General features: G+C 33.6%; 13 protein-coding genes, 2 non-coding genes and 1 pseudogene across 15 annotated transcripts; 6 read left to right on the top strand and 10 right to left on the bottom strand.

Moving 5' to 3' along the window:
* The first annotated feature begins 9,866 nt into the window (after positions 1-9,866).
* LOC145560060 (uncharacterized) lies at positions 9,867-11,694 on the top strand. Its single transcript, XM_081621316.1, has 2 exons — positions 9,867-11,148; positions 11,388-11,694. The coding sequence occupies exons 1-2, from the start codon at positions 10,551-10,553 to the stop codon at positions 11,423-11,425; spliced, it is 636 nt and encodes a 211-aa protein (XP_081477442.1). The 5' UTR covers positions 9,867-10,550; the 3' UTR covers positions 11,426-11,694.
* Positions 11,695-17,101: 5,407 nt separating this feature from the next.
* Positions 17,102-18,403, bottom strand: LOC145557882 (uncharacterized). Its single transcript, XM_081619061.1, has one exon. It carries the CDS (start codon positions 18,401-18,403, stop codon positions 17,102-17,104), a length of 1,302 nt encoding a protein of 433 aa, XP_081475187.1.
* Positions 18,404-22,768: 4,365 nt separating this feature from the next.
* On the bottom strand, positions 22,769-26,131 carry LOC145560059 (putative inactive nicotinamidase At3g16190). Its single transcript, XM_081621315.1, has 5 exons — positions 25,973-26,131; positions 25,734-25,847; positions 24,315-24,546; positions 24,103-24,219; positions 22,769-23,175 (listed from the first exon to the last, which is right to left on the bottom strand). Exons 1-5 carry the CDS (start codon positions 26,018-26,020, stop codon positions 23,102-23,104), a joined length of 585 nt encoding a protein of 194 aa, XP_081477441.1. The 5' UTR covers positions 26,021-26,131; the 3' UTR covers positions 22,769-23,101.
* Positions 26,132-29,027: 2,896 nt separating this feature from the next.
* On the bottom strand, positions 29,028-31,739 carry LOC145558669 (putative inactive nicotinamidase At3g16190). Its single transcript, XM_081619977.1, has 5 exons — positions 31,580-31,739; positions 31,340-31,453; positions 30,113-30,347; positions 29,888-30,004; positions 29,028-29,246 (listed from the first exon to the last, which is right to left on the bottom strand). The coding sequence occupies exons 1-5, from the start codon at positions 31,625-31,627 to the stop codon at positions 29,176-29,178; spliced, it is 585 nt and encodes a 194-aa protein (XP_081476103.1). The 5' UTR covers positions 31,628-31,739; the 3' UTR covers positions 29,028-29,175.
* Positions 31,740-34,068: 2,329 nt separating this feature from the next.
* Positions 34,069-39,896, bottom strand: LOC145558668 (uncharacterized). Its single transcript, XM_081619975.1, has 9 exons — positions 39,167-39,896; positions 38,427-38,904; positions 38,236-38,316; positions 37,645-37,710; positions 36,974-37,039; positions 36,445-36,501; positions 35,740-35,784; positions 35,196-35,246; positions 34,069-34,464 (listed from the first exon to the last, which is right to left on the bottom strand). Exons 1-9 carry the CDS (start codon positions 39,442-39,444, stop codon positions 34,336-34,338), a joined length of 1,251 nt encoding a protein of 416 aa, XP_081476101.1. The 5' UTR covers positions 39,445-39,896; the 3' UTR covers positions 34,069-34,335.
* A 5,548-nt stretch (positions 39,897-45,444) lies between these two features.
* Positions 45,445-58,718, bottom strand: LOC145558667 (peroxisome biogenesis protein 2-like). The gene is made up of 8 exons (XM_081619974.1): positions 58,507-58,718; positions 57,366-57,476; positions 57,074-57,227; positions 51,768-51,904; positions 51,554-51,654; positions 51,167-51,284; positions 50,017-50,183; positions 45,445-46,000 (listed from the first exon to the last, which is right to left on the bottom strand). Exons 1-8 carry the CDS (start codon positions 58,639-58,641, stop codon positions 45,871-45,873), a joined length of 1,053 nt encoding a protein of 350 aa, XP_081476100.1. The 5' UTR covers positions 58,642-58,718; the 3' UTR covers positions 45,445-45,870.
* Positions 58,719-59,615: 897 nt separating this feature from the next.
* On the top strand, positions 59,616-60,652 carry LOC145557881 (uncharacterized). The gene is made up of 2 exons (XM_081619059.1): positions 59,616-60,161; positions 60,272-60,652. Exons 1-2 carry the CDS (start codon positions 59,616-59,618, stop codon positions 60,650-60,652), a joined length of 927 nt encoding a protein of 308 aa, XP_081475185.1.
* Positions 60,653-60,731: 79 nt separating this feature from the next.
* LOC145560058 (protein THYLAKOID ASSEMBLY 8, chloroplastic pseudogene) lies at positions 60,732-61,879 on the bottom strand (annotated as a pseudogene).
* A 122-nt stretch (positions 61,880-62,001) lies between these two features.
* TRNAS-CGA (transfer RNA serine (anticodon CGA)) lies at positions 62,002-62,083 on the bottom strand. The gene has a single exon. It is a non-coding gene; the product is annotated as a tRNA-Ser (tRNA).
* Positions 62,084-74,866: 12,783 nt separating this feature from the next.
* On the top strand, positions 74,867-78,050 carry LOC145560057 (auxin-responsive protein IAA27-like). The gene is made up of 5 exons (XM_081621313.1): positions 74,867-75,516; positions 76,186-76,415; positions 76,872-77,010; positions 77,593-77,654; positions 77,808-78,050. The coding sequence occupies exons 1-5, from the start codon at positions 75,086-75,088 to the stop codon at positions 77,843-77,845; spliced, it is 900 nt and encodes a 299-aa protein (XP_081477439.1). The 5' UTR covers positions 74,867-75,085; the 3' UTR covers positions 77,846-78,050.
* Positions 78,051-79,018: 968 nt separating this feature from the next.
* LOC145560056 (uncharacterized) lies at positions 79,019-84,077 on the bottom strand. Its single transcript, XM_081621312.1, has 4 exons — positions 83,632-84,077; positions 80,280-80,724; positions 80,012-80,127; positions 79,019-79,644 (listed from the first exon to the last, which is right to left on the bottom strand). Exons 1-4 carry the CDS (start codon positions 83,972-83,974, stop codon positions 79,223-79,225), a joined length of 1,326 nt encoding a protein of 441 aa, XP_081477438.1. The 5' UTR covers positions 83,975-84,077; the 3' UTR covers positions 79,019-79,222.
* A 2,664-nt stretch (positions 84,078-86,741) lies between these two features.
* Positions 86,742-93,065, top strand: LOC145557880 (mechanosensitive ion channel protein 6-like). Its single transcript, XM_081619058.1, has 7 exons — positions 86,742-88,816; positions 89,395-89,518; positions 89,854-90,147; positions 90,782-90,984; positions 91,255-91,558; positions 92,743-92,805; positions 92,898-93,065. Exons 1-7 carry the CDS (start codon positions 86,742-86,744, stop codon positions 93,063-93,065), a joined length of 3,231 nt encoding a protein of 1,076 aa, XP_081475184.1.
* A 1,474-nt stretch (positions 93,066-94,539) lies between these two features.
* Positions 94,540-105,521, top strand: LOC145558666 (uncharacterized). Its single transcript, XM_081619973.1, has 13 exons — positions 94,540-94,630; positions 94,800-94,863; positions 95,853-95,997; positions 97,117-97,289; positions 98,501-98,538; positions 98,668-98,747; positions 100,521-100,588; positions 102,346-102,643; positions 103,233-103,345; positions 103,424-103,489; positions 103,734-103,824; positions 104,033-104,100; positions 104,983-105,521. The coding sequence occupies exons 1-13, from the start codon at positions 94,596-94,598 to the stop codon at positions 105,268-105,270; spliced, it is 1,527 nt and encodes a 508-aa protein (XP_081476099.1). The 5' UTR covers positions 94,540-94,595; the 3' UTR covers positions 105,271-105,521.
* A 4,234-nt stretch (positions 105,522-109,755) lies between these two features.
* Positions 109,756-111,594, top strand: LOC145558665 (aquaporin TIP2-1-like). Its single transcript, XM_081619972.1, has 3 exons — positions 109,756-109,959; positions 110,429-110,679; positions 111,005-111,594. The coding sequence occupies exons 1-3, from the start codon at positions 109,836-109,838 to the stop codon at positions 111,371-111,373; spliced, it is 744 nt and encodes a 247-aa protein (XP_081476098.1). The 5' UTR covers positions 109,756-109,835; the 3' UTR covers positions 111,374-111,594.
* A 1,813-nt stretch (positions 111,595-113,407) lies between these two features.
* On the bottom strand, positions 113,408-115,114 carry LOC145560055 (photosynthetic NDH subunit of subcomplex B 3, chloroplastic-like). Its single transcript, XM_081621311.1, has 6 exons — positions 114,762-115,114; positions 114,286-114,396; positions 114,108-114,164; positions 113,888-113,950; positions 113,716-113,778; positions 113,408-113,581 (listed from the first exon to the last, which is right to left on the bottom strand). Exons 1-6 carry the CDS (start codon positions 115,026-115,028, stop codon positions 113,507-113,509), a joined length of 636 nt encoding a protein of 211 aa, XP_081477437.1. The 5' UTR covers positions 115,029-115,114; the 3' UTR covers positions 113,408-113,506.
* A 6,031-nt stretch (positions 115,115-121,145) lies between these two features.
* On the bottom strand, positions 121,146-121,252 carry LOC145561052 (small nucleolar RNA R71). The gene has a single exon (XR_014093635.1). It is a non-coding gene; the product is annotated as a small nucleolar RNA R71 (small nucleolar RNA).
* Positions 121,253-130,370: the final 9,118 nt, after the last annotated feature.

Genomic DNA, 130,370 nt, shown 5'->3' with positions numbered 1-130,370 from the left:
ATTTAAATACGTCAAAAAAGGGGTAACTTATGGCACGAATGATCCAGTACCTTAGATCACCATTTTAAAGGTTATAGCACGACATAACACATGACTAATAGGTCAGACATGGTTAATCACAAGACAAGCTAATTTTAAACAAGACACGACACGAAATGTTATAGAGCCATTTTGAGACTCCACCGGTCCACCCTACTCATGAGGAGTCAAGGTGAGCGGGCTAATCTGAATGACAGATTATCTCATAGGATATGAAACCCGGCCAAGTTGAGGTTCATATTTGTTTCTGATAAAAAAAAAATGTCTATATACATGCATCATTCTTTTTTCAATAAAAAGAAATTAAAAAATTAGAGTTTAGACTATATATACGGAATACATGAATCTAATATTACATATACTATTTTAATTTTTATAAAATATAGGGTTTTGTGGTTTATTGGCAGATCTTCCCATGTGTTACGGTCTAAAGTTAGAATATATAATCATACTCATATATGCTTTAGTATTAGAGTATAAAGTAAGAAAACTAATTATTGACTTATTATAAAAATAAGTACTTTCATATGCCAAAGAGTAGTGGCTTTGTAATGATTTTGAACGTTATTAGTTTATTGAGACCTTTACAGAACTATGCTACCATAAAAGCCCTAAGATTGTTCTATTTTAGTTATTTGATTATTCATTCAATTAATTAAGGTGGTTTAGTTGATATATTATAAAGTAAGATGAACTCATAAATTATTGGAAGATTGAGATTAATTAGTAGCTCTAAGCTATGGAGTAGCTTTTTGTTGAAAAAGACAGCTTATGATTTTTCTAAAGGGTGAGGACTCATTTCATACTTTGAAAACAAAAGGTCTTTATTTAGTTTGAACTTTGAAGCTAGTATTTACATTGATACGGTGGTATCCAATTGAATGTTACAACTCTTACAAGTCCATCAATTTGTACTATTTGGGACCAAATAAAGATTATTAAATGACTAAAACTAACAAACATCCTAGGGGCGTTGGATAAGCCAGCTAAAAATAGAAAGATTATATTAAAATAAACATTAATTACACCGATCGATTCGTGATTTTATCATGCTTTTCCAAATTAATACCATTTTAGGCAATATTTTAAAAGCTTATCCAACGCCCCAAAGACGTTTGTTAGCAAATAACCAAATACTGGTACTCTTTACGTTAATACGAAATAAGAACCTATCTCTATGCACAAATTCTTGATTAAGACAAACTTTCATAAAAAGTTGTTAAAGTTACCCTTAAATGGATCGCTTTACAATAAAATTAATACTACCTCCGTTACATATTATTTGCAACGATTAGACATTTTTCCTCTCTACATGTCAAATCGTTGCAAATAATATGTAACGGAGGTAATATAAGTCCGCCTTATCTAATTTAATTTAGGTGGAATTTTTATTTTGAAGTTTTCATCAGAATTAGGTTAATTCAATTCATCAAGCTCGATTATTAACTAAAAGCTTGATCAGCCAATTCGACGAATTAGCCACACTAGTATTAACCCTAAACTTTGAAATTTTAAAACGGAGTACTCGTAATTAATTACCAATTTGGTTAATTGGCCGATCTAGAGTTTGAAGGCCTAGTATAGGGTGCAACATTCCTTCTAGTACTCTCTAACTGTGCATGGCAATATGGCATGGTGTGCATTTACACTGAAACATTTACCTACTGCTCAAATTTCTATATGACAATAAATACCAAGAAGAATCCCGTAATTTCATGCTTCATGCAAAGCAATTACAAGTAACATCAAATCGACAAATCCTTTGCTACAAGCAAACTATTTTGGCTTAACCTTATGTATGAACATCACCCATAAAATCATCCTTTTTCTAAGCCACAAACATTAATTTACTCATATTATTATTTAAGCCTTTTCTATATGACTTTATATAACAATAGTACGTGGTATGGCCTTATTATTTATATCTAACATTTTGACCAACAAAATATAGAAACGAAAAGCATATTGTATAAAATAAATGGACAAGTGCAATGTCGACAAATGAATGTCTTTTTCATATTTTTGGACTTAATGTCTACCTTCTCTTTAACACTTTCATTTTCTTCTTCCTTTCTTTCTCATTTGATAAGACTGGTCACCAATTGTACACAAATGATATAGCTACATGATTAACGATTAGTGAGTTTGTGACTAGTCTAATTCAGTTAAATAATGTATATGCACCTTATTAGAGTGGGTTTAAGCTTATTATGTAATTTTGTTTATTGCCCGATGTATAGTCATACAATCGAGCATGGACTCGCCTATTAAAACATCCAACAACACTACACGATTATAATAAGTCTAAACACTACATAATGATTTTTGTTAAATACATGTTCATTGTTTCTTAAAGATAAATATGCAACTGACATCATAGCTTAACTCAATTAATTGACTTAAAAGTATTCGTATATATTCTTATTAAATAAAACTAATCCCACGTTAATAATTCTAAATTTGCCACTAAATAGTGGACAAGCGGACCAAACATATATGGATTGTGACACTTAGCTTGCAACCTCTAGCTCATCACCTAAAGAAGGTAGTTCCTCACTTCCTACACGCAAATTCTCTCATGGTATATCAATCCAGTACATTAACCAACATAAACATCGTTGTAAAGTTGAAATATTTAAGTATAAAGTTACGTCAAATAATCAAAACCAATATTTAATTTCACACTTGTAGTTTTCAATGTGTTAAAAAATTAAATTATTTTTATATAACGAGATTATATGTCTATATCAAATTAAACTAGATATATTTTTCCTAAATTTGTTTGATTAAAAAAAAAATGACCATTACATTGCCAACACACAAATTTAAGCATTAATATCAATAAAATAACAAAATTGGATTATTGATAACTTGTTTTTTTTCCTCAGATTATTGATGTTGTATGATTTTAATATATACTATAAGGGTTTGTTCTCATACGTTTATTTTCAGTTCAGCTCAGTGCAATTCAGTTCAGTTTAGCTCCTAATTCCCTTATCTTATAAAATATTTATTTCAGTTCAATTCAGTTTAGTTCAGTTCAGTCTATTAGAACAGGCCCTAAGATTTGTTTTGACTTTTAATTTTATCCGACCCATAAAATTTGATGATGACTAGTATTTTATTATCCGATCTATTCAGATTTAATTTGATGACTATTCGCCCCCATTCTTCATTCCCTTGCTAAATCAGGGTATGTAGAAATATCTTGTAGTAATTATGTCTTATAAATTATGGACAATGATCGTGGTTTTTGAATTTCGACACTAAATTTCATTCGATTTCAATTTACATGTACTAGTTGGTTTTAACTTGTCTCATTTTTATTTGCTAAATGATTGAGAAACTGGTAAGGCAAGATGATAATCTACGCGAATACACTTAGGCCCTGTTCTCTTACGTTGAAATTAAGTTCAGTTCAGTTCAGTTCAACTCCTAATTTCCTTCTCTTATAAAATATTCAGTTCAGTTCAGTTCAGTTCAGTCAATGAGAACAAGCCCTTATTAAAGATGGTACTTGGTAGCAATTTTAAGATATAGAGATTGAAAAATATGAGTTATAAAGGCAAGACAAATACTACTTATTAATAAAGTGTGATACACCATATTTTACGTGGAAAATCCTTCGTAGAGACAAAAAAAAAAAAAAAAAAAAAAAAAAAGAAAAAAAACGACAACGACGACAAGCTCGTACTCAAAATAATCATGTACAAGATACCCTAAAATATTTGTGGATTATATATACAAGGAGGTTATGTATAACTTGATTAAATTCTCATGACATGTATTTGTATATAGACTGATGTTAAATGAAATGACTTAAGTATTTTAAAACACCCTTCATCATTCTTGTATCCATAGTATTCTTGTATTTTAATTGCTTCTACTGTCAAGAATTCTTTAGAGCATTCAAGTATATAATTCTAGAGAAATCATGAACAAGATTTTCCCGAAAGCTTCTAGAACATGCATAAATACTCCACCAAAACAATGAGTTTATAAAATTTGGGCAACACTCCAACACCCCCACATTTTGTATTCTCTTTTGACCGACCGTCTTTTGTGACTTGTGAGTACTAAGACTTAGTTAATTTTGTAAAATCCTAATTTAAAATCGATAACTCAAGATAATAATAATTGAACTACATATTAACAAATATAATGAATAAATGAAACAGATGAAGTAAAAGACTATGAAAATTATTGTCACAACTCAATTATTGGAGTATAGACAAACCAAAAGTAATACGAGTAAATTATTGCATTCAAAGAAGATAAGGAGTGAATTCGTACGTAAAAAGTGGGCTAAAACCCAAGTGAGAAGAACAAACACATGCGGTAAGGTCATACGCTAGCCAAGTCCACAATAGCAGTGTTACGTGCTTTTCGTCAAAACATTTGACTACTATCTTGCCTCGTTTTACTACAAACTCTACTACACTCTTGCAACATTTTTCTACGCGGTTACACTTCTAATTATACTTTTTCTTTACAATATTCGTTATACTTTATTCGTTTAGAAAAAAATACAGTGTATATGTAATGCAAATATACGATGAAAGTACGAAATTACATCAATAGTGTGATTTTAATTTTGATGTCAGCTAAATTAATACTCCCTCCGTTTTTAAATACTTGCTCCATTTCTCAATGCGCGGAGTTTTAGGAGAAATTGGAGAAAGTAATAAAATATGGAGGTAGTGGGGTAGTTGAGAAAATAAAAAATTGTACTCCCTCCGTTTTTTTTATATGCATCACTTTCCTTTTATGGGTGTTTTTTTTTTATATGCATCACTTCTATATTTAGTAAAGTTATACTATATTTTATTATTTCTCTCTCTTACTTTAAACCCCACTCAAATTATTTTATCATTACTCTCTCTTCTATGTCCCCACTTAAATAATAAAATATCTATTCTCTCTCACATACTTTCTCTTTCATGGCCCCCATCATACTTTTATTATAATAATTTATTCACCCACTCACAATATTATATTTATCTCCTAAAACTATGTGCATTCCCAAGTGATGCATATAAAAAAAACGGAGGGAGTAAAAAGCAAATGTAGTGGAAGAATAGAAGGAGAGAGAGTATTATGTTGGGTCCACTAAGTGTGAGAAATAAATTAAATATTGTAAAAGCTTTTCATTAAAGGAAATGAAGCAAGTATTTAAAAACGGCCGAAAAAGGAAAGTGGAGCAAGTATTTAAAAACGGAGGGAGTACATACTACGTAGTACTATTTACTATGATTTATTTTAGATAATTAACTTACTTTAAACAACATAAAATCAAACAAAATAGATTTAGATAATATAATATGGAGTAATATAGTAATGTCTCCGTCCTTTTATTAGATTTTAATTTCTAACAATTAGTACTCGCATAATAAAGAGAAATAAGACTCTAATAAAAGGACGACGGAGACAGTACATTTTAAATACATTTGTTAGTCTAGATAAGATAATTCATAAAATTGATGGCTTGAGATGAATACGTCAAAGGGAAATTCATTCATCATACGTTGTCACATACTTGTTTAAGTTGTTAAATTGAAACATTTAAAATCGTTCAATTCTTACAATTGGTGAGAAACATCTCTTTACTTTTTTTCTTCAATAAAGAAAGAAGCCTCTAACCTTATTTAAACTTTTTAGAATTCCATTCCATGAGAACTAAACATTTTATGATACTCCGTAAATCATTTCCTTAATAAAGCGATATGACTTTATACCGAACCTGTTTACTAACAAACTAATAAGAATAATAAAACAAAAATAAAGAAATTTCAAAAACTTAATCAAAATATAAGGTCACTTTCTATATTAGATTTTGACAGCAAAAGAAAAAGCAAATTAATCACACAATAAACAAAAAAAAAAAAAAAAAAAAAAAAAAAAAAAAGAAGACAGAATTGATTGTAGACAAAAGCTGGTAAATTAGATGGATGTTTTTCAAAATATTCAACTGCCTAATCTTTATTGAAATTCACTGCAAAATTGTTAACCTTACAAATTGTCTGCTTTCAAATTCTCCAGGCTTAATAAGCCGGCAGTATGTTAAAGTTGGGCCCTAAGTCTTTTAGTGGGTTTGTACATACGTGGGTGTGGATTTTTGTGTTTCTATTGTGTCAATTGACGCCCACTTTCATGAGCACTGAGGAGGATATTAACCTAGACATGTAAATCATGTAATGATTTTTCAAAACGTCGTATCGATCGATATTATTAATATTTTGATTTACCCTTACGTCTTTTCTTATTTCTCTGTCTTATTGATTACAACATATTAATTTTTTAACGTTATGTTATATGAGGTGATTTGACTCTTTTTAGATTATATATTTGAATTCATATTTTGACAAACATGATCCAAAAATATGTGTTAACTAAAACGAAATCAAGGAATATAATTTAAAATATTCTTTTTTATTTATTTAATATAAAACACCCTTTTAAATTAATCTATCTGTCATTAAACAAATACGAAGTATTTTATCCGTTCTTTTATAGTTGTATTGTTCGGAGCTTTACGTTTATTAATATAAAACTTATTACATCAATAATGTCAAAAAAATATATTTAGTAATAATGTTAAAAAGTAACTTTAATCGTATTTTTAGTATCTAAATTGAGACGAAACTAATAATATTTCATGATATCATGTTTGAATTCTTACGTATAAATTTCAAATAATGATTGATGAAAATGTGCCAAATAGTTTAAAATCAAGAGGGTGAGATTATAAAAGAATATAGTACAAATTTTAATTAATTGAATATTTTGTAGATAAGTGTTTTAGTCGGACCATTTAACCCAAGACCTACGAATCTACTATATATATTTCTAAAATGGGGGGATTGGAGTATGTAGTAAACTAGTTAGACTACCGCTTATTATCCTTGAAGTTCAACAAATTAGCGGTGCTAACTGCTAAGATAAGATTAAGAAACAAATGTTAAATCAGAAAGTGATAAGGTAAGATCAATTTATTGGATTTGATGAAATAAACAAATTGAGAAGTATCTCTATAACCTATTGTATATGTACTTACATGCTAATAATAAGTTTGATTGATTAGCAAATACTCCTAAGTTTTGTATGTTGTTCAACTTTCTAATAAAAAATGCAATCAAAATATCTCACTATTCATTGGAAAGGGATCAATTTTTTTTTTTTTAATTGAAAATTACTTTACTTGGTAGATTATTAAGTAGAATAAAAAAAAAAGGAGATATCACAATCCTTGAAACACCCCCTTTAGTCATTAATATTCAAGTGCTCCAAAACATTCTTTATCTTATAATCCTTGAGTATCTTTGTAGACCCCTAATCATATCCTCCAAGCTGGCTCCAAAATTTTTGCTTGGTGAAGAAATAAATCATATTGAAACGCGTTGAGTTTATATTGTTACTATTTACTAATCACACTGAAAGATGTATGTTAAAGGAATGTACAAAAATAGTTGAACATCTATTATTTTTATTACTCTTTATTTTACTATAAAGTACTTGTATGAGTTTTAGGCAAGATAATCTTATTTTTGGTACTTTAATTGGTAGTAGACTACTAGTAGATTTTTAGCATAAACATTTACTTCAAGTAGTAGTGTGTGTGGTTGTCACATACTCACATTAGCTAATATTATCCTTTCATATATACCATATGTACTAGATCATCATTTCCCCACATAATCTTGTGTCAAGTGTATAAGATACAAAAATCAGCAAAATATATATAGTAATACTACCTCTGATTTTTATTAGTTGCAATTTTGGGATATTATTTGTGAGATTTAAAATATTCTAAAGTTACACTAAATAAAATCAGATGTAATATATAAATTCCAGACCTTTAGACTTTAGTCCATAATAGGTAAGGTCTTTCCCACACAAACTCAACCAATTCTCACTGATTTTACAAAGCAAAAGAGAACAATAAATTATTCCTATTGTTTCTGGAACATAAATCTCTAAATTATAGGAGGAAAGTATTATATTGGGATTATCTTAGCTCGGTATCCTAATGAAAGCGATTGAAATCTGCCCTCCTTAGTGAGTTTGGGAGTCTCGAGTTGATCAGGCTAAATTCGTAATTAGTGATATTATGAGCTTGTTTTGGAATAACGACTTTCCTAAGAAGGATATTTTTGTCATTTCATCAGATTAAGGCAATTTTTCAAATTTAAGACGATTTCTAATTTAAAGATTCATTATATGAGCGAGATAGTATCTATAGCCCTTTAAATTTGTAACGAAGGGGGCTACCCTTCATCCAATTATTCTAAATATAGCTAATATTACTTGTATACTCAAAGATTTATAAATAGAATTGAATAAATTATACAATAGATGGGCAAAATCACTACTAAAAAGGGAAAATTGGAAGAGAAGCAGCATATGAATGATCATCCAACTCCCTTCCTTAGCGGTAACATTACAAATGGTATAGCTCATGACTTTAGAACATCCCACATGCTTTGCATATGCTTCATAGCTGTTTATCACTTAATTTTGGTTGCAAATACTTTTTATGCTATTACAATCATCGATTAATTTTATCACTTTTCAGTCTTTTCCAAAGAGAGTTTGACATTACAAGAGCTTAGCTAGTGGAGCCCTTCCAATTCTTTTCCATCTACCAAGAAACATGTACTAATAACTTGATTAGTACATGCAAAGATTTGATCTTTTCATTTACTGTAATTCGGACTCTTCATTTCACCTTAATTATGTGTGTCAGATACTTAACATGATCAGTGTGACACTTGTACACTTTATATTTGACCAAAACATGCAAAATATTCATAAAATTACGTACCGTCATGTCTATACTAATTGTTGAACGCGTGTTTGACACTTTGACACTTACATCTGAATCTAAGTATACGATAATCTATATCCCTACACCCTTTAGATACTCCATCATCATCATATCACCAACTAAGAAAGTGACATTCCACAAATAGTACCTTTAATCATCTTATCCAAAAGACTCATCCAATTAAGTGACATTGTGGGTTTATGCTATATACATATTAACATATATTACTAGTATAATATACAGTTTGCATGTTTGCTTCCTTTTTCTTCAAAAAAGGAAGAAAGAAAAAGAATTGTGTGAAAAAAAAAGGGAATCAACAAAGATATGGGACCAAAATAACACTTTTTAGGTTGTCAGGGAATATTCAAGATCTGCTGCATAATAAATCGTCAAACAAAATGAAATTTAACAAAATACAATGAACTCGTCGCTTGCTACATGCAATTCATAATAATCTAAGATTATTGGATTGAAGATTAAGTGAGAGTTCAACAATCAACAGTACAACTTCTACTTTCTAACGAACAAATTAAATAGATCGAAGGTTTTGATTCGATCTCACGACTCACCTTCTATAACATCGTGGTTGGATGTAATTGTGTCATAGATTTCCTTTCATATCTATGCCCTAATTCTTCTTATAACTATGAAGGTTATGTACTCATTTTTAAATCAACCGTTAGTTATCTCCATATTTCTCAAATTAATTATTAAAATTATAAGATTGTAAGTAATATATGCTATGTCCGTTATCTTTTACTTATAACACAACTTTGAGATATGTACTTTTAATTTAAGAGGTTGTTAGAAAAGGAAAAAAAAAAAAGAACGACTTTATCAAAATAACATTAACAGAAGATATAGGGGAGGGTCAAAGCATCATCTCTGTTAGACAATATTTATGTAATTAATAGTGTCCATATATAGCATAATGTAATTATGTAAAGTAGGTTAACTATGTACCCTATATATATTGTGAATATGCAATACAAGCCTCCTGAGGGAGAATTCTATCATTCTACATGGTATCAGGCTAAACCCTAGCCACCATCTTTTTTCTTTCGATCTTGCTCTTTCTTTCTTCTCTGTTCTATTCTGTTCTGCTTCTTTCTGCACTTTGTTATTCATCATGGCTGGAGGAGATGACAACAACAAGGACAACCACAACAAGACCTCCGTTGTCACCACTTATCATCCCGCTTTGACTGTCTCTAACATCCGCAGCCTTGTTCTCCTTGTTCTTGATGGGGACAAGGTCCAATATTCTCCATGGGCTACACTATTCTACAACACTGCCAAGGTCTATAGCGTCCTCGACCATATTGATCCGAAGGTCAGCCGACCTCCGGATATCGATGACGATTTGTGGGATAGACTTGATGCCGTCGTTCTCTAATGGCTTTACGACACGATTTCAACCAATTTCTTGTACCGCATTCTCGATGAAAAGGCTAAGGCTAAGGTGGCTTGGGATACATTACGTGACCTTTTTCAAGATAACAAAGGGACTCGGGTTGTGCATCTTGAAAACCAATTTGGTTTGATTGAATTAGAGAATTGTGATTCTCCCGCTGATTATTGTCAGAAACTGAAGACGGTATCTGATCAACTTGCTGCGATCGGGCATCCAATTTCTGAAGAGCGTCTTGTTCTTCAATTGGCTGGGAAATTGACGCCTGACTATGGCATGGTGGCTACTCTCATTCAACAAGGACACTCACTGCCATCATTTTCCAAGGCGTGCTCCATGCTTGAATTGGATCGTGTAAGCCATGAGAAGAACAAGCGGTCTACATCGTCGTCGTCTTCCACGGTTCTTCTTGCTTCTGGTGACTCATCTTCTTCACCACACAATGGGTCAGGGTCGCATCGACCTTCTCCTGGAGTTGGTAAAAACAAATGTGGGAAGAAGAACAATTACAAAGGGAAACAGAATGGCAAGCAGGGGTCTCAAACCAACCAAATGCAGCAGCAGTTCTTTCCTCAATGGGCTGGTCCATGGGCTGCTTATTATCCTCCCTGTCCGTATCCTTCTTTGCCGGGTCAGTGGAGGAGTTCCCCTGGGCAGCAACACCCTCCTGTGCCGAACAACCAGAACGCACAACATAGTCAGCAGGGACTTTTGGGGCCTGCTCCTAGACAATCTGGTGTTGCGTTTCTTGCACCAGGTGATACTTATCAGCCGTCTGATTTACCTGCTTTCTTCAATTCAATGAGCCTTCAACCTCCGGATCAAAATTGGTATATGGATACCGGGGCTACGTCTCATCTTATGAACAGTTCAGGTATTACTTCTACTATAGTTGATTGGCGTAATTTTAATTCACACATTATGGTTGGTGATGGAACAAAAATACCAGTTAAGGGCTCTGGCTCCACTTCTCTGCCTAAACCATTACCTCCTCTTATCCTCAAAAATATTCTTTTTGCTCCTAATATCATTGAGAATCTAGTTTCTGTGCGTCAATTCACTTCCGATAATTTTGTCTCCGTTGAATTTGACCCTTTTGGTTTTTCTGTGAAGGACCTCCGGACGGGGAAAATAGTGACGAGGTGCAATAGTGTCGGGAATTTATATCCCCTCTCATCCAACTCTTCATCTTCTTCTGCTGCTTTTGCGGTTCTTTCATCCGAAGTATGGCACAATCGTTTGGGACATCCGGGAGATCACACTCTTAGTTTTCTTAGAAATAATAAACTTATTCTCTGTAATAAAGGCAATGACCTTACTGTTTGTCATGGTTGTCAAGTAGGCAAACATTGCCGCCTACCTTTTTCTGTTTCTTCTACTAAGACATATGATCCTTTTGATATTGTGCATACTGATTTGTTTACTTACCCTATTAATAGTCAAACAGGTTTTCGTTACTATTTGATTTTCCTTGATGACTATTCTCACTACTTATGGGTTTTCCCTCTAAAATCTAAATCAGATGTGTATCCTACCTTTGTGAATTTCCATTCCTATGTCAAGACTCAATTTAATGTGACCATTAAAGCATTGCAATGTGATAATGGTCGAGAGTATGATAATGACAGTTTCACTTTGTTTTCTCAAACCCATGGCATGATTTGGAGACATTCTTGTCCTAATACTTCACCTCAGAATGGCAAGGCCGAGCGTATGATTAGGACAATCAATGAGATATGTCGATCTCTATTATTTCATGCTTCTCTCCCTCCTTCTTTTTGGGTTGAGTCATTGCATACGGCCGCATATTTACTCAATATTCGTCCAACTAGAGTTCTTGATAATCTTACACTGATGCACATTCTTTATAATAAAGCTCCATCGTATGATCACATTCGTACTTTTGGTTGTCTTTGTTATCCTAATCTATCCGCCACTTCTCCCAACAAAATGAGTCCTCGTTCTACTCCTTGCATTTTTCTTGGTTATCCCACGTCTCATCGTGGGTATAGGTGTTTAGATATCAACACTAAGAAAAATATTATTTCTCGGCATGTTATTTTTGATGAATTCACTTTTCTTTATTCTTCACATTACCTTCCAAATGCTAGTGATTATGATTTCTTGCTGCCAAGTGTTGAGTCTACTACTCCTCCTCCCCTTATTTAAGTGGTGCGTTCAGCCCACTCTTCTGGGCCCAGCATATCTCCTCCTCCCTTGTGTAATGGGCATAATAGCCTGGTGCAGTCTAGTGGGCCTGTTCAATCAGCCACTACACCCCCCCAAGCTACCCACTCACAAGCTTCCCCTCCTATTCAAGCCCAAACACGTACTCCTTCTCCTACCAGCAATTCGGTGGGCCGTATCTCCCTAGAGCCCACTGATACTCAAGTCCACCCTCCTCCTCCTTCAGCTTTGCCAATTCAGCCTACCCAATACATGCAGACTCGTTCGAAATCTGGGATTTTTTAGCCCAATTCGAAATATGCAAGTTTGGTTCTTACTACTTCTTCTACACCTAAGATTTCTCCTATTCCCCAGTCTCCTGTGAAAGCCCTTAATGACCCGAACTGGTATAATGCAATGTATGATGAGTACAATGCCATGACTGATACTCATACTTGGGATTTGGTTCCGCGTCCCTCGGATGTAAATGTTATTCGTTGTTTGTGGGTTTTTACGCATAAGGAGAAATCTAATGGTGAGTTTGAACGCCATAAGGCGCGATTGGTTGCTAATGGTAAGAGTCAGGAGATTGGTATTGATTGTGGTGAGACTTTTAGCCCGGTTGTGAAACCGGCTACGATTCGTACAGTTTTGAGTTTGGTTTTCTCTCTCAAATGGGCTATTCATCATCTTGATGTGAAGAATGCATTTCTTCACGGTCATTTGCAAGAGACAGTATATATGCATCAACCTCCTGGGTTTGTTCATCCTGACAAGCCTAAACATGTTTGTCTTCTTCGTAAGTCTATCTATGGCCTCAAACAGGCTCCACGAGCCTGGTATCAGTGTTTTGCTACTTATCTTCTTTCTCTGGGTTTTGTCAACAGCAAGAATGATACATCTTTATTCATTTTCCGCCGGAATAAGGAAACAACATATCTTCTTTTATATGTTGATGACATCATTTTGACATGCTCTTCTACTAGTCTTCGGCAACGTATTATTACTCTCCTTAGCTCTGAGTTTGCCATGAAGGACCTTGGTCCTCTTTCTTACTTTCTTGGTATTTCCGTGTCTCGATCAACGGACCGTATGTTTCTTTATCAGAGAAAATATGCTCAGGAAATTTTAGCACGTGCCAATATGTCTTCTTGCAAGCCGGCCAACACTCCTGTTGATAATAAGTCAAAACTTAGTGCTACAAGTGGCAAACCTGTTGATGATCCGACCTCTTACCGTCAGCTCGTCGGTGCTATGCAATATCTTACCTTCACCAGATCGGATCTTTCCTATGCGGTTCAGCAACTCTGTTTGTTCATGCATGACCCTCGTGATCCTCATCTTCATGCTTTGAAGCGTGTGCTTCGGTATCTCAAAGGTACTCTTGATTTTGGTATGCATCTTTCTTCTACTCCTGCCTCTGGTCTTGTCTCCTATTCTGATGCTGATTGGGGTGGTTTCCCGGATACTAGACAGTCTACGTCTGGTTATTGTGTGTTTTTGGGAGATAATCTTATTTCTTGGTCATCTAAGCGCCAGGCTACTTTATCGAAATCGAGTGCTGAAGCTGAGTATAGAGGGGTTGCTAATGTGGTTGCCGAGACCACTTGGTTACGCAATTTGTTGTTGGAGTTGCATTACCCTTTGCGCAAAGCTACAGTTGTCTATTGTGATAACGTTAATGCGGTGTATATGTCTCACAATCCGGTTCATCATCAATGTACTAAGCATGTTGTAGACACCAAATTTGTCTCTCCCCAAAACCAAACCCGGCGATGAGTATCTTTCGCGTCGAGTCATAATCGAATGAAGTGAAAGTGTGGAAGGTTTAGTGTTGCGGATAGTTTTAATTTCTTTTCTCTTCTCTCTATTTTTGAAAACTTATTTTAAGAAAACAGCCAATCCAGTTTGGTTGGTCCATGATATGGGTCCAATAGTAGTGTAGTTGGATGGGGCTTGACAAGAGCTTTCTAACGATATATTATAAGCCCAATTCCGATGAATATTGAGGAAGTTATGGCCAATTTACTAAACTGAGCCCGGTTTAAGCTTTATATACGGCCCAATGATCTAGGGGAGGGCCTAATATGATTCATCATTCCTAATGCAATTAGGAATGGTTTTAGTCTTCTAGATTCTTCTAGAAGGTTCTTTTCATTCCTAATTCAATTAGCATTGATAAATTGACTTTTGTTGACTTTTCAGAGTTTTAATTAAAATCAAAAAGCATTTTCGAGGAAAAGATACGATTTTATCCTCCAGTACGGCAAACTTATCTGATTTTCGAAAACGCGTCCAAAACAGGCCTGGCGCCTGACTCCAGGCATTGGCGCCTAGAACCAGGCCTGGCGCCTGGTGCTAGCCATTGGCGCTTGGCGCCAATTAGCTGGTTCTGGCGCCAGCTCTGTTTTGCGTGCGCCAACCTCGTTTTGCGTGCGCCAAGTGCTCTGTTTTGATATTTTATCTTTTTGGCTGATTTCTCTATAAATAATGTACTACCTCCGGCTCATTTTAGTTGCAACAATTTCCTTTTTGGGGTGGTTCACCTTACTTGCAACAAATTTTTTTTTTCCTTTTTTGGTAAGTTTTTGGGTGTAAATTTACATATTTGCCCTTACTTATTTACTAACCTATTATATTAACACTCCTAATCTGTTTTACTTAGTTTACTTATTTTATTAATTAATCTAACTACTCCCACCAAATTTACCCCCTCCTCCTTTAAATTGCTTCATCTCCCAACCACCTTCATTGAATCTGCATTCAATACTTGAAATTTTTTCCAGAAATGAAGCCTCCCCTCTCAAACCCTAACTGTTTAAATTCTCTGTCTCTCGTCGTTTCTTATTTCTCTCTCCTCTTCGCCTTCTCTTTCTCCTCCAAAAGCGTACGTCTTCCTCCTTTCTCTCTCATCATCCTCTGTATTTTCACACCGATTCACCCCATTTCACTCTTCAAATGTCTTCCTCTCAACCAAAAATCATTGATCTCGAAAGCCATGAGTCCCTATCTTCTGGATCTACTCGAACTCCAAAAAAATCTGAGCGAACCACGTACATACCTTGTCGTGGTTCTGGGGTGATGAAGCCGCTCCGTCGTGCTTCTGTAATTGCAAGGAGGAAGATTCACGGTGCGAAGCTTGCTGAATACATTTCAAGCGACGAGGATGACAAGCCCATTAAGGTTTCTGGGTCCAAAAGGGCGGTTCCGCCACCTCACAGCGCAGATCTGGAGGTAGTGTCCACCAAAGACGGTGGATCTGCTGTTGTGGTGGCTGTTCCAACTGCTTCACCACCACCAGACGCTAAATCGGAGACGGGGTCTTCGCGTTGTTCCAGGAGCTCACTGCCGGAGAAGTTCTCCAGCCACCCACTTCCCATCCCATGATGGGTGGGAGTGCTTCTGGGTCTGGCGCCGGTAGGAAGCGCTTGAGGGGCTCACTTCCTGGGGGCCAGGAGCCTGATGATGTACTGGAGGCTTACCTCCAGATCTACTACCCCCAGTAGTCCCTTCCCCCATACTAATTGGGCAGCGTAATTTCTAAAACTCTAATTAATCTTCTTCTTCAGTTCCAATTTATGCTATATTGTGGTATTCATGAGTCCCCTGTTGGTTGTTATTCCTAGTCTGATATTGTTTGTTGGTTGGCTTTGATTTGATGTGTTTCCTTTTATTATTGAATATGTTGTTGGTGAATCAGTTGTTGGTTGTTTGGGTTTGGATTAAAATTGATGAGCCCCCTGTTTTTTTTTTTTGGAATTGAGATGTTGGTTGGAGTATGAAATGCATATGTTGGTGGTGTATCAGTTGTTGGTTGTTTGGGTTTGAATTGTTTTTTTTATTAAGGTTTTATCTTTATCCAGTGATATGTTTGAATATCTTATTGTTGTATGAGTTGTTGGTTGTTTGGATATGAATTGTTGTTTTGGATTAAAATTGATGAGTCCCCTTATTTTTTTTTGGATTTGAGAAGTTGGTTGTGTGCTTCAGTAACTATGGTTGGAGTATGAAATGAGCTATGTATGATTTTGTTCCTTGAGTCCCCTGTATATGATGCATTGAGTCCCCTCTCCCAACTGATTGCATCAAATTGAATCCCATCCAAATGATGAAGGGACTCATCTGATAGCTATTTGAGTGACATGGCTGCTCTAGATACCTCTGATTGAGGTATCTATTGAGGTACCATAACTCATTGAGGCCTTGAAAGAGAAATGTAACCCTATCTGATGGAATATTAGTGACCAAAATAGATTGAGTTTCCATTAATTACCAAACTATAGTACCATACAAGACTGCCTAACAATGTTTACATTAACTATGTACCAAAATACACCTAACCAATACCAACAAAAACTACAAAAAACATGTTAAGCTTTTACTGGTTAGATGTGGCAGTCTTTGGTTGTGTTGGTTTGAATGTGGTTCCTTATAGTCTTCAATCTGCATCCACTTCCATTTGAAATTCAGTTGCATTTGAACTTGGAATTGTGATTGAATCAAGATAGGAAACAACCTCTGCAATTAATTCCTTGTCTACTTGAAGCAATTCTGGTAGAACACCTTGCCTGTCTAGACTTCTTTTTTTTCATGTGTGGTATTGTGTAGTTGTTTCCTCCTTTTCTTCTTAACACCTCAACCATGCATGATTGAAGTGTAATCTAACTGTATTTGTTCAACTCTGGATCAAATCCTTTGAATGCTATTTCTACTTCTTTGATGAGATCATCTAAAGTTTGAGGGAATGACTGATATTGCAGTGATTGAATGACATTGAAAAGTCCTAAGTCTAGAACATTCATGTCTGGTGATTGTGCTGGTTGAAAAACAAACTGTATGTTGAATCCATATGCTTGACATGCTTCTTGAAATTCTGCATCTTGTGGTATTTGGTGAGGCCTAGCATTATCCCATTGGATAGTTATGTTTTTGGGAAGTTGGGGTGGCCATTGTTCATGTATTGTTGGCAACACATGATTAAGTAGCATGTCCCTTATTGCTTCCTTGTTAATGCTCTGGACTGCCATAGCCTCAATGGTTCCCTTGTCTCTGTTTTTACTTTTTTTCTTTGCTTCCTCATACTTCACAAAAGGGAAAAGACCATACTTCCCATCATGTAATAATTGTTTGTTTGCATCATACAATGGTTTCCCAATCATACCCATAAACATAGCCTTTATCTTGAACCTTTTGGACTGTTGGGCTCTGTATGGATTGTCTTCAGCTGGGAGGAGGTAGAATGTCCTTGTTTCTGGGTTTATAAAAAACCACTTTTCATCAATGTGTATCCATTGTTGCATGTCTTCAAATAAAGGGTCCCCTTCTGCTGGAATTGGGGTTATGTGACTTAGAACCCATTTCATTCTTGTTATTTTATGCTGGTCAGTGAGTGCTGGTTTGTTTGTGCTTGTGTGTGTTATCAATCTACCCCTTTTCCTTAATCTGTGAATAGCTGACTTTGACACATTAAGTGCTGCAGCATATCCTCTTTCAGTTTGTCTTTTGTACAAAGGCACTGATGTTAAAAATTCATCAGTGTACTCCTTTTGTTTTCTGCCCACAGTGCCTATTTTTTTGGTCCTTACATCTACAACATTTCCTTGTAACATGTGTTGTTTAATTACCTTAAACCATCTTGTTGTTGTTGATCTATGCACATGATGCTTTCTTGCCAAACTGGATAAAAATCCCCTTGGCAATGAGTCCCCCTCCATATTGAGCATGATCTCATCAACTAGTTGATGCTTTTCTTCTACTGTCATTTCTCTGCTTTGTTTGCCATACATATGTAGTGGACCATGTATTTCAACATCATCATCTCCATCATAACCACCTTCTTCTTCTGAGTTGTTGTTTTCATCTCGAGTCTCTTCATCTGTGAAATGATGCCATGCTTCCATTGTTTGCTCCTCATTGTACAGTTGATTTTCATTGAAAAAGAGTTCTTCCAAGAACTCTGCCATGAGTCCCTATACTTTTTTTTTCCAAGCTGATTGTAGGTGATGAAGTGGTGGCTGAATTTTTTTGGAATGGTCTTCAACGGAGCCTAGAAGATTGGAACATAGATGCTGCTTTTGTCTTTTTAGCACTGTGAATTTTAGGCTAACTATGAACTAATTTTAGGATTATGTAATTTGTAGGATGGTGTTTTGTAAACAATTAACTACTCACCCTTAACCCCCCCAACCCCTCCCTGCTATCTCTTTTGCTTGATAAACAAAATGTTTGTGTTTTGGAACTTCCCCTTTTTATAAGGGGAATTGGTTTGAATTGTTAAAAAACAGGTTTTGGGGTATTTTGGCATACTTTTTGAATTACCCTTGAAAATTTGGGAGGAAAATGGGTGAGAAACGAAAAAAGGGATTCTCCCTCTTAAATTGGCTGGAAATTTGGGAGGGAATTCCCACCCATGTGAAAAGTCAGATATTTTTGGGGTGGGAAAACTCCACCTCACCAAAATTTCCCACTTGTTTTACTTTATTAAAAAAGGGGACCACAAGCTTTCCCTCCTTTTTAACTCCCTTAATTACTTACTACTCACATGCATTAAGCCCCTTAAAAGTTTTGCCTAGGTTTGCGTAAAGTTGTACTTTGTTGCAACTAAAATGAACCGGAGGTAGTATTAAAAACTCCGTTTTCATTCACCAATTCTCACGAATTCTCATCAACAATCAGCTTTCATTCGCAATCTTTAATTCTCTAATTCTCTCTTAATTCATTCATCTTTCTCTTTTTCTAAACTTTGTTTTCATATACAAAATTCCGCATTCGCAAGATCTAGAAACACCTAGCCATATTCGAAGTTGCCTTCGCCCTAGACGTGAAAGGTTTAATTTCTGAGGGTTTGGTCCCTAAACTCTATTTCAATTATTTAATTTAATTGTTTGTTTATTATTTTTCTTGAAGTTACTAACGTGTGTATTTTGCTATTAGAAAGAGGTACGAGGCATCAAAGTAAGTAATTTAATGGTTTTAATTAATATTATGATGTTATAATCATGTTTAGATTGTTATTATGATATTCCTAGTATCATGTCTAGGGTAATTTTAATATTAAATATGATTGTTGCGATGCTTCCTATGTTCTTCCTAATATTTATGATTGTTAGTATCATGTTAGGGGTAAAGATTTGATTTTTATTGCTTAGTGACATGCTAGGGTTTGTTATTAATCTTGTTAGTATCATGCCTACGATCTTGCTATTTTTATTATGCTTTAATATTAACATGAACATGATTATTATTATGGTTAATATGATTGTTATTATGATGATTATTTCATTGTTATAATTTTATGATCATGAATATTATTATTATTATTATTTTGATGATGATTATTTTATTTATGATTATTATTATTTTTATGATTATAATTATTATTCATGATATTTGTTATTTATTATGTTGCTTGATTATATTTATTGTTATTGCTTGATCACGCCTTTTATGCATGTTTAAAGGTAATTGGTACTTGTAATCATGCTTAATAAGATAATTAATAATCTTGTTAGGGTTAATTTGATTATAATTCAAGTGATCGCCAATAATAGTTTGTTTGTGCATTAATATTCAACCAACATAGATAAACAGGTTTAGGGTTAATCCTATTGATTGCATGTTAGTCAGAAAGCGCACATGAATACGATCAGAATAAAGTAGAGACCTATTACTAGGGCAGGTTCAATCTCTTTTAGGTTGGATTTGTACCTTCATCCCCGAACCCTTATTTGGTTCTAGACCTTATGGAGTTGACGATCTCTTGGATCGTTAAGGGGTGTAACCTTCATCACCTTGTGAACGGTTTACAAGTTCCTAAAACTTGTTGGCGACTCTTTTGCTCTATCTTCTTCCCTTTTGGACGCCACCGTACTTTAGTGTATGATTACAGTGAGGTTCAAGCATGGGGTTAACGCTTGAAATTTATTCCCTACACATGTCGAGATGGACATTCATTTTGTTCGTGAGAAAGTTTCCCTCGGTCATATTCGTGTTCTACATGTGCCTTCTTCTTTTCAGTACGCTGATATCTTCACCAAGGGTCTTCCTACACCGTTGTTTGTGGAATTTCGATCCAGTTTGAGCATTCGTCCTCCTCCCGCTCCAACTGCGGGGGTGTGTTAGACAATATTTATGTAGTTAATAGTGTCTATATATAGCATAATGTAATTATGTAAAGTAGGTTAACTATGTACCCTATATATATTGTGAATCTGCAATACAAGCCTCCTGAGGGAGAATTCTATCATTCTACAATCTCCAATGATTAGCTAATTGTTAAATTAGCTTGCCATGCCACATATGATTTCAAGCTAATTAGAGCAACTCCGATCCAATGGTTGTGGTTAGAGATTTGCTTGCAATTTTCAAAAGTCTCTAGCTACTAGCTTGACCATTGGAGGTAAAAAGTACATTTAGCTTGGCCAAGCAAATTAGCTTGTTGCTTAAGAAAAAGTTTTCAAAATTTTTGAAAATTATTATATTAAAATAATTAAATTTACAAAGCTAATTGAGAATGTCAAATTTATTAATTAGCAAGCTAGTAGCTAACCATTGGGGCAAAAATAGCTACAAACATAAGGTATTAATGTATTATAGTATTATGTGTAAAAATAATTCTAATTTATAAGTTCAGTTAACTTATTTAGATTTTTTCTTCAAAAGAGCATGTTGAGGCTGTGTTGAAGTAAAAGAAAATAAAGTATGAAACTAAATAAGAAAGCTGCACATACATGGAATATTTCACTTAAAAAGTTTTTAAAAATTTTTTTTTTCAATTTAAATTAAGGAAAATGTTATATATAGCTCTTAGGGCTACATATAAGCATTAAATTTACACTTGAAAATCGTAAAAAGTTAAGAAATCATCAAAATATAAACACTAATAACACTGATTTACGCGTGTTTTTGTCATGAATTTCTAATTTTATACAATTTTCAAGAGTATATTTAATGCATATATATTAGGGCTGATCAAAACTACCCGAAAAATCGAAAACCCGAAAAACCGATCCGTAACCGTTCCGAAAATTAGGGTACCCGATCCCGATAACCATAACGGTTCGGGTACCCGTTCCGATAATTTGTTATCGGGTATGGTTATGGGTATCATTTTAAAATTAACGGTTACCTGATCCGATCCGATAAACATTTTTTTTGCTTTTTTTCCCTACTTAAATCTATTAATATAAATCTAAACTTTTACTTTACTTCATAATCACTTTATAATATCAAGGATTAGTAATGTTATTAATAATTTGGTCAAGATCATATGGTATTGTTTTTAATTAGTTGTAAATTATATCAAAATAACTACATAATTAAGTTTAATTATCATTATTGGATATCTTATTGGGTACCCGAACTTATCGGTTCCGGTTATGGGTATCACTTTTAGTAATTTTGGTTATCAAGGATTAACGGTTATGGGTATCACTTTATAATATCAAGGATTAGTAATGTTAGTACTAACGGTTCGGGTACCCGTCCCATGCTCACCCCTATATATAGCCCTTAGGGCTACATATAACATTACCCTTAAATTAAAGCTTTTTTTTATTTTTTTTGAAAAACTTAAATTAAAGCTTATTGATTTTTTTTTTTTTTTAAAAAATAAATAAATAAATAAAGTAACTTTAAAGTAAAATTTGGATGAAAAGAATATTTTTTTTTTTTGACGGGAAGAAAAATAACATTATTCAATTCTAATTTTAACTTTTGAGTGAGTTCAGACATTCAGCCCATTATAAATAGCACCTCAGTTGTAATGGGCCAAACGTAAGCCTTTTGTAAGAAGTCCTTAAAATATTTGTATTGGGCCCTTTTTTTTTTTTTCCTTTCTTTTTTTATTCTATTGCAAGTTTGCAACGGATGATAGGTTCAGCTTGTTTATGCAACAGATCTGTCTGTTGCAAACTCGCACACTCCAGTACTAGTACTCACGGCTCCACCAATAGTGTCACACAGCTCACATTACTCACTTCTCGTCACTAATTACTGATTTTTATGGATTAAAACTTATTTTTATTGTATTATTATTATTATTATTATTATTATTATTATTATTATTTTACTAAAATATAATTAACTTTACAACTGAAATAGTTTTTAGAAAATTGAACTTGTTTTAAGAGAATACTATTATTTTAAGGTGCATATAACAAAGTCTAATAGTAATTTACTCTTTGTATCAAACTACTAATTTTGGACGTTTCAAAGTAGTTGTTTCATTTCCTCTACAACAAAATTTTTCCCTCCACTTTCCCTATTGTTATCACTCTTCTATAAATCTGTACCATTTGCTCATGAAACAAATAATTTGATAGAGAGTGTATCAAATAAAAAGAGTATTATTAAATCTTGTAATGTGTTGTCCAACAAAAAAAAGAAAAAAGAAGTGATGGCTCAACCCTAATACAAAAGGCACAAATTTTTTATTGAAGTACAATCAATTTACAGGAACAAATTGATCACCATTACATGCTATTGCATGCATCATAAGACCATTTATTATCAATTTATCATGATATATAGCATACTAGTAGAGCACCCAAGAATCCGTTGAGACGACAGATCATACAGATAGAAGTTTGGCAACAGCAAACATGTTTGTAGAGCCATATAAGATACCGTATATTACTGCCAGAGAGAAACACAAGTCTTCCTCAACCATCTGCCTTGCACCATTCTTCTAAGGTTGGAGTTGCTACTTCAATGTTTTTCATGTCGGAAATGTTGGCTGGTTGAAGGGTACAAGCAATTAGTCACAGGCCATAGTTAACAGAAAAATTTGAGAAAGCAAGGGGATAAAAAAAAAATAAATAAATAAAAAAAAAAAACAAAACCATCATACAGGAGTCATATTAGAGAGGTAACTAGAAAAATTGCTGAATAGCTGGTGCATGCAGCTTCTGTATTAGATGTTAATATGCTTCCTAATCAAGGTGACTATATGCCACCCCCCATAACCCCCCCCCCCCCCCCCTCCAAAAAAAAAAAAAAATAATAATAAAATCAGTCCTTACAATACACCCTTATTACATAAGACTTGTTATAAAGGTCATAAAGCTCTTGAGATACCTTCAGAAAAAAAAATACTCCGTATATAAATATTTCGTTGGTAAATAAGTACGAGCAGTAAAACCTTTAGAATCTAAAAGACATGCTAACAACTTGTTACAAAATCTGTCATCAGTCTGGATATAGCAACAGAACAAAATGATCCAAAATTAGCTACAATCCACGATCCACCAAGGCTCTATTGCAAAAGATAACTAAACCAAAATCTGTCATCAGTATGGTTTCAGCACATAACCCACCCCCCCAAAGGAAAATATCTAAAGCACTCATGAAAGCTATATCATTTAAGATCAAGGGTCTTACAGGAAGAACTGCACTGCTACTGTTGGGGTAAGGACGTAAGGTAGCATAAAAGTACAACAAAACCGCTACCCTACATGGTTGTGAACGACAACTCTTGCCCTCGTTCTTGTTCTATAGAACCATATCACTAACAGATATATAAAATTGGACCCAAAAGAGAATAAAGAACTTTGGATAGAAAAAACAAGCAAACAACATACATGAATCACGATATCAACCTACATATTCTCTGATTAAAACTATGATTAGTGACTTAGTATTTGGTTTTATTTATTATTCTCACCATCGTGAACTTCAGGAGTTTTAGCAGCTGTGGCATCGACAATGACAGAGACAGAAGGGTAATCCAACGCTACTGCATCAAAGACTGTCTGTCTAATGCAATTAGGAGTTTGAATTCCTGTACAGATATACGGTCAAAAGCTTCAAAACTGTACTCTAAAAGAGAATTTTTTGAAAATCTAAATCAAAACATTATGTTCTATTTTCACTTACCAACAAATACCAAGCTATCTATTCCAGAAGTTAGCAGAAATGAATGAAGGTTAGTAGCAAAAAAACCACTCATTCGTGTCTTAACCAACTTATAATCCCCTTTGTGTATCTCAAGTCCTTCAACAAGCTCAGCACCTTCATGTCCTTTTACAGCGGGTCCCCCCTTATCACTATACAAGTGCCTTCTGAAGAGTTCAACATCTCTCCCTAATGCATCATGCTCCCGAACAATCTGCAAGCCAATAATTTTCAGTCAGTTGTCACAAATTACATCCTAAGGAATTGTTCAACTCAATCTTGAGAGAGAGAGAGAGAGGGGGAGAGAGGGGGGGGGGGGGGGGGTGAGGGAACCAAAAAAAAGAACAAAAAACAATGCTTTAAACAAGGTTGGCAATAGTGTAATCCTTTCTCATAAAGTGTAAGGGATCAAAATCATTCATTGTTTTAACACTCAACAAGCTTAAACTTATTGTGCCCGTCCTTAAAGGAAGACATATTGAGTGGGCAAGAGGGCAACTGATCAATAGAAACTAATTTATCTTAAAAATCAACATAATAGCTCCAAGTTTTATCATAGTTCTTTCCCAGAATTCCATGAAACAAGTCCATAACAAGGCATCATCAGTCATATCCACTCATTGCAATTCATCGACAAACACCAACTTTCAGCCAAACCCATTATGGCCATAAACTAATTAGCTGTTTGATTCACCGATATGTTTGAAAGAGCAGTGCAGAAATTTACAACGCAAACAAGGTATAGCCTCTGACATGCTGATCTCTAACCCCTAGCCTGAATGTCCTGTTCGGTCAGACTAGCATCAAAAGGGAAATACTACATTGTAGTGCTTCATCTGATACATAATTTTATAAGAAACAAAACTAAGGAGCTATGCCCAAAATTTACTTATCATCAGATCATCATTCTTCCACTTGGAATTTATATTCATAGCAGTAGGCATCACTAGCTTAGAAATATACACAGCTTTAATTTCCTAGATTTTGACTAACCATCAATTACAGCTTACAAACTAACTTTAAGAACCACAAGACTATATGAGACAACTATTCTCAAGTAAGTTTTCTTTAATTTACTCTTTAATCAGGCTATCCCGACTTTTCATTTCACCTCAAATACTCGAGTTTCTGATACGGGAATGACATTTAGACACTTTATTTTGGAACAAAATCAAGCAAATTTGCAGAAGATGGCCAAGTCTGAGTAACACAACCACTTTATTCCTACCTTCTCAAACAATTACAAATCAACTACAACATCCCCAGCAAATAAAAAAAAAAATTAAATCACATTATTCATGTATCCCTTTCTCTGACAATTTCATATCAACAACAATTGCTAAATCTCAGCAAATATCCAAAAAATTAGAAATTTCATAAAAGCAAAAGATTAATTGATACCCAAACTACAAGCATGCCACGTTCTCCAGCAACTTCAACAGCTTTTATCACATTCGGAACGATTGCAGCAGCACCATCAACCAGCAACGGCGCACCAGGCAATACGAAATCATTCTGTTCATAATCATTCAATCTCAAAATTTAATAATCATTTTTAAATTTGCGAGAAAACCCAGGTTGAATTCTAACAAAGAAGAAAAGGGTCGAGAAAAAAATTGAAAATTGGTGGGAAAACTTACTTGCATATCGATGACAAGAAGAGCTGTTTTCTTCCATTTTTCAGCCATTTTTGTTGCAATATCTTGCTGCGTTTTGTCTCTCAGACAAATTTAGAAATAGATGGTGTGCAAGAGTTAGTCACCAAAGTGTTCACGATAGACAGTACAAAATTTTGTTTTTAGTGCAATTTTTTTTTATTATCGTGATCATGATTGTTAGCTGCCTGGTAGTAAAGTAGAAGTCATTTTTTATTACTTTTGGGAGGACATAAAATTAATGAATTATCAATCGGATTGTTCCGATTAGGTTTAGATCATGTTTAAGAATTGTTCGGGTTAGTTTTGATTTCGAGTCAAATCTGTTGAGCAATTAGGTTTTGATGATTATAAGTTGATGATTATAAACTAATGATGATTATCTATCTAACGTGTATGTTAAGTTGTGCATAGAAAGAGCAAGTTATGCTTGGAACAGGATACAAGGAACCTGAGTAATGACAGGTATATATGTAAGGAACTTGAGCAATATAGGATAAGCAATAGAGGAACAAGAACAACGATAAGTGTTATGGTTAATAAGCATGATGATGGCTAAGGAACCATGAAGGTAACTATGTAAACATGTGTTTACATATGTTAGCTTCATAAGGTAAGTATCCTATACATATATAGGTTATGTATGTGTAGGAGTCTTTTAATTTAGTTTAGTTTTCTTTATTGTTTTTATAAATAAAAAACTAACCTTCTGTTTTACTTTGTTATTCTAAGAAGTTTGCTCAGTTCGTCATCATAAAAAAGGGACAACTTGTTGACCCTTATGAGGTTTTGATGATGATGTTAAGAATTGAGCAAACTTCCATTTAATAAGGATTTTCTAGTGTTGTGATGTTTGCAGGTTCAGTAAGCGTTGAGGGCTGAAGTAGGAACTGAAACAGAGGAACTTTAGAAGATCCATGAGGATACAAGTAAAGTTAGAAGAAGAGTTCCAGAAATGGAACTTCCAAAAGTTTCTTAACAGGAACTTCGAAACGGGTTGTAACGACCTGGTTCCGGTGTAATGCTGGGGCAAACCCTAAGATCCAGAATATATCAAGACTACAGGATTCCAGAACAAGAGTTTCAGAGAAGCAACATGAAGACAGAGAAATAGAAGTATATTGCTCTAGGATTCATGTAAGTATGTTGGACATAAAAGTCGGTCTGGAACAAGTCTATATAGAACCAAGGTGAACTCCAAACAGTCAATGAAATTAGAGTAACTGACTTGTCAGGAACTCAGAGACTGTCAGAGTTCAGGAACCTAATAGGAACTTAAGTATGCACGTCGTTAAAAGTCGGTTTTAATGATATATATATTTACCTTATACGTGCATATCTTTTAGGGATTTGGTTTTACTGAATAAAGATATTTATCTTCTAATAAATCCCTTTTGGAAAAAGATAAGATTGTTTAAAAAGTATTTTAAACAAAAAGATAAGTTTTGAATAAAATCTGATTTTATGCTAAGTTTATCTTATTATTCTTGACAGTTTTTATTCTTAACAAAAAGATATATTTTCGGAAAACTGATTTTTAGAAAATATCTTTTAAACTTATCTTTTCAGAAAATTTATCTTTTTCAAGATGAAATGAATAATTCGAGTGTACTATAAATATGCTCATATGCATTCATTCAAAGTTGAGGCTGACGAAGTGTAGTGGCCGTGCTTAATGGTTTTATCCTTCACCGCGAAGCTAAGTCAGTTCTCCTGGTCAAAGTTCCTATCAGGTTTTGGTTACAGTACGTCCAGTGAGTTTCAGACAGGTCTCGAGTGTCCAACATATTAGTTTTATCTCTTTATTCATAGGTATGTATTTAGGGATATTCAATGAGATCTTGTAATGGGAAAAATGGTTTTGAGTGTTTTGTATTTTGGGGTGAGATTGTGAATTCTCTTAAATTCACGTTTGTGATGAGTTTGAATTCTCTAAAATTCGAGTGGTAGTCAGTCACCCCGAGTGTGTCTTGGGTTGCACAGTGGGAAAAAGGAACCTGAGTGTGTCTTAGGTCGAGAAAGGAACCTGAGTGTGTCTTGGGTCGAAAAAGGTGCCTGAGTGTGTCTTAGGTCTGATAGGATAGGTTCTTATCAATTAGCAAGTGTCCGAGGAGGAACTTGCGAAGCAAAGGTCTATGTAATAGGTTGTACTAGGAGAGTTGCCTATTATAGTGGAATTTGTTTATAAGTCCCAATAGGGCCGAGGTTTTACTTCCAGTTGGGCACTGGATGGTTTCCTCGTAAAACTTGCTGTGTGCTTTAAGTTCCTTTACGTTTTGTTTTTAATTTCTGCATAAGTTCCGCGATTGGAACCTACTACCATTCACCCCCCCTCTTGTAGTAGTTCATCTAGACTAACAAAATCATTTACAAATATAAGTACGGAGTATATTTTTATTATGATATATTAATCTTATAGAAGTATAGGCCGTCTGATCAATTTGGAGTATTCGAATTGACTAGCATCAAAATCGGGTTAAGTGATTTAAATAGGAGGCTTGAATGGAAGCATGGAAGTCACTTATTAGATGATATTGCAGCATGAAATAGGCCTAAACATCTTACATAGTACAATATAGCAAATGTGGAGGTTTATACTTTTTTATATTGGAACAAGTATATTGTTCACGACTACTCATATTTGTAACAAAGATATGTTATCTTAAGTGCATAATACCCTATTGTGCTTCTTTCGTCTCTAAAAAATTGCTCTTTATATTAAAATAGACGTCCCTAAACAATTACATCATACCATATACGTCCATGTGCAAGAAATTCTTCATTTCATACATTCAAATACAAAGGGGCCAAACCATTATGAGCTTCATTGAAGATCCTTCTTGTTGATACTTGATACATGGCCTTCTTCAATAAATTATTAACAACACTAATCATCATTTGACAAAGTAAAATGAAAATAACTGGTACAAACATCCACTTTTACAATGATAATAATTTGGGCACCAACAAACAAGTTTATTTATTTTAACTTGCACACCTTTTTTTTTTTTTTTTTTTTTTTTTTGGGGGGGGGGGGGGGGGTGTTGTCTTCTCTTAGGGCTCACTCACCAGCAACTCAGCAAGCATGCATATAGACTATAGAGCCAGATAGAATGGTGTGTATCAGAGTGCAACATCACGTAATATTTTTAAACTTCTTCAAGCTCCAAACTTGCGCCATCGAATCATCAATTTGCCTTGCACCATTCGCTTATGGTTGGAGTGGCTACCCCAATATTTTTCATGTCAGAAATGTTGGCTGGTTCCAGAGTTAAAAATTTCATGTCAGTCATAAGCTATTATATAGTTAACAGTATTCAAAAGAAATCATTATATGATTACACACTCTAATTGCCTAGCAAATTGAGGAGATACCGACTTACCGAGTATCAAAAATCAATCACAACAGAGATTTATTAATAAATACGGAGTATTTGCTGTATGCAAATTTTGTAAGTCACCCCAGATTCCATACAAAGTAACTAATACCAATAAAGGTACCAAAATGTCACTCCTTATCTAAGATGCTCATAGTTCTGTTTAGTCTTTCCCTATACAACTATCTTACATATAACACTAAGGTTCTCATAGCTAATATTCGAGCAATCAAACTCTCAGGAATTCAGGATGACAGAACAGGACTCGTATATTCTTGTTTTTTTTTTTTTCCTGTCCTAAAGCTAACCAGAGCAGAAAATTTTTCACAGAGCCCCTCTTTTCATGTTCCCTTGAACCGTATGTCCATTATGCTAGCAGTTATAGACCATAGATAAAAGGAAACGAAACATAAAACACAATATCAAGCCGCTTATAATTGAACTAAATAATTGCAGCAAAGTTGGGATAAGATCCATTATAATGGTTGATTGCAGGCATTGATGATTCATTTCATTTTCTTACCAGCATGAATCTCAGGAGTTTTGGCAGCTGTGGCATCAACAATGACGGAGACAGAAGGGTAGTCCAATGCTACTGCATCATAGACTGTTTGCCGGATGCAATTAGGAGTTTGAATTCCTGAACATAGAGATAGTTTGTCATAATCTTTGATATTATTATATCTTGTACAAAGAGACATTACTGTTGAAAATCGAATTCAAAACATCAGGCTTATTATTCATTTACCAACAATGACCAAGCTATCAATTTCAGAAGCTAGCAGGACTGAATGAAGGTGTGTATTAAAGAATGCACTCATTCGCGTCTTAACCAACTTATAATCTCCTTCAAGTATCTCAAATCCTTCAACAAGCTCAGCACCTTCACTTCCCTTTATAGCAGAACCCCCCTTCTCACTTCTGTACAAGTGCCTTTTGAAGAATTCGACATCCCTCCCTGATGCATCATGCTCCCGTTGAGCCTGCAAACCAGCAGTTTTCAACTCACAAATCACATTTTTTCCCAGTAGGACTTGTTTCCACTAAATATCTTGATAAAAGATTGAAAGTAGTGCAATGCTATGTAACCATTCTGGATCAAAATCATTTCTTGTTTTCACATACTAATAAATTATTTTTGTTTTGTGTGTTTGAGTCTTGTTTTCCCTGTAAACGCGGACACTCCTATCTCTCAGCATAGCCAACCACAGCATGTATCCAACATATGATACTGGGACAAAGTACTTGGTTTACACATATCTAACACAAAATTACTCGTTCATTCACTAAAATGAGTAACATCAATGTTAGATTGTGTTGCTTAATCAAATCAATACATGTACACTAAGAGTATGTTTTCTTCGGCTTAATTTCAATTAGTTCAGTTCAGCCCAGTTCCAATTAGTTCAGTTTAGTTCCTAATTTCCTTCTTTCATAAACAATTCTTTTCAACTCTATTCAGTTCAGTAAATCAGAACAGACTTTAACTTAATTGGATACTGTTTAGTCAAAAAAATAAAACTTTGGAAGATTCATAAAAATACATACCTATTCGCAAATGTAACAATGTGTTTTCTCTTACCCTTGTCCTAATTTTTTTTTATTAACCATTCGTGTAATCGTGTTTGTATTCGTTTCCATAGAACCTAGTAGTCAACATCTACATGTTATGAGTGTAATTTGAGTTTGATTTTGTTAGCTAGTAAAAATTGAATTGTTGACAAAGATTTATAGTAAATTTAATCAAACCAAAATCAACTATAGATTACAAAGTTACAATAAATTAATAGAATATAAGGTATGAAAACTTGTCGTATGATTTTTATTAAATGAATTAATCTCTATCTGCTGTCTGATCTAATTTCAAAATTCGATTCGATTGAGTCAGTTTTGTCAGATTCAAAATGTCCCTTGAATTTACTATGGAGTATCATAGAATAGCAAAAATACAGAATATTAAGAAGAAAAAGAATACCCAAACTACAAGAATGCCACGCTCTCTTGCAACTTCCACAGCTTTTTTGACATTTGGAAGAATTGCTGGAGCTCCATCAATCAAAAACGGAGCCCCGGGTATTGCGAAATCTTTCTGCATTTAATACAAATAAACGATGTTTATAATTCAATATTAATTGTATAAAATCAATACCCATTTTCAAACTTGGATTCTAAAAAGGACAAAAATAATTGAAAATTGTTGGAAGAACTCACTCACTTGCATTCCTATGACAATGAGAGCTGTTTTCTTCCAATTTTCAGCCATTATAATTTGTTGCTCAAAATCTTGGTGGCTTGATGTCTCCCAAACACAAACGGATATACAAGTACTAGTAATTAATTAGTGAGTGATTAGTGAGTAGTGACCAACTTGTAGTTAGCGAAGTGTCTTCGTAACTACTCACTATAAATTCTTTCTTTTATTAGAGCATTGATTTTTAGATGGAGCATAAATGAGGATGACAATGATGATGATGTCCGCGGGATTTGATCTTAAATTTTGACGAGTTGATAAAAGGATATTTTCGTCATTAAATAATACGGTCCATTCACTAGTTTGTGATAGGGCTGAGTACAACTATCCGGAAAATCGAAAATCCGAAAAACGGATCCGTAATTTTTCTGAAAATTAGGGCACCCGATTCGATAACCATAACGGTTTGGGTATCCGTTCCGATAGTTTGTTATTGGGTACCATTTTAAAATTAACGGTTACCCGATCCGTTCCGATAAACATTTTTTTGCTTTTTTTCTCTACTTAAATCTATTTTAATAAAATCTAAACTCTTACTTTACTTTATAATATCAATGATTAGTAATAATAATATTAATGATTTGGTCAAATCATATGATATTGTTGTTAATTATTGGTAAATTATATTATAATAACTACATAATTAAGTTTAATTATCATTATTAAATATCTTATTGGGTACCCAATAACCAATCCGAAAATTCAGGTACTCGAATTTTGGGTACCCGAACTTATCGGTTCGGGTTATGGATATCACTGAGATTTTGGTTATCGGGTACTCGAACCGTTAGTACTAACGGTACGGGTACACGTCTCATGCTCACCCCTATTTTGTGAGTATCAATAAAGGTCTCATCTCTTTTCAAAATTTTGATTGCATCAATTTTTTTTAACAAAATTATTGTTACATTATCTTCAAATTTTATTGATATTGTATTAGCTATATTACGCTCAATTTTATTTTTAATTTTATTTTCAATCTATTAAACTTTACTTCTTCTTTTTCTTTTTGTTTATTCACCTTTAATCTACTAAACCCCAATTTTTAAGGCACTATTTCCTTCAATCCAAAATGTTTTTCTCACATAAACATTTGAGAGAGGAGAAGGGAATTTAAAATTTAGAGTTTTAGGGTTGAAAATGAGGGGAAAAGGGTTATAATAAGTAAACTTAAGTTGCGTTTAGCAATCTTTAATAATGGCCAAACTTGTACATTGACACATATGCTAGTTAAAAATGATGCATAAAATATAGCGTTAGTAATTGATTCACACTAGAGTTTAACATAAATTCAAGGTACATTTTTGAAACGGAATTAGAATTGAAATCTATTAAGAATCGCAAGTTCTAAAACTGGAATTTGGGCAAGAGGTTCTGAATTTGAGTAGTGTTGGCAACAAGCTCCAGCTCAAGTTTTTCAAATTTTTAAAACCAAGTACCCAAAATCAAAACTAAAACCTAATAAAAGAATTACTTAGGACATGTTCACATTTAATAAAATGAGCTGAACTGAACTGATTGGAGCTGAGTTGAACTGAACTGAACTGAGCTGAAATGAATAATTTATGAGAAAAGGAAATTAGGAGCTGAACTTGATTGAACTGATTAGAGCTAAACTTAATTGAAATTAAGCTGAAGTGAACAAGCCCTTAAGCCCATATCAATATATCATACCCAATTCAAGCCCAATTACAAAGAAATAAAAATAAAAGTAAAACTAGTACAAAGTATGTACTAAGTATTAAATTTCGCTGGACTACTACTTTTGATTTGTTATGTTTGCGAGTTCTAAGTGTGTGACTTTGTAACTAGGGTTGTTTACCGATCGATCCAAGACCAGGTCGGATCAAAGACCGAAATTTGCTAGACCCTATTATGCATTTAGGCTCATCCCTAATTTACACCATGAACGTGAGTTACTGAGTTTTAGAGTTCGATTCTACATAAGGTCCTTTTCTTTTCTTTTCCAAAATTTGCATGTGGAAACTCTTTTTTCCTTTTTCTTTCTTCTTTCTTTTGGCAGTGGGATTATTTCATAATCTTTGATTGTTGATTTCCTTAAAGTTTCCAATCCTACTCATAGTATATGTCAAATTAAAAACGTCATCATTTTAATATTAAGGGTACGACACAATATAAAACATCTTGAAATTGAAAGTAATGAAAATATATTTGTTTTCTTTCAAAAAGTAAGATCGAGGGGCACAAAATTCATAATGGATTCATATTCATTGTCAATGCCAGTGGCCACTACTAAAGGAAGGTGGCATAATATAATCATAAGCTCTATAACATATAGATTTTATGAAATCGTAAGGACCATAACAAGAAGGTCACGAGTCCATGACGGGAGATCCCAATCCCATCTCATTCGTCGCAAATTGATTTGCAACGGGAAATCGGACTGACCTCCTGTCATTAGTTAAACCGTTTATTGCAATGGCAAGAGAAGGTTGTAAAATACCTTTCATACCCTAGTCTTGTTACTAGTATGTATTTTACATGATATGGTACACCCATGCACTTTTTAAAATGTTAATGCATATTATTGCATAACATCAAGAGCAATCAACCTTTTAATATTTAAGTAGAGTGAGTGCTCATGATGATATACCACTCCACTAAATAAATGCTATACATAATTTATAGCATATAGTTTTTATATATTATATAAAGTATATAATATTATAACTAGTTAATAAGCATTATTTTATGATTGGTTAAAATCCTCCACCAAGTGATTGTGCCCAATAATCAGCTCCATTGTCATTCCCAACAAGCTGGGTGCAAGATATGGGTACCAAGCATAATCCTCTACTTTTCAAGTCCTTTGATCCATCTTTGATATCCTAATAACATATGATTTTAAAAAAAAAAAAGAAAAAAAATCATTAATAACAATAATACGTTGAGGAAATTTGCAAAAAAGGGAAAACAAAAATAGAAAAAGAAAGAAGTACATATAATCAAGGCAAGAATAACAAAAATAATCCACCACTTAATTAATCACTTATGTTACAACTTACATGCAAGTAGGTACGCGGTACACCTGCATGTTATCTTGCTCATTCAAACTATTTAAATGAGCAAAAATATTATTTTTCAGGCGTACCTAACTTTAGATATATACTCAGATGCATAGTAGAGAATCTTACACTACTTTTTACGTTTTGTTTTTTGAAAGTGTAATATTGTATTGTAAATAGAAGAATGCAATGACCTTAACTATGACTTCTACACTTGATAAAGCACTTTCATATATGAATACGCCGGGATTAGGAACAATAATGAGTATGTAGAAAGATAACTAGAATATAATGTTGGAAAGTGAAATAAGTCAATTCTCTTTTAAAATCAAAGGTGAAATGATGGTGTTGAAGAACCAAACTAATTGAGTGCTCAAGTTTGTTGATAACTTCAATAATGATGATGACAACGAAGAAGATAATGATAACAACAATGATTATGTATTTGTTAATGAATGGATCATCATTTAAACTTAAGTTTAGCAGTAAGTTTATAAAAGGGAGTAATAATAATAATAAAGTTTACATGAATTAACATATAGTTTTAGAAGTACCTGATCTTGGTTTGCAGCTCCTCTTCTTTTTAGGCAGGAATCATTCAAAAGCTACAAAATAAAGAGTGAATGAAGAAAAATAAGATTTATAAATACTTTTTTTATTTTTAACAAGTTTCAAGTTTCAACCCACCCTTTTTTTTTATTCCAAACTTAGACCAAAGATTTCTCTATTTAATCACATTTTGTAATTTAAAAGGGAACCCTAAAAAGCTGAGGACATTATTCTTTAAGTACATGCCTTTTTTTTTTTTTTATTAATAGAATAGTTCCTTCAAGATGCTTTCAAAAAAAAGAAAATTTTTCTACCTCGCTTTAATAAACGTTTATATTATGTAAGTTGTACGAATGTCAGATGTGTGATTCACAATAATTTATTGTAAGATTGGGATGACATTCCTATTTTAACGAGTGGCTCCTTACTTGTAAGAATAAGTTTTAAGGTCTCACAATAAGTTATATATCTAGTCTATGCTGCTGACTCACATGAGGGTTTTATTAAAAATCTACATCATGCAAATACAATGAATTAAATAAAACTTACTTGTCCAGGATGATCTGGAAATAGACAATTTCTTTCTCCATGAACCTGTTCGGAAATATAAGGTTAAAAAAACAGGCCATATGTGCTTTAATACATTATATTGGAGAAAATAAAGCTAATCTTTTAGCTTATTCTGATAATTAAACATTATTTTAGTATTTAAATGTTTGGTTATAATTTAAACAAACTTGTCCAAAGCCTTATATGAAAGTAATAGTTGATGTCAACCAGAATTTGAATTTAATATTTAAGAGAATCAATCCAAAGTAATAAAGAACATAATCTCAACATAGTTAACAAATGGGATTAATATGAATCAAATGATACCCTATTGTTAGAAACATGTAATAATAACCACCCTAATCGAATTATTATTTATTATTATTAGTTTTGACGAGTAATCGAATATTATTAAGAAACATATTTTCCACTAATTATCATTATTCTTGTTCCATTTTACTTCATATACTGTTTACTGCAACATATAATGTCACAATGTAGGTCGATAAACATAATTTTACTTTATTAATAATAATAAAAAAAAAAGTTTTATGTGTTTGTATTATTTACCATATAAGTCTAATTATGTCCTTAAGAAATACAACTATATAAGCTTTCAATACATCTATTAATACATTATATGGAGTATTATTTTGAAGACTTTGAATAAAAGAATTTTTAGGTCGAAAAAATAAATAAACTTACAGAATGTTGGTTCTTAGTCGTGGCATTATTATTACCCAAGTAAGGAGAACTAAGGGCCTGCATAAATCAATCATATAAAACAAGGTCAGTTACCAATAATATGAAAATGAATTATAATAATTTGATGATTTTGGAAAAAAGAAAAAGAATGTTTAGAAAGCAAGAATATAGCCCAAATGTGGGTCTTATTAAAGTACTGCTTACAACTGCATGCTTCACTGATATTTTAGTTCCTTAAAGGCTGAGTTACATTCATGCACACATGTTTTTTTTTTTTTTTTTTAATAATAAAAATATGAATTATTTATCTGTTCTTTAATTATTGTAATAATTAGAGCTTTATATGTTATTTATATCTTTATTTAAGTCATTATTATAAATAAAAATCATAAATTGTCACATAATTATGTGTAAAATTGTAAATAGTGTAAAAATATTTGATTATAGCGATTTTTATAAAACGGAAGAAGTTAATTTATAAAATAAATACTCCGTAAATAAAATAAAAAGGAAAGGAATTAAACATCACCTCAATTTGACCTTGAAGGAATCTGATATACCCAATTGCTTCTAACAACACTGAAGCTGTGTCAGTCTGCAAAAAGAGATTAAACCCACACACCACAAATACCCCATTTCTCTTTTTCAGTACTTCCTCTTTTTTTTGTGAACACAATAACAATAATTAAAAGTTCAAAAGAAATTTTAGATGATCATAATATAATCATGTGTTTGAACTGAAGTCAGTGATTAGTTATGGATAATAAAAAATATAAGTTTTAATTTTATAAAATTGAGTTATTTTATTTTGTACATATAGTGTTACCTAATTTGCTAATTCTCCATGAATTATGATCCAAATTGTACGCGTGGATTAGTATAGTGTAGAAACAATTTTGAACTATTTTCTCAAGGTTAGATAAAGAATTGGGTTCCATGAAACAGATCGAGCGTACTGCATATTAGGTAACACTATACGTACTGACTCAGTAAGTCTAAGATTATTAGCAAGTGAAACAAAACAAGTGTATCAAAATTATTGAGATTGTATGTTTAATACTTGTATTTAAAATCAAAAGTTATGTATGCTTATTAATTTACTTTTTTTTGAAAATAAAATATTAGAAAAAATGGTGTTGATATATAAATTATACATCTTGTGAAAATTACTGTAATAAAATAGGAGTGAGGTGGTCTTACCTTTCCAAAGGGAGAAACAAGCTGGTGAAGGGCTGTTATTCTATCTCCTAGCTTCTCTTTCCTCACCTACATATATATTGCAACCATATATATATAGAAGATAAATAATATGAAGCTATTGAATTTTTCTTAAATAAATATTACTAGTGGTATTTATGAGTGATGAAAAGTTAATAATATAAATCTAAGGTAAAGATCAACACAACACGTACACATCTATGAGAAGTTTGAATTGAAAATTGAAAATTTAAAATTATTACACTAAAAAAGGGGGAAGGAAACTCTTATTGTAGTTTAAGAAGTTTAATTCTAAAGAAAAATCCTCAAAACAACACATTAATTAATCAAGCATATACTATAAGTAAACATTAGGGTGTATGTATGTACTCGTGCTTATGCACAGGATATTAAAATAGCTTCATCATTCCAAATTAAATTTATTAGTTGTCAGACTTGTCACATATGTCTCTAAGTCAAGTCATACTGTGAACGTGATAATTAACTCGGAAATTAAAGAAAGGAGTCTTAATGTCAAACTTTTGAAGAATTTGATGGGAGAGTGATGAAAGAAAATAAGAAGTGATGATCTACCTTGAGAGGTGGGGTGGAAGAGGATTGGACCCTAGGCTTCTTAGGTGGTACACCTCCAGTAGTAGTAGCTGTGCTATTACACTGCCAACAACAAAATTCAAACATAACATCATTTTTTAGTTTACTCAATAAAATTACACAAATAATAATTAAACAGCATAAAACTAAGGCTAATTAATAACAGTACATACCTCAGAATTAGTAGTATGATTATCTGCATGTTGATGACTTTCAGCTTGTTGTAATGACCTTTTATTATTATTATTATTATTATTATTATTAGTAGAAAAGTCCAACATATTACTACTATTACTATTGTTGTTGTTGTTGTTATTGTTGTTACTACTACTTAAGCTGGTAATACAGGATTTAGGTGATAATGAAGCTGGCATGATCTGATGATGACTCCAACCTGCTGCTGCCTGGGCGGCCACGGCCGCGGCCGCCCTATTACTAACTCCTACTGATAGTTGTTCTTGCTCTTCATGAAATTGATTTGCATACAACTGCAAGTTGTTGTTGCTGTTGTTGTTGTTGTTGTTGCTGTTGTTACTTTGACTACTAACTTCTTCCTTCACATCAACTTGTACTCCTCCATTATTAACTACCCTTGTTGCTTCAAATTCACTTTGACTAAACCTTTCCTCTTGTTCATTAGACAATCCTCCCCTAAAAAAAAAAAAAAAAAAAAAAAAAAAAAAAAAAAAAAAAAAAGTTCTTTTGATATTTTGCTAGTAAATATGGAGTACTGTAGAATAATGGAATTCAATATACAAATAGTAAATTTTCTTATTTTTATACAGGTTTTAGTTTTGAGAGAAGACTGTCTTAACTTCTGTATATCTTTTATTATCAGCAGAGAAAAAAAAAAAAAAAAAAAAAAAAAAAAAAAAAAAAAAAAAACATGCACATACAAAAAAAGCTTACTTACAAAAGGAGTTGGCTCCAAGAATGAGGAAAGTCATGGGCATGAGGCTCATTCGAGGCGATAAAAGGAAGCAATGAGGAAGACGAAGAAGAAGAAGAAGTTCCAGCACCATGAAGAAATTGAAGAGGTAAAAGAGAGTTACTATTATTAGAAGGTTGATGATGATGATGTTGTGTTTGGGAGATGAGCAAATTATCTTCATGTTGATGATCACTTGCTGAAGAAGATGACCTTAAGTTACTATGCATGCTCCACCAATTACTAGGGTTTCCTGCCATCATAATTTATTCTTCCCACCTAACTTTCTCCAAAAACAAAATCACTAACTTCTTCAAATCTTCTTATATCCCTCAAAACAAACCAATAATAATATAAACATAAAAATAGATGAAATTTATTTAATTTCTTTGTTTGGAAGTACTCCTTAATTGTATTCTCTCTTCCTAATTAATCTACTAATTACTTTAAAATATAGGCTCTTGCATAATTAGCTTAGATATAGCTTTCCTTATTTATGCACAAAACCTTTGCTTTTATTTCAAATGTGATTGAATTGAAGAAACCCAAGTCATATAATCTTCTTTGAAAGAATTATTATTATTATTGTGTTTTTTATTTTTTTGGTGAAGGGGGTTGTTATTATTTGTTTTTGTGGGGCTAAGTAGAGGAAGCTTTTGTATTTTTTTGCTTTCTCTATCTTTCTCTATATATGTCTAACCTCTCCTTTTAATTTGTTTATTATCTAAGTCTTTTTATTCTTACTTTTACTTTATGGAAAAAAAAGAAAGTGGGGGCAGGAAAAGGTGGTGGTCTTAGCTTTAAGACAAAAAACTAGTGGTGCTTTGGGACTACTCTTTCTCTTAATAATTTAATCCTTGGTTTGTGATTAATTAGTTGATTAATTAATTAAATAGTTAATAAAATTTTATTTAATTTTTTTTTAATTATTAGGAAATTTACTAAGGTGTACATGGAAGAACAAGCTCATCATGTGTAAGGTGGAAAACTATAGAATAAAGATTTCGTAATTTGTTCTGACACACAAGCTAGATATTTATAGTCATTTCACGAGTAACTAAGAATTTTACTTACATAGAAATATTCATCATAATATATACCTAACGTTGATAATACCAATTTGGTATGAGGTTGGAAGAAAAACGTAATAATATTAAACTCCCGTTGATTATTCTCACTTAATTTAGATAACAATATACTATAATTAGGGTTACATATTAGATTGAGGTTAAATAGGTCTCTTTTTCTATACCCTCAATAATTCAGTGAAAACGATTAAAAGTAGAGAATCCAAGTAAACTACAACAACTTTGATGTGATATGTATTAATCTTTTGATAATAGTATTTTTAATTTGGGAAATTATTCATACAGTTGTTGAGAAAGTTATGTGGTGCTATATATATATATATATATATATATATATATATATATATATATATATATATATATATATATATATATATATATATATATATATATATATGTATATGTGAAAGACAAAGTCATAGAGTACATTTGTAGTACTCCATTACTCGTAGAGCTTTATCAGCCAATCACAAATTAAAATCGAAAAAGTAAATTTAAGAACTACTACTACTTCTAGTTTACTACTTGGTATTCATGCACTGTTTAGGGACATGGGAAAGGGGGAAAATAAAGGATTAAAGGGATATATTCTTTTTTTTTTTTTTTTTTTTTTTTTTTTTGGGATACCGTATTTTATACAAGTAGTTAAGAAAAATGTCTCATTCTATTCACATTATTTCTATTAAATTAGTTTCATGAAAAATAAAATCAAATAAGTTCCATAAGTTATATATTGCTTCAGTTTAATTTACAACTCAAATAAGTTTTAATGACGTTATATAAGTTCAAATTTTGTAGGATCAGGTATGTTCAAGTAAGCAAAAATGAAGTGAATCAAATACATACCTTAAATATGTACTACGGAGTATTATTGTTTATTTTATTGTGAGATGAGAAGGTTTTTGAAATGAATTCATACAAATATGCAAGAAGAAAATTTTCTATTCCAAAGGAGTAGATATTCTTTGTTAAATTTACATTTACCTAGGAATGTTACAATCTCACTAAGGTTGTGACAAGATTTTATTTGACGGTTTGAAACCACCCATACAAGTATACAACTATGGTGATTTGAATCACAATTCAGTGATTCACAAATAACACACGTGTAGAAGAATGTTCTTTCATGTAGTTCTTTTTGGTAAAAGTTTTGAAATCATCAAATATAATCTCTTAAATGCTTCGTAATAAATTTTTAAAGTAGCTATTTTGCCATATATATGATCCTAAACTGAAACTCACACCCTTGCAATTTCATTGTCTAGTTTTTATGGATCAAAACACTTAAAAGTGAGGGAAGAAGTTAAGAGATCTTCACCTCCTACCACTCGTAGTTGTTGGAAGGAATTGACTTTGTAATTATAAGATTACAAGGTAATAAATCCCTAACCACTTAGCTTAAGAGCATGTTCTCTTCAGCTTAATTTCAGTTCACTTCAGTTGAATTCCTAATTTCCTTCTCTCATAAAATATTCAATTCAACTCTATTTAGTTCAGTTCAGCTCTAATCAATTTGATTCAGTTCAGCTTAGTTAAATAAATCAAAACATGTCCTAATTTAAAGAATAGATGTAAGATTCATACTATGTATGAGATATATGCCGCCATGCTTTCTAAAATATACATATATTTGACTTTGAAGACAAGCCTACATAGTTTAAGGGTCACCTTGAACATCATTATTCATATTAATTTGCTAAAAGAAAAGTAATCACTAACTATAGAGCAATACTTTTGAATTTATAATTTGATTTGATTTTGAAACACCAAGTAATAGTGAAGCCATTTACTCGATCTCCTGGGATTTATGACACGTACATGTACTTTCGTCACACTATAAAATATGTTTACGAAAAAAAGTGCAAATTGGTTGAAAGTGAATCGTTTGATATGTGACAAAGTTTATGTTAGTGGATTATACAATTATTTATCAATCAAGTGCCAAATAACAATATTAAATTTTTTGGAAACATAGTTATTACTTAAACATAAATAAACTCAATACCCTAAAAATCAAGAATATCGACTTTGTTAACAAAGAATCTAGTAAATGATGAGACAGGTAGTGTGTTCTCGGGATATAAGGATTCTCTCAATTTCTATTACGACAAATTTTACAATTATGAAGGAATGTTTTGTAGAAGCATAATTAATTAGTCTAAGTATCTAACATTAATAAAATCAAGCACAAAAATATCACAACTATCAACTTTGTTAACAAAGAGTATAGTGAATTAAGACTATCACTAATTTATAAAGATATAAGCTACGTAGTACTTCAATTTATTTTGACATCTAACAAGTTAGTATGGTATTTGTGTCAATAAGTCTCTCTTATCGTCTCCTTTCATGCATTCTCAACTGTTGATCTATTAAATAAACAACTTATTTATAGTACAAATAAAATATATACAGAGGATCCCAAGTCGATATGACATCAGTCGATATGACATCAATCGAGCATCACTATCACCCACAATATCAAACAATACTTTGGTTCATTAAACTATTTATCAAACACCATTGGTTAATCAAAAGGTACTAGCTACAATATATATATACCCTCCTAATCATCCTCCCTATATATCTTTGTCGATATTCTAATCAACCATATATTACACTCATGAGAGTTATAGACGAATGCATGTAGAAGGAATAATCACAGAATAAATTTGGGACACTAGCTTAAGCTACCTACGGAATATGTACCAAAACTTAACCGTTGTTCGTTTTAACGATTTTTATTGACATATATGAAGTACTTGATAGACTAAGACGTTTTGATCTCTCTTAGATGCTTGTACACAAGTTACATGACAAACTATCTATGAGATTTTTATTTTTTCTTTGTAGCACCTAGTAGGTAAGAAGAACTATCCATTAGATTGTGGCTTAAGGAGATATACATGGAGAAATAAATGTATTGAATACTTCATAAAGAGATTACGACCATATATATACAACTCAGATTTGAAATTGAACTCAACTCGATTTTTATGAATCATATTAAACATGACATTCGTCCTAAAAGGTAAACGAGCTGACATAATTCAAACTGGACTTGACCTACCCAAACCCTAAATTGATCTAATGGTTATGTTTACTAGACAGATTGAACTAAGGTTTGACCTGAGACTTGAGAACTAATTTAATTTGACGTCAACCCGACCTGAATACTCAAATTGACAGCTCTCCCTCAATTTCAATGTTGGAAGATTATTTCCTTACTAGAAGGCCAACACTTTGTTGGTACTACTACAAGATAGGTTTCTTTGTAGGAAGTTGTTAGCATTTTTAATTATTAAGGGCATGTTCTGTTCAGCTTAATTTCAGTTCAATTCAGCTCAGCTCCAATCAATTCAGTTCACTTCCTAATTTCCTTCTCTCATAAACAATTCATTTCAGCTCTATTCAGTTCAACTCCAATCAATTCAGCTCTATTCAGTTCAGTTCCGTTCCTAATTTCCTTCTCTCATAAATAATTCATTTCAGCTCTATTCAGTTCAATTCATTCCAGTCTCAATAAGTTCAATTCAGTTGTTTTTAGTAAATCGGAACATGCCTTAAGTTTATATACGTGTTTATTATTTTATTCGAATTGTTATGCATTTGGTTTTATGTAAATTGTATATGTTCTATGACTCTTTGATTAATGAAATAATTTTACATTCAAAAGATGGGACAACGATTAATCATCATGGAATAATCTTTAACTTAAGAAATTGTTAAAATGATTATCTTCATTATCCAATCATATTTCCAACTAGACTAGAAGTAGAGAGTGGTCCTCATGGATTCGTGGTAACATATTATTTCCACACATTTAATTAAATAAAAAGGGCTTTAAAAAAATGTTTTTGAGCAAATGATGTTTGTAGTATCCATGAAAAGAAGGAATTGAGAATAAAAATAAAAGAAAGTCACAATCCAAAACTCAAGGAAAAAGGGTAAATAATTGGGACACACAAATAGCAAGACGAAACGCAAAAAACGCTTAAAGTTTCAAAAACAAAGTTGCATACTTGCATAGGGATCATTAAACAAAAAACACCGGCAAATCATATCCACAAAAGCTATTTTTAAAAAAGCCTAAAAAGATTTGAAATAACAATCATAAAGCATTGATCAATCTGATGAATGATTGCTTCCACTTGCTCTTTTTCGATTGTGTGTTTCTTTTTTTAAATTGACACTTATACATATTTTTAATTAGCGTACAATCAATGAAGGTGTCAATCAGGTTATTCGGATTGTATTTAAGTTTAAGTCAATTTAGTTATGCGGTTATTCTAATACTTCATATAAGCTTAGCACTCACTGCAACAAAATAAACCAATTTTCGGTCACATATTTTGGGCTCGATAAGTCAATTTCAGTTCATGTCAAAATTTGGTCACGTAAGTTCAAAATTAATTTTGAAGTATAATACTTCTAAAAAGTGGACTCATCACGAAATAAGTGTTCAAAGATGTTCCCTTACTAATTAAGGAAAATTCAAAGAGGACTGCTGATAATCCTTCTTGGACCGTCCTTAAATTATTAAGCTGCTATGTAACTGTTCTTCATGTGAATGTACAAGAGTTTGTCATTTTTCATGTTCTATCATATATTGTACAACTAAGCTTAAATCTTAAAAAGGAATAGCCTAACTCATCCCTTCGAATGAAGTACAAATTCATTCAATTAGTAAGAAAGCATAACAATCAGAGCTAAAATCCACCAGAACTCTGCTCAAACTGTTTTTTTATCATATAATGAGCAGAGGTTCACTAAGCAGAATTGCGCATCCAGCAGATGGTGCATCAAGTGTGAACAATCAACCAAACACGTTACAAGGATGGCTAATACTTTGTACAATAAATTTTACTAAGACCCGAAATTAGAGGAGAATGAATGGAAATACACCAAATAAATCATTAAAATATAGATATAATAACAAGTGGCAAAAACTATTGTAACTTTGGATGCCCTAGATAGAGACATGTGCTTTTCATGATAGAAACAAGACAACTTAATATCATCCAAATCATCTAAGGATTGGATTACCAAGGAAAAACAATCCCAGCTAATTGACCCAGAGTATAATCATGTACAACGTAACAATTAAGTAAAGGCAATCAATATTAATTCCTTAACCTAATCGCAATCGCAATCAGACATAACCAAGTCAAAAAATCGTACATGAAAATCAACAGCAGTCAATAAAAATAATCATATTCGCCTTTACATAATTATATTAGCCTGTAAACCAGCAGCTTGTGAAGACATTGAAAGACAATACACTAACTTCAATTTTGGCTTAAACTTCCCTGCCCCCACATTGAAGACCTTTTGCATTATTGGACGACAAAGGACATATTTTTGCCTCTTAAAATCAGACAAAAATATCTGTAAATGTTACTCCATACTCCGTATTATACAAGAGTGGAAATTCAATCAAGGTACCAAGAATAAGATGTGAAACGTTGCCAAAGAATGAGATAGTATATAATTTGAGTGTATCCACAGAAAAACTTGCCTTCCTGTGTATGGTATCGGTTTCTGGAACGCAATTTTAATAATGCCCCGTATTTTGAATTTGAATTCCTTTCAATGAACACATCATTTTTTAGCAGAGTTCTCATCCACAGAGCCACCTAGTCGTTGCATGGCTGTAACTGGCTGGCTGCATCGCGTACATCTGAAAGATGGAGAAGCAGCACACCGTGTTCTAAGGCAGTAATAACAGTATCTGCAAGAAAAATTAGTGCAAAAACATCAGATAGTGTGGCCAAATAAGCGCATTGGGATAAAAGAGCCAGTTCTTAGAGCAGTTCTGAATGTAATATAACAGGAGAGCTTTTGTTCTATTTGATCCCCTCGAAAACAAAAATTCTAGTCCCATCTCTAGATGGAGAGGTAGAAGTTATTTCCGCTAACTTTAATATGGAAAATTTAGATGGGTTGAAAAGACAGAGATGGTGAATTGAATGGGAGTAGATGGGTGAAGGTTTAAATAAGCAGCCTGCTCAACAGAAGTCGATTAATCTATTCATGAGTATGATCTTTGGTGAGCCACTGGTGGCTGTGCTGGGTTCTGGTTCGGTGGGTTTAATTTTCTGCTATTGAACTTATAGGATGAGCGGGAAAGAAGAGAAGTACAACATATTCTCAGAAATATGCACACTTAATGCCCAGAAAATAATAAGATATGCAGTTACGAACAAAATAAGAAGCATATAGAGAGGGAAAACAAAAAAATGGATGTCCTTTTTTTTTACATACTGAGATCATCCAGCCATCCATCCTAAGGAAGGGAAAGGGTTATGGTAATCCTTTAACCCTTAGGCTCTGTCTGACCAATGCAGTAAGGTTAAATAATTACATAAATATGGTTTATGCCAAGTCAGCACTATTAATGACAGTCTTAGATTGGATGCATAGGTGTTTGATATGTTCAAAGATTGAATTGTTATTACCGTATTTTTCATTAGGTAGGATTATCTCTGTCGGATTAGAATTAATCAATTTTTCCCAAGAAAGAAAGATGGAAAAGAAGATAAATACAAAAGAAATTAGTTAAATCTCCTTTTAGCCCTTTCTTTTTGACTAGTTACCTACGTTGAGCCCCCACCTTCCAAAAAGAAGGTAATAAAAATAGTTTTCTTATGCCTAGTCACACTGCATCTTCCCTAAGACAAAATATATATCTTCTACTTCTTTGGCCAAGGAAAGAAGCGTAGTAACTCAAATCAAGAATTTACTTGCCAGAAGATGAATTCTTCAATAACAACATCTAATTGTCACTAAAGGCGTTCAAATCACAGCATACCACCTTCAATCGTCAGTATAGAGTTAAACACACGGCAAACAACCACTGAAATTATTCCGCAATCCTTTGTACTCCGTACCTTTCCAATTTTTCCATTTTGCTCGAAATTTATATACAACCGAGTGCAAGGTACACCCAAGGTATTTTCTAACTCATTTAATATTCTTTGCTCATTTGTAAATCTTAAAATGAGCAAAAAATTAATCATGAGTGCACCTACCTCTATGTGTATCCGGTGTATATAAAAGGTGTTGCTTGTTTTTATATTAATTTTCTTATTTGCTACTACCTCCATTTCTTTTTAGTTGACACGTATTCCTTTTTAGGAAGTTTTTTTTAGTTGATACGTTTCCTTTTGGGGTAACTTTTTAACCTTGTATTTACAAGGTACCCCACTTGCTTTTTCATTCTCTCTCTCTCTCCTCTCCTTAATATATGTGCCTAAATCAAACGCGTCAACTAAATAGAAGCGGAGAAGTATAAAACAGGCACAATGTGGAAATGAGTGAGGATGATCTTTAATCTTCAGCCATTTTTCTGCAGTGAAATGTTACACTTTACAAAAGCAAATAACAGCTGTTGGGTTGGGGATATTCAAGAAAGGATTTTTTATTTTTAAAAAAAATAAATGAATAAAAACCCCTTTATTCCCCCATGTATCCAACTAAATATATGGTTGCTGTTTTCACAATTCCCTTTCCCCTTTTTCTTTTTCAAGCTCCCCTTAAACCCCTCATACTTGATTACCCACCCCAACATGAGACTTCAGAGTTCCCCCATTTTCCTCTGCGGTTTTCCTCTGCTCCACAGCCGAAATATCCATCTCCAACAGCCAAATCCATCCCTAACAAATTCGCCACCGCCACAAACATTGTCCTCACCACCACGACTTCAATCTAACCCAAACATTCAACTGAGAGAAAGTTGACAAAAAAAAAAAAATTGACGTGGGAGAGAGAAAGTAAGAAACAAAGTTCTTTGCTAGATTTGACTCATTAGTTTCCAACAGATCAACTCTCGCCCCGAGATCTAAGAATCCAATATACAATCTCCTGACTCCAACACTTGACTATCCCGGTCTGAAAATCCCATTATCTCAACACCAGTCTATTCCAATTTCATACATACAATGAAATTCGAGGAGATGATGAGTTAAGGTGGACGGGAGGGGAGAGGAAGCTTGTGGTTAAAATTGAAAGGGAAAAAGGTCAAAGAACATGGATGAAGGTGGATTGCATAGATGATACCTAGTCGCCTACAGTTAATGCTGGAAAGAGAACAAGTGTGTTTGGGTAATGTTATTTCATATACCATGATGTATCAAACTCTTTATTCAATTTCCCTTTTCTTGATTATTTCCCTGTATTTTCCATTCATATTCCTTTCCTTTTCTCAAATGTAAACCAAACTGCCCCACGTATTCTATTATATATCAGAAATGGAGACAGAGCAATTGGACAGGATTTATAAGAAATGAACACCTACTAAGACTCCAACTTCTTTTCTTTCACCACGGGCACCTTAACAGTTAATCATTAATCTCCTATCCACCTGCACAACAACACTCTGCGGCAGCCAACTGCCAAACAATAATCAACGCAATCTAAATGCTGGAAGGACCTCCCATTCCAGCATCACTAACATACTATAACCTAACTCTCCAGTCTTTCATCCCAGTAAAGCATGCTAGTGAATCCTCCTAAGTCCCAACTTACCAAGACAACTTGTCACCTTCCCTTAAATATAATACAGCTCCCCAGTCCCGAGTCCTGACAACCCTACTTAAAAAAGAATAAAAAGATATTTTGCTAGTTAAAAGTTTCGCCACGAACTAAGAGAATCAGGGTTCGATGTTTAACAGGCCATTGGGCCTCTCTTCAATACCATTCCTACTTAATAATTAGTTTAACACAAGCAGCTATTTGCAGAAAAAAGAAACTTATCTATTGCCCATCATGATTTAAAAACAATATCACATTTTGAACTCCCATTAACACAAGTGAATGTATAGGGTGTATACATATTACATATAGCATTTGCCGTAAATAATCTCCAAACTCATCTGATAGGAAGAAACCAAATTTGAATTGAGCACTAAGCCTAAGAACAGTTGTTAATTAATAAAAATTATTAAAAAAAACAGATACTTGGATGGAAAAGGAGGAGAGCGAGTGAAAAATAGATATGATGGGTGGAATTCAGAGATAGGCAAATTAATATTAAATTATAGGCTTAAACAATATAGAGAAGCCATTTTATTCAAGAACCTCTTGGGAGTCGAAACTTCCAGTCTTTGAACATTATCAATTAATCCCCAATCATTTATAATACTTTTTTTCTTCAGATAGACTTTGTTTCAGAGAAATATTGTTTGCCTCCTATACTCTGATCCTCATTTTCAAATTCAACCCATTTCCCGCTGCCACCATAAACTTTCATTCATTTCCTTCTCTAGCAACACAAACAGCTAGGAAACCCAAATTTTCTTCTTTGTCAACCATCATACAATTCACTTCTGTTAGTTATGAATAATTCAATATAACTGCACCCCCAAATTCATTTGACTAAGCAAAAAAATGTGGGCGAGAGAACTTTCTGAGCCCTTCGCCGAGGACAACAGATGAACAACTATCACCCTGGATCACCAGGTCTACAACAAGAATGAATCAATGCTAGGCCCAACTAGTTATGAGGTCTTCCCTTGAAGTATCACAAAGGGTATTACAGATGCATTGCACATTGCAACGTGTCACATAAGCATTAGGATGATTGACCCCACAGACTTAACACTTTCGAAAGCAACATCCTCATTTGTATTTAGTCATTCATCAATACAATTCCATATGAGTTCTTGATCTGGTACTTAAGCATAGTGAACCAAACAACCAGAAAAGTGAAGAGAGAACAAAAGGGAAAAGCTGTGAGCAGTCACGCACCTGTGTCTACAAGGTAAAGCAAGAAATGGAATGCTTGGGCTACCTTGGCAAATGGGGCAGGCAATTTCATCAGTAGCAGAATCTGAAGATTTGTCCTTGGAGAACGGACGAAATAAATTTTTCAATGATGCAGAGTTCAGAAGAGGAAGAAGTAACAATAGCATTTCCTGCATGAATAAAGATAATATCATATAAAAGGTGAGAGATTTGTATGCATATTTTTGAAAAAAAAAAAAAAAAAAAAAAAAAAAAAACCAAAAGGCCATATTATGTGTGTAGCAAAAAATAAAAGACATAATACAAAGTTACAATAGACTTTGAAGAAAAGCATGAAGGACAAAGAAATCCAATAATGCAATATTAAGACTCCTTTGTTCTTTCCAACTTTCAACAACATTCACACACTATCTAGCCTAACTAGTATGAGTAGTATCTACTGCAATTATACCTTGCTAGGATTCAACAGTCAAACTTACTGAAACATATATCGATTATGTCCCTAAAGCATGGGAAAGACCAAACTCACCCCCAACCACCGTGGGAAATATTGGCACTGAATTTGCCAACACATTCTGAAACCAGTGTGATTATGCAGTTTAAGTACAGAAAAGAACATTTCCAGATAAGATGAGCGGAGACGAGGTCATCCCTACAAACACCTCCGGACCACCCCCCCCCCCCCCCCACACACACACACACAACGCCAACAAAAAGGATTCGACAATTAAATATTCTAAATATAATTTCTAAACTATTATACATTTTGGATAATTATCCAGCATTAGTTATAAGAAAATTAACTCTAATTATTTTTATTTTTTAGAGAAACCTAGGGTTTTTATATAAATTCAAGGAATAAGATAAATAAAATTAGATAAGCTCTTATAACTATTCCTAATTTAGACGTATCTTCTTTATTGCATGACTCTCTTGCATCCCATTTCCTGATCAATTTTCTCTCATATCCTTTCCATGGAGTTCATCTCAAAAATACAATTAAAGATTACAAGTTTCTGGTCCTAGTGAATCAGCACCTTAACTTTCAGATCCAGTTTTTTTTTTTTAATTATAATAAAATAGATTAAAAAAATAAAATAAAATAAAAATAAAAAAAGAAGAAGAAGAAAGTTCTACAAAAAAAAAAAAATACCGAGAACTCATTCCACACTAACTGCCGATTCATGTACTCAAAGCTGACAGCGCGATTCATGTTGGGGCTTCCATACACAAGCCTAGCTCTGAGAGATCTCTCAATCAAACTCCTATATCTGCATCACGACATATAAAACAGCAATCAATAATAAACCAATAGTGTTCCCATTATAAATCCAGCATACTAAAAATTCTAAGGCAAAAACAGAGCAAAAGGTGTCATTACACTTCCATAGTTTCATCTTCACATCCACTACTTCTATGTTAGATCACAGAAATCAACAGTGTCAATTTTTTTGGAGTAAACTGGTCAAATTATCACTCAAAATTTAGTCTTAATCAACACATATGAGAGCAAACAAGTGCAGGTGAACTTAAAACTTACTTTCCAGTTAAGAGAAATATAAGCAGGTTGCCAAATGATGCAGCCTTATAGATTCCTTCTACATGCTGCAACAAAAGCCATGCCCATTGTCCCAATGTCCTCTGGAAGAATTAAACAAGAAACTATAAATAATCCATGAAGCACATTATCTCAGACAGAAATTTAAATGATTCACAGTAAAACAAATGAACATGTAGCAGAAAAGAACGAATACTTGCTCAGAGTCTCCCCATCTACGGAAAGCAGAAAAAGACTGCAAACGTGTCCAGATGTACTGACCCCCCACTGTAGCAATACAGTACCATAACTTTTGAGCAGGCGTAAGCCCAGGACCTTCCAAGCCTGTTCTCACTGCAGGTAGCACATCTATTAGAGAGGATAAGAAAGGAATTCGGTAGCCTTTGGAGAAAGTCAATAACGCTATGTCCAACTGGAGAGGAAGAAAAGCAGGATAAATAAATTTCTACTAGTGAATGATGACTAAGCCTTTATGCAAGTGTCCAAATTACACAATGCTCATGGAGGCTACAAGCCTACAACAACAACAACAACAAAGCCTTAGTCTCAAAATGATTTGAGGTCGGCTAACATGAATCGTCATAAGGAACCGTTTGATATAGAATAAAGGATACAACAAGATAATCAGTTAACAAGTTTTAAAAAAAAGGTGTGTAAAGTGATAAAAAGAAAGAGCATCCAAGTAAAATTTAAGAGTTCCAAAAGAGAAACAAGAAATTCAAGAAAATTTTAAAGGAGTGGTAAAAACGTGCGAGTTGAAAACATAAAGGTTTGAAAAAACTTTAGCAAAACATGGAGGCTACAATAGCTGATAATTTCCTTACAAGAATTTTTGGTATAGTAAACACACAGACTAGAATGAAATTCCTTAAGGTTTCAAACAGATTTTTGAACTCCCATATTCCTAAGAGATTCCATAGCTTCAGATTCCACCTTGCAAAGTAATGAGAAGAGGGAAAAAAAAGGTTAATAATTCATAATTTTCCGATTTAGACATGCCGAGGAGCAAGGTGATAAGTGTTTAGTGCTTTTTTTGTTCTCAAGTGATGTCATCTCAAAAAGAAGCAAACCAAAGGTGCATATCTGTCACTTTTACACCAATACATCATTTTTTTTCTATTAAGAGATCCTTCCACCAATGACGTGCTCTAAGCCACACAAAAAAAACCGCAAGAGGATTTCTATCACCTCATCGAGCCATGAGCTTTTTATACACATTTCTATACTATATACTTAAAAGGTGTAGTCTGACACTTGGCCCTATGCATTGAGACATTGACATGGTGGCAAGTCATAAAATCATAATTTGTCACTAGTTGATACGCAAAATGTATTTTCTTTATGCCTTTCAAAATAAATGTGAGTGGAAGAGAGCTTAACAATCCCCAAACTCAAGATGTTTCATATGCTACAATTCAATTATCACGACAATAAATTACTTGATAGTTATATAAATAGATGTAATAAAGAGAAACTTTTTGTCAAAAAATAAATAAATAAATAAAGTGCGATGTAATTATACAGGGAAAAGAATAAGGCACACTCTATTGCTACTCCAATAACAAATTTAATTCCGTAATTTCTTTTCATATGCTTACTATCCTTAATCACACATGTGATTATGAAGCTATATATCCTCATTGCATGTCCTACTAGCCTACTGCAACTAGTTACACCATTTGCCCCCATAACCCATGACACCACTCGCTATAATTACCTATAACGAGCTCCAATTTATGTTTTAATTCTTTAAATGAGATTTTTTTTTAGAAATATGGAAAAAAAGTAATCCCATCTTCGCGTGGTCAGATAATAACAATTCCACCTTTTGATTATTACAAGACAAATCCACCTTGGTATGTCATCCTCTTTTAACAAACCTTCACTTGTTGGTTACCAATTTTTGTAGCTCATATGGCATGTGTCACATTTTAACAAGTTCATTTAATTTTGTTTAATAATAAAAAAAAATACAAAAATACAAAAAAAAACAAAAAACAACCACCAACCTCCCACTGTAAAACCCTAGCCCATACCCCAACACCACCAAAAACCGGCCAACTGCCCTCCTTAACCTCCGAAAGCGGCCAGCCGAAACCCACAAACCAGGGAAATGGAGGAGTTTAGCGGCTGGGGTTAAGTTTTTATGGTGTTTAAGGGGGGTTTTCGGGCTGATTAAGATGGGGATTTTCGGTTAGAGTAATTAGGGTGGGGTTTTCCGGGGCTGGGATGGAGGTTTCGGGATATTTGGCGGTAAAAGGTGGTTTTTGGCGGCTAGGTAGCACTTTCAGGGTGGTTATTGTGGAGGTTTCGGACTTTCGGGGGTGGGATTTGGGTAAGGGGGTTATTTCGGGGGTGCCTTTTGGTCAACTAAGTGGTTTTTGGTATTGGGGGGTTTTGGCTGGTCGATTTCAGGGATTTATGGTGGCGGCTGGCCAATTTTTGCTGGGGCGAGGGTAAAGGTTGGGGTTTTACAGTGGTAGTGGTTGTGGTGGGTGGTGGGATCTTTTCCTTTTTTTTACTACCTCCGTTTCTTATTATGTGCAACGAAGGGGTATTATTTGTGAGACATAAAATATTCCTTTGTTGCACATAATAAGAAACGGAGGTAGTATTTTTTTTACCTCTTTATTTTTTTTTAACTTTTTTAATTTTGACCAATTATTGAGCAACACATGGCTTTAAAAAAAAAAAAAAAAAAAAAACATTTTAACCTAGTTAACAGATTGTAGGTAAAAAGATCTGTTAAAAGAATATGACATACAAAGGTAGGGTTGCCTCGTAATAGCAAAAAGGTGGGATTGTTATTGTCAAACCACGCGAAGGTGGGATTATTAATTTCCATTATTCCTTTTTTTTTTTATCAATTCTATGAAGTTCTACAAATCAAACGAAGGCACACCAACTGCTTCCACCACCACTCCATCAACAGGAAGCAACGACAAATTCATTCGTAAAGATTCTACAACAGCATCTGCATTTTGTCCTTTTTTTTAATGATAACTAGTTATTGATACTGAACATATTAAATTACACCAAGTGGACAAGATGTCCTCACAAATTAACAGAGAAAACGAGCAAAAATTATCCCAATTTCGTTGCATATGCCACTTATCCAAGCCGTTAAAAGCTGATCCTATGCACACCCCAAATTCATTCGTAAGGACCTACTATGGTACTACCCAGCGGCTGAAAACAAAGTTATCAACGACCAGCAACAAGATATAAATACCTCAATCTCCATTGAGCTCAAAGAAAATCAAGAATCATCCAATCAACTACTATATACTCATTACCACTTCATACGGTATCACATCACCATAATTATCAATAAGGGAACACCCGTCCTCAAATATTTGACTATATGCTGATATGCAAAGTTGCAAACTTGATTAGTAAGTAGCTATCTGTAAGCTCATCCACTGAAGACCTAAGCATTTTTGCTGTCTTAGAGCATTAACTTTCTCTTCCTGATCCCATTATTCAAATTAAACAAATAAATACTTCCTCTGTTTCTTTATAGTTGCAACACACACTTATCACGGTATTTAAGAGAAGTGGACCTCGCATGATATAATACACTTAAAATGAGGTTAAAAGGTTGTTAGGAGCATAATCAAGTGGACCATGTGCTTTAAATAAAGATAATAGTACACATTTCACCATAAAAACCTTCCTTTTATAGTGTGTTGCAACTATTATGACATTTCCATTTTAGTGAAGTGTTGCAAGTATAAAAAAACGGAGGAAGTATATGCCAACATAGCAAAGCTAAGCCTAACGTAAATAAATGCTTAACCCAGAAGCATAAGCATATTTTGTGCTAAGCATAAAGAATAAGCCCTGTCCTTGAATCTTCAAGTCACAAACTAAGATTTTGGTGATTCTACTTGAATTATAAGCAATTGGCTGAGGAAAATAAGAACACTTGCAAGTGGAAGAGATCTTGGACCTAAACTTCTCGGTTCATTCCTCCAAAACTTTCTTCAAATTTAGCCCTAAGGTATCCTTCTCAAACATTGCTACAAGCCTGCAAGGGCACATTTTTCCAATGTGCATTCCCACACACACACACACACGTGCTATTTTTTCCAGCATACAGGTATCACAAGTCAGTACTCTAATGAAGCCAAACAATGATGACCTTCAGTTTATACACTAGATACGTGATATTAACTATAAAATCCCTATGACATGCGTAATTCAATTCTCATTAAACAATATAGCAGCCATCTTCCATGTAACAAGACAATCACCAACTTAATATAAAAGATCGAGGAATGTGTAGAGAACAAAATATTTCCTCTGTTCTTATTAATTGCAACAATAGCAATTAACTGGCTAGCACAAATTTTAAGAAAAAGTGAAAGGGAGACAAAAAAAAAAAAAAAAGCCCCATGTGATTAGATAGAAGAGAGCAGAATAAAAGTAAACAAGTGGATTGGGCAAGGGTAAACTTGTAACTAATGGTGTGAATACATCCTAACACAGAACTGTTGCAATGATTGTGAAACATTCAAACATCCCAATTTAGTATTTATTGCAATTATTTAAGAACGGAGGAAGTACTTAATTAACAAAAAAAAAATTAAATCCTGATTAGAGTCAATAACGTGGACCTATGGAATACATTAAGGAGATCCCTTGGCATTATCCTTATTCTGCCTAAGCAAGCAAGTATACAGAAAGGGAGTGGGGGGATAATGCAGCAATGAACCAAAGATTTTTCATGAGAGTCAAGCAGTCAACAGACTGAAAACTATTGCAGTAGTGTTCAAGATAGATGCACAGAATCCCAACTGCAATGCAACAGCTGTCAAAACTTAGCAATGTGAGCATACCCATGAATGAAAAATAACTGAAGATTGTGAAGGGACAAAAACATGTTGCAAAAAAGTTACTTGCAATCATCACTCTCTCTGATTGTTGCTTCATGATCCAGACATGTGACAATTTTTTTCCCAACAGCCCTTGCCACTAAATATTGAATAGGCGCATTAATTAATGAAAAATGTATAGTTACACTAGTTATCACTCTAAAGTCTAATCAGTATCATACTTTAGATACTTCTGATTTGGTTACAGGCACACTAAGGATGACGCTGACAATTAATGCCATCCACATAGAGGGAGGAAAATTTCTGTTGACATGGCAGTGAATGTCATAAGCCTTTTGAGCATTATAACCGCTATTTACTAATGGAATTTTTGGTTAGCAGAATACAAGGAAGGGAAAGGGTGTTGAGGACCTCAAGCCCTTCTGTTTAGTTCCTTAATTTACATTCCCTTTCTCCACTTTTCCAGATTCAGATTTCCCCATGTACTTTCTCAGTGATTCTTCCAATCCCCCACCCCCAGATTTTGAACCCAACACCAAGTAATCAAATAGCAAAGAAAAATTGAGAAGGAAAAGTTGAATTTATTTGTCATTTTATTTAACAGAAAAGCAAACTTCTTAGGCAATTTACAAAACCAAAAATCAAATCACAATAACAACAATACCTTTTCCTCTCGCTTCCATAACACGTTCATCCCTATATCTCAGGTTCATGAGCGCATTTCCTGGAGTCGGCTTGTCTACCCATATTGAGAAGCGCCAGATTAGAAACTCAAGGAATGCATCAAGCTCTGGTTCATATTGAAATAGAATCCCTGGCTAATTCCAACAAGTGAAAAGAATAGACAAATACACAAACCCAAACAAGAAGCCTTAAGTTAATCATGCAACTATATATGATACTAATAAATCTACCCTCTAGTAAGGTAATCAAAGAAATAGATGCTAAGTAGATACCTTCATCAAAGAGAATACTTTCACCAACTGCTCTTTCAACATGGCAGACATTTCAACATCCAGTCTTGCAGCATCAAATTGATTTACTCGGGATATTGAAATTGGAATCATCTGTCACAAAGTTCAAAGTTCAAACCACTAGTTATTACAAATATCATCAATCCATCATAACAGCGTATTTTGGAACAGGAAAATTGTCAATGGAAATGAAAATAGAAAAGGCAAACCTACACTCTAGTAATCTTAATATTAACAAATCACAGAAGAGCTTATAGTCATCAACATGTGTATGTGAAATGGCATAAAATTATGTACTTTCTAATTACTATGGACCAAAGTGACAATAATCAAAATCTAAAATCTAATATCAATAGCAAACCAATATGGATCCCGTAAATACAAAGTTTACAACCAAGAGTAAATAGCCATCCCTAAGTCTCTAACTTGTCAAAGAAAAAACAGGATTGATAACGAAGAAATGATCACAATGTTAACGGAAAGCAGCCTCTCCATCCCAAATTCATCTTTCCACTTTCCATTAATGGTATCCCAAATTCATTATCTCTCTCCACCAAATCCAACTCTAATCACTGTAATTTGACATTTTATCTAACAAATTAACTTCTCGTTACCCACTAAAATAAAGTTAAAATAAGTGATACAAATCAAGGCCTCTAAAAAAAGAAAGGATATATCTTATGTGAGACACTACTGTATAATATACTCCATCAATTTCATAGTATATACTCCATATAAGGCACCTACGCTCGCCGCATTCAAACTTGGAAAGCTCATACCACTCAAAACAAATCGAAACTCCAAATGACATGCCTAACTAACCTTTTACTTCTACTTAGCAAGATAAGTGGGGGCAGCACAAGAATTGAACATGCATAACCATATCTCAAAATTAATTCAATGAAAAACGATAATACTGCTCAAAAAGTGTATCTCAGAATTAATTCAATGAAAAACGATAATACTGCTCAAAAAGTAATAATACTAAACCAAATTAACAACAAATTACATCTAGAAACCCCTAATTTCAGCAATTACAACATACAAAAATCAAATTAGCATATTATAGAAATAAATTAAAGCTCAAAATTCGTCAAATTAAGAAATTGAAATTTGAATTTACCTGGTGAGCGAGAGGAAAGGAATTCCATTTAGGGAGAAGTGTTTTGTAAGTAGTGATCCAAGCATCTGGGGAAGGAATTTGCGGAATTGAAGAAGAAGATGAAGATGAAGATGAAGCTAGGGTTTGTCTGTCCATGAATTAGTTTGAATGTCGCATCAATTGGGGAAAAATGCGGTAGTTATTGGAGGATTTATGAAGATGATGTGAGAATAATGACGGTTTTTTTTGCGGTTCAATTCAACAAGAGAACAAATGATTAAAATGAAGGCCAACGCGGCTGACTTCAAGTCAATGGGGTAGGTTGACTTGATGACCTCACCAAACAAAAATTTAACTACTCCGTACTTGACTCAAGTTAAGGCGCTCTTATGTGTTATATTGAAATATGTTTTGCTCTGTCCAGAAGTTCAAAATAACATGACCTAATTTTTTTTTTTTTTACGAGAAATACCAAGCTAAGTTAAGCCCTTGAGTCCGCACTTTTAAAGGTTTAATCCACAAATTAAATCAAAAATACTGTGAAAATTGAGATTTGATCATAATTTTTTTCCTTGCCTTACAAAAAAGTTACAATTATTTACTCATTCGGAATTATTTGTTTGCTCCACTAGCTAAACGTGTTTTGTCAAGACGTAAAGCATAGTCTAGAAGAGGCAACTGGTTAATTGAACTAGTTTCCGTATAATTTTTTTTTTTATTTTTTTTTTGTTTGTCTAGCTTTTGGTCTATTTAAAATAAAGTTTTGACCAAGTTCATAATATTCATGGAATAAGGAAGGTCTAATAATATACTACTAGTCTACCACCCTATTTCTTTTTTTTTTTTTTTTTTGACGGGCTACCACCCTATTTCTTAAATTCTCTTTAATTGTTAATAATTTGTGTAATTGCTTGAAGAAATGGAGGGAGTAGAATTGAAGATACAATTCCTAAAGTTTGCTATTTGATTTTTTTTTTTTTTATTCAATAAACTTGAAATCATTTGTTGTTTGCTTTATAATGAGAAAATTACAAACAAAACTTGTAAACAAAAGTTCCATCTTATAAAATGACTTTCGCTACTAGGCGGGTACCCGTTCGGGTAGGTATTCGGTAAAAACGGGCTATGCAATGCTTCAACAACAATTTCCGGTACAGCCTGCTCTTTCTTCTTCTCATTCTTTCTGGAAGGTACTTTGGTCTCTCCGTTTACAACCAAAATGGAAGTTGTTTCTTTGGAAATTGCTCCATTGCGCCCTAGCAGTTAAGGCGGAACTTCTTCATAGAGGTGTTCCAGTTCCAGATGTGTCATGCGACCTCTGTCATTCAGAGCCCGAGGATTTACAGCATCTGTTTAGAATGTGCTTCAACGCACGCTCAGTTTGGAAGGGTGGATGCCTAGGTATTCGCTCAGAATTTAATGGACACCTTTCTCTTTCAGATTGGATCCAAGACTATATCCGACTTTTTATTAGTCAGGATGGCCCTTCTAGTGCTCGCTTAGGCTCCTTTGTTGGCACGCTTTGGTGTTTGTGGTTATGTCGGAATGCTAGAATCTTTAGGAGTTCTTCTGCTTCCAGGCCCTTTGATTCACAGTTCGCTGAGGTCATGGACACTCACTCTCTCTTTGTTGTCTCATCTGTTGAGGCTCATTCCCTTAATATGGTTGGAGGCCAGGTGACGTGGATACATCTCCGTCGCCTGGGTTTTACTCTGCTCAGCTAGGGCAGTCTAACCAGGACGGTTCGTTACTGTCACTACAAGTTGATGGAGCTTGGTTCCAACAGTCTCGTCGTGCTGGGATGGGTTGGTGTTTGGATAATAATGATCCGCTGGATGCTCGAATAATTGGAGGAAGTAACTTCGGGGTGTGTACTTCTGCTTTACATGTTGAAGCCTTGGCATGCTTGCATGGCCTTCAATGGGCATCGGATCGTCGGTTTCAATCTCTCACAGTGTTTACGGATTCTAATAATCTGGTTACTCTTCTTCGAGGGGATGGTAAGGGTGATGTGGATTATCTCTGGATTATTCGCAAGATTCAGCTTCTGGGTTCTTCCTTTCGGTATTGTAGGATTCATAAGGCAGATCGCTCGCGCGTTTATCGAGCTCATCAAATTGCGGGAGAAGCGGCGGTTAACTTAATTAGCTTTATTATTAATGTGTAATTTGTTTGTATCCGTTGTCAAAAAAAAAAAAAAAAAAAAAAAAAAAAAAAAAAAAACAATTGAGCTCTTTTGGCAAGAATGACAACTATAAACTAATAAACAAATACTTAATTAATTATACACAACGTAGCGAATAGTATGAAATAGGGCCATACATACCCGCATACAATTATGTTACATAAGTGAACAACATAAGATACTAAAATCACATATCATCCCATAATTTACATCCTTCAAACAAAATCCTTAAAAATTACGAGGTATATCTTTCAATCTACCAAAAGAATTACAAAATGCTAATCTTATCATAAAGGGAGTATTCGGGTAGTGTACCTAAAAAGTCTAAAAACAAAAAGAATCATCGACTAATCTTTAAGATTACACATCCCAATCCCAATCTCAATCTCACATATTAAAGGATAAAACCGCAAACTCAATTAGCACCTCATAAACCCATATCGAAAACCACACACTAAACCCCAACTCGACCCAAACAAGCATCAAGATACAACTCAAGACCCACCTCAACTTCTCTCCCCAAACTCTCTTCCCCAAACCTTTTCAACCCTTTACTCAAAACCTTAGCCAAATACTCATCAACTTCAACACCCGACCCACTACACCCCCACCCACATTTCTTCATAACCCCATAAACCCTAATCATTGATTCCCTCCTCTTAGCCCCAATCAACGCCTTCACCAACCTACTCAACCCCCTCTTATCCTCCCAATCAATCCCCCCTTTTCCACCGTCGATTTCCATCTCCAACCCCTCAATCAAACGGTCAATATCTTCCTCCATTCCACCCTTCTTATCCAAAGCTAACACCAAATCAGCGTAAAGGGATAAATCAGTCTTGTACCATGGTTCTGATCGGACGGTGGAGAATACGGTCAAAGCGAGGTCGCAGTGACCTTGTCGTAGAAGCTCCCGTAGAGTAGCAATTAAGTCGGCTTTGATTAAACGTGTGAGTGTCTTGTTGAGGGTTTCGTGGACTGTTGTTCCGGTTGTTCTTTGGGCCCGTTTTAGGGCTTGGACTGCTTGGATTGCTTCCGTGCTTAGTACTCGGCCTTTTACTAGTGGCCCACGGTTGTCTCTTGGCCCACAATAGATGGTGGGCCTGGGTTTGGGCTTGGAGAGAGAAAGTTTGATGGTGAAAGGTGTTAGTTGTGACGGAAGTAAGGTGGTTGCCATTACTGAGGTTTTTTGGGGTTGAGTTTTGTTTCTGGTTTTTTTTATGGAGAAATACGAAATATTGATTTGATAAGGGGAAAAAAAAAAAAAAAAATGAAGTTGTGAAATTACAAAAATGGGTCTAGGAATGTAATGAAGCAAAAATGTAAAAAAGCGTCGACAGCAGGATTCGAACCTGCGCAGGCAAAGCCCAACAGATTTCGAGTCTGTCTCCTTAACCACTCGGACATATCGACTTACATATTATGCATACGCCTAATTTGATATTATAATATGTTTATTATTTCAGTTTTTGAGTTAAGAATTCATCTTCAGATTCTTTACTAGTAGTCTAGTACTGTACTCCGTAGTAAATGGACAGTATATATATCAGAATAGTTCCGTCAATTTACCTTAAGGATTAAACTTGAGACCTCTCACTCACCGGATAATGTCCGAGTTATGCTCGGCTATTAAAATTAGTAGGGAGTACTAATTAAAATATAGAAGTCTCTATATAAGTTTAAATCATTAGTAGTCAACTCTCATATAAATATAAATAATGAAGTTTATAGATTAATTATATAGTCGTAATGAAATTCTTAGAGGTGATCAATGGGGAGTCGGGTTTGGGTTGGGCCAAGGTAAATAAATATGCCCATTTATCAAGCTGTGCCTACAAATTTTTACCTACACCCCATGGCAGGGAACACTGCCTGCACCCCCCTCCGATCCGCGCGTGCCCCACCCCCGCCCTTTTTCATTTATGAATTTTCTGTAAATTTTTTAATATATGTTCATTTCTATATTGGTAAATGTTCATTTATAAATCATTAGATGTTCATTTTTATAACAAAGAGTTTTTGTTCAAATTAATATACTTTTTGAATTGAATTTTAAGAATTTTTTATAAATAAAAATGAGAGCAAATTTATTTATAAGGATTGCTGCGTTCAAATCATTTTTATTGTTAGAAGTACTGCATCATCCAATGTTCATTTTTGTTTATTCGTGTTTCAACAGATGTTCGTTTTTGTATCATCAAATGTTCATTTCAAGAACTATGTGTAAGTTTTATAGTAAGATGTATGTTAATACATACATCTAAGAATTGTATTTATATACTACCTCTGTTAATTTTTATATGCAACTTTGGGGTATTATTTGTGAGATATAAAATATTCTAAAGTTGCGCATAAAAATTAACGGAGGTAGTAAATAAAATGTTGTTAAAAAATAATTTCCAATATAAAATAAATTCAATTTAATTACAATATTAACGCATTTCCTTACAGCTATACTGTTACATGTAATTGTTTCATAAACATGAAAGTGAACATTATTGTTTGGGCAGTCGAACAAAAGACTATCACGAAGTCGGTTTGAACATTTAGGTTTTTGTTTATGAACATATTGCTTTTCTAATATGAGCATTGGATTTTGTAGGGTTTTTTTTTTTTTTTTTTTTTTTTTTTTTTTTTTTTTTTTTTAAGTGGATTTTGTAGTATTGATCATTAATGACTTGTTTACTTTTCATGAGGAAGAGCAATAATTATTAGAAATATCATACACATACTCAAGATGGTTTGTATCAACTAGCTACCATTGTTAGAATAAAATTCATAAAATAGAAATAAGCATTTATTTAGCTTCCAAAATGTCAAAATTTATTTAGCATTTATAACATAAAAAATGAGTACGTATTAAACCTGAATGAATATCCTTTAATAATGTGCAATTGAACATTTAATAAAATTTAAATAAACATCTATCAAAGTAATTATGTGCATATATATATGTGAATGAACATTTACCAATATGTAAATGAACATATATTATTGTAAATATAAACATAATATCAAAATAAAAATGAACTTGTATCTTACAAAATGACATTGTCATTTAATACATTTCGTGTATATAGATAACATGTATATAAAATCATCTTCCTTGCGTGTTGTTTTTAATACATATTCTTTCTCAATATCTATATCGATGTCTTCTACATACTTTCTTATATAATTATCCTATGTAAAAGAGATCAAATTTTTAAACCATTAATAAACATTTACACATACAAATATGAACTCATTATTAGAAAATGATCATATACAGTTCAATATGAAAATGAACAATTATTAAAATATAAATGAACATCTTTCAATATGAACATGAACAAGTGTTAAAAGTCAAATGAGCATCAAAAATAGTTTTCACTATAAACTAAATTAATTATACCTACATAAAATATGTGAATAAATCGGCCAAAAATAGACATTATTAGAATTCAATTTGAAGATCGTCTATTAATATGTGAATGACCGCTTACTAATATATAAATGAACATTTATGTAAATGAAAATGAACATTCATAAAAAAAAAAAAAAAAAAAATCACTACGAACTAAATTTACATTTAAAAAATTTTACAAAATGGATCAAATTATCCATAAAATAAGGATAATTAAGCTCTGTTTTCAATTTTTTATGTCTGGCAATGTTGTAATCAAATAACACACCATAAATTAATTCAATACAGAAGATAGTATACCAAACATTATTTTAATATAATTACAATAAATCACTTTTATGATAAAAAGTATAAGAATTCAATAACTACTATCGAAGTTTTCATATATCTAAAGAAAATAATTGATTAATACGGCAAAAAGTTAGGGTTTGTACTTTTTTTTCTTCCAAAAATAACTTACAATTATCCTTGCAATTGTGTGACTTCATCTCTTATATCAAACATCGTGCTTGATTTTTATAGAGAATTTCGAGTTTTTAAGTAAATGCTTTTGTAGATTTTGATGAGAGGGATTGAAGAGTGAAGATTAAAAGTGTACTAATTTTAGAAGAGAGAAAATAACGCTTCTATCTTATTTTTTTGGGGTAGAAAGTAAACATTGCGTTTTTTTTGGAGGAAAGTGGATAGTGGGGGACTGGGGGTGTAGGTAGTGCTACCTACACTAGAGTGTAGGTTTATATAGTTAAGCTGTGCCAAACTCCGAGCCAGAAAATGTGTGCCCAAATCCTCCCAAACAAGCACAGGCCAGGCGGGCTTTTTGGGCCGGACCAATAACTAATATTGCATAAAATTGATTTCCTAATCCCATCCAAAATTGGCCCGACCCGATTTTGAGCCGGAAAAAGTTGTCCAAAGCCCGCCTAAAATCGGACCAGGTTGGGTCAGGCTCAAATTGATCACCTCTAGAAATTTTTATATTTTGATTAATATGAATAGAAAAGGTACTATGTTAAAAACAGGGTTACTATGTTCAATATAACGTATACTTTATACAAGTATTCACAATAATATTAAAGGTCACGCAAGTTTTAATGTCATCCCTAATCACGCATGGTAAAAAAATGTCCATGAGAAAAGAATTCAAGGTAAAAACCCATATCCATTTTTTTCAACCAGACCCGAATTCGATCTGGATGGCCATGAGTGAAAATTAAAAATACCCATGAGTGAAAATTCAAGGTAAAAACCCTAAAACATGTATCTCACTCATGGGCAAAAAAATAAATGCCCATGAGGAAAATTAAAAATGTCCATAGCCATATCACTTTTAAAACGCTACAAACCTACAGTAGTTAGTGGAGCTCACAAATTAAATCTAAAAACTACGATTTTGACCTACTTACCTGTTCTCATTGACTGAACTCAGCTGAACTGAACTGAATTGAATTGAACTGAATTTAAATGAATATTATATAAGAGAAGGAAATTAGGAGCCGAACTGAACTGAACTGAACTGAACTGAATTTCAACGTATGAGAACAGACCCTTAACATATTTAAAGATGAAAATTACAAACGTTCATAATTCATTTACCATTTTGGTGTATTTTATACACTTTGAAAAAAAAAATCACATTTTTCTACTTTATTTGATTATTATTTATATGCTTATATAGTATTATTGTTAGTAATTATATATCCTACTATTACTTTATATAAATGTTAATAGTAATTATAATAATAACAATAATTTTTACTTTTTTGAATCATAATATTAATACTCTGTAGTAACTATAGATCAGAGAGTGTGGTGTATGTATTTTTTTTTTTTTTCATACCATTAGTGTGTGATGAGTTGTTAAAATAAAATGTCCATGAAAATTAGTTAAAAAGAGGAGTGAGAATTGAGAAAGTAGGTACAAAGAGAATAACATTTTATTTTTTGACCATGAATGAGAATAGTCTTAGAGTCTGTTCTGATTGACTTTTTTTTTGAGAAAAACTGTTCTGATTGATTAAACAATTGAACTGAACTGAAAATAAATTGAAGAGAACAGACCCTTAGAGGACTCAAAGGTCCACTAAGACCCAAAAAAAAAAAAATCGTTTACTATCCTAGTCGTACACAAAGCACCAACAAAATCCACATAACTCGATTTTATAGATGTTCCCTAATCATTTCCACTGCAATACGTAATTATAACTCAAATTCAATAATTTAAATCGAATCAATTTTGATAAAGTATAAAACATATTCTTGGGTCTTAACTTAAATTTTTTTATTGAGTTGGTCCACTAAAGGCCTGTTCTCATACGTTTATTTTCAGTTCAGTGCATTTCAGTTCCTAATTTCCTTCTTTTATAAAATATTCATTTCAGTTCAGTACGTTTAGCTAAGTTCAGTTCAGTTCAACTGAGTTCAGTCAATGAGAACATCAGTCCCTAACATGGTATTAGAGTTAACACGACATAAAGGTCACGGATTCAAATCTCATCCACCCTCACCTTTAAGTGGAATATTAAGCGCCGGATAACAGATTATTTTGCCAAATGGTACTATCTCCACAAACACCATCACTAGTTGTATATATAGTTACATTATATATCCAGGTACGGAGTACTTGATCAGTTGATCTTTTAAGAGGAGAGTCTCTGGCACAAACTTTATGTTGGAGTCAAGAAGAAGTCACCGATAATGTTCCCCAATCCCCCAACGAATGATACCACACCGTCAGATCTCTATAAACATCAAATCTGGATGGTTAGATTTTAATAGCACGCCCAATCAGCTTTTGTTTTGCAACATTATTATTACTATAGATACGGGCGTGGGTTACTTGGGATTTAACCTGTCCAAATAGTTTTAACATGGTAAATATTAATTATTTACTGCATGCAAAACACAGTAAAAAAAAAAAAAAAGTCAAAATTATTACTCTATTGATCATATTAAACTATTAAAGTAGTGTAGAATTAACTTTGGTTTAATTATTAATTTGTTGTTTGCTTTTTAAATGAAATGAAATCATCATGATGATTGTTTGGACTTTTGGCTTACATTGTGTTTGCCCACTTTGAGTTTCTGACTTTTTTGCAGCTGTTTCTGCCAATAAGTTAGGGGAAAAAGGAGAAATAATAAATATGATTATAAACTTCAATTATAGACTTGATATTTTATGTTTGGCGATTAATTATTATGGTGTGTTTTTTCTTTTTAAGTTGAAGTTGGTAATCTTGGTATACTATATATGAGAAATTGTACGAATCCCTTACTTGTTGTAACTATAATTGTCAAAGAAACTACGATTAAAGATTTAAAGGTGTGGGAATTTTAGAAAAAAAAATAAAATTGGAATGATTTTACCATAGTCATGGTGAATGCATGTTTTTCAATAATCATAAGTAAAAAACAGGTAATTTTACCTCTATCTATATCACAATACTGTAACACACATTTTTGTATATAGTAGTCGATAATAAATGAATTAGTTTGGATCAGAGTTGTAAAAATCTTTGTTAATGTCTATTGTAATGATGATTTCCTGATCAATGTGTGTTTATTCATAATGAATTTACAAAATCATTGATGAATGGTAATTAAATGAAAATTATGAAGAATAACACTAGCTAGCTAGCTTATTAGTTTGAGGATGGGGATGTGTTATCAATTTACCATCATGCGTATTATGATGATATTCATTCAATTAAAAGATCTGAGCCCAACTTCTCAATATTATTGATGGTTGCTTTTGACAATTAGATGATATCTTATATCTTATTATTTGGATAGCTAATACATTATACATTCAACATTCTAAGTACGAAGTATATATTGTTAGTTATTGGGTAAAAAATATTTGGTAAAATAAGTTCTACATCATGGTTATGTTAAACACCTGTTATATAATATAGTTGCATGTAATTTCAAGTGTCTTTCAAACCTATTTTGAATCAACATCAATCAATCAATAACTATATACTAAAAAACACACCAACAATGACACATGTCATCTCCTATTGTGTCATTTTTGAAAAATATTTAATCTTAGTATAAAACCAGTTGGTAAAGTATATGTCGATTCCAATGACAAAATAGAGAAGATTGAAAGGGAAAATATTTGATTGAAGATCTTAAACTCACTGTCGCGCCGTGGATCATAATCCACTGCCTTAGAAGCGAAATACGCCACCATTGGTACAGGTTTCCTGATGACGCACGCCCCCCAAGTTTAACGCAACTCTCATTCGTAATTCGTGTACCTGAACCCGAAGAGTGGAATTACTCAAGAACTGTTCAGATCTCAAAGAGAAGGTTTTTGTTTTTGTGTCTAGGTTTTTTCTTTTTTCCTCTCTCAAAAAACGTGCGTGAAAAGTAGTAGTATCTTTATAAGGTCTCCAAAAGAAACCTAATAAATATAAACTTCCTCTTTGCTGCAGCCGTACACGATGGTATAGGTGTGTAGAAAAAACTTGTCCGCAGAAGTACACGGTCGTGTAGGAAATAACACACAGCCGTGTAGTCGGGTTTATATGGTCATGTAGGAGAGAACACACGATCGTGTAGTCAAGTTCATATGCAAGAGCTATCACACGATCGTGTACTATTAGACACACGACCATCGGACCATGTATCAATTACTGCGAAACGAGTCTACAACTAAATGAGAACAAATATCTCTGGTTGCATTACCAACTCCAACAAAACCTTATACAAAAATAATCATCAATTAACCTATACTAAAAGCAAACCTAAAGTGACACTTGTCACGATGCTATAAAAAATTTTCCCACCTTTTTTTCTTTCCTTTTTTTTTTGCCAAATTTTAATAACTTCCATTTTATAACCTACCATGATACTTATTTCCATTTTGACAACACATTTAATCCAATCATACTCAATTAATTTTTTTTTTCAACATATAATTTATATACTATAAATAGTTTAGTTACAAATATACTAAGGCCCTGTTTGATTCACCTTAAAAAAATAATATTAAGTAAAAATAATTTCAGTTCAGTAAAAATAAGTTCAGTTCAGTAAAATTAATTTCAATTCAGTAAAAATAGTTTCAGTTTAGTAAAAATAAGTTCAGTTCAGTAAAATTCAGTTTTCTTAAAGAAGAATTATAATAGAAAATCAGTAAAAATAATTTCAGTTCAGTAAAATTAATTTAAGTTCAGTAAAAATAATTTCAGTTCAGTAAAATTAAGTTCAGTTCAGTAAAAATAAGTTCAGTTCAGTAAAAATAATTTCAGTTCAGCAAAATTAAGGTGAATCAAACAGGGCCTAACATAGTTTAAAATTAAGGTATTGACATATATCATCATCTAAGATTATCATAATAATATTATAATTTTTTTTCCTCCGACTTCAAATTTATTTTAATTAAAATAGGAACAACAATTTTGGTAGGATAATTTGTATAAATCTTACAAATATACATAACGTTTATCAGAACTAACAAAATCATTTTATTATATTATACTCCTCCATTTTTTTATAAGTTATGGTTGAATTTGCACATTTGTTGAGACACAACTTTGACCATCAACATCTTTAATTAGAGACTATTATTTTGTTACAAATATTTTTTTTTGGATAAATTTGTTGAATTAACACCATTCTTTATAATTTTTGTTGTAAAGTTTAATTATAACCGTGCATGGTACGGGATTTAACCTAGTTTCTTATATAAGTTAATAACAAAGATAATTACTTCAATAAAAAAGATTTGATATACCTTTTCAGACAAACATTTATGACTACAGTAGAAATAACATAATTTGCAACATATTTTGATTCACAATTTTTTGTATGCAGCCTACTGATCCATGTGGTAGGGGTTACTCGCCGAGTTATTCGGCCAGGGTTTATTCATCCCGCCCTCGTGGCTCTCTAAACACCAAAAAAAATTATATGGAGTAGTTTTAAAAATAAGAATAAGGATTTAGGTTTTGATCAAAACAATCAACCATCACTAATCATCCCCAAATGTATTGATCTCGATCAACAACTTCTTTGACACATACTCAACAATCAAAGAAAGTCGATTCTTTGAATGTATCAAGGAACAAAAACGCCTTATAATTACCAAAATTAGCTCAAATAATGTCACAGAATTTGAAGATGCTTTTTGTTCGAATAGAATTTTAGTGAACTTTAGTACAAAAATACAGTTCAAGAGTTAAAAATAATAGGAAATCAACTATTGTGATGTTATGATACGTAACCTTCTAGTGGAATCTTTGTTCTTCTCTTCATTACATAATTCAAACACCAAAATCAATGTAATTTATATGATTTAAAATGTAGTTGAAGCAACTGTTATTTTCCCACTGAAATCTCACACTCTTCTCTTACAAAATAACCCAGAATCTCTGAATCAAACTTTCACATTTATTATTGTTAAATCAGATTCAAGATTACACAGTGAAAGACAGCAAAACGACAGTGTTTCTCGAATCAACACAAACATGAATCCACAAAACACAAATACATTGCAAATTAAAAAAATTAAAGCAGAAAAACTGCCATTTTTTCCGCTGACTGTTCCTAATTTCTAGAAATTTGGATCTATATTGTCTTAACAAAAATTAAAAAACGTTTGATTAAAATAAGATTAGATTAGATGGAATAAATTAGGCAGGATCCGTTTTTAAAAAAAAGCCCGGATAAATTAAGATAAGTTTAGACAATATAAGTTCATATAAATTCGAACAAAACATGCTATTTTTTCTAAGATGATATGGTAGACAAGATAAGTTTTTCTTTGTTCCCTGAACAATTTAACACCCAAATAATATAGCAATTCCATTTATTTTTCTTAATATACATACGAGTATAATTTAAGTTAGAAGAAACTCATTTAATTTGACTAATTTTGTAGAGCATTTGGTTGATTTGTACATAAAAGGCTCCTGGGAGTGGAAGGAAAGGGTAAGGGATCCCACTTAAAAGGATTAGAGAATGTCATAGTAGTATAGGCGTAACACCTCTGGAGAGCCCCTAAAACTAAAAGTCATTTCACAACCTTTACATTTTTTATCACTAGACCAAATATTATTACTTCTTCGTGACAATAACGAGACATAACTTAGGCCATATTTTTTTGAGCTTCCGAACAGAGCAGGTGTTAATAGAGCAGAACTGAGCAGATTTTACTTAGTGGAACAGAGCAAAACAAAACAGCTCTAAAGAATAGGGCCTTAATACTTAGGGTCTGTTCTGATTTACTGAAGTGAGCTGAGCTGAACAGAAATGAACCGAACTGAACTGATTGGAGGTGAACCAAACTGAACTGATTGGAGCTGAACTGAAATTAAGTTGAAGAGAATTGGCCTTACAGACATATGACCTATAGAAATATCTAATTCTAATGCATAACGACTAACAGATTATTAAGTATATGTAATATTCTATGTAAGATCACCATTACTTAAAAATGATCATAGTTTTAATTTAGCCAATGTTTGGTATATTTTCTGGATGGTCTGCAAAGGTCTTTCCTATAAAGTCGTTTGCAAGCGTGTGATTTAGCTGTCGAATTGTGACGTTTGTTTGGATTGTAGGAAAAAGTTTATAAAAAAGAGCAAAATCTCAAAGTATCTTACTTGGTACTATAAGTATAACATGTGTATTACTTATATAAACTTGTTTTTAGTATAGTATAAAATTTACTTCGTAAGATTTAAGAGTAAAGAAAGATACTACTGTATTGAAGTAGTACTACTAATTCAGAGCTTCATCTTTGTTATGTCACTCTCTCACACGATCGAGATGTTACTTTCTGTGTGTGTGTTTTTGTTAGCACTGCGCAGTTAATACGAGCCATGCACCTTATTTTATGATAGTAACTTGTTGGTACCACCCTTTAATTTGCTTGCTTTGAATCTCTTTCGGCTTTTTTGTGTTTATAGCACGAGGTCGTGTACGTATGTTGTTGTTGTTTAAGTTTAGTAATTACTAGTAGTTGTTAATTGTAAGATCAGAGTTGATCGAGTTTAAATAAGAATGTACTTTTGGTTTTTAATTATCATTTGTTTTGTGTATGAATAAACAATAAGTTTATGCTTTGGGGTAGTGATTGAATTAATGATAGACTGATAAGTCATTGGTTTAATCTTCTATGAATGGAATGCTTAAGTTGCCAATATGACCTGTTAAAAGTCTCATATACGTAGTAAGAGGACATGTGAACAAAAGAAGTAAAATCATGAATTTGTGGACATAATTTGTTACGAGCGATAGGATAACTTCAATAAGGCGAACATTTCTTCGAGTAAACAATAAGGATATAAGTTTCATCTCACATATTTTCAAGGTGCACATATTTATATTTACATTAGTACATAATACATGTGAACTTGTGAAGTCATTCAACATTAAATAATGGGATCTCCACTATATATATTGCAAGGGTCAAACAAATGAAGTAAGCTTGGTACAACAAAAAATCAGCTAAATTTTTGGGGCCTTGTACCTCATTACTTCATTAGCACCATTAAAAATAATTAAAAAATAATGCTAAAATAATAAACATAGTCTTGAATTAAGCAATATTAATCTGGTATTCCAACATTCTTAAGTAAGTTAAAAAAATAGAAAAACAAGAGTAGTTTAAGATTAGGAGAATACTAAGATGAGAAAATGAAGAACCAAATACGGATAAAAAGGTGTTTATGCCGGAAATTCTGCAGTAAGTTGTCGGTGTTAATTGTCTGCTAAATACTCTTTAAAAGGTTAGACAAAGAATAATAAATGTAAAAGGAACTGGTCCAACTGATAAATAAACTATGCAAAAGAATATGCTAAACCTTTTCTATTTTCTATTTTCTTTTAATTTTAATTTTAATTTTAATTTTAATTTTATTATAATTATATTTTATTTTATTTTTTTATTTATAATGATGATGGAACAACATCTGCTGGTCAGGCTCCCCCTTTTTTTCTTTACAATTTAAAATTATTTTTCCTTTTTTCTTTCTGCTAATAACTTTTTTCAAGTTGTTTCCTTTTTTTGCAAAGAAAGAATTTACACTTTTTATTCTGAGCTGATTTTGTATTAGACGGTCTAAACAAGCGTTTTTGTCTTTTAATTAAACTATTCCGTAACTTTTATATCCTAAAAATACATGTAATTAAGGTTTTTTTTTTTCTATTTAATTTAATTTTGCCCATTTATTAAACCTACACATCACTTAGCTCTTGAATTCTTGATATACTAAAAAACAAATAAGAATTTTATATTAAGTTGTTTCATTTCTCGTTCTTAACTTTTTTATGGATTATTTTCTTGCTGATTTAATCTTGAAACAAAGTGTTACAATGACTCTGTTCTTTTGAGCTGTTTTGCTAAAATTTATTATGCTTATGTTATTAAATAATAGAAATAATAATATAATTAATAATTAGTTATAAAATTAATTATTAATCAATAAAATTAATAATTACTTAATAATATTAATTTTGGTTAAGGTATGATCAATAATTAATTAATAATAATTAATATAACAATTATATACAATTTTCACAAAATAAAAAAAAAACAATTATAAAAACCGTAAATAAAACATTATAGTTACAATGCTAAAAAAACTAGAATATTTTAACGATAATAAAAGCAATAAAATATGACAATTTTCATTAAGCTAAGCGACAATAAATACGCTAAACAATAACAATAATAATAACAACTGGCTAACTCTTTATCGAAAAAAAAGGCTAACTGCTTTGCTGTGCTGAAAGCTTAAAATCTACTTTGCTCAAAAGCTCAAAAGCTCAAAAGAACAAGTCCATAATGTAACTTTTAGGGCCTGTTATCTTACGTTGAAATTCAGTTCAGTTCAGCTCATCTCATCTCAGCTCAGCTCAGTTCAGTTCAGTTCATTTCAGCTCAGCTCAGCTCAGCTCAGCTCAGTTCAGTTCAGCTCTGTTCAGTACAGTTCAGTTCAGTTCAACTCCTAATTTCCTTCTCTTAAAAATTATTCAGTTCAGTTCAGTTCAGTTCAGTTCAGTTCAGCACAGTTCAGTTCAGTTCAGTTCAGCTCAATTCAATCAATGAGAACATGCCCTTAGTCTTTGTGTTTGAACTCCATAAGCATAATGTGTATGTTTTGACTATGAACAATTGTCAAAATGTATACCTTTTTTTTTCTTTTTTTTTTCGAGCATGTCAAAATGTATACTTAAAATAATCTCTTTGTCTCATTTTACTTATCATTATCATATTAAGTTATTAGTCCAAAAATTCTAGCAAAAATTAGTAAAGACAAACAAGTAAATTAGACTGAGGAAATATTTGATCTAGCAAAATAAACCCATAAAACATTCACCAATTTTTATATGTGGCTCATCACACCGTGTGAGTAGCTATTATGGAGGTTACTATGTTAGTGTTAAAGGGGAATTCAGTTAATGTTACAGGGGTTAATTTATCAGTATTATAGATGTTACTCGGTCAGTTTATAAGGGTTCTTAGATCAATTTATAGAGGTTATTCAGGGCCTGTTCTGATTTACTGAATTGAGCTGAACTGAACTAACTGGAGATGAACCGAACTGAATAGAAGAGAAGGAAACTAAAAACTGAACTGAACTGAGCTAAATTGATTGGAGCTGAACTGAACTGAAGCAGAAGAAAATAGACCCTCAATCAGTGTTATGAGGTTACTTTATTCTTTTTATAAGCGGTTACAGGTATGACTAGTCATACACAAAACGCATTCTATAATTTTTTTTTTTTACCAGAATTTGGCTTTTCTTTTGAAATACAAAAATATTCATCATCATTAAAATAAAAAAGAAACTTTGGAGGAGGGGGCAAAGAGCTACAGAAAGGGCCAAGGAAGGTTCTTTTCTGCATCAAATCCATTTCTTTAATAAGTGCATATCTTTGTTCTCTCTCCTCTCCTTCTTCCTCTTCATCTACATTTTCCACTTAATTCAAGGTTATATCTGAATTACTTACTGTATTTTTCTCTGTAATATTTCAAGTGGGGTGTTTAAACTTTAATGTCTAGGCAATTTAAGCATGATTACATAGGGTTTTCAGAGGTTTCTTCAATGGAAAACTCTGTTCATTCACCCAAGTTTTCTCTGAAAACTGAGTTAAGTCTTGGATTACCAGGTTCTGAGTCACCTGAAAGGAAACCTGGGGTTACTATTTTTGGTAAGGATTTTGAAGGAAAAACCCAAAATGGGTCAATTAAATCTTCTTCTTCTGGGGCTAAAAGGGGTTTTTCTGATGCAATTGATGGTTGTGAAAAATGGGTTTTTACTATAAATGGGAATTCTGAGTCTAATTTGAGTAAAGATGGAGGGCAAAATGGTAATAATTTTACTTCTTTGGAGAACAACAATGTCCCTTCTTCCCCTAAACCTGTTCAGGACAAGCAGCCTCAACTTTCTGCTGCTAATGAACATAATTCTGCTCCTGCTTCCAAGTAAGTTTTACAGTATTTTATTTATTTGGATAAATTTACTGCTATAATTATAATATATGGTTTTATTTGTGTACTTTGTTTAATAAAATACAAGTATAACTTCTGTTGTTTGCATGTTTGTCTGGAACTTATATTGCATTGTTTTTTTCTGTTTTGATGAGTTGTTGACAGGATTTGTTTGATTGCTCTTGTTAAATTAGTTGTTTTTTTTTTTGTTCTTTTGATCAATTTGTATACATCTTTTGGTATGCTTGTCAAGTAGAAGGATCTATGCTGCTTTTGAAGCTGTTCTAAATCTGTGTCTTAAAATAAGTCTTTGTTACATTGTCTTTGATATTGGTTTGGATATTTAGAGACTTTGATTTAGGATAAACTCTCATACTCATACACACTCACAACTCGAACTCGAATCTAGGTGAAAACCGCTGGTACTTTAAGGTAAATGGAGTGTCCTAATAATGAAGGGTAGAAGTGTATATGAGAGGGGTGTTAGAATTATCTGAAAGGAATGATAGAACTTTTCATTATGTAATTCTGTTTCAAAATTGTGAAATTTGGATGTCTCCTGTATGATTTGGCTATTCTGTTTAATATAGTTCAGTTGTGATCCTCTTACTTTTGTAAGATTCCTTTTGTGTATATGGAGTATTGACTCATTGTTTGCAACAGGACACAGGTTATGGGATGGCCACCAATCCGATCTTTCCGAAAGAATACCCTGGCATCTACCTCGGCGAAGAACAATGGACAGACAGAGGAGAAATCAGGAGCTGCATGCCTCTATGTCAAGGTTAGCATGGATGGCGCTCCGTATTTGAGGAAGGTGGACCTCCAAACCTATAGAAACTATATGGATCTCTCTTCTGCTTTAGAGAAGATGTTCAGCTGCTTTATAACTGGTATATTTTATTTCTCTGTCTTGAGTTTGGTTCTTTTGTTGTTTCAGTGGTCTAGATGGTGATATCATTTCATCAGAGTACATAAACATTGTCACTTTCCACTATAAATTAACAGTCATGGGTTCGTGATCTTTCTCAGTGGGTACATCTCGTGAGGAAACGTATGAATTTCCTACTGCTCTAAATCCTGATATAACATCTTTGTGCATGCGAGTTTCTTGATTAGGACATCTATAAGTGAAATGAAGTAGGATGTTGTTGTGAAACTGAGCAGCCACAGTTATCATTAAAATTTTGATTAAACATAGGATTTATGTTGTTTTCCTTGGGTGTCAAAGCATTTATGTTATAAAGAGCTAAATCAATCGGTATAATGAGTTTCCAAGGCATGCATGATCTTGACATTGTCTCAAACGGTAGAAATTGACTGATTTAATATTAACGATTATGGTGCAGGTCAGTATGGTTCCAATGGGCATGTAAAGCAGGATGGATTGGCCGAGAGGCAATCCACAGATCTTCAAAATGCCGAATATGTGCTGACATACGAAGACATAGCTGGTGATTGGATGTTAGTTGGTGATGTGCCCTGGAGGTAAGTGCTGTTTGTCCTTCATCTCTTTTTTCATAGTAGACTTTGCACTGAAAGAAATGCCTTTTGGTGAGGTTTGGTGGTCGCTAGATTTCTGATTGTCAAATACATCAACATCATCCTACTGCACAATTTCCTGCTTCGCAATAGGATTAACGCATGATTATTGTGGCAACCTGATCCAAAGGGGTTTGTTACTGTTCTAGTTGTGATTCAAATTTTAAATTTAACTCGTGTAACTCTGTGATACCTATTTTATGTTGAATTCCTTAAAAGTGGCTAGGACCTGTCATGTGTAATGGGATCAAATTGCCGTTCTGATCTGGTCAATTGGGTTGTATGTTTGGTAATTTGGTATCATCCCCTAGCACCTTCCCTGTCTAGCGGCTTTGGTATCATATACCTTCTAAAGTTAAGGGAATAATTGAAAGATATGGCAAGTATATGGTTTCAAGCTTGTGGTTTCAAACTAACCTTTCTCAATTTATCATCGAAAGAAATATTGCTTATTTGCTTCATTCGAAGGACATTTATGCTGTTATGCTGATAGCTCTGGACCCTTCTGATCAATTGTTTGTGTAACAGGATGTTCACTGAGAACTGCAGGAAGCTTCGGATCATGAAAGGGTCAGAAGCTATTGGACTAGGTTTGTCGTAATAGAACTTTGATAATTTTCTGGCTCATTAATGTCAGCTTAATATTTATGTGGATGCCAAAATGTTGCTCAAAGATATTCATTCATTTCCTTTAACAATCCCTTTCGTTGAAAATATTGATGATCAAATCTTCTTTTTGGCAGCTCCAAATGCAACTGAGAAGTGCAAAACTGAAGCCTGAGAATAGATGCAGGCAGTATCGGAGCAACTAGGGAGGCATCTAGTGGAACACCAGGAGCCTTCAAGAGGTTTTGAAATTTAGGGAGTGTTTATGAGTTTATTAGATTTAATGGTTGTGAAAAAAAAAAGTTATTATGTACTAGATAAATATACATTATTGTAGACATTTCAAGCTTTTATATTAACCTCCTGAGTTTGGGTGTGCATAGTTAGATCCCTTTTTTTATGAAACATTTTGATTCAAGAGGCATGAAATTTGGATTTATAAAGTTCAAAAATTCAATAATGAAAGGGCAAAATTAAACTTAAATTCTATGAAAAATTTGGACATCCTTCTACAAATTTTCAATATAATATAATATAATATAATCCCAACAAAAAACTTAAGTTCTATGAAAAATTTGGACATCCTTCTACAAATTCAACCTGCATCAAAGTCATATAGTAAATGATTTATTTTTTTTTAAAAAAAAAATGATTTTTAGCATAAGAATAGATTCTTTAAAATGTTAAACGTTTGAATTATATATACGCATTTTTTTTTTCTTGTTTTTTTGGGGCTATGGTCATATTCTAGGTTACTATATTTGGATTATATTCGCCAAATTTTCATTTCAATTTAATGAGGTGATTAATGTACTATATATTCCAGGGTCCAAATATACACATGTTAATCATGTAATAAATCAAAACTCGACAAGTCATGCAATTGGTGCGACAAAATCTTAGTTCAGGAGATACAATGTGCAAGTACACATTAAGGACTCCAAAACAAGGAGAAGAAATCGTACTATGCAAATAGCTTGTAAAAAATACAGTCTGAAAACAAGAAAGTGGCTATTTGCAAATGATCTTCATATCCAACTCATCTTCCCAAGTTCAAGTAATTCCAGCTCAAAGAAACACTCGAAAAGGGGGATAGTATCATATAATGCCAATACACGAAAGTATGATGCTCTCCATTTGTTATATTGCAAAATACTTATGATATACCCACTAAAATCTTGCAGAATCATCAAAACTCATAATTGATATAGGAGAAAAATATTACACTCAAAATAAATAAGTTGATATTTAGAGGATACAGTATCTAGCAAATCTTGCCTAACCAAAGAAGTCAAAAGCAAAAGAAAAAAAAAAAACTTTATATATAACATCATAGCCAAAGAAATCAATTACATACTAACTCAATAATTTTGTTGGTTAGAGGGTGGAAAATTATAAGTTATGATTGCAAAACTTGAACAAGGTAATGGAACAGTGGTAGGTGAAAGAAGAAATATATCATTGCTGTAAAATTACCTAACTGAGCTGAATGTGTGCATATAGAAGCCAAAAACCTGAACAAATATTTTCTCTGCATATATTTCTGACAAACCTAAGATTCAGGCTCGGAAATCTGAACATATACCATTTGAGTGTACCCATTAAATACAGATCTTTCGAGTCTACCTAGACCTAGCCTTTGGAAGAGGTTATAATGACCATCTTCAACAATAGGCGGAACAGAACGAGCAGGATCATATCTTGTTTGGTGGGTTAGAGATGGACCTGCCACTGGTGGAACCTCCCAATAGATATCTAAGATTGATTCCACAAATCTACTGTTCTGGAAGTGCTCAGAGTAGGAGATTAACTTGTTGCTATGATTAAAGTCATCGCGCATATAGCCTCTTACACCCCACCATGATTCACTAGGCCCACAGAGTTCATCGATATCCAGTGCTTTCTCCCAGAATGGTTTCCTTTTTGCTCTTACTCTAGCTTCATCGCTTTCTTTGAAGCAACTGTGGCCTCCTCCTGGAACAAATTTAGCTTGATTATTAGCAACATTAACAACTATTGTTTTTTCATATTATTTTGATCAAGATATTCGAGAAGCCACCAACTTTGAAAACAAGAGATAGAAAGTCTATCGACAAAAAAAATATGATGCCAATTTAAAGGTAACATCAGCACTTGAATTGTGTTTAACTTGGTGTTGGAAGAAAAGAGAGCCACCCGGCCGTGCACGCGTGCGGGGGAGGGGGGGGGGTCAAGAAAACATTGAAAAAGCCCCAAAATTGTTTCAAAAAACAAGGTGGTACACAGTGCATTGTTCAATGAAAACTTAGAAAACAGAAGCTAGGATGGATGATAACTAGGTTGGAAGCAGAAGGAACTGTACCTCTGATGTAACTTTGATCACAAATTTGTCTCAAGGAATAATGATCTCCAGTTCCTGTGTCATAGTTATCTTCAAAGACAATATGTCTGAAACCAGCCTTTAGTGCCTGTTTCAATCTATCCAAGCAGAATTTTGAGGAAAGGAGGTAGTCTTAATAAGTGACTTGATCATTAGCATATATAGCAAAGGGAAACAAAACTTAGAAACAAACATGGCAAGGTGATTACAAGGATAAAGCGATCAACAATTTCTGGTCAGGCAATGATACCTTTTTAGTTCACTCTGATGGTCATCGAAGAAGATAAGAACTCGACTGAGATCAGTAACCCCATGTTTCTTCATTACACTTTTCCAGTCAACATTTCCAAAATCTACGAAGTCCTTTCCTGCCAAGTATGTGCAATTTTGATCAACATAAGCAGGACCCTTCTTCAGATACTTCTCAGGATGACGGGGAGTGACTGATATTATCCTAGTGTACGGCATAGCTTGTCGCAGCACCCATGTAGAATGCCCTTTAAAAGCGCCACTCTCTATCATGAGATCTGGCTTCAACCACCTTGCAATAAACCACAGTCCAAAGCTATGGTCAAATCCCATGCCAAACATGTTGTTTTTGATTGGCCGAGTTTCATATATAGGTATAAATTCTTCCAGTCCACTGATGAGATCCTTGGAAGTCCATTCCACTGTTTTTCCATGTTTCGATCTGCCTTTTGCCAACAAGAACAATTAAAATGGTGCAGACAGTAAGAACTAGATCATGTTTCGGTCTGAGTACAGATACTTGAACATGGAAAAAAGGTCAACAAACAATCACTGAAAAACGTGATAAAGGCACATAGCACAAAGGCAAGATATTAAACAGCCATAATCCCTCATCATAGATGCAAATAATGTGCTTTATGTGACATGCATATAAATTAAACAAGCAGAATAAATAGGCCATTCCATACAAATATGCATTCATGCAGACAAGGCCAGAATTTATAAGCCTAATTTTTTATTGTGCTTCTGGCATACGGAACAAGATGTTAACTAACATAAATCAGGCGGACTGCAGGTAATTCATAAGTGCCATTTGAATTTCTTGACACTTTAAGAGAGCTCAAGGCATGAAAATTCATGGCATAGCTTAAGATGGAAGCTGTGCATTTCTCTGTTATAGTCTGCTCACCCCCTTAAAAAAAAAACTTCATTTTGTGATTATCTCTAGATTGCAGTATTTATTTGTGATTGTAAAGTTTATCCCTCTAATCTCAATTGACATGTCTCCATTATTTAAGACCTGATCATGTTAATTCAGATTTTAGATTGGTGATAGTTTTGATTCTTCAATTGTGATTTTTGGGTGACACATTTGCTGGCCAGATTTCCATGGCTTGGTTAGATGCTCGGCGGACTAGGTTGGACAGAGGAGAGGAGAGGTGCGGAGGAGAAGAGAGACAAGGAACTAAAATGAGAGATAGAGAATGCCGAGATGATCAAGGAGAAGAAAATGGGGGGGGGGGGGAATCTGTAGTTCTAGGATTTGATCTTAGCCAGCAATATAGCTTCGCCATAGCACCCGCTGGACTGTCAAACTGCAAGGATAACGACTACTCTGTAACTTAAAAGTTCCAAGTGATATCTGAGCCACTATCAATAGAGGATGATGACATTAATAGCACTAAAGGGGGCCCACTAATAGAATCCCTCAGCTTTTTCTCAGAAACATAAGCAATCACAATCGCACCTTAATTTCTACCTCACTGTTTTTTAAAATTTGGAACTGATAAGGAAATTTATTCAAGGCTTTGGATTGAAGATTTCTTGCGTTCCCAGATCAAATACTGGCATTTGAATAAGTTTTCAAGTAATTTTATTTGTATCATATGTAACATGTGGGAATTCAATGATTAGGGTTTGACAATTCAGGGTAAAATTTTAACGTATCTATACAATATTGCATCTTTCTATAGGTAAATGCTGTGATTACCCCATCAAGAAACTATACAATAATCGACAGTTAGGTTGAAATCATGAGCCCTAATTCTAAAATTTCAATTTAGCAATACCTCACCTTTTACACAATTGTAAAAGCTTTAGGCCATGTTTGGTAATTGGCTTTTTAATGGCTTTTAATTTTTTTAGGTGGTCAAACAGCCAAAAAAATGTGTTTGGTAATTGGCTTTTTAGTTAGCGAAAAAGCTGGCTTTTAAGCCAAAATGAAAAAGCTGCTTTGAGTAGCTTTTTTGTTGGCTTTTGGCTTGTTAGCCAACAAATTATCTAATAAACAGCCAACAACCAACAATTAATTTACCAAACACTTTTATAAACAGCCAGCTTACGACCAATTTCAAAAGCCATTATAAACAGCCAAACATTCCGGCTGGTCAAACAAGCCAAGTGAACCAGCCAACCGCCAACAGCCATATGCCAAACAAGGCCTTAGAAAGGAAGTACTTGATTTGGGAAAGCCAAAAATTTTCAATCGACTACATTAGATGACCTCCTCTATTCGAAATACAGAAGCAATCAAAGCTTTTAAGATGGAGAAGTGAGGCTTTTAAAATTAAAAATATACACCAAAAGCAAACATACAGGAGATGGAGAAGTGAGGCTATTGTAAACAGTTATCATAAGTTACAACCAACTCCATGTCATTTTTAAACGCAACAAAGCACACGGGCAGCATGTAAGAGCCTACACCAAATCTCTGTTATCCGTGAACCCAACTAATCAAGCAATTTATGTGCCCATTCCAAATAATCATTACTAGATTGTCCACAACATTGATGAAACCAACAACTGAACATAAGGAATTGTACATAATTGCAACTGGCATCTCTTTTCAAAACAAGGAGATGCATATACAAAATGGTGGTTAGTCCAGTTCATTAATGACATGGTACATTAAGTGTCCAATGAATTTTTCATCATGAGTCTATCAAAGAGAAATACAACTATCAATTATCTAAGTGTGAATATGCAGTAGACAATCCATTGCTAATTCTAGTAGCTCAACTACTCGCAATCATTGGCAAGGAATTCTCCTTATGTTCAAGCGTGTACTTAAACTACCCAATCGATAAACCCAAATTTCCTAAAAGATCTAATTTCCACTGAAGGCCTGAAGCTAAACATCCACAAAAAGCTACTCACAATTCAATCCAACTCTTTGTATAGGAGCTGTAAACATGAGCAACACCCAATTTTAGCTTCCTAATCCTTAAGCTCTCTCAATCAAACATACAGTAGCTTATATATATGGAGTAGCAAACAAACAATACTTTCAATATTCCAAAATCAATAGTTTTTTTCAGATCCAACCTTCCAAATGTACAATATTTATAACATAGAGTAGCATCTATAACATCTAATCTAATTAATGATTTCCAAATTCCCCAAAACCTATAGTATAAATACAATAATCTAACCCCATTTCCATTCAATTTACACAAATCATAAACATTCAAAATCCCCCAAAATAAGCAATACCCAGATTCAAATAAGCAAAACCCAGATAAATTTCATCAAAAACATACATTCAGCAATCAAATCCAGATCCAATTTCATTCAATTGATCACCAAAAAAACCCAAAAAAAAAAAATTTGAAAGGAGAGATTGAATAACTTACACCAGGGAACACCAAGAGATCCAAAATCAGAATCAAGCCCATCAAATCCAAAGAAAGCGAAACGAGAATGAGGTTGAAAGAAGCCCCTACTTGGAGTAGAAACACAAACAAGAGAACGAGTGTAGAAAACGACGGAAGAAGTGAATAAAACGACGATGAAAGTGAAAGCAAGGCAAGGCCAAAGAAGACCATAACGAGAAACAAAGTTGATGAAACGAGTTGAAAATGCGACGGTTTTCTTCGTCTTTGATTCATCGTCGGATTCTTCGTTTTCATTGTCGTCGCCTGAAACTGCTGTTCTTCGAGAAGAATGCATTCTCTCTTGAACTCCTTCTCTCTCCATTTTTTGGGAATTTTCTCTCTCTAAAATGTGTTAAGTGTAAGAAAGACTGAGAGTGTGAATTTGAGTGTGTGAGTGAGTAAGAACACCTGGGGTTGGTTTGATTTTTGATAGAAGTTGAGGACTTAGGTGAGATTTTTTTTTTTTTTATTGATTGTAAATTTTTGATTTGATTTTGATTATGATTTTTTTTTTCTTTTAGATAATGGATCTATCTCCCATCGATAGGAAATTTTACATGAAATTCCAACATAATCTCCTATGATAGTGTAAACTAAGTGTCTGTTCTGATTTACTGAACTGAAGTGAATTGTTTATGAGAGAAGGAAATTAGAAAGTGAACTGAAATTAAGCTGAAGAGAACATACCCTAAGTACTATTATAGCTTATAGAGTACATGAGTTTCACATATTAAAGTTGATCGATGATTTCTTGTTTTGATTGATAAAAATCAGTAGAAAAGATTTAATGCAATGAAGGAGGTACTACTTAAGCATTAAGATGATAAATAAACATTGTTTAGTAGGTTACAACCGAAAAAAGGATAATACTATGGACGCTACCAATAATACAATCATCTTAATAAAAGGATAAATATAAGGATTGTATAAACTCATGGTCTAGGTCTAGGATATAAGCCGGGTGTAGAGATATTGCTATTGCAAATTTCAATTTATCTTTCAAGGTTGTTTTAATCAACAAGATGGTTTATATATGGTTGATGGCAGTGGCACATTGTGTCTTGGTAGGAGTACAAGTTGTAGGACACCAAAAAAAAAAAGTTACCATCAAAATTTTGTCAAAATAAAATGCAAAGTGCATTATTATGTTCAAGCTTAATAGCAGTGCAGTGATTGGAACATTATCTTTTCTATCAAAGGTCATGAGTTCTAATCTCTTACCCAAAGGTCATGAGTTTTAATCTCTTACCCAATATTCATTTTTTTTTTTTTCTCTCTCTCTGTTTATTCTTTTTAACATCCTATTATTTAATTTTCTTAATGTCCTATTTATCTAATATCCCAAATAAGACAAAAACTTACCATTTGTCACATTGGGCAAGAATAGTTTTCTACTTAAGATAATGAAATTGATGATGTACTAATACGCTTTCAAAACTTGAAGACTCGTCAAGTTTTATTGTACCATTTCTTTTTACATTATGTATGAGTACACGTGAATTATTAGTTATAAATCCTTATAATTGGTATTTTGAATCATGCTATTTGATACAAAAAATGTATCTAGTGATTCCGAACCTAATAACGGGGTCATTGCTTAAAGCTTTGAATAGCTAGGGGTAATATTATTTGATATATTTTGGAATAATAAAGGTTTGACAGATACGATTTTTAAGTAATTTTAAATCTTGACATTAATAAGAACCTTCTTTTATGATTGCTGTGAGACACGTAAATGTGTCTTAATTTTTTTTTCAAAAGATTTTAAAGCCTTGATAAAAGGGTTCCAGATGATATGGTGTCCTACCAGTGTAAAAATCCTGGCTCCTCCACTGCTTGATAACCTAGTAAAGAATGCATTTCATAAATATATAATAGGAGATTGATAATTTAATTACACCACCTTATAATTATTTTCAAACTCCTAGCTCGTATGCACTCTTTCTAAATGAGAGCCCCTCTCTCTAGCATACTAGAGCCAATTTTCTTAGCCACATACGCAACCACCAACTTCAACCTTCCTTTCCCCCTAATCCATAATGGCCTTAAGAGTGTTTCTGATCTATGCCTATGGTCGCAGTGGTGGATCTTAGCCGAAAATATTAGAGGGACAGGAATTTAAATATTTAACCTTTTGCTCAAAACTAATCACTATGCCCTAATATTTTATAAGTAAATATAGGTTATTTAAGTACATTAACTAATTAATTATAATAATTTACGGGGGGTCGGGCCTCGAATGGCCCCGGTGGAAGGTCCTCCTCTGTCTAGGGACTCCACAACAAATTAGGTCTAAATTTTTTTTTGGCTAAGAAGAATTAAGTGTGGGAAAAAAAATTAAAAGAAAAGAAATTTTTTAACTATGAGAATATGACGTGCTATTTTTGATTTCTAGCCAATTCACTTTTTCATATGTGGTTATTCACTTATTTGTTTAACAAATAGGCTTACTCATGATATATTGGTTATGCTTGATTGGGGTTTACTTAATTTCCAATGTACAAAAAATGAATAGGCTTAATTTCCAACTTTGAGGTTGTAAGATATACTCATTTCTTTAATTTTATGTCAAACTTAACTTATTATTATGCATGTAAGATATGTTATATAGCATTTGATTCCTCAAAATCCATGTTATATTCTACATTAGTACAAGATAATACAATAGACGTTTTATGCTGTTGAAATTATTATAGGAAGAAAACCTTTTTTTTTGTAAAAGAATATATATGATGGAGGGACCATAAATTAAATGAAAGTATTTGACTATTTGTCTATGGCTTAACCCTCAAAATTGCCCTCCAAGTTTAAAAGACAACTTTTAATCTATACCTCTACCACTAATCACTCCACACATGTCTATTAAAAATTCCACATACACATCCATAAAATCGTAAAGTTGTTAGTTACTCCATCAAACTAGCAAAAATTAACTCTTCTTCTTCATCTTCTCTTTTTCTTAAATCTAACTAACAAATACTACCCACATTTTCCTCTCACCCACTTTTAGTAAACTAAGATAAAAAGAGCACGTACTAAAAAAATTGATCACAAAAATAAAATAAAATTATACAACATTTGTTACAACCATGGATTATTCTCTAAGAAAATCATCCTTCAATAGCTCCTCCCATGGTTCTTCTTCCTCCTTCAAAAATCGCTCTAATGGTAGTGATGACGACGAGTCATCACCTACACTCACAATCGAACACCCCCACCACATCCACGACGTTGGTGGTAATAACACCCCTTCGTCGCAAGATGAATTCATCGTTAAAATTGATCATCAAGATGATACCTTGGCCATCAACAACAAGACTAGCACTAGCCATGGTACCCTTTGGAGAGGGTCCTCCGAGGAATTCTCGTTCCCTAAGCCTATCGACGACACCATTAAAGACGACGAAGATGGACGGACTAGTACAGGGTCCGGAGGGTCAATACAAAGTGGTCATCATGATCCAACTATAGGTGACATGTCATTAGACATGGACATGGACGTGGAAGAGTTACGACAACGACATAGTAACAATAACGATCAAACTAAAATTCGACGTCAAGTGTTACAAGGTGGTAAAGGTCTTCCTCCGTTACACCCGGATTATTCTAGTTGGAGTCGAAATCCTAGTGAAATTCAAAGTCCCGATATTAGTAGCAACTTACAATATAAGATTACCCCGAATAACAATTCTAGCAACAATGATAATGGATCAAAGGAAACTCGTGTTTCGTTCCACGAATCTTTAACCTCGGATTTAGCTAGACGACCTTCAGCAATGTATAGTAACGTGCAAGATGACTCTACATCGTGTAATTCGTCGAATTCGAGGGATGATGAGAATAATTTTGATGATACTAACAACAACCATAAGAATCATAATCATAGTTCAGAAATTCGACGGTCTCCATCTAATAAAACAAATGCATCATATAGAAGAATGTCGTTAAGTAAGACGAGGTCTAGGCTTATGGACCCTCCGGCGTCTCCAACGGAACGTTCAGGTGTGATACCAAAGTCCGGTACAGTCAATATGAGGTCGGGTTTCCTAGGAAAGACGGCACCAATGTATGATGATGACGATGATGATCCTTTCTTAGACGAAGATGTACCGGAAGAGTTTAAGAGTGTTAAAATTGGTACCATGGTTGTGATTGAATGGGTAAGTCTTATTGCTATAACTGGTGGTTTAATTTGTAGCCTTGTTATTCCGATTTTAAGGAAAAAAACTATTTGGAATATGAAATTATGGAAGTGGTTAGTGTTAATCCTTGTTTTAATTTGTGGAAGATTGGTTTCGAATTGGGGGATTAGGCTTATAATGTTCCTCACTGAGAGAAATTGTTTGCTACGAAAACGAGTTTTGTATTTTGTTTTCGGGTTAAGGAAAGCCGTACAAAATGTTATTTGGTTAGGCCTTGCACTTATAGCATGGTACATTTTGTTCGATAAGAGGGCTCTACTCGAGTCTAGGAGTGCAAAACTTAAGATTGTTACAAAACTCTTGATTATAGCCGAAGTTGGAGCTATTTTATGGTTGTTAAAGACGTTACTAGTTAAGGTGTTGGCATCAAATTTCCATGTGAAAGCGTTTTTTGATAGGATTCAAGACTCGTTATTTAATCAATTTGTAATTGAGACGCTTTCAGCTCCCCCAGTGTACGATGATCAAGGTCAAGACGAGGAAGAAATTCAAAATGCGGGCATTAGTATGCCTTTTAACGTGCAAGGTACCGCCTTTGCACGTAGTAAGAGTGGTACAAGTAATACTAGTACCTTGCAACGTGCACCTAATGGTGCGAGGATTCATCAACAAGGGGTAAATGCAACAACACCCGTACCAACACCAATACCAACACCGACACCTAGTAAGAGTCCTATAGGGTATAGTTCAAGGTTATCGGAACCAAATCATAATCCGAATAAGAAGCAAGATGAGGGGATAACAATTGATCACTTGCATAAGCTTAATCAAAACAATGTTTCGGCATGGAATATGAAGAGATTGATTAAGATTATACGACATGGAGCTTTAACTACATTGGATGAACAAATTGTGGGTGTAACAGCCCAAGATGACGAGTCCACGACTCGTATTAGGAGTGAGGCTGAGGCCAAGGCTGCTGCTAAGAAGATTTTTCGCAATGTTGCTAAACCTTTTTCTAGGTCAGTTGTTACTCTTTCTCCCTTAATATGTTTGTTTATTACTACCTCCGTTACAGGTTATGTGTAACGATTTGACATAAAGCATAGAGGAAAAATGTCTAATCGTTGCATATAACCTGTAACGGAGGTAGTAATTTATTTTCGTTCTTTTTTGTGCTACTCACTTGTTTAAATTCATAGTTACTGATAGAGCGTTCAAGAATGGAGGGAGTATTTATCTATCATTAATTTTGATTGAAAAATAAATTACGTTGTCATTTCACTATAATGTTTCCATTTTAACCATGTTCATCATCTGTATATTCAGATCACTTATTTTATGGAGTAGTATATATTCTTGTGACATAAATTGATCATACGTCTATTGTCTAAGCTACTTGTTTTCTTTGGTTAGTATGAATATACAAGTATATAACAAAATAATCAAATCAATTTTATAAATTCAAAGGAATTGTAAGTGGTTATGTGTGTGTAAGGTACGATTCACATTTTATTAATAAATTTTTATATGCTTAAATACTTTTAATTTTCATACATTATATATTTGCTTAGCATAAAAAATTTTGTGAGAATGTTAGGTACATATATTTGGACGACCTTATGCGTTTTATGCGAGAAGATGAAGCCGAGAGGACATTGAGTCTCTTTGAAGGGGGTATCGAAGACGAGAGAATTAGCAAGAAATCAATGAAGAATTGGGTGGTAATAAGTTACTACTCCATATTAAAACTCATTATATAATTTTAATACATAGAAATTCTTGTAGAAGAGTTACCACTAAATGTTTTAGCACTAAATTATGTCATGTTAACAAAAGATCAAAATGTAGTAAAATGAAAACACAAAAAATAAAATTTAATTAAGTGAAGATTAAATCACAAATTTAATTAGTAAAATGAAAGCACAAAAAATAAAATTTAATTAAGTGAAGATTAAATCACAAATTTAATGTAAAATTTTACATTCCATGCAATAGCTCAGGGCATTGCTCGAGCCTTAATACTGATTAAGTTTATATCTTATGTGTTGTTATCCAGGTTAACGCTTTTCGGGAAAGAAGAGCGCTTTCATTGACACTTGGTGACACAAAATCAGCTGTTAACAAGCTACATAAGATGGTGAATGTTATAGTTAGCATCATTATCGTCATCTTCGGGTTTATATTCTTAAACATCATTTCCTCACAATCTCTCTTATTCTTAAGCTCTCAAGTTGTTGTCGTTGCATTTGTTTTCGGAAACACTTGTAAAAACATATTTGAATCCATCGTTTTCTTATTTGTGATACACCCATTCGACGTTGGTGATCGTTGTGAGATTGATGGAGTTCAGGTACGCCAACTAAAAGAGTTGCTAACGTCTTTAAATTCCCCTGTCTCTTATTACTTGCATCATTTTGACTTTTTACACTGTTACATACTATGCTCATCTTTTTATGCTAAGATATTGTTAAATTTATTTACTAATATAGATATTACTCTCTCCGTGTTTTTTTAAGTGATACATATTGACCGACACATAGTTTTAGGCAATTTAATTGACTTAAATAAAATAAGAGGTAAGTGGGGTAGTGGAGTATTTAAAAATTGTTAAAGAAAGATAGTGGGGTTAATAGTTTATTGAAAAGTAATGAATGTGAGAGGAAAGATATAATAAAAAAGTAGTAGTGAGTTTGGGTGGGGGCCATGAGAGGAGAAAGATATAATATTTTAATGTATTGTTTTGCCAAAAAAGGAAATGTATCACTTAAAAAAACACGGCCGGAACTGGAAAATGTATCACTTAAAAAAACACGGCCGGAAATGGAAAATGTATCACTTAAAAAAACACGGAGGGAGTAATAATAATGAAGGTTAAATTTATGCGCATTGTAAACATGTTTAGTCAAAATGATGCAAGTAATCTCGAAAATGGGATTACATGATATATATTCTAACTTTAACTATTTTCTTCTTTCTTGATACAGATGGTTGTGGAAGAGATTAACATATTAACCACAGTTTTTTTAAGATTTGACAATCAAAAGATTGTTTTCCCTAACTATATTCTCTTAACAAAGCCAATCCATAACTATTATCGTAGCCCTGATATGGGAGATGGAATTGAATTGTGCTTCCACATTGCAACTCCTGCAGAAAAAATTGCCGTCATAAGGCAAAGAATAACAAGGTTAGATTCTAATCTTCAATTACATATAATCGCGCTTATAAGTATGGTGTATTAGCCTTTAGATTATATGGAAATGGAATTAACAACCTATATAGAATTTTGTTAGTGGACCAACTCAACCAGAAATTTGAACCCGTGACCTTTGTGTCACGTTAACTCTGATACCATGTTAGTGGACCATCTCAACTAAAAGCTTAAGCTTATGGTTGAAGCTCAGGATTGGTTTATATACTCTATCAAATTCTTACTTCTATGTTCCGTATTATGCAGCTATATCGAGAATAAGAAGGAGCATTGGTATCCAGAACCAATGGTCATATTGAAGGATACAGATGGTCTAAACATGCTACGAATAGCGGTTTGGCTACAACATCGAATGAACCATCAAGACATGGGTGAAAGATGGGTAAGACGAGCACTTTTGATCGAGGAATGTGTAAAGATTTTTCGAGAGATGGATATTGAGTATCGAGTATACCCTTTGAATGTTAATGTTACATCCATTCCAACTCTCAATTATGCTCAAGTATCTCCACCTAATTGGAATGCTCCTCCTTCTGATAGCGGGAAACAGGTTGTTGTTCCCTAGTAGAGTTATAGTGCAATTAATACATAATTAGTTGTTTAATTTGTCTTGTAAAAACAAAAGGTGATTGATTGCGTATAGGATTACAATGATTTTGGAGTTTTGAATTACAATTTGTTTTTCACTTTATCATAATTTTGTCAATGTAAAAATTTTTTGTTCACATTATTTAATTTATATATATATATATATATATACTCACTTTATCATGAATTAATTGGTAATGTTGTTAGAGGATCAATTTAATTAACCACTTAAGCTGGTGGTTATGTTCCAAGAATATGTTACAAAGTATATATATATTCTATCACGCCAATAATTTATATATTGACAAACGTGATGAGAAAATTGTGTTAGCTAATCTGAAATGGAGAAAGTATTAAATTACTCTAATTTTGTCATGAATAATCACAATGCAATATTTTCCTACATATTACTTGACATAACTAATTGATACTCCTTATTATTTTACTACAGGTAAGAGGAAAGTTGTTATGATTTGAATCGTTTATTTCATCAAATCACTTTCTTAAATAGTGTGCCAAAAAAGATGTGTAGAAAGTATATACTACCTCCGTTTCTTATTACTCGCAACAAATTCCATTTTTGGAAACTTCACATTACTCGCAACAACTTACTTTCTTTCCTTTTTTAGTAAGTTTTTGACCATAAAATGACAATTTCACCCTTACTTTTTTTTTATAAACATCCTAATTAAATTATAAATTTGTTCTTAATTATTACCTTAATCTCTAAGGTTAATTAATTTCACCTTATCAACATATTCATCCTAATTCATTCCCCTCCATCTACATCCAACATCTTCTTTCATAATCACCACCTTCAATGGACACCACCACCATCACCACCGCCACTACCACCGACCACCACCACCATCACCACCGCCACTACCACCGACCACCACCACCACCATCTTCAACGGAAACCACCACCTACATCGCCGCCTTTGTTTTCTCTCTCTTCCTTTGCCTTTTGTTTCCTCATTTGGCTATGAAACCCAAATTCGAAGGTTTTTTTTGTCAAATTTAACCATCAAAACTCTAGATCTAGAGATTTGAAGAGTTTTGATGGATAAATTTGCATAATTAAAGCTTTAATTGATGATAGAGAATGGTTTGTGGGTTCATCGAAGGTTTGTTCGTGGTTGTTAGGTTCATGGGTGCGGTGGTTTCGTGGGTTTGATTGAGGGTAAGGTTTTGATTTCGATTTCGTTGGTGGGTTTGGTTTTAGTTTCGATTGTGGGTTTGATTAGGGTTCTGGGTTCGATTGAAGGTTTTGAGTTTTGATTGGTGGTGGTGGGTTCAAGGATTTTTGGGGTTTTGTGGGATTTCGATCCAGATCTGTGCGTTTTGTGGGTTTCGCTGGTGGTGGTAGTGGTGGTGGGTTCAAGGGTTTTTGTGTTTTCGTGGGTTTTCCTGTGGGTTCAAGGGTTGGTGGTGGTGCTCGGTTCGTGGATGGTGGTGCGTCAGGGTGATGGTGGTGTTGGTGCATCAGTGGTGATGGTGGTGTTGGAGCATCGGTGATGATGGGTGGTGGTAGGTGGTCCCGGTGATGCTGGGTGGTGGTGGTCTGTGGTTCCGGTGATGCTGACTGGTTGCGGTGATGCCCGGTGGTGTCATGGTGGTGGGTTATTTAATTTAATTAAGGTTAATTTTTTTATTTTTTTATTTTTTTTTGGGTAGGATTAATAGTTAAGCATATACCCTTATTTTTCAATAATCACCCTTTCAATCTTTTGCCTCGACCTCCGCAAACTTGTACTTTGTTGCGAGTAATAAAAAGCGGAGGTAGTATAAAAAAATAGAGAAATCAAGTAATAACCCTTTCAATGAATACCTAGCTGTCATTCGGCTTCCTAATTTTTTTAAATGTAAAGTAGATTCTATTATGTTATTTGAAAAGGGCATATAGGAATGATGAGAATATTGATTTTTAATTATTATGGAATAACTTTGTCTTGTATGTGATTCATCACACCATGTTTCCGCTTGTGAAAGAACAAAGTTACTCTTGATTGAGTAGCTACTAACCGAGTAACCCTATAACGTTGATAAAGTAATCCTATCACGTTGACAAAGTAACTATTATAACACTAACGAAGTAACTCCAAGATGGTTGGCCACATGGTGTGACCAACCACATATAAAAATGCGTGATTATTATTAACTATAGTATTAAGTGCTAGTTCTTTTGGACTTATTTTAAGTTCAATTTAGTTCAATTCAAGCTGTTTCATTTCAATTCAAGTCATATTTTTTTTTTGAAAAATAATGCAAGTCATTTTAGTCTTATTTGATGATTATTATTTTATTTTGAGGAAATGGATGATTATTACTTCGTTATTATTAGGATCTTGCTAACGAACGCCCTCGCGGCGTAGGATAAGCATTTAAAATATTGCCTAAAATAGTATTAATTTGGGAAAGCATGACAAAATCACGCGTCTATCGGTGTAATTAATGTTCATTTTAATTTAATCTTTCTACTTTTAGGTAGCTTATCCAACTCCCTCGGGCCGTTCATTAGCTTTTGCCTTATTATTACCAAGTACAATTATTAATTGATAACCAAAAAAGGTACAATTATTAATTTACTAATCACTTTACTTTAGTCCCATCGAGCTCAAAGATGGCCTAATTATCAATTTAGGGTCTTATTTTCAGTTTAGTTCAGCTTTAGTCAGTTCAGTTCAGTTCAACTCTAATCAGTTCAGTTTGGTTCCTAATTTCCTTATTCAATTCAGTTCATTTTATTTCATTTAAGGTCCAATCAGTTTAGTTCAATAAATTAGAACCGACCCTTAGAGAGTGAGAGATAGCTCAAGTGGTTAGAGCTCTCCTCTCTCTTTCAAGAGATCTTGGGATTGATTCTCATCACCCGCCCTAAAAAAAAAGTTTCAAAATCCAAGGGAAAACCTAAAGATGGCAGCAATCGAAAGATATTTCTAAATTCTAATCATTTGTCTGTTAAACCTTTTTACGTAGTATATTACTCAAACTATCAAATGGTAGTTTCCAGTGCCAGAGCTTTCTTCTTCAGGTAAAATACAGTACAAAATCAATACATTTGATGTCCATTCTCCAGCTCTTTTATATTGTACGGACTACGGAGTAATTAATTTAAGAACGAAATTAACGGTTTATTGATTATTTCAATTTTGCTGGGCCAAAACTCCAATTCATGGTTTGTTCTGTCTTTTATTTTGCAGAATTCCTCGACCTTCGCAATTTACAAATTCGTATTCGTTTCTTTATATATCACAGCGATTACAGGTATATTTGCTTTATTTTATCATTTTATTGATTGATTGATTGATTTTTTATTTTTTGGTTGATCATTTCTGTGATTTAATGAAGAAATAATTATTTTTACATTTTAGGGGTTGTGGTTGAATTTGATACTCCCTCCGTCCCTAAATTACATTCTTCTTTCTCTCTATTATGTGAGGAATAAATGCTAGAAAGAGGAATGCAATTTAGGGACAGAGGGAGTACCTGTTTATGGGATTGTGTTGTTTGTGTTGCTTTTTTTTTGATAAATGGGTTTTGTTCCCCTCCTTGGGAAATTATAGTTAATGTGAAGTTTGAGGAAAGCACTTAGTGTAGTTTCATTGAATTACGGCGTGTTCTTGTTGAGTTTGAGGGCTTATTATTGGCAGTGTGATTTCACCATAATGTGCTTATAGCGCGTTATTTGTTGTTACATGGGTGTCTATCCTACAATGGGTGTAAATTTACACTCTCTCGCATTCGCCTCCCAATGTGATTAGCTCATGATTACATGGTGAAGGGAATTTGAAAGGGTGTAAAAGTGTAAAACTATACCTTGGTGTATGATGAAAATTGTAGTTGTTACATGGGTGATAGTTGTGATGATGGAATGGGTTTTCCGACTCAAAAGTAATAAATTACAAGAAAAAAGATCTATTGATTTACTTGGTCTATGATATACTTAAGGTAGTACCTTGTCAATAGTGTTTTAGTAAGATTAGTATGTTATGGATTGCACATTGTGCGGATTTCTGCTATATAATAATAGGTATAATCCATGGTGGATATTTGTTGATCATTCACTAAACGAAATGCACTCAATCCATAGAGCATTGGGTTTGCTTGGCCTAGTTCATAGAGCCAAGTGTGTATCTTTGATGGCTACTGAGTATTGCATTTGTCATTTATCTATTGCTTCAGTATTTGCTTGTTTATTATCTAGAACTCTTCTTGTTTTTGTTGACTTAACTTTTATTGTTGTCACTTTTCAGGGATACCATTGTTATCATGGCTTAAGCAATTTCAGCAAAGAAAGTGCGTCAAAGGGAATTCATTGTTTCAAGGGTTGGAACAATAAGATGAAAGCAGTATATCCTGTTTGGAGGCCAATCAGTACTCAATCCACTTCGAATGATGGTAGGTTTTCCACTTCTCCAGCTTCAGATATATTCTTTAGATCTTTCTATATTTGATAAATGCTTGTATATTTGCAGTTGGTTTCTAGTTTATCATGATTTCTTTTGGCAGATACAAAATCATAATTAGCCATGGCTTGATGGCCATTAAGGCCCATAATTCCAGCCTTGTAGGGACTTAGCTTTCTAAATTTCAACTTTTAGCCCTGCTTGGTCCTCTCATAGTTTATTTCTTGTAAAGTTAGCACCCCTCCATTAGTTTTTGACGATTATTAGCAAGATCTGGAGCACATAAGTACATCAGTATAGTTATTCCAAATCTTAGGATAATTAAGTAAACTATAGGTGATCCATTGTGGGCTGTGGCTCTTCTGGATATGCCCAGTCTGAATGTTATTTTTATTTTCCATTTCTTAACTAATAAAGCGCTGTGTGTGAGAGACAACAGAGATGTAGTTTGTTTGGAATTTGGGTTACTAAATATCAACCTCAGCAGTATGCTATACTTTCCCATACTAGGACTTTACAGCTAGAGTACAATAAGGTTGTTTATGGGTGTCTTCCTTTAAACAAACACCTTTTTCCTCCATATTCTAAAAATTAGTGACTTTGGATTGTCTGATTAAAGACCTTTATTTTGGCTTCCTTACCATTTAAGACCTACCTAAGCTGCCATACATACATTACGGAATTTACATCTTGCAGATTCTAGCTTTGATTTTCTAAGCTCTGTTATCAAATTATAAGCTGCATGATGCGCTAGCAGTTGTTGATACAATAGATTGAATGATAATAATTTGCTTCACTGTGATTTCACTTGAGAGGAATAAGAGACAACTAATTGTAATTCAAAATTCAACTTTTTAAGGCTTTTGTGAAATATAATAGGACAAGAATACCAGAAGCAGCAACAATAATATAGTATATGTCTTGCTGTTAGTCGGAATATCTATAGATATGTACTTAGCCTTAATCCTATCAGGTTGAATCTACTAGAGGTGTAAAGATGAATACTTTAAGAATTCTTATAGCTTTTGTAACAAACAAAGATATTCACGAACTTTCAGACTGCTCATTGGATTAAGGCTAAATGAACATGAGAAGTGTGCTGTATCTGTAGGGGTAGCAGCAGATGATTCAACCGTCTCTTCATCTCTGCAAGCTAATAATGAGGTTGGTGTAGCTGAAGGTGTCCAGGCTAGCCATGGTACTGTCATGCAGAATAGCTTTGAAGTCACTGATGCAGAAAAAGTATCAACTGAAAGCAAGGAAAAAATTGCTGTTTCTGTAGAGGTATGATTTATGCTTCTGTACTACATTGGACCTATTCTCGGGGGATGGACCTCTGTGCATAGATACACAAACAATGATTCCATGATGGCATACTGCTGAAACTGAAAGCAGTCTTGTAAGGCCATGCTTAGTAATGGCCACATTTTCAACTGACCTAGCTAAGAGATCCTCAGTTTTAGCTTTCTCGGACATTGCCACGTATTCTTTGTTAATTTTTTTGGTAATGTCTGGGAGGTTGTGCTCTGCACGAAAGGTGTTTCTAGCTGGCTGCAAATGTTCTTATTTGTTTATTTATTTATTTTAATTTGTTTATGTATGGATTGCTGATAAAAAAGATTATACGTCTATTATAATGCTACATAAGATGTTTATAATTGTTGCGTCCTATCTAAGATCTAGCTAAAAAAGTCTTAAGTTCTGGAAAATTGCTAAATACTCTTGGCTACTTTTCTGGGTATGGCTGAGAGGTTGCAGAATTTTTAGCATGCTGTATATGTTCTTTTTTAATTTTATGATCTGCAGAATATAAAGGGTACTGACTATATCTAATACAATATTACGACTTAATCTGTTTTTTAATACTTCACGCCTCTAGTGAAAGGTTGACATTTCTCTGTCTCTTTTTGCAGTAGCTTTTTATTTTACTCCGTATTTTATATTTTTCTTCGCAAAAACTGCAAAATTGATTAGCCTTTTGCATGTCAAATAGGTATAGAGCTTTTTTGGATTGTTGTTACTTTATATGAGTAAGTGTTGATAAGATTGCAGGACACTGGGATATACTTAAAATAATTTATTTTCTTTCTTTCTTTTTTTTTTTTTTTTTTTTTCCCTGGAAATTCTGGACTACTGATCTAGCTACTTATTGTTGTGCATTGTTTTTGAAAGAATTGATTATTTTTCGCTTTCTACTTCAAGATTGGTTCTTGAGATTGTAGGAAGCAGACATGTCCAATCTATAATACATCTGGATCTAGAGTTCTAAATTGTGGATAATTGTGAAAAAGAGGGCATGAAATATAGCAAAGATTGATTTTTTCCCAGGTCTTTTGTCTGGTGGTGCATATAAGGTATTGAGAAAAGTAACATGTTGAAGTTTGCTTTTGTGCGATTGTATGATTTAAAGACAAACTTGCTCTTCCTTAATTATGTACTTGGATTTTTGCTGCATTCTGTCTTGATTCTTGATAAATTGTCTTACCTTATTACAGGTAGGTGCTTCTGTCATGCGTTTCATTGGATATAAAGAGTAATGACATTATCAACTTATTTCATTGATGTTTTATAGGAGTTTATTAAGTGAACCCTGGGAAGCTACAAACTAGATGCTCTATCCACTCTTTTCTTATTTTGCCTCCTTTTTGGATTCACATTGCAGTAAATCTTTGCGGGAAAGCATTGAGAAGGAAATGGGGGTCAAGTTAATATTTCCATCATCAAAGTTGGAGGATTCTATTGGTACATTTCTCGCTCATTGTTTATTTCCATTGCATACTGCCTGATACTTCTTACTTATTCTTCGTCGTTTTCATATTTGAGGAATCCTGGCTAAATCTTCTTGCCTCGTTTTATCAATGCCTAAGGCTGCTTACTTTGGAAACATATATTGAAGTTAAGATTGATAATTTTTCCCTTTAGAAAATTCTTAACTTTCAGTTGCCTCTTTATCCTGTACCTTCATGGCGGAATGTTTACATTCTGTTGATTTTTGTAGCTAATTAATTGAGCTACCTTGTTCTTGATAATTTGCTTTAAAGTTAAATTATTGTTATAAGGTTTAGAATTGTATTGAATACAGCCTCCCTACAGCTTTACACTGGTTCAGTATAAGGTTGCATACTTTGACCTCACACCTCCCTATTGACTCTATACCTTGCCCTTAGTATAAGTCATACAACTATACAAGGTAGTTGCTGTATTGCCTGTATTTAAAATTTTAGAATCTAGTTAAGCTGTTTCAATGTGAAATGATATTGTTTAATAATGGATAATTCTTCTCTCATCCCCCCTTTATAAGTTTATATGATGCCATTGCCAATTTTCATAATTTTGGTAATGGATGATTCTTCTGTCAATGATTGACAATTATCATAGTGAGGGACCCCTGCCGTTTAAGAATGGCATTATTATCAATCGAAAGAATGATTCTCCTGTATATGTCACTATGCTTTTTCACGAGTCAATAATTTAGTCATGTTGGCATTGATTACGCAAAATATTAGTGAATATTTAGGACAGTTGAAAATGCTTCGTGAGTATTAATTAGCTCAATCATTTTGGTGAACAGTAACCATATTTTTATGCACCGAGCCTTGGTCTTGTTGAAAAGGTGAGACTCTTAGGAAGACCTGGAAGAGTGTACCATCATTCTAATGACATCTAAAAATTAGAGTATGCACATAGGATATTAATAAGTACTGGGGAATTTGACGATAGAAGAAAGCTACTGCAGCACTTCTAAACCTATCAAATTCAATCACTTTGAAAGCAAGCTGCTTTCATCGTCAACACGGTTATATATGCAAAATTTAAGTTCGCGCAGCAATCTCGTTGAATCAGTTATGCAGTATGCTATTAAAGATTTTGACCTGATGTTCAAACTAAACTGCTCCATGTGGAGCTGAATTTATTAGATTATAATTCATCAATTCTAACAGCTTCATACTTTCTTGAAACTGCCGATAAGTTCTCAAATATTGAACAATCTGAAATTAGGCAAAAATTACTCAGATTCTCACTGGCTCTTATACGGAAGAGCTCTTTTACGGAAGCAACTGATTCATAATTTTCGTTTTATCTCTGCCAAGATGGCAAGTCAGCACTTAAGCATTCAAACTCATAGTTGACACCTCTTTAAATTAATAGTAACTGTTTAGATTTTTGCTAAATGTGCCCTTGCTTTTCATTACATTTTCTTCATCCTACCGTGAATCTGGAATCAATTCTGAATAAGCACTCACTTACGTGAAAAATGGAGTATTGTTTTGTCCTTTTTTCTTTCTGATTTTATTTTTTATTTTTTTTATTTTTTTAATGAAAGAGATATAGTGTATTGTTAAAGCATTTCCAGGCTTCTGGCATTTTACATCTTCTCTTATAAAAATACCTCTTCTATTCTTCCTGGAAAGCAGGCTTAGTTACCAAAGCTTCCTTTTAAAGCATGCTTACTTACCATGACTTCCTTTTATTTTATTTTCCTTTTTTATGAGCTGACAATGACTCTTGTTTCAGTAATTGAAGGTGATTCCATGGATGCAATTACCAAAGCTTCAGAAAAAATCCAGGCTATAATTGACAAGGTTGGTTGATCATCATCAAATGTTCTGTCTAGAAATTGCATTTTTTTTTTGGTTGCAAGGAAATAGCTAATTTGCAGCAATGAGAAATACGTCTTTGTTGATCATTTGCAGAAATATTGTTGGCTTGTTGCTAGATTTTACTTTCTTGATATCTAGAGCAAGACAACTAATATGATCCCTTCACCCTCCAATTGTTTCTAGGCTTCTAGCTTAGCTGATGGTATGTACTGTGTCAGAAAGTCAATAAAAATATCCTGGGGAAATTCTCGTACAAGTTCATATTAACTTTTTCAATTGGTTCAAGGAAATGTTTGCTATGTCTAGTACATATTCTTGTGCGTTGTGTTTCTGTTAGCCAAATGTGGCTAAATTTTAGAGTTATGATAGTGATCATCAAAGTTGCAATAACGAATCATTAAAGTTTTTTTGTGTATGTTTGCAGTTAAGAAAAGATAGACTTTGTATTTTATTTTACTGTATTTCATTTTAATTCTATTATTTATTTATTTATTTGTTTGAAAAAGAATCTTTAACATCTATGTACGTCAATTTTGGATAGACAAGTGTGGTGGTATGACTACTATAATTCTCTCTGAGTCACTGAGGCTTTAAACATCTGTTTCTCTTTCTAGGTTACTTTTCCTTTGATTTGTCTCCAGCCTTTACAATATAGATAGATTTACTATTTTTAAATAATTTCAAATGCTCTTGATCATGTTTTGTAACAGATGCTTCCCTCCATCTTTTGCGTTATCGTTTTGGTGCTAGGCATATTTAATGTTTAATGCATCTTCACTATTGTTTGAATTAAGTACATTAACTTACTGTTAAGTTGCATGGAATTTTTCCTCGAAAAAAAAAAAAAAAAAAAAGTTGCATGGAATTTACTCCACAGTTCTAATTTACTTGGATGGATTCTAAATTCTTATTGTACAAGTCCATCAAATGCTTCTGTTCTTCAACTTGTGATTTTTAAAATGCTCAATATAGTTAATAGGAACTTGACAACTACTGTGCCCTGTGGGGGAATCATAAAAGAGTTTGACTAGTATTTATGAGGATGGAGGGAGTACATTTTAAAATACCAATGGTGCTCTTTTGCTGTGTACTTATTCTGGAAGAATCATCTCCACCTATGTTTTTATTGACGAATGAAATCAGATGCAACCAATTGCTTTGTTAAAAAAGGGTTGTACAAGCAACGTGGATAAGCTGTCTTATAGACCAGTAAAAGTAAATTACAGATAATCCCAGTTTCATTGAATCTTCCCTAGCAAGTTACCCTTGAGATCAGGTGCAACCTATTATTCTCTTGTATGCCTGCACTCCCTGCAGCAGCATCTAATTCTTGAGCATTGTTTGTGTTTGCTAATCAATTTATTTGTCCAGTCTCATGCAGTGGTTCATGTGAATATTGGAAGCATTTTCCACCTAAAATCAATCTGTTTCCTGCTTATGGAATAATTCTTGACAGGCTTTGATAATTTGATTTTACTCCCTCCGTCTTTCTAAGGATTCCACCTTGCCATTTCTACTGTTATACTGTGCTTGACAAAATCTATGATATCTAAAGGAAAGCCCAACATGACTGCTATGAGCTCCAATTGGCTGTTAAAAATTCTGTTACTTGTTCCTTTCGATACTTGTCTTCTTTTCCTGCTCTATCAGATTTCTCAAACATTGCATTTACATTGTGAACATGGAAGTTGTATCATTTGTTTTTTTGTTTTTTTTCCCCTTTTGTTTCTGGATGACAGGCTGTTAATTCTTCAGCTTTGACCTTCTCCCACTTGATCTCGCTTCCATTAGCCATACACAATGAACTGGTTGATAAACTCAACAGATTTCAGTCCACTGTACTGGCATATAGTGATTCTAAAGATGCAGATGGGACTATGGATATTGATTCAAGTGATGAGGCTTCTGAAGATGGAGAAAAAAATGTAAAACCTGTAAATGCAGATGTTGCTGCCAATCTTAAAGTTGACGACACTCATAATGTTAAAAGGGATACAAAGGACATACCTCTTGTAAGCTATGCACCTAAAACATCTGGTACAAGATTCTTCTCTACCTCCTCTGTTGCATCCTGTTGCTTTTCCTATATAAATTCTGTTGTAGGAAATCTTGAAACCGCATCTAAAATTGTCTCTCTCACCACACCCCACAATATGTACTGAGCCTTCTCATGGAAAGAATCTGTTCATTATTCTACCCGTCTTCATTACTCTTCAAGAAGACAAAGGCCCTATGGAAGATCAATGCAACCATATAAACATATAGTTTCAAATTTGTTGATCAAGAGACAATACCTCACTATTCCTCACCCAAAAAAACTTACTACTATTTCACTGTTGGATGTTAATGGAATAAATTTTTTTGGCTAATTATAGTATTTGCATTTTATTTATTTATTGTTGTGTGTTGAATTAAGAGATTGGAAATAGTCTATCTGTTCACTTTGAGATAAGGTTACATACGTTAGAATTCCTACCCTGCCAAGGATGGTAACCTGTTTAGAGAACAATTGGGATAATTTTGATGGTGAAAAACTTATCTATTGATGACTTGACGCAATAGACATGCGTCAACTTATACCAAGTTATCTCTTGTATTTGATTTCTCTATTTCTTTTCCTTGTCAGGATTGGGGATTGATAAATCTATATTTATCAAACCAAAAAGATTTCACTTAACTGTAGTAATGCTGAAGTTATGGAATAAGGGACGTGTCAATGCAGCTAAAGAGGTTTTGCAGGTATATCTGTTAAAACTTATTGTAATTGCTTTCTTGTAAACTTTCTTCTGTAACACAATTTTTTGTGATTTTATCCAGAGCATCTCCTCTGAACTAATTGAGGTTTTGGACAATCGACCTTTATTTATTAGACTAAAAGGGCTGGTAAGACTCATTCTGACTAGCTATGTAGCTTTGGATCTGATGAATTTGGTATTATGTTATGAATCTAAACTAGGCTGCACTAGCTGTTGGCCTTGAAAGAGAAAGACTTACTCTATCTGATGATGCTTTCTTCACTCAAGGCTAATTAGTGATTGGTTTTCTCTTTGCTTGTCTTTCCCTTATAGTAGTTTACTATGTTTATTTTAGCTATTTTACCATTTAAGAAACCCTTATTTGATTCCAGGATTGCTTGAGAGGATCTCGAACCAAAGCTCAAGTTCTTTATGCTCCCGTTGTAGAAATTGGTAATGAGGGGCGACTTCATCGTGCATGTCGTATCCATTTACTACTTGGATTCTTTTTCTTTTAAAAACAATATTTATATATGATAATAATATTGATGTCTCCACATAGTAACTTCTTCTCTCAAGTAATGATTTATACTTCAATATATATGATAATAATGTTGATGTCTCCACAATTCCACATATTAACTTTTTATTTATCCCTGAAAACACTATAGTATTTCCTCAGCTATTATAGAACTCATCATTGATGCCTATGTCAAAGCTGGACTAGTACTTGAGAAAGATGCTAAGCAAAAGTTAAAGGTATATTCTCTGATGCTCTGGTTTTCTGCTTGATTTCTGCTTATAACCTGCTTTTGACATCAATAATCCAGTGCTCTTTGCAATCCAATTTTCTTGTGTGGTTTTGAAAACTATTATGTGACCATCTTTCAAACTGCAACCAAAAGTAGAATGCTAAGGCATCTCAAATGGAACTTATTGATATTTATACTAGAGGAGCATGAAAAAAAAAAAAAAAACACAATTGAAGTGAAAGAGGGCTTTTAAGTTTGATGATTACTTTGTGACTTTTGTCTTTGTGCTTAATTCTTAATTATATAGCCAGACATTCAGGTGTTCTATCTTTTGTAAGCTTTCTCTCCTGCTATATATCACCGGAAAAAGACTGATATTGACAGTTGAATACTAAAATTAAAACAACCTGTAAGTATTTTTGAGCTGTGTCAATATCAATATTTCTTTCATCATTTTAAAAACACCAAGAATAGTCTTTAATGCCATCCGATGGTGTCACTTTTGATTTAGCCTTCCATCATTGTAACATATATGAGGATTAAGGAGCATGGTGGGAATTTTCGTTTCTTGCATCTCTATTGACTGCATGTCTGCATGTACACCATGTTTGCCTCAGTTTGGTTTATCTGTAGTATGAGTGCTTTGTAGTGTTTGTCTGTCATTGTAATTGGGATGTCTAATTGCATCTACTTGCTTCAGAATCTGTCTGTTACATGTACATATATGAAATTGGTGATTGAAACGGATTTTAAGTGTTGGCAGTGGTCTGGTCTGGCAGTCTCCATTCTATGTTTCTTCCCTCCAACGTCTAAAATGCTTTGTATGAAAGATAATTCTATTTGGTTCATTTAACACTGATAGTAGTATCATTGCTTCCTTTCATTGCAGCTGCATGCTACTGTGATGAATACAACACAAAGGAAAGGAGTAAACAGGAGGAAACATAGAAGAGGGAAAGACTCTTTTGATGCCACACCCATTTTCGAGCAATTTGGGTCTGAAGCATGGGGTGATTATCACATCCGTGAAGCTCATCTTTCACAAAGATTTTTGTATGATGATAATGATTACTACCACTGTTGCGCTTCCATCCCCTTTCCTGAGATCACAGAAGTTCCTGCTAGCAGTGCCACTCCGGCTGAGTCTGTAGAAGAGTCCATAGCCGAGAGCGTGTAATCTTCTTGTATGGAGTACAATACCCTTGTTTTTCTGTCAGTTCCAGTTTGTACTGATAGCCTTTCGCATGCCTAGAGGACAAGGAACAACCAAAGTCAATTTTCAAGCTCAATGTTTGACAATGCATGGTTTTCAATGTTTTATTAATTTTTTTTTAGAATAGTCTTTAGTGATGTAAGAAATTAAAAATAAAGTTTGTTTGTTGAGTGCATCTAAAAAAATGAAAAAAATAAATAAATAAATTTTGTTTGTAGGGTTGATTGGCAAATGACTTGGCCTTATATGTAGTCTTTTAGTCAAAATTTTTGCTGGCTTTTAGTTTGTTACTCGGTAATGTTGTTTTAATGATTTAAATAATTTGGTCGGCAAAAACTTTGGAGCAGATTTCTAGCTTTCTGCTGTTGACTGAAAAGAAAAAGGGTACAATTTTTTGCCACAGAAATAAAATCCGGTCATCTTTTACAGTATTTATTTTATTTTTGACACACTGGTCATTATTCCATCAAAAAAATTTGCACTAAACCATTGCTAAAACACACTATTACAATTTACTTGTATCAAACTTTTGCACCAAATCTAGCAAAGTTTGGTCTAGTGATAATTGATAAGGTTTGCATCTATTGGATGGAGTACACACACACACAAAAAAAAAAAAAAAAAAAAAAAAAAAACCTATCCAACTTTTCCTATAGTAAGGGCCTATTCTAATTGAACTGAACTGAACTGATTGGAGATGAATTGAACTGATTGGAGCTGAAATGAATGTTTTATGAGATAAGGAAATTAGGAAATGAATTGAACTGATTGGAGCTGAGTTAAATTGAACTGAAATTTAGGTGAAGAGAACGGACACTAAAAGGAATACTTATTATTAAGTTTATCATTGATTCTTTTTTTTCGGTTGGGGGGGGGGGGGGGGGGGAGGACGAAATGACAATAGACTAATTCGACATTTTAGTTCAATCAAGTCTAATTGATGTAAAATGAGTCGGGCTCAATCAAATCTAATTAAGTTTGGATTAGTTCGAGTTTAGGTCATGACACTTCATTGTGTCCATGTAAGTCGAATACTAAATCAAGTAATTTTCAATTTAGATCAAATCTAATCGGAATTGGTCAGTTTTAAACACCCTTATTAATGTCTGCGTTCTTAAAATTTGTACTAGTATTCTACTATCATTATTGTTTTAATTATTCTCCCTAACAAGACTACAAGGGTAACAACCTCAAATATGATGATAATTTGAGGACAGACGAAATAGCATATAGCATATTCATTATTCAATGTCCTACCTAACATTTTAATCTTTTCATACTTCGTATGTTATAGAATTGTACACAAGATTATATAACATCAAACGCATCAATTTAATTAGCATATTTTAATATAAACGAAACTCTACTTAGCTAAAAAGGGTAAAAACTTGCTTCTTTGACATTGTACTAGTACAGCTCTACCACAACGTACATCTGCAAAATAAAACAAAAATTATATATTTTATTTTATGAAGGATAAGTTTGATATTAATTAAAATTAGATGCTGATCAGTTGGTGCTAATAAATTAAGTTATCTTTAACGAATTTGTTTATTTAAACTAATTACACAATTAAACTAATGACATAACAAGTCTACCATCACTTGATCCCAGAAGACAACTACTGTACAATTGTCCCCACCTTTTATGGAAAGAACATGCATTTATGTTTAATAATTAGCAATTCAATCTAATCCAAAACATAATCAAACGAACAATCCTAGAGCTACTATTTATCGTCACATATTCATCCACACGGTCTAATTAATTCAATTTTATGTTAAATGGATTAATCTGACATGGCTTTTTTCCAACTTTTAATTTATTGATTTTAATATAACTAATTAACGGTGTAACGATCAGATCGTCTTTCTTAAAAATTACATGTACACACATCGCATATACTATTAATCAAACGAATAACCATAGAGCTACTATTAGTCATCACATGTTCTTCCCACAGTAGTTCTTGTATCAGACGGTCTAATTCAATTTTATGTCAAATAAATTAATTTGACATGGCTTTTTTCAACTTTAAATTTATTTGTTTTAATATAACTAATTAACGGTGTAACAATCAGATTGTCTTTCTTAAGAATTACATGTACACACTTCATTCTATTTTCTTAAATAATTTAAGTAACATATGTAATTGTTTGTCACATTAAATGAGTAGTTTGCCAATGGATACAATAAGCATATTCCTAATCAAAAATTCAAAACATCCATCTTATAACTCTGAATGATTACAACACCAAACAAACAAATGAAAGCGGACCTACCAAAAAAAAAAAAAAAAAAAAAAAAAAAAAAAGAGGTCATCGAGATTCCACACTCATCTAGCTAATCCCCTACCACGTTATCATTGTCTAATTAATTAAACCTTAACAACAATAATAATCCCAATTACATACATAATTAATTTTAATGGTAGCTTATTTAATTTGTAGCCTCCAAATCAATAACATCCACATATAAATTTCCCTTAATTTGAAGGGTGTAGACAATATAGTATCCTCATCAACTTTATGTTTATGATTATGGACGGTGCATTATGTGGCCTTAAATGGGTTACCATAACATCATGCGCTCCATATTTATGACTTTACTATAATGTCTTTCACAAAAAAATTAAAGGTATAGATCATGTAGGGCACCCCCACAATCTTAATTTGCCATACATCATAGCGGTTTTACCTTATTACGTTTAAGTCATGAGTTTAATCCTGTCAACTACGGTATTTGGACGTATAACCCTACTTCCTATTCTCAAGAACTTAATCTATATGAACGGATTAACTTGTGAGAGATTCCAATTCAGTAGAGGCTGTCATAACGACCCAAAAAATAATCTACCCTTACCACTTAGGGTCACTGTATGTCTGTATGTTCCTCAGAGAACGGTTTGTCACATGCTAGAAAAAAATCATTCATGAGATATAAGATGAATAAGATAAGCTACTTCGAGACATTTCCTCCACTAAAGCAATTGGGTGACAGGTTGGAATTGCCAGGGAAAAGTTGTGATTGGTTGTTTCAAACAAGATGTTGTGTTTGTGTATCTTTGATTCAAATATTCTTGATCTTTAGTCTTTATCTATACACCGCATACATACATATACACGACCATATATTTATGGCTTATGTACATTAAATGGATTCATATTTGCATGGACCATACATGTGATGTGAGAGTCATACACTCATACTCATACAAACCATATACGGATTACCTCTATATGGAGTGGCGGATTCAAAAAAATATATATTGACGGCAGAATACAAATGAAAAGTTTTTTTAAGGAAAATTTCGAAATATTTAATAATCACTTGGGGGCAAATGACCCCATTCTATGCTAGATCCATGCATCATGTGATTATGAAAAATGGTTGCTACTATTTACCAAAGTTTGCTGGATCAATTATCGTTTTTACATTGAATTTGAATTAATAATAGAGTTCAAATGTTAGCTAAAGAAGGCCATTTTACAATAATATATATGAAACCCTTTAATTAGAAGTTTATCTCTTGCATTATGAAATGTAGCAAACATAATCATAAAGTACTAAAAAGTAATCAAAAGTTGTCATCATCATATGCAATAATTTGGTGTATTTTGCAATATAGTTTTGTCTTGTTTATCCAATTAAAAAATGCTAACTACTACACATTACTATCATTAAATTTCTTTAATTATTTGTTTCACAATGTTCTTCTCACTTTTTGTAAATCTATATATCAATTAATATGGAGTATAAATTAAATAAAGTAATAAAATATGAAAAGATCATTATAGAACAAAGGGTATATGTGATCATCATAGTAATAATGTCAAGTGTATAACAAGCTAATTTACGTACAATTATCTTATGTACATCCAAATGAACTTGATAGTCATAGTATATATATCATCTTAATGGTTTATAATCTGATTGTAATTCTTAAAATTACCAAGTATGACACTACATTTTTCAAGTGACGAATATATTACAAACAAAATCGATACACGTATCTTTATCTTAACCATGAAACTCAATCAAAATGACAATTAATTTTGTATCAAATGTTTTTTTTTTTTTAAAAATGAAGCTATGTTATAATTCCTAATTTTGTCAATTGTTTCTTCAAGTTTGTCTTTTTTGCTAAAATTGTGAAACAAAAGCTAAATTTTGGAGAATTTTTAGTTAACTCCTAGTAGTAATAATGAAGTGATATATTTGTTCAAGACTTGTTGGTACTTCTTCTAGGACTTTCTATATTTTCTAGTAGGAATCTTTTTTCTACATATTGGCATAAATGACCTTACATACAAGTATACCAAAAAGAGGGAAATTATATTTAAAAAAAAAAATCACTTTCATGATAATGGAACTATACAATAAAAAGAATAATAATTATGAGTATAATATTACACCATACTTTCTATATAAAGGAGTGATGTGGAAAGGCAATTCCATTATCTTGAAACCCAATTTCTCATCTTCTCTCTTTATTTCTTTCTTTAGTCTAATTAAGCTAATTAAGAGCAATGGCAATTGCTTTTGGAAGATTTGATGATTCTTTCAGTTGGGCCTCTATTAAGGCTTACATTGCTGAGTTTATCTCTACTTTGCTCTTTGTTTTTGCTGGAGTTGGATCTTGCATTGCTTTCAGTTAGTACTCTTTCCATTTACTCTTCAATTTTGCTTCATTTTGCTTATCATAATCATATATGTTCCTAGTACAGTAACCCGATTTATGCATATACTCCCTCTATTCTTAATTAATTGTCGCGTTGATAGTTTAGTTTTGATGTCTAGCTAGCTTTGGCAAAATGTACTTTTTATAGTACTTCCCATTTCCAAAAAATTTAAAATTCATGTCATGATAAATGTTAAGAATAAATGTAGCTAGTGCACAAAATAGTAGAGCATGCCATTACTTATTCCCAATCATTGTGTTCTATTTTCTTAATGAAGACAACATGACCTAGCTAAGTCTTATGTATCATATGTTGAATACAGGATACATCATTATCTTTCGTGACTCCCTGTAGACTGAAAACAAAAATCGATCAATTCTTATATTTGAGATATGAGTAACTATTTTTATTAATCTTGAGTTTGTAATATGTTATTTCAGGCAAGTTGACAGATGATGCAGCCCTAAGCCCAGCAGGGTTAGTAGCAGTAGCAGTGTGCCATGCATTTGCCCTATTTGTTGCAGTTGCAGTTGGTGCTAACATCTCTGGTGGACATGTCAACCCCGCCGTCACCTTCGGATTGGCCCTCGGTGGTCAGATCACCATCCTTACCGGTATCTTTTACTGGATTGCCCAGTGTGCTGGTTCTGTTGCTGCTTGTTTCCTCCTTAAGGCCTCCACTGGTGGCTTGGTTAGTACTTTTATCTTTTTGTCAATCTCTTTTTTTTTTCGTCGTCTGTGCTATTAGATTCGTCTCAATATATACTTTCTAGCATAAACTCAATTAAATATTGATATGAATTATTAAAGTTAAAATGTTATTGTCATTATTGTGAAACAGAGGTAATATTTTGAAAACTGTGCCGACCAATGTGACAATATGGTCTTGTTACATTTTTATTGCGATGATTCAAAATAGAAATGTGGTTTATTATTATATGATCAGATCAATTTTTACATATTATAACATGGAAATAAAAGTTAATTGACTATAAATTGTAATTTTGTTATTGCAGGCAACTCCAATCCACAGTGTAGCAGCAGGAGTAGGATCAATTGAAGCAGTAGTAATGGAAATTATTGTAACATTTGCATTGGTATACACTGTCTATGCAACAGCAGTTGACCCTAAGAAGGGTTCCATTGGTACCATTGCACCTATTGCTATTGGATTCATTGTTGGTGCCAACATCCTCGCCGCCGGCCCATTCTCTGGTGGATCAATGAACCCGGCTCGCTCTTTCGGTCCCGCTGTCGCCAGTGTTGACTTCCAGGACCACTGGGTCTACTGGGTTGGACCCCTTGTTGGTGGTGGTTTGGCTGGTCTTATTTATGGCAATGTGTTCATGGGTGAGGAACATGCCCCTCTTACCAATGAATACTAAATTTGAGGTTATTTGTGTGTTTTTTAAATTGAATTAATCCAATTTGTCAATGGGATATTAAGGGTGGAAATTGCAAGAATTTGTTTGCAATAATTGTCTTATTTATTCCCTTTTTTTAAATCTTGATTTGGGTAGTTTGTTTGGTTAGTTCTTGTAAATCCAATGTTCTAATCAATTCAAGTTTTGCATTTTGCGGAATATAAATCTTTGTTTATTTTTTTTTCTTTATCTTTGTTTTTCATGTTTTAATCCTAATAATGCAAATCAATATCAAAAATCCATTATGCAAGAACTCAAATTCATAAATTATAATTTCAAAGATTACATACACAGATTCTAAATTTTAACCACTAGGTCAAGACCTCATTGATGTACAGTACAACATTATCAGTCTTAAATATGTATATCATCAAGTGTTAAATATCCATATGTAAAAGGCCGTTCAAGATCATCAAAGAGTATTATATGTAGTAATTTTAAATAAATAAAAAAAAAATTAAGTTTTGTATTAATTAAATTTTGAGAAGCACAACTACACAAATATCAGTTCTACTTTAGATGGAATACACTAGTTTATAGTGTATCACACAACCAATAATCACCTAAACCTATCGCGGTAATGCAGTATGCATAATTGGTATGTGGAATGACTATAGAAATGTGTACGATTGGCTACATGGATTTGGTTAAATCGTTAAGCTAATCCAGGGGTGTATCACCAGTTTGCACATACCAATGTGGTAACAATGTAAGTTGTGTAACACTAATACACTATACTCTACTAGCGCAAATTTTAAGATGCACCATGGTGCACCTATTTCTAGGTGCACCACGCCTATACTTTTGAACAATCAGTAAAAAAATCTGAACAATTGCAAATTTTGAACATGTAGTAAAAACATTTGAACATCGCAAAATTTGAACATTTAGTTAAAAAATCTGAACAATTGCAATGCATCATGCTTATACTTTTGAACATTTAGTAAAAGAAATCCGAACAATCAAGAATTTTGAACATTTAGTTAAAAAATCTGAACATCACAATTTTAAACATTTAGTAAAAAAAATTTGAACAATCGCAATGCACCACGCCTATAATTTTGAACTTTTAGTAAAAAAAATATGAACAATAAAATATTTTGAACATTTAGTAAAACAAAATCTGAACAATCGCAACTTTTGAATTATTACGAGTCAGACAAATTTTGAACTGACTCGTAATAATTCAATAGTTTTGTAATAAAAACTGAACATTTAATGTATACAAAATGAACATTTCTTGATAAAATATGAACATTAAAATTGCATGTTTATGTTCAATTTTTGTGACGTGTTCATATTCTTTTTACTAAATGTTCATTTTTTGTAAAATGTTCAATTTTTTTTACTAAATGTTCAAAAGTATAGTCGTGGTGCACCTATTTCTAGGTGCACCATGGTGCACATAATACTAATTGCTCTACTAGTCATAAGCTCGCGACTCATGAACACATACTCTACAAAGTCTACTAGACACATATCAGGTCGTGCAAGCCCATGCATGTGTTGTGCCTGTGCAGCTCATGTTCAAGTAGGTTGTCCTTGGAATGAGCAAAGAAAACATGTGTTGTATCGAGCTTGTACTGATATTTCTTAAAGGGAATTCATGTATGACCTGGCCAACGTGCCGTGCAAGCTAGCCCCAAGCCACTTTGTTGCTCTCGTGTCTAGCATGTGCATATTTTTTAAATGATGTTCATGCACGACCCATGACCTATTAATGTGTCTTTTGTGCTTGCTAGTTGGGCCATTTTGATGCCATGTATGTCAATGAACTCTCGTTTTAGTTTGACCCATGCTAAATTCTTGGCTGCTCGTGTCAAATTGAACATTTCAAGACCAATTGTACTCCGTAACACTTAAGTTTGCGTATTAATCTTTAATTTGCTTCAATAGTCCAAAATTAAATGCATCACTACAAGTCTACAATTTGATAAATCTTGTCACACAACTCCCAAGCTACTCATGCTAAAAGTGAAAACTCCATCCAATCCATGAAGAATAAAGGACTCAAACTTTATTTGAATTTCATTCATATATTAAATTAATATCGATAATATACAAAATATTTGAAAGTATGTAACAAACTATATATCAAGAAACACTAGGAAAATCTTTTTCATAATTCCATTCATGTGCTTTCCATTCTGGTAGTTGCTGGATGACAACCTGCATATCCAAATCACATGAAAACATTAAGATATGCGAAATATTAGATTAGTTTATATTGTTATTATATCAAAATTATTGTTGTAATCAAGTAATTAATGAGCATAATTCATTAAGAAGAAGGTGTTACTGACCATTCCTCTTGAATCTGGTGTACCAACTGTAGTTTGACAAGCAAGTCTCCAATTCTTTGGTTTCTGCTCAAATTTAATTAATTTCCCATTAAACATAATCATAATAAGTTCACATAAATGTAATTATTTGAGTAACAGGGGAGTCTAATAGTAATACACAAGTATATATTACCTTCTTAAGATGTTCTTTCTCTTTTTCAGTTCTTGGGTTTAGAAGTTCCTTGCCTTCAATCACCTAATCAAATAACCAAGTTCATGATCAAATTAGTATTACATTCGTCCTAATTTAGCTATTATTTTGTATTTGATTAGAGTATAAGTTATATCAATGGTTAGCGAATTATTTCAAAGTGAAATTTGATATTTATATTCATATATGTGACATCGATCACCTCTACCATGCAGGATCCACATGTTCCACTACCCGCGCAGTTTAATAGTGGTCTTGCCTGAAAAATTCAAATTCAACAATAAAAATATAAAGCAATGTTAATTTCACTTCACTAGTTTCATATAAGCAATGTACTTAATTAAATTAACAAATGATTAAGTGCTTAATTAAGAGCTTACATATGGTCCATAAAGGTCAATATCATTATCCAACATTATATCTCTAAGCTTCTGTCCACCCGTTGCTGATCGCAAATGCAAATCAGGCGTTCCATCCGGGAGTAACACTGACTGATTAATAAAAAACCCGAAAATCGGATTAAGAAAACAGAGAACAGAGAAATTTAATAAAAGTAGTTTATATTGTACAACTAATCATACCATGCATGTCTTAATAAGGTTCTCGTGTACAAAAGGTGCACAAGTAACAAAATACTAGTATAATAGAATGACAAATGGGGCAAATTTTGTGGATACCGTCCCGTACCTACTCTAGGTAGAAGTAGGACGGGATGGAAATAATAATCGTACCAACATAGGGTAGTGAGGCGGGTATGGATTTAAAATTTTAACCGTCTCAAGTAATTTTTTTCTGTTCTTGCAATAAAACATGTGAACAAAAAAAAAAGAAGAAATTAAGTTTGAGATGTACTTACACTGACAAATGCAAATCCAACATAAGGCGGTTCGAGTTCTTCCTCTGATTGATCAGTTGTTTCATTAGTTTGATCACTCTCAGGAACAGTTCCAATAGCTCTAATTTGCCTTCTATTAATGTTATTATTAAAGCTACTTAGATTTTTGGTACTAATTGTTCTAATAGTGTATTTTGTTGTAATGTAGTGTTTAAAGTTGTTAGAAGATAAGAAACTTGAAGATAAACTGTAAGGAGTGTTCAAGTAAAGAGCAGTACTGCCCATCATTTTTTTTGATATGTCATAAATTAAAGTGGAATAGTTTTTCTTGCTTTTTAGTATTGTTTTTGTGGGTCAAAAAAATAGTGAGTATATCTGTTTAAACTTTAAACGGTTATAGTTTTGTTTATAGTATGGTTGATGTGTGGTTCATATTTATCTTATCTTTGGTATTTTGATAATAGGTAAAGAAACTCATGATATGGTTGCTTGATGGCAATCATGTATAGCTTTGCCTCCGAGGTTTAGGACTTAAATGCTAATTTAAAGTTGGAGAGTAGAGCAATAGTTCATGTGTTACACAGCAATTAGATAATACTTCGGCTCCATTCATTTTACCTTATATTTGCTGAATTTAAATTATTTTTACTAAATTAAAATTGTTTTAACGCTTTGTTTGGATCACAAACTTTTAAAAAAATCGAGTGTACAATAATTATTGTACATCCATTATAAAGATAACTTAAAGTGATTAAAAGTTACCCCTGAAATGAATAAAAGTTACCCCAATATGCATTAAAGTAACCCAATTCAAATAAAAATTATCTACGCTTTATTAGTAACGAATCACATTTTAAATGACTAAAAATCAATTATTAGTGATTGAATGTTATTAAATTACCTCTATAAAACTTTTCTTGTTGTTAATTTATATAAAAATTGTATTATGTTTAAAGTTACCCAAAAAAGACAAAAAGTTACCCTAAAATTGGCTAAAAGTTACCCTTATACCGCTCGATGTACACTAATATTAGTGTAAACCGGATGTATACAAAAGTTTTTGTTGTTTGGATAGTAATTAATTAACAAAAGAAAGGAAAAGAGAGGAAGAAGAAGACGGGAAGGAAGAGAGAGAGAGAGAGATGAGCTCAATTCTCCCTTCAAATCTCTCCAATCTTAGAGCGATTGTGCTTATAGTAAAGAGAAGAGAAAATAGATCTCTACCTCTTCTTTCCTTTCCTTCCCCAATTTCTTTACCCGAACAAGAGAGCTTGTTCCCCTCTTTTTTTTCTTCCCTTCTTTTTCTTCCATTTCCTTTTATCCAAATAGAGTGTAACTGATTCTCTATAATATTTTTTCCTTAAAGTTACTGATTTTTACCAAACTAAAATTAATTAATTTTACTGAACTTAAGTTATTTTTACCGAATATTTTTTGTATGATTTAGAGAACAAGCCCTTACTTTGTTTCCTAATCATGCTCTTGGCTTGATTTTACACATTTGTCAATAGTCTCCATACATATATTTTAGATCATCATTAACTAATGAGAGAATCCAAGTTTATATCTGAGATAAACCTATAAACATATTTTCCCTTACAATATAATCTTTATCTTTTTTTTTTTTGGGGCACGGAACCAAATATATAAAATTGTGAGAGGAGATAAATTGGGATGTTAATATCATAGAAAAACTTGGGTTTCCTCCTAACTAATAACTAAAGGTTGAAATAATAACTTTTTCTCTTCTCCCTTATTTTTTGCTGAACTTAAATTATTTTTATTAAATTGAAATTAAGTTAACGCTTTGTTCGGATAGTAATTAATTAAGGATAGAAATGAAAAGAGGGAAAGAAGAGGACATGAAAGGAAAAGAAAGAGAAGGGGAGGTGAGCTCAATTATTCCTTCAAATCTCTCCAATCTTGGAGTGATTGTGCTTATATTAAAGAGAGAGGGAAAATGGATATCTCCCTCTCCTTTTCCTTCCTTCCCTAATCCTTTATCCTAACAATGCCCTGTTCTTTTAGCTTCTGGGCAGAGTAGAGTAGGAGTCAGCAGAACAAGACAGAGCAAAGCAGATTTCAGCATAGTAGAGCATTATTATTATTATTATTATTATTATTATTATTATTATTATTATTATTATTATTATTATTATTATTATTATTATTATTATTATTATTATTATTATTATTATTATTATTATTATTATTATTATTATTATTATTATTATTATTACCTTTAAATATAGTTATTATTATTATTAAATATTTATTATTATTGAATTTAATTATTATTATTAAATATTTATTATTATTAAATATAGTTATTATTATTATTAAATATTTATTATTATTGAATTTAATTATTATTATTAAATATTTATTATTATTAAATATAGTTATTATTATTATTAAATATTTATTATTATTGAATATTAATTATTATTATTATTATTATTAAATATTAATTATTATTTTTAAATAGAGCATAGAAGGGAAGAGCAGAACAACTTAAAAGAACAAGGCCCAAGAGAGTTTGTTCCCCTCTTTTTATCTTCCTTTCTTTTCCTTCCATTACCTTTTATCCAAATATAGTGTAACTATGGTTCGATCTCTATTATATTTCTCATTTAAAGTTACTAATTCTTACTAAACTAAAATTGACTAATTTTTAATGAACTTAAGAAATTTTTACCGAATATTTTTTATGGTTCATAGAACAGGGCCTGACGTCGTTTCCTGATTATGCTCTTGGCTTGATTTTACACTTTTTTCAATAGTCTCTATATGACTATACATATATTATTTCATTATTAGTTAATGAGAAAATCCAAGTTTAATCTAAGATAAACTTGTAAACATATTTGCCCTCATAATATAATCTTTATCTTTTATGTTTTAAATTATAAATTTTTTCTAATAAAGTGATACGGAACCAAATGTACAAAATTGTGAGAGGAGATAAATTAGGATGTTAATATCAGAAATTAACTAGGGTTTCCTCTAAACTATTAACGAACTAAAGGTTGAAATAATAACCTTTTCTCTCCATCTATAATTGCTTTGTTTTTACTTTTTTTACTTTTATTATTTTTACTTTTTTTAATTGCTTTGTTCTCTCCATCTATAAGCTAAGAGTTTTTTATTTTTTTTATTTTTTTTTTATTTTCTGTTTTTCCCAATATTCTAGGTTGTTGATCATCATCTATGGATGATAATTTTATTTTCAAAGTTTTTATAATTTGGAAGGTGATCAAAATTCTTATGGGTTTAAGTCTCATCATTAACTGATAAGTCCTAATTTGTACACATTTTAGGTGCTTATCTACACGCAATTGCTTTACATTATTTGCTTAATTATTAAGTTATACTCTACTACTCTCCATTTATGTTTTTTTTTTTTTTGTTTTTTTTTTTGTTTTTTTTTTGTTTTTTCATGAATTTCAGGTGATTTGGATTCAAATGGATTATGGTTTGATAATCTTGAGTATATATAATATCATGGAGCATGAAGCCATCTCGCTCAAGGATCTCAACTCATCTCTTCGAGGCGAAAATGAGCTAGAATGAAGCAAAGCGCCGATGAAAGACTTGGTGAATATGAGTCTCATTCATTATTTTTCTCATAACTATATTATTGATGTAAAAATGATAATGGAGTGATTTAAATTGCATTGGAAAGTTGACTTCAAGAGCTTTTCAATGATATATTCACGCTTCAAACAAAGCTCCGGATTTCAAGTTATGACTGTTTTAAGACGAGCTACGCACGCAAGCAGTACATTCATGCTCTGGCGAGTGAATTGAGGCACATCCATGCCTATAAGATTTTTGGACGATTTAGCCCAGATCAATTTCCTAAATCTATCTAAGCTAGGGTCGAGCAAAATTATCCAAAAATCGAAAACCCGAAAATCCGAACCGTAAAAAATACAAAAATTAGGGTACCCAATCCCATAACCATAATGGTTCAGGTACCTAATCCAATAATTTCTTATCGAGTACAGTTGTTAGATATCATTTTAAAATTAATGGTTACTGATATGTCTATTTTATATAGTATTTTACCCCCGTCCCTTGGTCATAATTAGTAGTGTTTTTGGCTCTTTAGGGCCACTTTTATTACTAATATGTGTTTTCTAGTGTTTTCGTAGTTTTGGTTGAGTTTTACAGGGAATTGCACCTTTGGAGCATTTTCCCGGGATTTTTATGAAGCAACTACGAGCATTGGAGAAACACGACCACTTTTGGAGCCCAAGGCCGGCTAGAGCCATCAAGCCGGTGACTAAGGGCTCGGTGATTTGGATCACGAGGTATTTGGACCATGTATTCGAGACCCGAGAGGAAATATGGATTGGGCCGAGAAATCTAGCCCAATTGAAGTCCAAGCCTCGAAGGAGAAGACCGGCCCGATCGGGTAAGCATACGCCCGATCGGGCGGATGCACGCAAGGGCAAGATGCGCAGCAAGCCAAGGCACGCCCGATCGTGTGAGGCTTAGCACGATCGGGCGGTGCAGTGAGAAGAGCAGTGCGAGAAAAAAGGCGCGCCCGATCAGGCAGCCTCTAGCCCGATCGGGCGCGTGTTTCTGGAAAGGCTCTTTTGTCGAGCAATTAGTTTCTAATTAGGAGTTGTTTTAGTTTTGTTTTTTAAGTACGTTTTGTGGAGGATTAATTCACTTATTATCTTTTCTCTTAGATTTTCTCTCTCTTAATCTCTCTCTAAACTTTTGTTCTTAATTCTTTGATTAATTCCAGATTATTTTGGTAACGATTTCTCTTCCTTTAATCTTATTTATTTTATTCCTTTCATCATGATTTATTTTATTACTTTGATTAGTTTAGTTTTTATTATGTGTGAGTAGTTTAATTTCTAGGGTTTATGGGGATCCATAAATAATATGAAAGGGTAAATTATTGTTGTTGATTATCAATGCTAGATTAATTTCCTATTGATTGATTTAATGCTCTGTGACTAGATTAGGCCTATCTTTTATGCATGAGTTTGACAATATTGATTCAAGAATCGAGAGATGAGAATTAATGTTTAGGTCTAGTTTCAATAGGCATGCAAGTTAATTTATAAATGGTTAAGTCAAGATTCGAGAGATGAGATTTAATACCGGTAAATTAATTGTGTGATTGTAATACGTAGCGAGAGCCCTTTACAATCTGGTTAATTGATGCATAGATGATTGACTATTATTGATTATTGGTATTGCATGATAATTTCTTATTGGATTGTTTTAATGTTTTACAATTGCGGCTTGTAAAAGTTTAGCAATATTAAATTGATGAATCGAGCAGATGTTAATTTGATATTAAAGGCTATTTTCAATAAGAACTTAGATCTAGTAAATTGCGAGAGCCTGTTAGATCTATGTTGATTAATAAATTGCGAGAGCCTGTTAATCATGTTATCTATGCCTTGTCAATGATTGATTACCCTGTTTTACCCTGGAGTATTATTTATTGGTGAACCTATGCCCTAGATCCTTTCATATATTGTTTTCTCCCTACTCTTATTCTTTGTAGTTTAGTTTCTTGCTTAATTATAAATATTGGTTACTTAAATAATTTAGATTATAATAATTAATTAGGAATAAAAAGACTTGTTTCCCTGTGGAGATCGACCCTACTTCCCTATCTACCTTAGTTAGTGATTTGGGTAATTATTTTTTATTAGGGGATACGACTTTACCCTGTCAAAATTTGGCGCCGTTGCCGGGGAAACGGTTTTATTTTTATTTCTGATTGTTTTTGTAGTCTAGATTATTCCTCTTTTGTCTCAGAGAGCGTCAGTTCTCTGAGACAAATCTCATATTTGCTTCTAGTTTTTGTTTATGCCCAGGTGTTCCGGATCAGGTTACATCCCATTCGATCCTGAGATCGAACGTTCCTTCCATAGACAGAAAAACTTCTACAAGCAAATCCTGGCGGATTCTGGTGATACTAACAATAATCACCGCGATCCTCCAACTGATTCTAGCGATTTAGAGGCATCATCAGACACAGAATCAGAGATGGCGGCTCTAAAGAAGCTTAGTGATTATTCACAACCAAAGCTTACGGATTTTCCACATCTCACCCCTACTCCGGCTCTTGATGGGGTTCAATTCGAAATCAAACCCCAATTTATAACGATGATAGAGAGGAAGCAATTCAGTGGAGCCAAGGGTGAAGACCCGAATCTTCACATTGCCGACTATTGTCAATATTGCAACACCATAAGGCAAGCCGGGGTCACTCAAGACCAAATCAGGGAGATTCTCTTTCCCTTCTCTTTAACTGGAAAAGCTAAATAGTGGTTTAATGGCTTAAATAGAACTACACTTGGTATAACTGACTGGGAAACTCTTGTTTTGAATTTTTATAACAAGTATTATCCTGCAGAGAGAACAGCAGTACTACGAAGTGCGATTCAGAACTTTGCCCAAGAAGCCGATGAGTTTTTATATGAGTCTTGGGAGAGGTTCAAGGACTTACAAAGAGAATGCCCTCACCATAATTTAGCACAATGGCAGTTAATCCAAGCCTATAACGGCATTGGAAATTCTTCTAGAATAATTTTAGACTCTGCAGCTAGTGGGAGATTTATGAATCTTAATGTTGATGATGCAGGTCAGGTTATTGAAGATATGGCGATACACAATTCCCAATATGGGAATCCCAGAGGATTTGCTAACAAAGGGAAACATAGTGGGACTCTGTATCCTTTTTGCAAGCTCAACTAACCTCTATTTGCCAAAAACTAAATAATCTGAGCACTGCTAATGTAGCTAATGTTTCTGCAATTAATAATAATTCTAATGAGGCTTTCTGTGAAAATTGTGGTATTGTAGGTCATTGGGAGCAGGATTGCAGGAGTTCCGTGGAGCAAGTTAATGCCTTCCAAGCTTATAGGCAGAATAACCCATACTCCAACACTTACAATCCTGGGTATCGGAATCATCCATACCTTTCCTACCGGAGCACTAATGTTCAAAATCCACCACCACAAGAACCACAGGTGCCACAGCAATAGCAGCAGAAGTATTATCACCCAAATGCTAGCTAGAAAAATCAACCACATCAACCCCCCTCATCTTCCGACCCTTCTTTGGGGGAAATTAGAGCAATTTTGGTCAATATGCAAAAGCACATGGAGAGCAGGGATGCGACAATTGATCAAATTCTAGCGCATAATAAAATTGTAGATAATCAAATTGCGCAACTCTCCGCTACTCTACAAGCACGCCAACAGGGAGCCCTGCCGGCACAGCCGACTAGGCCTACGGATCAAGCATTTGTCATTACTCTAAGGAGTGGTTCAAACTATGAAGGGCCCTCTATGCCCAGAGTTGATGAACCTATTTTATTAAATAATGCTAATCTTGATTCTATTAAACCAAACAATGTAGTTGATAGCCCTACAGGGCTAAAGGATAATACTAACATATCTGATTCTACATTGCAGGGTAAAACTCCAGAGAAGGTGGCTACTCCAGACAAAGATAAGAATGCTCAAAAGCCAATTATCAAACTTCCTTTCCCCAATCGTCAATTGAAGACAAACTTGGATAAGCAGTTTGGTAAGTTCCTGGAGGTGGTTAAAGATTTGAAGGTAACAATTCCCTTTACTGAATTGATCACACAAATCCCCTCATATGCAAAATTTATGAAAGAAATTTTGACGAGAAAAAGGTCTATTAGTGAGGTAGAGACAGTAGCTTTCACTGCAGAGTGTAGTGTCGTACTTCAAAATAAGTCTCCACCTAAATTAAAAGATCCGGGTAGTTTTTCTATCCCTTGTCATATTGGCAATCTCTTGATTGATAATGCATTATGTGATTTGGGTGCTAGTGTTAGCGTCATGCCATTATCTGTGTGTTCTAAGTTGAATATGGGTAAATTAAAAGCTACCAATATAACTCTACAAATGGCCGACCGTTCTTTCAAATACCCCTTAGGTGTTTTAGAGGATGTCCCCGTTAGAGTAGGTAAATTTTATATACCTGTAGATTTTGTTGTTCTTGATATGGCTGAGGATATGCAAACCCCAATTATTTTGGGTAGACCATTCCTTAACACCGCAGGAGCAGTCATAGACGTAAGAAGTGGTAAGCTAACACTATCAGTAGGGGATGATAAAGTGGTTTTTAATCTGAATAATGCCCCCAAAAGCTCCATGACTAAGGAGAAATGATTCAGTGTTAATGTGGTTGTGAATTATTCTAACAAGCCCCAAGCTCTTGAAAAAGATCCCTTGGAGGCGGTATCTTGTGTTGCATCCTTTTCAGATGAGATAGACAAATGGCAGAAGGAAGTCGATGCAATAGAAAGAGCACTCTACAATGTGGGTCTTGGTTTTGAGGTTGAACAAGTGGAACCGATCGAGCAAGTTGTGCGAATCGAGCCTACGGTAAGAGTTCCGCCAGATCGAGTTGCAAGTGTTGAACGCAATGACAAGTTGAAGCAACATTCGATCGAAGAAGGGTTTTTAGTGCGTAGCATTGAAGATCCCCCATTCCAAGTCAAGGAGGATCCACCAGATAAGGCGACTTGGCGTCCCACAAGTTATGTCAGGAAGCCGCATCGCAGCCTAAACATCGCTAGACTGGGTGAGAAACCACCCGATCAAGCGTTAGGCCAAGGGTCCTAGGAATTGTACTTGGTAAGAAGGTCGTGCGGGAACTAGATAAACTAGCGCTTTGCGGGAGGCAACCCGTAGTTCTTGCTTTCTAAACTAGTTTTCCTTTTCCTTATTTTTTCTTATTTTATTTTTTTTAGAGAGGCGAGGAGAGTGATATTTCACCAGTTTTAAGTGTTGTTGTACAGGTATGAATTTGACAGGTATAAAGACTTAGAAAAAATTTGAAGAAGAAACGAAATCGGAGAATAAGGGCCTCTCGGGCCCGATCAGGCGAGGCTCGCCCGATCGGGCGCGCAAGCTACCCAGAATTCAGCAGCATTTTCGCCCGATTGGGCGTGAAAGAGAGCTAAAAATCGGAACTATTTTCGCCCGATCGGGCGCGCAAGCAAAGTTGAATTCAGGGACTATTTTCGCCCGATCAGGCGAAGCTTGCCCGATCGGGCGCTTTTTTTGGAAAATCGAGTAAAAGAAAAAGATATGTCGGGCGAAGCTCGCCCGATCGGGCGAGCAAAGGGCGAAAATTTTATTCGCGTTTGCGCCCGATCGGGCGCGCAACTTGAGTTCTGGAATTCCGCACTTTTGCCCGATCGGGCGAGGCTCGCCCGATTGGGCGCGCCTTCAGGCCGTCCCCCCTTTATTTTCTTTTCTCTTCTTTCTTTCCTCATTTTCTCCTTATTTCATCTTCTTCATTCACTTTCTCTCTCTAAAACCACCATTTTCAAACCTTAAACTTACACTTCAATCCAAGATCTCCTCCAATTCTTCCATCCAAAATAAAAAATTCTTACATATTCCATTTCCCCTCATCCTCCTCTACATTCTACACTAATTTTCTCCCACTTTCTCTCAAATTTTCTCAAACCCTAAGAGAGAGAAACCCCCAATTTTCCACTATTTTACAAGAAAATGGCTTCCAAGCGTTCAAGGAATCAAAGGGGTGAGAGCTCAAGTGCACCACAACCAACAATCAACCCGGACCTTCAAATTCCAGGATGGGAGGAGGTTGTAATCACCTCGGAGGAGAAACGGGTTAGGATGGTCAACCTTATTGATCGTCAGGTAATTTCTACCCGTTTCATTCATCATCCTACATTAGCTAGGCTAGGTCTTGATAAATATGTGGAAAAATTATTCAAAGGCATAGGCATGAGTGGTTTTTTTCAAATGTGCCATGATACTTATGATTATTTAACATTGGAATTTATCTCAAGTTTTAATGTTATTAAAATGAATGCACTTATCACTCATGTCCAATTTCGATTGTTAAACAACGATGTGAGACTAACTTTAAAAGAATTTGGAAAGTTGTTTGACTTAAAATCGGATAAGCCTATTGAACCCTCTCAAGACCACACCGCCGTGGTCTATAAGAGGTTAACTGGGGAGGATTTAGTGAACCTCCAGCATGCCAAAGGGACGTGGATTCAACATCCCGTCCCAAAACTTTGGCAAAGATTTGCCGGCCTCACTATTTTTGGGAGGCACGAACCGGCAAATGTTAGGAGAGATGAGTTGGAATTATTGGCATCCTATATCATTCCCATTGTTGAAAAATTAAACATACCCCATAGGATAGCCAATCACTTCCAACGGGCGGACAATGCGGCCGAGGCTAGTAGGTCTAGAGCACCTATTTACTTTGGGGGGTTAGTGACCCATATAGCTAGGAAGCACCTAGGTTGGAACCCCGATGGCCATAGGAAAGTTGTGGGATCGAACCTAATGGACCTACCCTATTTAGGGAGTTTAAACTGGGTGCAACCTGTGGGGAGTGATACTTGGTGGATTGTCCACCGACAATCGGGTAGGAGAGACCAAGCCTTTACCTTACCCAACCCCGCCTTGACCAAATTTGAGAGGGGGAAGCCCTCTTACACTTTCGAGATAAATGTTCAAGGTGAGGTTCAACCACCTCACCCCTCACCACAACCCCACCAATCCCTCATTCACCACTCACCCCACTACCAACCACCCCCACCTTTCACCTATGGCATGCCCACTTCCTCGGTCGATTACAATGTCGACCCCAATGCCCCATATGACTTTTCGGCTTTTAGGAGCCAATTAGACCGCATTGAGACGGGGCAAGGGAGGGTTGAGGGTATGATGCAAAACCTAGACTCTAGGTTAAGCACCCTAGATGGGCGGGTTGGTCTTATAGAGAGGAACCTAGGGAGGGGCCTTTACCCCATGTATGATGATTATGCCCGGCGGGGGGCTATTCCTCCCGATTCACTTACTCCCGATTGGTTCCAATACCCCCAAGGAGGGTATTCTCACCCCGGTGCTTATGGTACTTACGTGGACTACTCTTCGGTCCACGGATATGGGGGTATGGGTGGGAATGTAGACCCTAACTACTATACCGGTGGTTCGGGGTATGGTGGTGGTGGTTCTAGCCATGGAGGAGCCGGTTCTAGCCACGGCGGGGGCTATTCTAGGATGGATGAGGATGAGGAGTAGGCTACTCTCCCAAGTCAATGAGGGCATTGCTTGATTTGGCTTGGGGGGGTGTTCTTTCACTTGGAAATTCTCTTCCTTCTCTATTTTTATTTGCTTTCTAGTATAGTTTTTATTTGCTTTCCTAGTGTAGTTTTTATTGCTTTCTTATATTTGAAAAATACAAAAAAATTGAAAAAATAAAAAAAATTCAAAAATACGTTCCAATGAATTGTAAATCATGCTTCCCTGTGCCCCATACTTGAGAAAATTTGTTTTGATTCTTGGTATTTGATGATGAATATTGTGGATTTGTTGGTCATGATTTGAAGTTTAATTGTTTGGATTCCTTAACATGCGTCAATTTTGTCCAACTACTTGTGAATATAGTGCTTGACTAGTTGATTTGGTTAGGAAATGTGTGATAGTTCCATAATTCCTGGTATGTCAATGAATTTGAGTATTGATTTGCAACTATGAGTAGTGTTTCATGACTTATTATTATGCACATGAGGAGGACGAAGGCGTTCATTCTTTTAGGTAGCCTTCAGAGTATTTAGATACATTTGTTCCCTTCTTGTCACCCATGTTGTTGCTTGTGCCCTTTTATTGTTTATAGCCACATTACAAGCCTTAATTGCCCCATTGGTTACTAGTCCCAAGCTTGGCTTGGGGAAGCTATTAGTAAGTGAGGTGAGGGAGTTTGTAGTGTGCACATTATTTGCACAATTTGGGTGGGTTTTGAGAAGTAATTTTTTCTTGATCATATTTTTGTTTTTATGAGTTTGAAAGTTGTATATATTTGAGAAAAATAAAAGTGTGATGGAAAAAAAAAAAGAAGTTCAAAAAAAAAAAAGGAAAAAAAATGAGAAATTTGAAAAAAAAAAAAAAAGTGAACTTCTAAGGAAAAAAAAAAAAGAAAAAATGTTTGATGTTCAAATGTTCTAAGTGAAGGTTAATCAAAAGAAAAGAAAGAAAAAAAAAGTTGAGTTTCAATGTAAATATTTCAAGTTATGAGTTCAAGGTTTGTTATTCACTCTTGTTCCATATTGTCATATTTTTATGAGTGAAATTGTGAGTGTTGGGTTTGTTTATATTGTTTGGAGTATATTTGGTGGATTGTTGTTTGGAGTTGGTTATGTTGGAGATGTGTATGATCATTATTTTTGATCATGGGTTTATTAGGATTTGGCTCCCTTTTAGCATAGCTTTTCTCTCACATGATCCCAAATTTATCCTACCTTTACCCTAGCCTTACATTACAAGCTTAAAAGACCTTCCGACCTTGTGCATAGAAGTTATGTAAATGTGAAAGTGTTGTTTATCAATGCAAGTTATGACTTGGCATATTTCGAGTCGACTAGTAGGATGAGCGTTCGATGTTTTTATACACACGAGAGTGTGAGTTGGGAGGGCATTGTTCACATTAAAGGGGTTGGTTGGAGAGAGATCGAGTACATTCTTTACTCGCCACAAAAATGAGAGTTGAGTGTGTGAGCACTAGTCTTGAATTCTATATGCTCTTGTGGTTTGCTCTATTTGACAATTGTTGGGGAGGAAGGGTGATTAGATGAATAAGATTGATTGATGTTGAAGCATGTTTGTTTGATTTACCTTGAATCGTTTGAGCTTGATTTTTATATTGGGGTGAGGCATGTTTTATATGTTCGTTGATGAGCTCTTTGCTTAGGGACAAACAAAGGTTTGGCTTGGGGGAGTTTGATATGTCTATTTTATATAATATTTTACCCCTGTCCCTTGGTCATAATTAGTAGTGTTTTTGGCTCTTTAGGGCCACTTTTATTACTAATATGTGTTTTATAGTGTTTTCGTAGTTTTGGTTGAGTTTTGCAGGGAATTGCACCTTTGGAGCATTTTCCCGGGATTTTTATGAAGCAACTACGAGCATTGGAGAAACACGACCACTTTTGGAGCCCAAGGCCGGCTAGAGCCATTGAGCCGGTGACTAAGGGCTCGGTGATTTGGATCACGAGGTATTTGGACCATGTATTCGAGACCCGAGAGGAAATATGGATTGGGCCGAGAAATCTAGCCCAATCGAAGTCCAAGCCTCGAAGGAGAAGACCGGCCCGATCGGGTAAGCATACGCCCGATCGGGCGGATGCACGCAAGGGCAAGATGCGCAGCAAGCCAAGGCGCGCCCGATCGTGCGAGGCTTAGCACGATCGGGCGGTGCAGTGAGAAGAGCAGTGCGAGAAAAAAGGCGCGCCCGATCGGGCGGCCTCTAGCCCGATCGGGCGCGTGTTTCTGGAAAGGCTCTTTTGTCGAGCAATTAGTTTCTAATTAGGAGTTGTTTTAGTTTTGTTTTTTAAGTACGTTTTGTGGAGGATTAATTCACTTATTATCTTTTCTCTTAGATTTTCTCTCTCTTAATCTCTCTCTAAACTTTTGTTCTTAATTCTTTGATTAATTCCAGATTATTTTGGTAACGATTTCTCTTCCTTTAATCTTATTTATTTTATTCCTTTCATCATGATTTATTTTATTACTTTGATTAGTTTAGTTTTTATTATGTGTGAGTAGTTTAATTTCTAGGGTTTATGGGGATCCATAAATAATATGAAGGGGTAAATTATTGTTGTTGATTAATGCTAGATTAATTTCCTATTGATTGATTTAATGCTCTGTGACTAGATTAGGCCTATCTTTTATGCATGAGTTTGACAATATTGATTCAAGAATCGAGAGATGAGAATTAATGTTTAGGTCTAGTTTCAATAGGCATGCAAGTTAATTTATAAATGGTTAAGTCAAGATTCGAGAGATGAGATTTAATACCGGTAAATTAATTGTGTGATTGTAATACGTAGCGAGAGCCCTTTATAATCTGGTTAATTGATGCATAGATGATTGACTATTATTGATTATTGGTATTGCATGATAATTTCTTATTGGATTGTTTTAATGTTTTACAATTGCGGCTTGTAAAAGTATAGCAATATTAAATTGATGAATCGAGCAGATGTTAATTTGATATTAAAGGCTATTTTCAATAAGAACTTAGATATAGTAAATTGCGAGAGCCTGTTAGATCTATGTTGATTAATAAATTGCGAGAGCATGTTAATCATGTTATCTATGCCTTGTCAATGATTGATTACCCTGTTTTACCCTGGAGTATTATTTGTTGGTGAACCTATGCCCTAGATCCTTTCATATATTGTTTTCTCCCTACTCTTATTCTTTGTAGTTTAGTTTCTTGCTTAATTATAAATATTGGTTACTTAAATAATTTAGATTATAATAATTAATTAGGAATAAAAAGACTTGTTTCCCTGTGGAGATCGACCCTACTTCCCTATCTACCTTAGTTAGTGATTTAGGTAATTATTTTTTATTAGGGGATACGACTTTACCCTGTCAGTTACCCAACCGATCCAATCCGATAAGCAAGTTTTTCTTTCCTTTTCCTACTTAAATCTATTTATCCAAAGTCTAAACTCTTTACTTCATAATCACTCCATAATTTGAATGATTAGTAATATTATTAGTAATTTGGTCAAGTTCATGTGGTATTGTTGTTAATTAGTGTTGAATGATATCATAATATTGGATATCATATTGAGTACCCGATAACCGATTCAAAAATCTAGGTACCCGAACTTATCGATTCGGTTCATGGTTATCATTTTTAGTGTTATTGGTTATCGGTTATTGTAGACACCCATTTGTGTCTCTCCAAAACAAAACCCAGTGATGAATACCTTTCACGTCGAACCATAATCGAATGAGGTGAAAGTGTGAAAAGTCTAGTGTTGCGGTTAGTTTTTGTTAAAATTCTTTCTTTCTGTTTTCGAAAACCCACTCTATTTTATGAAAACGTCCATTCCAGTTTAGTTTGGTCCATGATAAGGGTCCAATAATGGTGTAGTTGGATGGGGCTTGAAAAGACCTTTCCAACGATATATTATAAGCCCAATTCCGATGGATAATGAGGAAGTTATGGCCAAAATACTAAACTGGGCCCAAACCGGATTTTACCTACGACCCAATGATCATGAGGAGGGTCCAAAGGTTTAATCCTATTCCTAAACTAATTAGTATTGATTAGAATCTTCTATAAGTTTCTAAAATATCTTAATTATCCTTTTTTGAAAAGATAAGATTAAGGAAGTTGATTTAAATATAAACTTTCCTTTTTTATAAAACTTTCCTTTTTTAAAGTCCTAATTCTATTCGGATTTAAACATGTTCAAAGACAGTCAGATATTATTTTTGTGCCTCATATTTTTTATCCAAATTTTATATGGTTGGATAGATCTTGAAATTATCTTTCCAATGATATATTATAATAATAATTCCGAGCTATAACGGAAAAGATATGAATAAGATATCAAACGCTATCCAAAACTGACACCGTCTCACTATTTCGTTCATATCTTTTATTCTACAACATATTTTAATCTTATTCTAATTGGGTTAGAAAGTAGACTTCAAGATCTTTCCAACGACATATTATTCATCTTATTCTGATTCCTGGATCAAAAGATATGATAAAAACAAAATCCGCAAAAACTGTTGTCTACGAGTTTTATTT

Source organism: Chenopodium album, chromosome 9, assembly GCF_948465745.1.
Source record: "Chenopodium album chromosome 9, dcCheAlbu1.1, whole genome shotgun sequence".
Lineage (NCBI taxonomy): Eukaryota > Viridiplantae > Streptophyta > Magnoliopsida > Caryophyllales > Amaranthaceae > Chenopodium > Chenopodium album.
The sequence above is the reverse complement of the archived record's forward strand: the minus strand, read 5'-3'. Positions and strand labels throughout refer to the sequence as shown.

Coding starts and splice junctions, on each gene's coding strand:
- LOC145558667 (XM_081619974.1), bottom strand. CDS start 58,641: ATGGACAGACAAACCCTAGCTTCATCTTCATCTTCATCTTCTTCTTCA. Junction 51,655..51,767: donor GATGGGGAGACTCTGAGCAA/GTATTCGTTCTT, acceptor TAATTCTTCCAG/AGGACATTGGGACAATGGGC. Junction 51,285..51,553: donor ATATTTCTCTTAACTGGAAA/GTAAGTTTTAAG, acceptor GTCGTGATGCAG/ATATAGGAGTTTGATTGAGA.
- LOC145560055 (XM_081621311.1), bottom strand. CDS start 115,028: ATGATGGGCAGTACTGCTCTTTACTTGAACACTCCTTACAGTTTATCT. Junction 114,397..114,761: donor TTGGATTTGCATTTGTCAGT/GTAAGTACATCT, acceptor TTTATTAATCAG/TCAGTGTTACTCCCGGATGG. Junction 113,582..113,715: donor CACCAGATTCAAGAGGAATG/GTCAGTAACACC, acceptor TTGGATATGCAG/GTTGTCATCCAGCAACTACC.
- LOC145558666 (XM_081619973.1), top strand. CDS start 94,596: ATGGTAGTTTCCAGTGCCAGAGCTTTCTTCTTCAG. Junction 98,748..100,520: donor AAAGTTGGAGGATTCTATTG/GTACATTTCTCG, acceptor CTCTTGTTTCAG/TAATTGAAGGTGATTCCATG. Junction 100,589..102,345: donor TCCAGGCTATAATTGACAAG/GTTGGTTGATCA, acceptor TCTGGATGACAG/GCTGTTAATTCTTCAGCTTT.
- LOC145558669 (XM_081619977.1), bottom strand. CDS start 31,627: ATGGCTGAAAATTGGAAGAAAACAGCTCTCATTGTCATAGGAATGCAA. Junction 30,005..30,112: donor TGATAGCTTGGTCATTGTTG/GTAAATGAATAA, acceptor CTCTATGTTCAG/GAATTCAAACTCCTAATTGC. Junction 29,247..29,887: donor AACTCCTGAGATTCATGCTG/GTAAGAAAATGA, acceptor CTCTGGAACCAG/CCAACATTTCTGACATGAAA.
- LOC145557880 (XM_081619058.1), top strand. CDS start 86,742: ATGGATTATTCTCTAAGAAAATCATCCTTCAATAGCTCCTCCCATGGT. Junction 88,817..89,394: donor GTTGCTAAACCTTTTTCTAG/GTCAGTTGTTAC, acceptor TGAGAATGTTAG/GTACATATATTTGGACGACC. Junction 90,148..90,781: donor GTGAGATTGATGGAGTTCAG/GTACGCCAACTA, acceptor TTCTTGATACAG/ATGGTTGTGGAAGAGATTAA.
- LOC145560057 (XM_081621313.1), top strand. CDS start 75,086: ATGTCTAGGCAATTTAAGCATGATTACATAGGGTTTTCAGAGGTTTCT. Junction 76,416..76,871: donor GTTCAGCTGCTTTATAACTG/GTATATTTTATT, acceptor ATTATGGTGCAG/GTCAGTATGGTTCCAATGGG. Junction 77,011..77,592: donor GTTGGTGATGTGCCCTGGAG/GTAAGTGCTGTT, acceptor TTTGTGTAACAG/GATGTTCACTGAGAACTGCA.
- LOC145558668 (XM_081619975.1), bottom strand. CDS start 39,444: ATGATGGCAGGAAACCCTAGTAATTGGTGGAGCATGCATAGTAACTTA. Junction 37,711..38,235: donor CTTCCACCCCACCTCTCAAG/GTAGATCATCAC, acceptor ATATATATGTAG/GTGAGGAAAGAGAAGCTAGG. Junction 37,040..37,644: donor TTGTTTCTCCCTTTGGAAAG/GTAAGACCACCT, acceptor CTCTTTTTGCAG/ACTGACACAGCTTCAGTGTT.
- LOC145560059 (XM_081621315.1), bottom strand. CDS start 26,020: ATGGCTGAAAAATGGAAGAAAACAGCTCTTCTTGTCATCGATATGCAA. Junction 24,547..25,733: donor GTGGCATGCTTGTAGTTTGG/GTATCAATTAAT, acceptor ATTGGCTTGCAG/ATTGTTCGGGAGCATGATGC. Junction 24,220..24,314: donor AGATAGCTTGGTATTTGTTG/GTAAGTGAAAAT, acceptor ATATCTGTACAG/GAATTCAAACTCCTAATTGC.
- LOC145560060 (XM_081621316.1), top strand. CDS start 10,551: ATGGTGGCTACTCTCATTCAACAAGGACACTCACTGCCATCATTTTCC. Junction 11,149..11,387: donor TCATCTTATGAACAGTTCAG/GTATTACTTCTA, acceptor TTTTCTGTGAAG/GACCTCCGGACGGGGAAAAT.
- LOC145557882 (XM_081619061.1), bottom strand. CDS start 18,403: ATGGCAGAGTTCTTGGAAGAACTCTTTTTCAATGAAAATCAACTGTAC.
- LOC145560056 (XM_081621312.1), bottom strand. CDS start 83,974: ATGGAGAGAGAAGGAGTTCAAGAGAGAATGCATTCTTCTCGAAGAACA. Junction 80,725..83,631: donor ATCTCTTGGTGTTCCCTGGT/GTAAGTTATTCA, acceptor TGTTGGCAAAAG/GCAGATCGAAACATGGAAAA. Junction 80,128..80,279: donor CATCAGAGTGAACTAAAAAG/GTATCATTGCCT, acceptor CTGCTTGGATAG/ATTGAAACAGGCACTAAAGG.
- LOC145558665 (XM_081619972.1), top strand. CDS start 109,836: ATGGCAATTGCTTTTGGAAGATTTGATGATTCTTTCAGTTGGGCCTCT. Junction 109,960..110,428: donor TGGATCTTGCATTGCTTTCA/GTTAGTACTCTT, acceptor ATGTTATTTCAG/GCAAGTTGACAGATGATGCA. Junction 110,680..111,004: donor AGGCCTCCACTGGTGGCTTG/GTTAGTACTTTT, acceptor TTGTTATTGCAG/GCAACTCCAATCCACAGTGT.
- LOC145557881 (XM_081619059.1), top strand. CDS start 59,616: ATGCTTCAACAACAATTTCCGGTACAGCCTGCTCTTTCTTCTTCTCAT. Junction 60,162..60,271: donor TTAATATGGTTGGAGGCCAG/GTGACGTGGATA, acceptor TGGTTCCAACAG/TCTCGTCGTGCTGGGATGGG.